At 41.2% G+C, this 144,179-nt stretch overlaps 1 protein-coding gene and 1 pseudogene across 1 annotated transcript; both read right to left on the bottom strand.

The window, feature by feature from the left end:
- Nucleotides 1–1,280: 1,280 nt before the first annotated feature.
- Nucleotides 1,281–1,398, bottom strand: LOC124556777 (annotated as a pseudogene).
- A 47,585-nt stretch (nucleotides 1,399–48,983) lies between these two features.
- LOC124551882 (major facilitator superfamily domain-containing protein 9-like) lies at nucleotides 48,984–97,247 on the bottom strand. Its single transcript, XM_047126475.1, has 5 exons — nucleotides 96,951–97,247; nucleotides 96,693–96,824; nucleotides 80,552–80,681; nucleotides 61,202–61,411; nucleotides 48,984–50,654 (listed from the first exon to the last, which is right to left on the bottom strand). The coding sequence occupies exons 1-5, from the start codon at nucleotides 96,996–96,998 to the stop codon at nucleotides 49,954–49,956; spliced, it is 1,221 nt and encodes a 406-aa protein (XP_046982431.1). The 5' UTR covers nucleotides 96,999–97,247; the 3' UTR covers nucleotides 48,984–49,953.
- Between the last annotated feature and the right edge of the window lie 46,932 nt (nucleotides 97,248–144,179).

Below are 144,179 nucleotides of genomic sequence, written 5' to 3'. Positions count from 1 at the left end.
ACAGGTTATTTTTTACTAATCATCCGCATTAACTTACATTTTCCCACATTTTAAGCTAGATGCCATTCGTCACTCCAATTACAAATTTTGTTTAAGTCATCTTGTATCTGCCTACACTCACTCAACTTGGACACCGTACTGAACACCACAGAGCAGCATCATCAGCAAACAATGCAGATTGCTGCCCATCCCATCCCCCAAACCATTTATGTTTATAGAGAACAGGAGCAGTCTCTGATAAACACTCACCATTGAGTACAACATATTGGATTCTATAGCTTAAGAAGTCTTCGAGCCACTCACATATCTGTGAAGTTATTCCTTATGCTCATAACAGCCTGCAATGGCACACTGTGTCAAATGCTTTCCAGAAATCTAGAAATATGGAATCTGCCTGTTGCTGTTCATCCATAGTTCTCAGTATATCACCTGGAAAAGGGCAAGCTGAGTTTCACACGAGCTACGCTTTCTAAAGCCATGCCGATTCATGGATATAAGTTTCTGAGTCTCAAGAAAGTGTATTATATTCAAACTGAGAATATGTTCATGGGTTCTGCAGCAAACCAAAGTTAGGGATATTGGTCTAATTTTGCGTGCCTGTTCTTTTGCCCTTTCCAATCACTTGGGGCTTTGTGCTCGGAGAGAGGTTCATGATAAATGCAAGCTAGGTAATTGGCCAGTGCCAAAGAGTACTCTTTATAAAACAGAATTGGAATTCCATCCAGACCTGGTGACTTTATTTGCTTTCAAGCCTTTCAGTTGTTTCTCTATGGCAGTGATGCTTATTGCTATGTTGTCCATGCACTTACCACTAGCACAATTACATTCCTCAAGAGGCAAACAAAACAAGATAAGGATAGCTAATGATTCACATCTGATGACACTTAAATCAACACACTTGTTAATTATATTATGGCAACAAGATAAAACTAAGACATCTGTTGAGAAAAGTCATTAACATGTCATTCTCAAGAAATATATTTGGGTTGAAAGTAGTAACTATCTAGTCAGGTCTAACTAAAATGGCAGTAATAACTAAAAATTAAGCATTTGTTTAACAGAAAACCAAGATATAAAAGCACTCCGTCATCAGGCCACAAGTGGCCCATCGCGACCATCCGACAGCCGTGTCATCCTCATCTGAGGATGCGGATAGGAGTGGCGTGTGGTTAGCACATCACTCTCCCGGTTGTTACGACAGTTTTCTTTGACCGGAGCCACTGCTATTCAGCCGAGTAGCTCCTCAATTGCCATCACGAGGCTGAGTGCACCCCAAAAAATGGCAACAGCACATGGTGCCCCAGATGGTCACCCATCCAAGTGCCAGCCACGCCCGACAGTGCTTATCTTCGGTGATCTGACGGGAACTGGTGTATCCACTGTGGCAGGGCCGGTGCCATAAGATATAAGTCATGCCAGAATCTCTAGTAGTCCAAAGAGTACAAACAATAATGTTCCCAAATCTTTCATAACTACTAGTGCCTTATCGTCATGCGTAGATATAAATTTACCATTTGTTTCTCATTTTCTTCTCCATGAGTGGTACACATTTATTCTCTTTGCCACCTGATAGTAATTGTACTGTATTATAATGTTGCTAAATACCAACTTTTCTGCACTTGAGTTTTCTTTGAGAATTACACACAGCCAATCTTACAAAGAAGATTATCCTGACTTCCTAGTGCATTTACTCTTTTGATAGGTGTATGTTAAATCCACAAAGCCACTAGCATCATACATGGGATGACAAAAGGTCTGCAGCTATTTAAAATTCTTCTCTGAATGACGGAAAATAAAAGGGGATGAGACAAAAGGTGTTCAGTAAGTTGCTACTAGCCCCATCAGTGGGGTCACAGAGCTGCTAGAATGTATCTTTATGTATGTTTGAGCTCTGAAAAAGAACCTAAATTCATAAACTGAGGTGTCATGTTTATGTGCTGATCTACCATCCAACAAATCCGCAGTTTTGGGAGTCACTTGCCACCATCTATTCCATTGTTAGCAGCAATAAAATACCGAAGGGTAAAATTGACTAATTCACTAATTTAATTCACTCTTTTGGTACTAAATGCTGTGACCACATTTGGTACAGATATTACAGTTAACTAGTTTCAAAACTAATGAGTTATCGTCGGAACTAAAAATCCAGTATTTTGTTTTGAAAGTAACACCTCAAGTCAAAATAAAGCACTCATTGTGGTCACTTAAAATCAAGTTCTGATGATGATTGGTTAGAGTCAAAATCAGTTATCTGTAATGTAACCAAATGCAATACCATGACATCTGTGAATAAAACAGTGTTTTATCTATTTGAAAAAGATCACTTGCTCCCAGTCTTTCGATGTCAAATTTCATTCAATGCAATTTTTTTGTGCTCTTTGCACAAAAATATACCATAGTGTAGCATAAATTTCTTCCATTGCTTTGGCCATGTGGTAGTTGTCTTTTTCAGAAACACAGTTATTGTTGATTCTTACTTGGTTTCTCTTGTTCATTTGATTTCTGTATAGTGATAACTCCTGTATGATTTTTACTTTTTTCAGAATTTTATGGTATTTTTCTCCTATATTTTGCTCTTGTACCAGTTTTATCATTATGTCCCATCACTTTTTAATTTTTATTACTTTTCCTGTTACTCCTTTCTATATTAAAGCTTTTACTGCCTCTTCTGTCCTTGGATTTAATTTAGTATGTCTTTTATTAATTTTCAGTGTCTCATGTCCTTTTCAAATGTATTAGCTTATTTAGCCAAATTTTATTTTTTGTAGTTGATTTTCATAATTGCATTCTCTGTAGCCTCACCAAAGAAGGAAAGTTTAAATACATTAATTATTATTTCTTTTATGTCTATTTTTCTTTATACTGTGAATTTTTGTCTCCTCAGTACTACAAAAAATATGGAGCATGTCAGGAAAGTAAGTACTGTTAATGAAAAACACAAAAACATTTTGTTCAAACCAAGATTTATTTTTACAAGAAAGACCATTTCTAAACTATTTTTTGTGTCACTGTTGTTCAGATATTTTACATAGTGGGAACCATCTTTTCTAAGGCCTCTTCATAGAAAAATGCCACCAGTGAAGATTTCTGTATAGTGATAACTCCTGTATGATTTTTAACTTTTTTCAGAATTTTATGGTATTTTTCTCCTATGCATGTGTTTTTGTATTATCATAGTTGTGCCTTTCTCTCATGCTTTGAGTTCAAGAACAAGATGTAGTCAAAAGGTGCAAGATCAGGACCGTGCAATGGGTGATTGAACTGCTTCCAATCAAATTATGGAATAGGCTTTTGAGTGACACTAGTAGAGTGGGGGCATGTATTGTCACTAAGCAACACAGTGCCTCAACTGAGCATTCCACACCTTTTGTTTTGAATTGTGCACTGAAGTTCGCTCAATGCTCCACAGTATTGTACCGTATTGACAGTTTCATCTCTGGGAAGGAACTCAAAAAGCAGAAAATGATGCAAAAAATGGGTTCAGCAGTAGCTGTCTTCACTGGTGGCATCTTTCTACGAAGAGGATATACAAAAGGTGGTTTCCCACAGTGAAAAATGTCTGAACAACGGTGGCAACTATGTAAAAAAAAAAAAAATGTAGTTTATGAAAAGCTCCTTCCTGTCAAAATAAATTTTGGTTTGGAAAGAAGATATTTTTATGAGTTTTTGTCCAAAACAGTGTTTACTTTCTGGACATGCCTCATACTTGCTCACTTGAGATAAACTAGTTAAGGAAATTCGTCAAACTGCTAGTGAACATTCAGTTTCTCATAATTTTTGGGAAAGCTTACCTTTCTCTTGGTGTTCTTTTCATAAGGCTAACCTAATAACTAACTTTTGACTGCAACCCTTTCTCCCATCTCAACTTGCGGATGACACCAATCACATCATGACCTTGAAAATGCGAGTACTGGGAGTTTAGCCTAGATACTACAACTTGATGCTGAAGAGGAACTAATCAAAATGACAAGACAGTTAAAAAATTTAGACTTTATTCTTTATGTAACAAAAAGAAGAATGATAACTTTCATGTCTCACTTAATTGTTAGTTAATTTGTTGCCCATATGTATATCATATTGATAAAGTATGCTATGCTGTGGAACTATCCAATTCTATTCGAGAATGCAATGAAGGCCCATAAGCAATTGTCACTGAGAAACATGATCATCTGCAATTTAACAACATTTATGCTGCCAGTGACTCATTTAACTTCAGTGAACAGATTATTAAAATAGTTTTGTAATCCTGTATTCCCTTCTTTACCAATTTTGTATCCCTTCAGTATTCACAAAAATATTAATATTATGAAATTTACCTAAGAAATTACTATTATTCATTCTGTACTTATGTTGGAATTCTGAAACAACCTAACCTTAGCTTTTGCAGAATTTAAAAATACAAGTAAACATTAGATTTTGTCAAATAAGTCTTATTAATGAAATTAAACCAAGTAAACTACACAGAAAATCATTTAAATATTATTAGACAAAAGATACTGTTAAAAAAATGTAAATGTATTGTCCTTAAGCAATCACATTTGAAATTTTTTTTAAAAAAAAAAGCACTTTAAAAATCACATTGACCTCTGAAAGTATACCAAAGTATTGCCCTCAATGAAGAACATTTTATGATTGCTACATCCTCAAAGTTCTCCTTCAAGGGTGAGTTCATGGGGCTGAGCAGCCTCTTGACCTTGAGATGAGAAAGTGCACCTCAAGATTAGTGAACCAACCTGTTAATGGAATAGAATGGAGAAAGCAACATGGAAATACCATGCAAAAATGATCGTACCAAGAAATTTGGAACTGATTCAAAGCATTCAGCAAAGACGGCAGAATAATAACAGAGGAAGGGTGAATACCCAAAATAGTGACAGAAGCGTGTGGAATAATTGTACGATGGAAAAGATCTAGTAAATGAGGTTGAGAAAGATGAGCTTGATCCATTAGTTCTGAGAGAAGAGTTTAACAAACCTTTAAAGCTAGTGAAAGACGGTAAACCTCTAAGAACTAATACAAACATAAAAAAATTGCATCAGCCCAGTTCCCAGAACTCCTGAAGATAAAAATTGACTGTGGATATTGTATCACTGACGCAGTACCTCTGACCTGTTCAGAGATGTCACTAAACCTGCCCAAAGATGTAAAAAACCATGCATGAGCAGCACCTATTAGACAGAGGGGACCAGACAGCTGATCAGTTCCAGTCATTCCACCAGGAGAGAGGTACATGACCCATGTTGTCTGTAGTTCAACCATTACTAGACAGTCAATACTGTGGTTTGATTGCATCCGCATTGTTCCTTTGTGCCAGGAAGGGCTCTCAACAAGAGAAGTGTTCAGCCGTCTCGGAGTGAACCAAAGCGATGTTGTTTGGACATGGAGGAGATACAGAGAGACAGGAACTGTCAAATCGTCAATGACATGCCTCACTCAGCCTGCCCAAGGGCTACTACTGCAGTGGATGACCGCCGTCTATGGATTATGGCTCAGAGGAACCCTGACAGTAACGCCACCATGTTGAATAGTGCTTTTCATGCAGCTGCAGGACATCGTGTTGCAACTCAAACTGTGCGCAAAAGGCTGCACAATGTGCAACTTCACTCCCAACGTCCATGTGAAGTCCATCTTTAACATGTAGCGCAGTACAGATGGGCCCAACAACATGACAAATGGATTGCTCATGATTGGCATCACATTCTCTTCACTGAGGAGTGTTGCATATGCCTTCAACCAGACAATCATCACAGACATTTTTGGAGGCAACCTGGTCAGGCTGAATGCCTTAGACACACTGTCCAATGAGTGCAGCAATGTGGAGGTTCCCTGCTGTTTTGGGGTGGCATTATGTGGGGCCGGCGTATGCCGCTGGTGGTCATGGAAGATGCCATAACGGCTGTACGATACGTGAATGCCATATCAGCAGCATATTGGAGAGGCATTTGTCTTCATAGATGACAATTCTCACCCCCATCGTGCACATCTTGTGAATGACTTCCTTCAGGATAATGACATTGCTCGACTATAAAGGCCAGCATGTTCTCCAGACATGAGCCCTATCGAACATGTCTGGGATAGATTGAAATGGGCTGTTTATGGATGATGTGACCCACCAACCACTATGAGGGATCTACACCAAATCGCCATTGAGGACTGGGGCAATCTCGACCAACAGTGCTTTGATGAACTTGTGGAAAGTATGCCATGACAAATACTGGCGTGCATAAATGTAAGAGGATGTGCTACTGGATATTAGAGGTGCTGGTGTGTATAGAAATCTGGACCACCACCTCTGAAGCTCTTACTGTATGGTGGTACAACATGCAGTGTGTGGTTTACATGAGCAATAAAAAGGGCAGAAATGATGTTTATGTTGATCTTTATTCCAATTTTCTGTACAGGTTCCGGAACTCTCAGAATTGAGGTGATGCAAAACTTTTTTTGATGTGTGTGATATTCCTGAATAGTTACAATAAGAAATAACTACAGGCACCTTATCTCAGATTATAAATAACATATACATGAAAGCTCAGAAACATATGAAATTTTGAGCAAACATGTTCATATTCTGAAGACCAACAATACAGGGTTATTACAAATGATTGAAGTGATTTCACAGCTCAACAATAACTTTATTATTTGAGATATTTTCACAATGCTTTGCACACACATACAAAAACTCAAAAAGTTTTTTTAGGCATTCACAAATGTTCAATATGTGCCCCTTTAGTGATTCGGCACACATCAAGCCGATAATCAAGTTCCTCCCACACTCGGCGCAGCATGTCCCCATCAATAAGTTCGAAACCATCGTTGATGCGAGCTCGCAGTTCTGGCAGGTTTCTTGGTAGAGGAGGTTTAAACACTGAATCTTTCACATAACCCCACAGAAAGAAATCGCATGGGGTTAAGTCGGGAGAGCGTGGAGGCCATGACATGAATTGCTGATCATGATCTCCACCACGACCGATCCATCGGTTTTCCAATCTCCTGTTTAAGAAATGCGGAACATCATGATGGAAGTGCGGTGGAGCACCATCCTGTTGAAAGATGAAGTTGGTGCTGTCGGTCTCCAGTTGTGGCACGAGCCAATTTTCCAGCATGTCCAGATACACGTGTTCAACCGTTTCTTCGCTCAGTGCAGGCCGACCCGTTGATTTCCACTTACAGAGGCATCCAGAAGCTTTAAACTGCGCATACAATCGCCGATTGGAGTTAGCAGTTGGTGGATCTTTGTTGAACTTTGTCCTGAAATGTCGTTGCACTGTTACGACTGACTGATGTGAGTGCATTTCAAGCACGACATACGCTTTCTCGACTCCTGTCGCCATTTTGTCTCACTGCGCTCTCGAGCACTCTGGCGGCAGAAACCTGAAGTGCGGCTTCAGCCGAACAAAACTTTATGAGTTTTTCTACGTATCTGTAGTGTATCGTGACCGTACGTCAATGAATGGAGCTACAGTGAATTTATGAAATCGCTTCAATCATTTGTAATAGCCCTGTACAAAGGAGTGGTAGCAGTATGCAGTGTGTTCCAAATCATTAGGAGCAAAATTACACAACTGGTGGACAATTCCTATGTACCTTGAGAGGAGTTTTTTATTGACTAAACAACTTACACTTTGTAACTACAACTCATGCTTTTAGCAATGATTTAGGGTGATAACTGTCAGACTCAGTGCATGCTCTCTCTCAAATACCCATGTTGCCCTTTGGACAATGAAACAGACAACGATGATCCTACCAGCTAGTTCCTCTTTGCTTTTGCACTGTTTCATACATCAGTGACTTCACGTAACCCACTGAAATGAGATCTGTTGACTGCACTAGGCATGGGATAGGATCTCCTCTTTTAATGTAACGAAGAGGATATCTGCTGCTCAAGTGCTCATAGATATTAACATAAAAAAAGGAGACACCACTGTTGTGAAGAAAGCACATCTTCTCATGCACAACAAGAGGTACAATCCCTGACACTGACAGGACATCTTGAAAGAACATAATCAAGCAAAATGCAGTGTTCAAATGGGATGGCTGAACAAGCAGACATATTTAAAGACCAAATATGTCTGCTTGTGTCTGTATGTGTGGATGGATATGTGCGTGTGTGCGAGTGTATACCTGTCCTTTTTTCCTCCTTTTTTCCCCTAAGGTAAGTCTTTCCGCTCCCGGGATTGGAATGACTCCTTACCCTCTCCCTTAAAACCCACTTCCTTTCGTCTTCCCCTCTCCTTCCCTCTTTCCTGATGAGGCAACAGTTTGTTGCGAAAGCTTGAATTTTGTGTGTATGTTTGTGTTTGTTTGTGTGTCTATCGACCTGCCAGCGCTTTTGTTCGGTAAGTCACCTCATCTTTGTTTTTATATAAAATCAATTACAAAATACACATGGGCCCTTAAATCTTAACTGACAGTCAATATATTTAACATACCTAAACCCAGACAGAACACATACCAGGAGGCAGGTACAGGCAAATCTTTCAGGATTTAAAGATATGTAAATCTAGAAAATATGTGCACTAGTAGTGCAGGTAAATCCAAATCTTTATAGATCAAGATTGACAGACAATAATTAAAATATATTTTAAAGATAATACCTAGGCCTAGCAGCTTACATGCCAGTTGTTAGGTAAAAGCAAGGCCTTCTAGACCAGGTACTCCCAAACAGAACAAGGTAAAATGGGCACCTTCTTAGAACTTAAATTAATTAAAAGTGAGGGTTGCAACATTAAGAGTGCAATGGGAATTCCATTGTTAAACACAGACGAGAGTGGATGGAGGGGATCCAGTATTAGAGTCAGAATTTAAAAGAGCTCTGGAAGACTTGAGATCAAATAAGACAGAAGGGATACATAACATTTCATCAAAATTTCTAAAATCCTTAGGGAGGGGGGCATGGCAACCAAACCGCTGTTCAAGTTGTTGCATAGAATCTATTAGACTCAGTGATGTACCATCAGACTTCTGGGAAAGTATCACCTACACAGTTTCAAAGACACCAAGGGCAGATAAGTGCATAAACTATCGCACAATCGGCTTAACAGTTTCTTCATCCAAGTAGCTGACAAGAATAATATACAAGAGAATAGAAAAGGAAACTGAGGGTCTGTTGGATGATCATCAGTTTGGCTTTAGGAAGGATAAAGGCACCAGAGAGGCAGCTCTGACATTGATCTTTATAATGGAAGTCAGATTGAATAAAAATCAAGACACACTCATAGGATTTGTTGATCCAGAAAAAGTTTTTGACAATCTAAAATGGTGCAAGATGTTCGAAGCTCTACAAAGAATAGGAGTACTCCATAGGGAGAGATGGATTTTAAGCAATATGTACAAGAACGAAGAGGGAACAATAAGACTGGAAGACCAAGAACAAAGTGCTCAGATTAAAAAGGGTGTAAGACAGGAATGTAGTATTCTGCCCCTACTGTTCAATCAATACATCAAAGAAGCTATGACAGAAATGAAAGAAAGGTATATGAGAGAAAGTTGCAAGAACCCCCCACACATACTAAACCTCCAGAAATGTCTCAGTTTAGCAAGTGAGACTGCAGGTGGTGGCATAAGGGGCATACAGTATAACTGGGCACACTTTACCACTTGAGTTTGTGATAATTAAGCCAGTCTATCCTTGAACTGACTTATTGAGCCACTGCATAGGAATTCTTCCTACCTTTTATGTGGAGATTCTCTTGTAGTTTTATGTCCATTTGCAGAGCTGTAGCAGTGCCATTGAATTCTGAAAGTGTAGTGATACTGTCTGTCTTTCACATAATGAAGCAGGAAGAAGTTTTTATGCAAATGATCTCAACACAGGATGCCATTATGGTGCATTTAAGAAACACCATGAAACGAACTTGTTCACACTGATTATAAGCTAGCTATTAATGGTACAAGAGCATGGTCTACTGCTTGACTAGCTCAAAAGACATCCTATCGACTGACAACTATGATGCACAGTCTGGTATAATTCATATAAGATCATACATCTTTGCTTATGCCAAATTTTTTCATTATTATTTTATTATTATTTTGAGCTTTTCCTCATTACATAGGCTTATCTCCAACATAATAATTTGCTTGGAAATTACAATACAAACAATAAACGTTCTTAGACTATATTTTCAAAATATTCCTCCAGGTGTTTCGATCTTGTGTGTCCTCTTCCTCTGCGCTCATTCTCCTCATTGTGTGCTGTACATTTTGGAGCCAGGTGGTCATAGGTCATCCTCTTCTTCTTCTCCCCTCCGGTTCCCACTCCAGTATCAATTTTGGTATTCTGGTTTTCTCCATTCATCGTACATGCCCATACCACTGTAATTTCTTCCTATCCATTACGTCATATATTCTTTCTTTTATTTCCATTCTCCTTATTATTTCGGTGTTCCTTATCTTTTCTTTCCTGGAGATTCTTGCCGATCTTCTCCAGAAGGCCATCTCTAGAGCTTGTAATTTTTTAATGTGCTTCATGTTAATTGTCCAGGTCTCCGTTCCATACAGAACCACACTCTCTAATATGGATTTGTATATTAATTTTTTAGTTCTGCTCATTACATTCCTGCTCCATAAGACTGAGTTAAGCATCCCAATGACCCTCCGTCCACTACTAATTCTTTTATTGATTTCTGACTCTGATTTTCCCTTGATTTCTAAAATGGATCCTAAATAACAGAAAGTGTTTATCTTTTTGATTTTCTTTCCTTCAATGTATAGCTCATCTGAATCATTAGTCAAGTATTCTGTTTTTTGGTAATTAATCTTCAAACCCCAAATTTTGTATGCTACTGCTAGTTGATTGCACATATAGTTAGCATCCTCCCCATCTTGTGCTACGACTACTTGTTTTTCATTTATTTATTAATATCAATGTTTCCTGGCATTGTAAAATTACTGAAAGATAGTATTTATGACCCATAGACCCCTCCTAATGTCTTGAGTGGCAAAAGGCAACTTTTGTTAGCAAATACTTACTAGTGGCAATTACTTGATTCGTACCAGAATAAATGTACTTTCCCTACATATATCTTTGCTGACATCATGAGCAATTTCTGCATTGTCACCTTTTGCCTTGGCTCTGAAAGTGCCAGATGACCAACTGTCTCTGCTAGCCAACATGGGAACCCATCACTCGTTCCTTACTCCATACGTACTGCAGCACTGATAGAGTCACTTCACATGTGTGAAACAGCAAAACTGCAAATAAAGTGAAATGTGCTCTTATCTGCAACTAAAGGGTACCTTACAAATTGAAGAAGATTTATACACTCTATTGAATGGAATTAACAGTCTAATGAGTACAGAATATGGATTGATAGTAAACCAGAAAATGGCAAAAGTAATTAGAAATAGCAAACATGAGACTAGTGATAAACTTAACATCAGAATTGGTGATCATAAAGTAGATGAAGTTATCAAATTCTCCTGGCCTTGGAAGAAAAATAAACCATGATGGACCAGGCCAGGATGATCCATAAGGCAGGCTAGAACAGGAAAAGAGGACATTCCTGGACAAGAGAAGTCTACTGGTATCAAACACACACCTTAATTTGAGAAAGAAATTTGACTGGCAGAAGTAAAGCTATGAGCTAAGTTTGGGTAACTCAGTTGGTAAAGCAGTACCCTGCAAAGGCAAAGGTCCCAAGTTCAAGTATAATTCTAGTACACAATTTTGATCTGCCAGGAAGTTTCATATCAGTGCACACTCCACCGCAGAGGGAAAATTTCATTCTGGAAACAGCCCCCAGGTCATTGCTGAGCCATGTCTCTGCAATATCCTTTCTTCCAGGAATGCTTGTCCCCCAAGTTTTGCTGGAGAACTTCTGTGAAGTTTGGGAGGTAGGAGACGAGGTACTGGTGAATGTAAAGCTGTAAGGATGGGTCACGAGTCATGCTTGGGTAGCTCAGTTGGTACAGCACTTTTCCATGAAAGATAAATGCCCTGCATTTCAAATCGCACACAATTTTGATCTGCCAGGAAGTTTCACATCGGTGCACCTCCACTGCAAAGTGAAAATTTCATTCTGAACACACATTTTGTCCAACACAGCCAACAAGTCAACATTGACTCTGTGACATTGCTTGATTACCCTTTGCAAAGAGGGAAGTTCACAAATCTGAAGACCCTTGCTATATCACTGATAATCAACCTACCTCAGTCAAGTAAGAACATTCTGGCTTGTGATCTCAGGTGATTACACACAAATAGTAAACATGAGCTGACAACAGGCTTCACACTATTAACAGCCTTTAAGCAGCCACTGGTACTTCCTACCATGAGCTGCCACCCAATTGTGTTAGCTCCGTTTTACCCAAGACATTTTACCCTGCCTCAGGGTACCAGACAGCCATGCACTAAATGAGGTGACTGATTGCACTGAAGACATATCCTGCTATTGGATCCCACCTGTTTTGATTTATTGCCAGGGAATGCGTTTTTAACTGCAAAGCGTTTTGATGTACACTCATGAAAGCTGCACCTTTCATCACCAGAATGGATATTTTCTATATTTACCACTAATTTATCTAACTCACCAAAAGTTTCATTTATCAGAGAAGAGAATACGTGCCTTCTAGAACGTTGTTTACTGCTTACAGTGTGGTAATCTTAAGGCAAAGGGCTGTTTCGGTTACCCTTACATCCGCTACATAGCAGGTGAGTGGCTCACTATGATTTTGCACATGCAACAAATGTCAGCTAGTGAACTCATTCTAAATTCTATTTGACAAATTTTCCTCTAGCAAGTTTCTGAGCAAGTCAACCAACAAGTCACTCTCATCAAGGGCCTCAGCTACACTTCTTCTCAGTTTATCATGGATTAATGAGTAAATTTGTTTAAAATATGACTGAAAGAGTAATTTCCAGAAGTTCAGCCTGATTTTGTAAATGAACAATTAATCATAGCAGATTTACAATCTCATATTCACACCTACTGATAAGTTATCAGTGCTCTGGATTATTGGAAAAGTGGATTAGGTAATTTATTAAACAGTTTTCACCTTCTCTCACAATTCCTAGCCAAGGCCCCAACCCCCTCATAGTGAACTATTGGGTCAGGAGGAGAATCATCTTCTTCAACCACGCCAGAGAAATCTTCACAACTCAACATCCTAGTATCAAGCTGCAACTGAATGTTTTTGCCATGCAGATCTTCCATAAAAGCGCCTTATGTAGAATCATTACTTGCCACACTTAAATCCTGAACACAGTTATATAAATGCTTCAAATGTGCCTGAATCCTATAGACCTATGGCCACGAAGCCACACTACTACCTTGCAGTAACTCTATATTTGCAGTAACTCTATGTTTGTAGGCACACCACACAACAAACTACCACACACATTGCAGGCATTACCTACCTTCCAAGCAGTGTCAGCCTTGATGTTCAGGCAGTCATCTAATGCACCATACAGGCATTGACCTAACTTGGCTTTACTGCCTTTTTCAGGAAAAGCACATATCCGAAGCTCATATCGGAGATGGTTCTTAGTTAGGTAGGATATCCCTAGCACAGTTCTTTTGTCCATGCCTGATTCCACACTTACAATCAACTGAAATCAACAGAGCAAGCCGTACCCACCACCAAGACAAAACTTTCTTCCCTATCAGGACACAGAATCAGAGCCCTGCCACTCTATCACAAGTATGCTCTGCTGCCATTGAAATGTTAGGGAGCTAGGATATGGGAGTGATAAGATACAGATCATAAAGAAAATAATCCTTTTAACATATTGACTTATCATAGATGCCAAATTTAACATCAAGAAAATATGTATTTTCCAAAGAGACCAAGTTTAATGTAAACAGTTGCAAACCATTAATCTCACGATAACAACCCAAAAGAAAAATCTAATTAGAGTTTCTATAATACACTCCTGGAAATTGAAATAAGAACACCATGAATTCATTGTCCCAGGAAGGGGAAACTTTATTGACACATTCCTGGGGTCAGATACATCACATGATCACACTGACAGAACCACAGGCACGTAGACACAGGCAACAGAGCATGCACAATGTCGGCACTAGTACAATGTATATCCACCGTTCGCAGCAATTCAGGCTGCTATTCTCCCATGGAGACGATCGTAGAGATGCTGGATGTAGTCCTGTGGAACGGCTTGCCATGCCATTTCCACCTGGCGCCTCAGTTGGACCAGCGTTCGTGCTGGACGTGCAGACCGCGCGAGACGACGCTTCATCCAGTCCCAAACATGCTCAATGCGGGACAGATCCGGAGATCTTGCTGGCCAGGGTAGTTGACTTACACCTTCTAGAGCACGTTGGGTGGCATGGGATACATGCGGACGTGCATTGTCCTGTTGGAACAGCAAGTTCCCTTGCCGGTCTAGGAATGGTAGAACGATGGGTTCGATGACGGTTTGGATGTACCGTGCACTATTCAGTGTCCCCTCGATGATCACCAGTGGTGTACGGCCAGTGTAGGAGATCGCTCCCCACACCATGATGCCGGGTGTTGGCCCTGTGTGCCTCGGTCGTATGCAGTCCTGATAGTGGCGCTCACCTGCACGGCGCCAAACACGCGTACGACCATCATTGGCACCAAGGCAGAAGCGACTCTCATCGCTGAAGACGACACGTCTCTATTCGTCCCTCCATTCACGCCTGTCGCGACACCACTGGAGGCGGGCTGCACGATGTTGGGGCGTGACTGGAAGACGGCCTAACGGTGTGCGGGACCGTAGCCCAGCTTCATGGAGACGGTTGCGAATGGTCCTCGCCGATACCCCAGGAGCAACAGTGTCCCTAATTTGCTGGGAAGTGGCGGTGCGGTCCCCTACGGCACTGCGTAGGATCCTACGGTCTTGGCGTGCATCCGTGCGTCGCTGCGGTCCGGTCCCAGGTCGACGGGCACGTGCACCTTCCGCCGACCACTGGCGACAACATCGATGTACTGTGGAGACCTCACGCCCCACGTGTTGAGCAATTCGGCGGTATGTCCACCCGGCCTCCCGCATGCCCACTATACGCCCTCGCTCAAAGTCCGTCAACTGCACATACGGTTCACGTCCACGCTGTCGCGGCATGCTACCAGTGTTAAAGACTGCGATGGAGCTCCGTATGCCACGGCAAACTGGCTGACACTGACGGCGGCGGTGCACAAATGCTGCACAGCTAGCGCCATTCGACGGCCAACACCGCGGTTCCTGGTGTGTCCGCTGTGCCGTGCGTGTGATCATTGCTTGTACAGCCCTCTCGCAGTGTCCGGAGCAAGTATGGTGGGTCTGACACACCGGTGTCAATGTGTTCTTTTTTCCATTTCCAGGAGTGTAGTACAGACCATTCCCTTCTTCATGATAAAATCCAAAACAACTCTTTCAACTTTATAAACATGAAAAATTTACCCCAGAATTGCTTACTGGGTCTAACAAAAGTTTTGGCTACTTGGAAATTGATATTAAAAAGACAATAATGTGCATACACTTTAAGCATTCAAAAAACTTCAAGACAGCAGGATATGCAACTTCTCTGCATGCTTTAAAATAAGAAAGTCAAATTGACAAGCATACACAGTTATTTGTAAGAGCAACCAAGGACAGATCTAAACAAATAAAGAGGCTCAAATTCATGGATTAACCAACACTCAGTAATTGGCTTGAGTTCCTCAGTTTAGTACACATTCTAGAACACACACATATAAAATTCATTAAATTTACATAACATATAAATGGCAAATAGCATTTGGGGCTCCAACCATTACAGTGAAAAGGAGGGCAGACATTTTGATGTTAACACAGCAGAATTTACATATGTGATATGTGTTGATATGTGATTTATTTATCTCATTATGTACAATTTTCAAATCATTTGATTTGATGTACAGGAGACACGTCAAGGTTTACAAAAGAAACTTTTTTCACTTTTTTAAGAGAAATACAAAAGTTTACATTATATTTTACATTTCTAAGTTACAGCTACACATGTACATAACATAATACATGTAATACAATCCCTATGTTCAAACTGTGAAGCTGTCCTCAATGAATTCATCGACAGAATAATAACACTTTTCCACCAGAAGAGTAAAGAGCAATCTTTTCAGTGAACCAAGCTGCATCTTAAATATATTACTGCCTTTTATTTTATTGAAAATTTTTAACCCCATACACTCTGATGTTTGGGCATATAGTTTTAAATGATGTGTTGGAAGTTTGAAGTTATCTCTGTGGCGAGTGCTGTAGTTGTGGTCAAAACAGAAAATGTCTAGTGTATGTTGATTTTTATATAGGAACACCACCATCTCATATATGTAAAGTGAGGGGATAGATAGTATTTTTAAATTTTTTAACAGTGGTTGACAGGATTCCCATTTTTTTGCAACACACGTTTCTAATTACTTTCTTTTTTAATACTAGGAGCCTGGTGACATTTGCTGAATTTCCCCAGAAGATTATGTCATACCGAATAACTGACTCAAAGTAGCAGTGATATCTTTCTGGTATTCATGTTTTTGGCACCTGACAAAATACACATTGCAAATGCTAAGTTGTTCAGTTTATTTGCTAAGTAATCTATGTTTATCTTCCAATTTAAATTTTTGTCAAGATTTAGGCCAAAGAACTTCACGTGGTTTGCTTCTGTGATATCCTGATCATTGCAAGTTATCTTTATTTCAGTCCTTTCTACTGATTTAGCTTCAAATTGCATCATTTTGGTTTTAGTTACATTTAGTATTAGTCTATTTTGAAAGAACCAAGATTCAAGTTTATCTAAAGTATTTTTGTCTTTTTTTGGAATATTTTCAGATACCTTATTTTCAATTAGAACTGATGTATCATTAGCAAATACGACTGAATGAACATCAATAGCAAGTGGTAGGTCGTTTAAGTAAAAAAGAAACAGATAGGGACCCAATATCGAACCTTGTGGGACTCCTTGGCCTTTTAATCTTAATGGACAATGAAAAATGTTAAAGACAGCTGAACAAGTAAACCTGGTGAGGACATGCATGATGACGGGAAAAAAGAGGACACATAAATCTAGAAAATACATGCACCAATAGTGCAAGTGAAAACAAATCTTTCCAAATCAAGGTTAACACACAATAATTAAAAAAACATCATACATGTCTAAACGTGGAAAACATACATGCCAGTAGTACAGTTAAAAGCAATTCTTTCTGGATGAGGTACTCACAATTAGACTAAGGTAAAACGGAAAGCATCTTATAATCTAATAAATGTTTAGCTTACACACACCCTTATTAAAAGGATGCTGGTCCGCATTAAGGAATTCAGCCAAAACAATCACCAGCAGTAGTAGCCAAATCAGCTCCTGGTGAGAACAACAAATGAAATTCAGTAGCAGAAGCACAAGGGTTTTCATGAACTGCAGTGGACACTTTACCGCACACAAGAAATGGTGTTCACTGTTATTCCTGCAGTAGGTCTAAGAGAATTAAGGACAGTGTATGTGGCCATGTCCACCAATGAAGACAATAGGAAACAGGCCTAGTCAAACTCTAGAGTATGGCCTGCTACAGCACAGGCAGAGGACAGTGGTGGCCCTCCAGCAGGCATGCTCTTCCAAGTAAACATCCGCCATCCAAACGTGGTGAGTGGATCTCCACAGCAAGCAAGGTCCAGCCATGACCCAGAAAGACTCCTGCCAAGACAGTCAACCTCTGAGGCAAAAGTGCCACCTACAGCGATGCCTACTGAGATGCCAGAGAAATTGTAGCTGTACAATGAAATACAAAGATGTTCTACAATGAAAGGTATTGATTTGAGAGCATGCACAGCTCAGAAAGCTCAGTTAATACTTTGACTATCTGAGTAACCTTAATGAACAAAATATCTTCCTCATTTTGGATGTAAAATGAACCTGGAATCTTATCGCTATAATGGATGAATCTGAAATCAAAATCATAACTTTCATTTACCTTCACCATGACTTGACCCACATAATTAACTGCACTTTCTGTATGTTCATATTTCAATAACACCACATCATTTTGTTTCACCACTGTTATAAACTTATTGTGCAACAATTTCCTCTTGAATGATTTTGACAGAGTCCTTTAAGTCAGAAGAATGTGACACATTTTTCCAGAGGAAACAAATAGCATTGAAGTTGGCCCAGATATTTTGGATATGGAAGTGGCATCATGATTTTTCTTTTGGGGAGAATCTTCTGATGAAACTGACTGATCAGGAGTCAAACATATTCTCATTTGGGCTTCTTCACTGTATCAATGAATGAACACTTCATCAGGTGTCTCTGGTGGCTTGAGAAACTCTGCAAGTGTTTCTGTAATCATTCGAGGAGAGATGCAATGTTTAGAAGGTGCAGGTGCTTCTTTCCTGAGATTTTTTTCTGGATCTTTTCTATTTAGTGGATAGAGTTCTGTGCCTTCAAAGCAACTGATGAAGTTCTGTTGCATATTTAGCATTTCAATAAACAAATGTTTTAGCGATTCTGGGAATAGACCCTTCTCTATAGTAGACAACTTGAAGTGGTATTTCTTCCAGCTGTTGTGTGTGTGTGTGTGTGTGTGTGTGTGTGTGTGTGTGTGTGTGTGTGGTTTGGGAACGTATGGGTGCCCAACAGTGAGGTTATCAGCACCCTGACATCGATGGAAACAAATAAAGGTGGATAAGAACGAAAACTGTCGTACACGCATGAACACAAAACGACCACACAATGATTATCACATAGGCGCTCTCACATGCATTAAAACCAATGAGGAGGCAAGATGGCTAATCAAGAAAGTAAAAGAGGGAAAACAAACCACAAAAGAGCTAAAAGAACAACACAGGGAAATGAGACTGGCTGACCACTTACGAAAAAATTTGGGTGGGCCAGCCACCCTGTTGACACATTAAAAATATCTCCCCAAAATCTTGTTAAAAATATGGGACAATTCACGGAACTTTAAAAACCTGAACCACATTCATTTGAACATTGCATAAAATAGACTGCAGATCTGCTGGAAAATCCGCTGCAGTCCGCTGGTCAGCAAATAAAATGCAGTCCGATAAAAGGTGGTGCACCGTGATCTGCACGCCACAAGCACCACACATCAGAGGGTCCTCTTGCCGGATTAAAAATCCATGCATCATAGGGCTGTGGCCAATGTGAAGATGAGTAAGGATGACCTCGCCCCGTCGACGTGGCTGGAAGGAAGTATGCCACGCCCGAGTTGTGGGCTTGATCACACGGAGCTTGTTGTCGGTCACTTCTAGCCACTCATGTTCCCATCGACACAGGACTTTATACCTCAACAGTGAGGTGAGGGCATGCATTGGGATAGCACACTGAAAGACCTGACGGTCACGACACGCCTCCTTGGCTGCTCGATCAGCCCTTTCATTCCCCAGAATTCCCGTGTGCCCTGGTACCCAGCAGAAAGACACCTGCTTCCCCAGTCGCTGTAGTTGGAGGAGGGCATCGTGGATAGTCTGGGTTCCTTTATCTGCTGGGTACAAACGCTGGAGAGAGTAAAGGGTGCACAAAGAATCTGAACAGATGAGAAATTTAACACTGGGAGAAAGCCTCATCTGCTCCAGTGCGCGCAAGATGGCATATAATTCTGCGTCAAAGATGGTAAATTCAGAAGGCAGTCTGACCTTGAGGACACGATCTGGGAAGACGACAGAGCAACCAACAGAGTCACCGTGCTTAGACCCATGCATAAAAACAGCTACATGGTCGTGGTGCTCAGATAAAATGGCAGAAAAGACCCAATTAAAAACGGAAGCAGGAGTGCTATCTTTCCTGTACCACATCAAATCTAAAATCACTCTGGACCTCTCCAGTAACCAGGGTGGCAGGCAGTTAAAACCCTGGATTTGGGGTCATACAGACTCCACACCGAGGGACTCTAGCAGATGTTGCACACGGATCCCAAACAGCAATGTAGCCCAGGGATGGTGGGGAGAAAAGGCGGTCCAGAGGCAGATGAGCAACAATATGGTGAGCAGGCGAGGTTCGAGCTGCAAGAAATTTACAAGCCTGATGCACCAGTAGGAGCTGCTGCCGAATGGTAAGTGGCAGTTCCCTGGCCTCAGCACAGAGGCTGGGTATGGGACTGGTCTGATAAGCACCCGTGGCTAGATGAATCCCTGCATGGTGGACCATGTCAAGGATCCACAAATAAGACTGCCTTGCTGACCCATACACTGTGCACCTGTAGTCCAGCCATGAAACACACAAAAGCCCGATAAAACTGGGGGAGACATGCCCTGTCCGCTCCCCAAGACCTGTGGCTGAGGCACTTGAGGATGTTCAGTGCCTTCAGGGTTCAGTGCCTTCAGGGTTCTGGCTTTCAAGTCTCATAAGTGTGGCAGCCATGATAACCTGGAGTCAAACATTAGGCCCAGAAACCACACTGTGTCTCTAAAATGTAGGACAGTATCCCCTCTATGCAAGGCAGGCAAAATAAAAGGTTGATGAGAATGATTAAAATGAACACAAACACACTTATCGGCAGAAAACTGAAAACCCGTCTTTGCAGTCCACTCCTAGCCCACTCCTCTAACCATTGCACTGTTAGTTGCAACTGATGGCTCACTGTTGCAACACTGGAGGAGGAACAGAAAACACCAAAGTTGTCCACAAATAAGGAGCACTGTACTGGACTCCTCACTGTAGACGTTATACTGTTGATGGCTATGGCAAAGAGGGTAACACTTAAAACACTGCCCTGGGGGACACCATTCTCCTGCTCAAATTGATCAGACAGTGTGTTACCAACCCGGGTCCAAAAAAGTCGTCGAGACAGGAAAGACCAAATGAAAATGGGGAGGTGCCCACGAAAGCCCCATTCATGCAGTTGTGCAAGAATATAGTGTCTCCAAGTAGTATCATATGGCTTACTGATATCAAACAATATGCTGATACAGTGATGCTGATGGAGGAAAGCCTGCTGAATAGCCACCTCTAGGAGGGTCAGGTTGTCGACCATAGAACGATATTTGTGGAATCCACACTGAGAGTGGCTAAGAAGTTGCCTGGTCCCCAAAAGCCAGACCAGACGACGGTTAACCATCCGTTCCAGGATCTTCCCCATACAGCTCATTAGGGCGATGCTCTGATAACTACTTGGAGACATGCGGTCCTTTCCTGGTTTGAGCAGAGGGACCAGAATTGCCTCCCTCCATGAGTTGGGGAAATTACCTGTCTGCCATATTAGATTAAAACAGTCGAGTAAGATTTCCTGGGACGCTGCTGGCAAATGACAAAGTATGCAATACTGGATGTGGTCATGACCGGGTGCAGTGTCAGCAGTCTCAGCCAGTGCTGATTCAAGCTCCCACATCGAGAAAGGGGAGTTGTGGGACTCAGAACCATTGGATCTGAAGTCCAAATTTTCCCTCTCTACAGTTGCACAGTAGCGACAAAACGCGGGATCCTGGCTTGCATTGGCAGTAGTTTGTGCAAAATGCTCGGCCAGCATCTGAGCAATGTCTCTGGGTGCCGTTTGTAGGCACATCTGTCTCGGTACTGCTGCAATCGGTAAACGGCTGCGTGTACCAGAAATCCTCCAGATGGCTTCCCATACTTTTGTGGAACAAGTGGAATGGTTGATGGAATCCAGGAACTCCTGCCATGACCTTTTTTTGCTCTCTTTAATGACACAGCATGCCCTGGCTCTCGTGAGTCGAAAGGCGGTAAGATGGACTACTGTTGGACGGCACTTAAATTGTCAAAGGGCCAGCTGTTAAGCTGTTAAGGATTTTTTGTCACATCTTTTTTCCAGTGGGTCAAAAAAGCTAACTTCTAGAGGTTGACACAGATGAATAGTATTGGCTGGAAGACACAAAAGTAAAATATTATTCTCATTACACAGCTGACATACTTCCTCAGTAAAATGTGATAAGCTGTGCTTTACTGTCACACAAACAACTGGCACATGGAAGAAACACTGACATAAATCACTTTGTAAATGTCATGGTATAAAACTATCCACAAAATGTTCAGTTGTAAGGTATTCCTCTGTTGCAACATGGTTTTGTGCAAAATTGAGCTCTTTTTGTCCCCCCCCCCCCCCCTTTCTCCCTCCACTAGTCATAAAAACATACTGCTTTATGCTATACGTATGGTGAAAGAGCAGTTCCACCAGCAGAAACACCCATCATAAATGATGTCATCAGGGTCTTAATGATCCTTTTGAATATCATTTTCATTCTTCCTGGGTAACTCAACAAATTGATTTTGTTATAAACGAATATATTTTTTAAATGGTAACCCTCTTATTATGTTATTAACATTTTTCCATGTTCTTTTGATATTATTTGCAAGGCACTTTGAAAACAGATCTGCATAACACTGGAAAAAGCTTGTGGTGGCATAACATCTCTGATTTGATAAAAAGAGGATCATTGCCCCATGACAGAGAGAGATTTAGTATGCTCTGTACACTCGTAATGATTACACGAGCTATGTACATTGTGCTTACCAATGAATAGTGCTGAAATTGTGTCTCTACACTGTGTCACTATTCTGCTAACACACCACTGGTACTCCACTTCCTACAGTGGTAATCCTGAATTTTCATGTTGTGCTGCAATTTTACTGTTACGTCGAAAATCTGCCACATTGGATACACCATTGAGAATGCTGCTGTTGTAAATGGTACAATCTCACTGTTTTTTGATAATATTAACAACATTTCTCAACAATTGATCATGAATTCCATAAATTTTCCGTGTGCAAATTAACTAAATATCTACCAAGGCTTGGACGATAGTACAGTGCGAAACAACATAGAGGCAATGCCTTCATTATTTACCACATCTTTGGACCAATTTCACATTACCGCCAATTCCAAGCAATGAACTGTGCCATGACAGGACAAAATATCACGTGTTCCAGTGCTAGGAATTATAAGCATTATGACACTCACATTAATGACCTGAACCATATGGACACCTCCCACAGTGCTTCTACAGTTGAACAACAATGGCCCAAGCCATACCACTCCATCATTCTGTTTCATCATCCATCTGCCAATGGATGTGGGATCAAGGTTTACATCACCTTCCAGAACCTGTGCATTCCAATTTTCAAACTCCGGTACTGACTGTTGCAACTAAACACGAGTTCCAGGAAACAGACTATGACGTCACTCATATCTCAGCCATGCCAGGCATGACAATTGACTCGCTTCCGGCCCAGAACCATGCTTTGCTTTTGCATTACTCTCACCCGCCATCAAAACCAACTACGGACTCCAAGAATGCGTTTTCACAACCTTGCCTTGGCAGATACCACTGCCGCACGGTTCGAGTGGTGTCACACTCACGTCAACCACATCGCAAATGACTGCATGTCTACACGAACTCCATGAGACACAGACTGTGCTGCTGAATAATAAATCAACCATGCCTTCCTTCTTTGTGGTGCCAGGACCTCATGTGCGCTCTCACATACATTTTCCACCATTTTGCACATACACATCAATGTGTAATGCCGAAACTACCCATGCTGCAACATGACACACCTCATTATGTGTCTCCCTACATCAAGCGCGTTCCCCACCACTCTTGTACACCAATGGTTCTGCACCTCTCAGGTCTCCTGCACCATGCCATGCACACATTGCAATGGTACCTTACAACCAAACCACTGATGGCCATCACACTGTCCACCTCAATCCAAAACTACCACTGTTCCATGTGGATTCTCCCGCGATGTTGTTTGCCCTCAGTAAGCATTTGATGTCAGCCAGTGACATCACTGGGGATGACAAGAACATTACCACTCTTCTTAACCACCTCAGGGACAGTATGAACCTTATTAGTGACTTGCTTTTGGATGTTTCAGCTTCTCACAAATACGAAACTGCCAAGACACTACTGCAACGATGACTAACACACATGCCTGAGCAGCAGCTACATCTCATTATCAAAGAGACTATCTTCAGCAACAGCATGGCATCTTTACTCTGGCGCCACCTGTAAGTTCAAATTGTTCAATGTTCCTGCCTGATCATGTACTATGGGCACTTTAGCTCCTAAAACTTCCAGAGAACATCCAGACAGTACTGTTACCGCATGAAGAGGCACCACTGGAATTTAAACTTCAACTTGCTGACAGAATTAAGGCACTACCAAGACACTGCATTCTAATCAACAATCCATAGCACTACAATGCAGTTGATGCCCAATATGCCTGCACTGAAATTGATTTTGCACAATCCCGGCTGAGCTGCCCCAACACACCCCACAGCCGCAGCCCACCCATCAGTGCCTCTACTAACCTGAGCACCTTTCATGGTTCAGGCAGACAACAGTCTCCTACTGTGACAGCCAAGGTTGGTGGCCCCCAACTGGCCACTGTCTCGAGTCTGTGTATAAACGAAAGCTGCATTGACCAAGTGCATTGCCTGCTTTCACAACCAACACACAGCAATCTACTGCTGGTTTCACACCAGATTTGGGCAGGATGTATAGCACTGCAGACAACCTTGTGCCTATCCAAACTAGATTGGCAAACTAACGTAAGAGCACCTGACCACTCTTCATTAACAAGACATCTCTGCACACCACAACAAAACAGCAATGATACGGCGTTTCAATGGGTAGACAGTTCTCAACTACTGATCCATAACAGGTGCCTGCTCACGTATTTCCTCACTGATACCGGTGCGGATGTGAGCATTCTACTGCCTTCTCTCGCACCTGGTACACTGTCGCCACTACTTCTGCAATTGCAAGTAGCCAATGATCCTGTAATTACAGTTGCTGGAACTGCACACATCACTCGATCTCGGCATTGAAATACAGTTACCTATGGCACTCCTAGTGGCTGAGACAGTTGAACCTGTCCTGGAGCCAATTTCCTCTGACACTACCAACTACTGCAGGATTTAAATATGCCCTCCTGTTATGATGGGATGGCCAGCAGCAGTTCCATGGTGTCAGTGATACACTACCTGCTGGCTCTTTAATGGCCTCAGTCACGTGCCTCTGCTCCACACACCAATGAACCTGAAGCTACAAAGTGAAGCACTTTTCAATGTGCTGTGCTTAAAGGCAGCCAAATATTCATCACTACATCACGACAATGAGGTCACTTGCCTCAACAAAGAACAACTACAGAGATGAATCGTGAATGCCACTGCATCACTAAATGCAGCTCATCAATCTTCATCATCTACAAACAGATTACTAGTTTGGGGCCACCACTATGGATACTTCTCAGGTGAAGCGTCACAACCCCCACTTGAGTGTGCTCATTAGTCAGTGCCATGTGACATTAACAGCAATGGCAAATCACATCGTGCCCTGTCTCCTGGACTCACTTCATGCTTCTCCATTAGACCACATGCAATCTGTGCCATGTGGGATGATACAGTCCACCACATTACAACCACCCCAGGTCCCTCTGTCTGTTACCACCCTTGTCATCTAGCTCCTGACAAATTTAAAGGGGCTAAAGCTGCAGTGGACGAGCTTTTGTGAGCTGTTGTCTGACCACGTCAGCGCGTCTGGGGTGCGTCCTACTCCTGAGAAAACTGACAAGATATGCCTTCTCCCATGTTCCAATCATTTTACCAAGGGCAGTGTAGGTTTTTGGGGGTCATAAGTTTCTACAGGAACCAACTGCCACATGCCACTGAGACTTTGCTACCACTCACCCAAGCACTGTGTGGCAAGAATACATCTGGTAAATGATGCCTCATTTGGATGCCACAAATGTAGGTGGCCTTTGACAAAATAAAAGAATACTTGTTACATACCACAACCCTCAACCACCCGTCACCTGACACACACCTAATTATTGCATCGATGCTAGAGATCATGCTTTACAAAAAGAGATGAGTGGAATCACCCATCCGCTCAGGTTTTTTTCGTGCAGATTTATTGACACCCAGAGAAAATGCTCCACATTGGCTGCAAACTACTAGCCATATATGGAGTAGTTCATCCCTTTCAAGACAATGTTGAGGGGAGACGCCTCACCATATAAATTGCCCACTGCCCATTGGCAGACACATTCCACAACCCATCAGCAGATTATGCACCCAGGAGATTCTGCCTCCTAGATTTCGTAGTACAGCTCACCACCAATGTGCAACATGTTAAAGGTGCCGGTAATATTGTGGCAGACTATCTTTCATGTATCGCAGTTACCTCCACCCAGTTGGACTTCAATATGATCGCAGATACGCAAGTGACAGATATGGATCTCCATAGCTTGTTTAACAAACCAGACAATGGACTCCAATTGCAACAACACGTGGTACCTTGTGTGGCCTCGTATAATGGTGGCATTGGATCATGAAAGTTGCTCTCATGTGCCACTCAGAATTGTGAATGGAGGCCCTTCCATGAGTTCTCTTGGGCATTCGCATAGCACATGAAGATGACCTCGATGTGGCTCAAATGCTTCAAATGGCTCTGAGCACTATGGAACTTAACTTCTGAGGTCATCAGTCCCCCTAACTAACCTAAGGACATCACACACATCCATGCCTGAGGCAGGATTTGAACCTGCGACAGTTCCAAACTGTAGCGCCTAGAACCGCTTGGCCACTCTGGCCGGCCTGACCTCAATGTGTTTCTCACTGAAATACTATATGGTGAGCCCCTCACACTACCTCCACAATCTCTAGAGCATGAAATGGTACCCACAGACCAAGACTTACCAGTTTGTCATGTGTGTGTGCACATATACACAAAACATTAGTGTGCCATCCCCTTCCCATCACATGACACAACAAATTTTTATTCAAAAAAACATGACCACATGTTCTCATGTGATGCTATGTACAGACACAGTAAAACCCATCCTACAGCCACAATTTACAGGGCTATACCCAGTGTTGAAATGTGATACAAACACTTTTGCTATCAAAATTGCTGAAAAACAAACAACAGTGTCAGTGAACTGGCTTAAACCGGCGTGGACTTTAACAGACCTGTCACAACAGACACTCCTCACCCCACCACCTCCCGTACACCCATTAGCCAGTTTCCAAGTGTGTGAGAATCTCCACAATTTTCGGCCTGATGACATATCCATCACATTTACGCAATACTGACCTTGTGATTACCACTGTCTACATGGGCATGCATTAGGGTTCAAGCACTGTCATGCATAGTTTCATGCACACCTTTCCTGTTCCACCATAAGTTGACATCGCAGGACTCACATCCCGTTTTGCAGTGTAGGTACACTCACCACCAATGCCCTAGTTTACATTGCCAAAGGCCTGGCAACAACTCCTGTGGATGCAACAACGCAAGGCAATGTTGCCAACATGCCTCCCTCTTCAAATACTGCTGCTGTGCCAGCAATAATTAAAGATATCAACGAGACTGCGTCCTCATCTGTAAATATTGCTGGCAGCACCTGGCAGTTGCACCACTGACATTGCACTTTGGGTGTGCCCTATGGCTCCCAGGCACACCTTGCTGACTTTGGTATGTCTTCTATTGCATCCGTCATCACACAGCCACCTACATCACTTCTGACAGACAACGCCCCACCACTGCCTCTCCTCAGGTGCACCGCACTATGATTTTGGGGGCGGGGGGGGGGGGGGGTGTAACATCTCTGACTTGGTAAAAGGAGGATCATTGCCCCGTGATGCAGTGAGAGTTAGTATACTCTGTATGCTTGTAACAATTATACAAATTATGTATATTGTTCTTATCGATAAACAGTGTGAAAATTGTGTCTCTATGTTGTGTCACTATTCTGCTAACGCACCACTGATACCCCACTTCCCATAAGCTCTTACATAAGCCCTTTTAATTCCAAGCATAAATACACAACATAATATGCAGTTTATCATTTTGTGTGTGTGAATGAAAACAATCAATTATTGATAAAATTAGTTAATTGGATAGATAAAAAATCTATTCACCAAGTGGCAGCAGAACACACATGTAAAAGACTGATGTGACTGGCAAGCTTTCTGAGGCAGTGTCTCCTTTTTCAGGCAGGAGGGTTGAAGGGGAAGAAAGAGGGGTGAAAGAAAATGACTGGAGTGGTCTAGGAAAAGGAGATTTTGGCAGAGTCACCCAGAACTATGGGTCAGGTGAGACTTAACTTTTCATTTTTATTAATTCATCCACAATGTTTAAGCAGTAATCTCTGTCTTGCATACTACCCTGTCTTCCACCTTTACACTCTCAGGTTTTCAAATCTCATCCGATGCAGTGCCCAGCAATCAGTCTTTCCTTCTGACGTCTGACATCAATCCTGTAGAGCAGGGCTTCCCAACCTATGGTCCGCGGACCCCTTAGGGGTCCGCTGGCTCTTTCTAGGGGGTCCGCGGTCGCCCTTCACCAAATCGTGTCAAATAATGAGTAAAATTATTGAATAAAAATGAGAAAATCAAATTCATCTTTTTTTTTTTTTTTTTTTTTTTTGGATGAGAAACGTGTGTACTTTTACTTCAGGTCATATCCCCAAGCAGTCTTTGTGGTTCCTAAGTGAGAACGTATACACAGTTTCGTGCCGGAGAATGCGGCTTCTCTGATCGACTGTTTAGCAATAATACGGGGGTCGTTTGTGCGCCGGCTCACGGCGTTAGATGCGCTGAAACCTTTTACGCATGTGTGGAGCGAGCTTTGTCGACCAATCACAGCGCTCACTGGCACGTATGTGGCCCCAGGCATCATTAAATGTTAAACTTGCCTAGTCAGTGCACTACCTATTTCGTAAGTCGATTTTTGACCAGTTTATTACTTCTAACATGGACCGGTGGCTGAAGTCAGGATCATTGAAGAAGGCTGCAGTTTCTCCATCGCCTTCACAACAACGGAAGTTTCCAGTTGAAATGAATGAGGAGGGGGGACGATCAAAGGAAGACTTTACATACATTTGAACATTTTTCTTTGGATTTCACGAAAGCCCCCCCCCCCCCCCCCCACACACACACATACACAACTGTTACAAAATATGCATGCTCCTTCCATAACAGTAGCTAAATAGTGGAAGTGAACAGACCATAAGCGACAGCTTGCCAACAGCGAACAGTTTGGGCGTGACGTTGATTGTTCTTGGAGGAAGACAGGTCCATCGTATGAAATTTCAATTACCAAGTAATTTTAATCAGGCTATAGTGTGTTGAACAAAGGGAGTAAATCCACTAGTAAGTGTCTGGATACAGTGAGAATTCCAACTGGATCGCTAATTTCAGGTTGTTTTCATTCATCCCTAAACCAAAGACTATTGATACTTCGGGGGGAGGGGGGGAGGGGGGGGAGGGGGGGAGGGGGGGGAGGGTCATTGGGAACATGGCACCTGCATTAAGAAGCTTTCAGTTCCCATGGGTTTCGCTCTGAAATTTGAAGTTACTGTGCTCTTGATTGACTAGGGGTCCGCCATGGATTATCGACTGAAGAAGGGGTCCGCCAGCTGAAAAGGTCGGGAAGCCGTGCTGTAGAGAATACTTCAGTAAGTATAATACACTAACAGTGCATTCATTAAATGTTCTAAGGACTATACTGTTTGTAAAAGAAAATATGGAGCACAGTATAATAAATACAGGGCTATTACAAATGACTGAAGCGATTTCATAAGTTCACTGTAGCTCCATTCATTGACATATGGTCACGACACACTACAGATACGTAGAAAAACTCATAAAGTTTTGTTCGGCTGAAGCCGCACTTCAGGTTTCTGCCGCCAGAGCGCTCGAGAGCGCAGTGAGACAAAATGGCGACATGAGCCGAGAAAGCGTATGTCGTGCTTGAAATGCACTCACATCAGTCAATCATAACAGTGCAACAACACTTCAGGACGAAGTTCAACAAAGATCCACCAACTTCTAACTCCATTCGGCGATGGTATGCGTAGTTTAAAGCTTCTGGATGCCTCTGTAAGGGGAAATCAACGGGTCGGCCTACAGTGAGCGAAGAAATGGTTGAACGCGTGCGGGCAAGTTTCATGCGTAGCCCGCGGAAGTCGACGAATAAAGCAAGCAGGGAGCTAAACGTACCACAGCCGACGGTTTGGAAAATCTTACGGAAAAGGCTAAAGCAGAAGCATTTCTTAAACAGGAGATTGGAAAGCCGATGGATCGGTCGTGGTGGAGATCATGATCAACAATTCATGTCATGGCCTCCACGCTCTCCCGACTTAACCCCATGTGATTTCTTTCTGTGGGGTTATGTGAAAGATTCAGTGTTTAAACCTCCTCTACCAAGAAACGTGCCAGAACTGCGAGCTTGAATCAACGATGCTTTCGAACTCATTGATGGGGACATGCTGCGCCGAGTGTGGGACAAACTTGATTATCGGCTTGATGTCTGCCGAATCACTAAAGGGGCACATATCGAACATTTGTGAATGCCCAAAAAACCTTTTTGTGTTTTTGTATGTGTGTGCAAAGCATTGTGAAAATATCTCAGATAATAAAGTTATTGTAGAGCTGTGAAATCGCTTCAATCATTTGTAATAACCCTGTAGTGATATCCATAGTTATAATACAAGGAAGAAAGAGGATTGCCACATAAAATTCAGAAATAAAAAAGCAACCAATCATAATCCATTTTCTGCTGGAAGATTTTTTTTACAACAGACTGCCAAATACCATAAAAATGTTAAAAAGAAACATATTTAAAATAAAATTAAAGCAGCTGTTAATTGCTAAATATTTGTACTCCATCAAGGACTTTTAATGTTGTATGTACTTTATTTCTACTACTAAACTATTATTATTGTTCATGTATGTACTGACTGACTATGTCCACGACTGTAAAAGTTATTATGGACAAATAAACCATCATTATTATTATTATTATTATTATTATTCTCACCTGTCTGGTAAATCTCACCTGACCTGCGGTTCAAGGTGAGTTCTCCAATCTCTACCTCTTTTTCCTAAACCTCTCCAGCCCTTTTCCTTCATCCCTCTTCCTCTCCTTTAACCCTTCTACCTGAAGAAGGAGCCACAGGCTCTGAAAGCTTGCCTAATTATAATTTTCTTTTATGTGCGTGTTCTGCTGCAGCTTAATGAGTAGGTTTTTATCAATCCAATTAAATTATTTGGTCAAAAAAATGATTGTTTTTGTTGTTTTATTATATTTTAAGTATGCGTTCAGCCAACATACGATATTCTTTTCAATCCACGTTGAAAAGTGCGCATTTCGGAACATGGCACTTTTGACAAAGTTGTTTCATGTTCCGTTCATCACTCAAATAGTCTTGTAGTGCATCTTTTAAATCTTAACGAGAATACTTATAATTTTGTGTTCTTTTAGGTGCATGTAAACAACTTGTAATCCCCTGGTACAATATTCACAATAGGAATTGTTAACTTTAAAAGTGCACATAATTACCACGGTACTGTAACAAATAAAATGAACACATTTAATGTTTTATCAACTTCACCCCCAAAAACATATGAACATGTCTCTCTTAAAAAAAATTCCCCTCCAGTAACCAGTTAAAGTACATTCTGGAAAGAAAATCACATTATAGGTATTTAGAAATTCTCAAATATGATTAAAACCGATAGCTGTATTAAGCCATTATCTATGATACTAACCATGGCTTCAAAGTTTATCCCATAAAAACAAAATGTCAGAATTGTTAGTTGCGTGGGGGGACCTAGAATACATCTAACATTCTGATGTTAGAAATTAATAAGTCATGAATATGAATGTATAATATATAAAATATTTTTTTAATAGTAGAACCTAATCTTATGGACACTAATGTCCTTTGAAACTTACTGGGAAATTTTGGTCAGCTTCCTTATTTTACAGAAAATGAGTTTCACTTTCTCTACATATTCTCCTTTTGATCTCAAAATTTTCATGTGTTTTACTTTTATATAAGTATTAAATGGCTCTACCTACTTCTGACAAAATTTCAGTAACATAGTCATTCTTACAGTCTAGTAGTACCTGATTTCCATTTTCCTTATCTGAAATAGACAAGGTTTTACAGAAATCTTTGGTAGGGTCTCCATGTTGGCATCTCACATCATGAATGATGACATCTGAGATTCTCCCAGCAAAAGTAGTATGTTTTTTTTCTCCACACATCAACTGCCTTTCTTACTGTTTTCTTTTGAAAGTACCTCAAGTAATTTTATTAAAATCACTATATAAATGAGTAAAATCTGTAAATTATATGGTATTTCTGTTATGTAATTTCAATATCTTTTACCTATTCCTCAACTAAAGAGTGCTCATAGAAATTTTGTTTTGTTTATGTCCTTGGTATGAACACTTTATCTATCAGTATCCAAAGTATTGTTAGATTTAATGTCATTTAGCATACATCGCCTACAATTTTTCCATTTCCTATTCCACTGAATCAGTTTGTTAATTCAATATCAACAAAAATAATCAATTTTTGAAAATATAATGTAATTGGATAAATAAAAAATCTACTCATCAAGCAATGGTAGGGGAACATTTTTTTGTGTGTGCTCTGCCACCACTTGGTAAGTAGATTTTTTGTCTATCCAATTACATTACAGTTTGTTAATTCTATTTCACATTAGATTTTTTCCTCTCTTAGTCATTGGATCCAAATTTATTACCCATATGCATATGTTCTTGTAACCTAGTCTCTGATTTTACTCTATATCTTACGATCTTAAATCAATTTAAAACTATTGCATCTGACTCTTATTTACTGCCTGATACAATACAATTAGTCCCTATCAATCTTTATGATCCAGTTCTTGTATCTCATTAAGTATAAAGTTTGAGATTTTATAAATGAATATTATGTTAAATTTAAGATCCGTTTGATGTTATTATTTTCATCAAGGCTGTTGAAATTATGAGATATGAGAGCAATTTGCTTTCTCCACAACATTGCTATTGTCTGGCAACTTATTCTTCAAACATGGAAACCAGGGTGGATTAGTAGTGACTACTAAATGATAAAGAGTAAGCTTCATTTACCTTTTCTTTAATTTTCTTTAGAGCACTGTAGATTGTCAGCTGCCAACATGCACTCTTGTGAGTTACTTCTAAGTGCTAAATACATTAAAAGCCACAGTAATAATTAATCATATTATGCTGTCACAAAATAGTGGCTGAGCTTATTACAAGAAGCATCAATCTATTATGAACTACTAACCAGAATTAATCTCTGATGATGTCTGCATCTGTATGGAGAGGAAGATAACTGCTTGATCAGAGAGTTAAAAATGCAATCGCTGCCTCACTAAGAACTGAAGAGGGCAGCATTTCAAAATATATCGTAATACATTTACTGTTCCTACAATGAAGTCTTTAAAATAAACCTGAGATACTGCGTAGTCCATTCTCAATCTATTTGTCTAATTATGTTTTTAAACATATTTTTATTTTAAGAATATATTTAAGCTCTCTATTTTCTTCTTCTCAAGAAATGGAAAATGTTGTCTCCTGCATAATTTCTGGTACCAAGTGTAAAATTTCATGCACAGGAACTTTACATGTGATTCTTTAGCTTCTCACAGCAAACTCCATGATGAAATAGTTCATGGCTGCACAGTGGGGCAACACTGCCCAAGAGCTACAATATTTCAGCGAGCAACCACACTGCTATAACCAGTTGCACTGATGAAGTAACTGCTTGGGAGCCAGTGCAACATTTTAATCTCTTCTCTCCCATCATCAGATGTGCTGTTCTATTCACTGTCCACATTTAGTATCTCCTCCACCACTTTTTCCATGAACACACTGGAGCATCCTAGGTTTGCCCCCAGGTACGACTGCTGGCAGCACCTCTGCTGCTCCTTGACCAGCCCATGAAGTCAGTTTATTGTGGGGTGTCTCCTTCCTCTTCTTAATCAGACTAACTGTGGGTTCCAAGACCTTACGAAGGATGTAACTGCTATAATGATTGATCAGTGGTTTCCTTACCCGAATCTCAATAGATTCTTTGACGACACAGTCCCAGAAGGTAAACGTTTGTATCAGAATCTCAGGATGATGAAAACCCACTCCTTGTGATTCTGATAGCCAATGTTCCATGACCGCTGACTTACTAGGCTGCTGCAATCTGGCGTGCCACTGGTGTTCTCAACAACAATCTTCAACACTACGCACTGTCTGGCCAACATACGTCTTGCCACATTGGCAGAGTATCTGATGCATCCCGGAGTTATGTAGTCTGCGGTAGTCTTTGACACTACCAACCAGTGCCCATGTTTTAGCTAGTGGGCAGAAGACTGTCTTCACTTGGTGTTTCCAGAGAATTCATCCTATCTTTCTGTGTAATATGCCACAAAAAGGAATACATGCAATGGCTGCATCCTCCTGGGCTCCTTCTTCTGTTTCCACTGGTTGTACAGAGGCTGTTGGACATGGGGCTCTCCAAATTTGCCACTCCTTGTAGCTGTTTTTCTGGAACATCATCCTCAGATGTTGAAGTTCTTGGTTGAGACTTTCATTATCAGAAAGTGTGTGAGCTCCTTGTACCAATGTTTTGAGCATGCCATTCTTCTGCATCACGTGGTGCCAGCTGTCTGTATGTAAATATAGGTTCATGTGTTTCTTCTGGTGCACAATGTGCTGTCCATGCGAACTTTTGGTAGCCCATAAAGACTCAGTGGAACTGATGCTCTCTGTTGTAGCATCTTAATGACCTCATCTGGCATGTCAGGTTTCGTTTTAGAAGGACCATAGTCTTCTTCACCCTCATAAGAGGGTATGCACTGTCTTCTGGTAGGCTTCGCAGTTTCTCACTGTAATCGCAATGAGATAGGACCACAGTTGCATTACCTTTGTTGAATGGTAAGATTGCAACATCTGGATCTTCACTTAGATCCCATATGGCTGCCCTCCCCTGCTAAAGATGTCCAATTTAAAAAGTCTTGTCCACATGAGAGCACAAAAGGTCACACAGCATGCTTCTTGAGCTGCTTCAGGAGGAAGTTGTGCAGTTGCACTCATGATGTTCATGATAGGTACAGATTTATGGATGGGTGCAAAATTGATTCCTGTCTTAAGAACTGGAACCACATCCTCATCCAGTTGCTTGGCCTTGAGACTCATGATTGTCTAGCAGGAAGCATCAGAAGGTTGACACTCTAATTTGCATTCAATTTTTTTTATATTTGACATCCAGTGGTCTTTCTTTGTGCAGTGTCCACTGTGGCCCATCTGACATCATCTTGTGTCCATGAATGAAAATGGCTGGTCAGCTGTAGATGTAATTTGAGAAGTTCTTTGTTAGTCAAGTCCAGCCACGTGTGAGAAAAGCATACTTGCCCCCTTAGCATGGCTTGGCTGGCATATTCATTGATTCTTGTGGCTGCTGACGAGTCGATGTGATGTGTTATCTTGTTGAAGTTTGGTACCACATGGTCTTCATGGCATCTCATAAGGAATGCAAGTGTACTCAGCAGATGGCTCCTCTCTCTCCTAACCTCTTAAACACTTAAGACAGAATTTGTTTCTATCGTATTTGTTCCTATCGTACGCAAACACTGTGCTCAATGATTCAGCAGTAGTTACTTTGGAATTATTGGGTACGCTCTAACTCTCCTGAAATTAGATAACTTTAGCTTTTCATCAGTGGGAGAGAATCCAGCTTCTCCGCATTTAAAACCTTCACAGCCTCGATGTTTGCAACTTGTTGGAATAAGGTTGAAGCAATCTACTATTGAGTAGTACAAGTGCAGTCCACGGAGACTAACCAACAACAGACTACTCTATAAGTGCCTCACGTGGTGACTTCTTTAATCCAAAATAACGTTAATAAGGACTTACGTAACACTGCATTATCAAACATGTGACACTGATTGGTTTACAATTTCGAATAACAATACAAACTTGTTAATGCTTTCATGGGCACTTATTGACAAAATACCTGTTGGCTTCTGTCTTGGTTTCTTCAGCCAACATATGTTTTGTTATGCCACAGAATTTTAAGGAGTAGAAATAACAAAAAATCAGTTAAAACAGGCAAACTCGAGTCATGCCAGAAAGAGAGGCAGAAGCAGGAAGTGAGCCAGTTTGTCACAAGTGGGTCAGGCCGTCAACACCTCACAACACTGTCTGCCAAGTGAAGATACACATTCAGCAAGGAGACTGCAACAGAAAACCAAAGGAAGTGAGACAAGCCCATTCTCTGGCACGTAAGACATGTTACAAGGAACTCTCTCTCTTTCACAAGAGCACATGGTGAGGGACTGATACAGCACTTAATGGCGTGTTAAGTGAATATAGCAAAATACGGTGTACACATGTGGTCATTACTAACTGAGCCTTGCATTATAGCCTCACGCTTGCTCCCAGCCGGCAAGGCTGTCATGACGCCAGGGTCGCTGATATCTTCTCCTGGTTGTGCAAACACTGAGCTGACTCAATGGATATCAGCTAGAATCCAACATGCAGTTGAATGAACAGCAGCCAAGGCTGGTGCAGATGGATGACAATGTGTAAACACTGACAAAACAAAACTGAACTCTATGCTTCACAGTTTCCCAACAGTTATCCTGACTTTACACATGGATGTCTCCACTCAGCCCTCTACAGTTTGATGATTTTTCTGATGTTTCACCAGTATGATTGCTAGTATTGTCCAAGCTTCACCCTCTACCGCTGTTTGTGGACTGTAGTTGAGTTCACAGCTACAGATGATATGTACCTGGCACACCAACGTTCAAGGGCTTTCCCATGTTCATTATTGTTGTGGTCCTCCCTTGTTACCTGTAATAATCATTCACTGTGGCACAGGAATCCAGGATCTGTTCACCTTGAGACTTTCTTATTTCTTGATGAAGCTTTTGTCATTAATGTGTATTTCTATAGGTTCCCTGAACACACAGGTGTGATAGCTCTTTTCTACAGCAAGAAGTGCCGTGTCGGCAAATTTTTCAATGTGAAACAGGCACCAAGGTCGTGACTCTCATGTCACAGAGCACACTCTGCAACAGGATATTGTGTGTTGCTGGTATACACCCTCTGCCTATGCTCATTCATCCTAATTGATAACTTGGTGGTAGTCATGCCAATGTAAAAGGCTGAATAGTGTTTACATAACAGCTGGCATAAGACATGTTGTTTCGCAGGTGGCTCTCCCTATATGTTTTGCCAATTACAGGGCTGGTGTAGGTAGTGGTAGGAGGGTTCATAGGCAAGTCTTGCAGCAGGAAAATTCACAGAGATAGGAGCAATACGGTAGGGAGATGGGTGCAGAAGGAGTATAGGGTCTGACAAAGACACTGCAGAGATTGGGAGGGCAACAAAAAGCTGTTCTAGGTGTGGTGGGCACAATGTCAGACAGATTGGATCTCATTTCAGGCATGATTTTAGGAAGTCATGGCCTTGTTGAAGTAGATGATTAATACATTCAAGACCAGGGTAATACTGAGTGATAAATGGTGTGCTCTGAAGTTGTTTTTTGGAGGGATAGACAGGATCAGGATGGCATGTGATGGCTTAGGAAATCTGTTTTGAACTAGGCTGGTAGTGTAATTGTATCCAGTGAAGGCTGAGGTGAGAATGACAGTGTATTGCCATAAAGAGTCTGCATAAATGTAAGTACTGTTGTTTGTTAGGAGGTTTATGAGGACAGAAGTATGTAGCTAGCCTCTGGTCAGAGTGAGATCAGCATTGAGGAAAGTAGCATGGGATATGATAAATAGGACCATGTGAAATTTAATTTTGGGAGAAGGTATTGAGAGATTCAAGGAATTGTAACAGGTCAGCCTCACTATCAGTCCATATGGCAAAGATGTCATCAATGAATTTAAACCAAACTAGGGGCTGAAGGCTGATGGATTCCAGGAAAGCCCCCTCCAAGTGCTGCATGAAAAGGTTGGCATGAGAAGGAGCCATCCTGGTACCCATGCCTGTACCCCTGATCTTTTTGTATGTCAGTACCACAAAAGTGAAGTAGTTGTTGGTAAGTATAAAGTTGATTAAGGTGAGCAGGAAGGCTGTCGCAGGTTTGGAATCACCTAGGTGCTGACTGTGGAAATATTCAGCAGCAAACGGACAATGTACATGGGGAATGTTGGTGTAAAGGGAGGTGGCATCAATGGTGACAAGCAAGGTATGTGGTGGGAGTAGGACAGGTACAGATTACAGATCATCTAGCAAATGGTTTGTGTCTTTAATATTGGAGGGAAGTCTTTGTACTATTGGTTCCAGGTGCTGATCGACTAAGACAGATATACATTCAGTTGGTGGTTTGAAGCCAGCAACTATAGAACGGTCAGGACGATGGGGTTTGTGGATCTTAGGAAGAAGGTAAAAAGGTGGTGGTGTGTGGTTTGGGTGGGGTAAGAAGTACAGATTGAGGTGCTAGTCTTCATGAAGGGCCTGAGGTTTTAAAGAGGGACTGCAGGTCAGTTTGAATCACAGGGATGGGATTTTGATGGCATATGCTGTATGTAGAGGTGTGAAGACAGCAAACTCTTACTAGCTCATGTACGATGTTTTAGCAGTGATCTCTGTCTTGCATGTTACCCTGTCTTCTATTTTTAAACTCTCAGGTTTTCAGGTCTTGTCTGGTGCAGTCCCCAACAATCAGTCTTTCCTTCTGCCCCATCGGGTAAGTTTCCCCTGACCCACGGTTCTGATCTCTATCCCTTTTCCCTAAACCTCTCCAGCCCTTTTTGTTCACCCATATCTATTCCCCTTCAACCCATCTGCCAGGAGGAGGAGCCACTGACTCCAAAAGCTTGCATATGTAAAACCTTTTTTTATGTGTGTGTTCTCCTGCTACCGCTTGGTTAGTAGATTTTTTTATCTATCCAATGACATAATACTGTCAAAAATTATTTTCACTGTTACATTAGCCAATGTGGCCACCATTCCTTCTTATGCAACCCTCTTGTTAGTCCTTGTTGTCATCTGTCTTGTTCAGACTGTTGTCTGTTTTCTACCTTATGTACTAGTCCATTCGTTTATTTATCTGTACTACCTACATTAATCAACATGTTGCCCCTACCACTTTTCTAGTACTGACTTCTGTACATGAGAACAGAATCATTGTTATTTACGAATTTGCATATAACAATTTAATTACAGTTCACTGCACTGCAGGGCTTTCTCCTGATAGTCTTTCGTTGATTTATTTACACATTTGACAGCTATTTTCTTTCCCACCCTCCACTTACCTTGTTTATACACAATTATTTCACATTTTTGTGCGTTTGTTTTTCACCAAACTGTTCTGATTAACTTTTACTGCTGTCTTCTACATTACTTTATTTGCCAAACAAAGTAGTTTACATTTTCTTCAACGACTTTCTCTTAGCCCAGTTTTTTAAATTTTGTCTATTTTCATGACCCTCCCTATTGATTTTCTTCTTTTCCAATCATTTTGTTGTATCATACAGACCACTTTCTGTGGAGAAATTCTCCCCCACTCATTACCTCTCACTATTTAACTTCCCACTATTTTCATAGGAATTTTCTGATTTTTCCAAATTTTTCCTTGCTTTTCTTCCATTTTTCTATCTTTTCACATCCTCTGCTTCTCTTTTTTGCCACTCCAACCATTTCTAACACTCCACACTATTCTCTCTGGCCATTGTGAACCCCGTCACATATTACACCCATTCTTTCGAAAACATGCTTTTGTGCTATCAAAACTAAGGTACCACATCCTGTTTTTTGGAACCTGCTTGTCCCTTGGAGTTACTCCCAAAGGCCCAACATTGAAAGTCCTAGTGTCTGGATGTAATCCTATCTACACTGGGCTCTTTTACAGTTTCAAATACAGCAATCTCTTGCACTTTCCCAGCTAATCTGTGACCTATATGCCTCATCTCCTTCTACACCTGGCTGATATCATCTGCCAAGGCAACTTCAAACTGCAACAACATGCCAGACTTCACCTCAAAAAGCTATCCCACCTACTCCTAAACTACATCAACAATGGTGTTTTCCTTCCTATCCCTTTGCAGCAACACAGATAGCCACACCATCAACCATGATTCTTCTCCTACAAACTGAGCTTGGCCAATCCACTTAACAACCAACTATCTTCACCACTGCCCCCCAGACTAATAACAGCTCATAATCATGAGAACCAGTCACAACAGTACACTGCTCTCAAACACTCATCTAAAGCTCTCTCCCCTCCTGAATTATCTATATTATCCAAGGGGTCTCACTTTCAGCCCCAAACCTGCATTAAATCACGTTGCTTTGGTGAAGGACCTACTTTCCTTCATACGTAATGTCAACTGGAAATGTCACTTTGTAACCCAATCACAAAACCTTTCCAACAGCAAACCTGATAATGAACCCTGCCGTGAACAGTTCTGACAGTGATAACAACTTGATCCAACACCACTACCTCAAAATCATCCCTTACAAGCCCTCCAAAAGACATCCAGCATTGCTTCACAACACTTCCTCAGGTCCCTACATAGTCGTAACCTGTCCTCTGCAGAACTCAAGGCTCTGCTTTCCCTAAAAGCAGATGACTCCATCATTATCCCCTCAGCAGACAAAGGATCTACTGCTGTCACACTTGGCCAACAGGAGTGTGTTAGTGAATGTCTACATCAGCTGTCTGACTCCTCTATATACAGCATCTGCCATCAAGATCCCATCCCTGTGATTTAAAGTGACCTGTAGTCCCTCCTTAAAACCTTAGGCCTCTCAATCCATAGAACTTCTTACCCCACCCAAACTATATGCCCCCATATTTTACCTTCTTCCTGAGATCCACAAACCCAATCATCCTGCCTCTCCAATAGTTACTGGCTTCGAACCACCTACCAATTGCATATCTGCCTTAGTTGATCAACACCTGAAACTCTCAGGTTTTCAAATCTTACATGGTGCCGTCCTCAACTATCAGTCTTTCCATCTCATCCCATCTGGTAAGTCTCCTCTGACCCAGGGTTGTGGGTGAATTTTATGAACTCTGCCTGTTGTTCCCAAACCTCTCCAGTCCTTTTCTTTCACCCCTATTCCTTCCCCCTCAAACCCTCTGCCAGAAGAAAGAAATTGTTAGGGGTATTATTTAGAGCACAATGCTGACATTTGTAATTGATTTATGGAAATGAGGCAAAACCTAAGAAAGGCTAACCAGACAGGGATTCAGCTCCACTCTTCATAAATATGAGCTTATTCAAATATCCATTGCACTTCTTTGCTTGGTGTAAGAGGAAAAGGAGAAACGCACAAAACAAAGAAACTGCTGAAAAAGTGAAATGTGCAGTAAAAAGGTGACCATACTGAAAAAAGTGAAATCAAAATAAATAAAAGGCAAAAGCATTAAATATAATATTGAAACACTAATTCTATTTATAAGGAAAATATTCTATCTGGTCACAATGAGTAATTTTCTTTACTAATAGAAATCTGTAAATAGGTACAACTGTGCAGTAGCATCAATCACATTATCTAAAAAAACAAAGTCAGTTTCAGCTCTTGATTTTCACCAAATGATTCAGAGCATTCTTTATCACAGTTTACACAAGAATATTTTTTTTTCTAAATACACATTTTGGTAACTATTGCCAGGTTTCATTTGTCTATTTTTAGCAACATAGTTGTGTTTAATTTCTAAGTAATTTATATCTTGGATTCTCTTCCAGCTCTTTCCCTACTTAGATCACCTTCTCTCAGGTGATAAACGCATTGCAACTATGATTCAACATTATAATTGAAACTATGATTTAACATTTATCATCCAACTTACCCATCTGTATTTCAGAGAATTAGTTTCTACAGTCTTCCCTGGTCAGTGTGATCTGGCTACTTCCCGGCATGCCGAAGACAATTATCACTTCCCTGCAGTTAACAGGGTAGGCATCCTGTTACAAATTTTCCAAATGTATCTACGAACACGACAAAACAGGCATTTCTGCATGTTGTCAGATACTGGGTTTGTTGGTGTTTCACACCATTGGACTTCCTGCAGCACTTCAAGCTCTTTTCGTCTTATTGGAGTACAAACATTTTTCTTTGTTTGTGGAGAACTAAAACACACTGCCAATTTATCAAAAATTCTTTTAATATACAGGTATCAACAGACTTACGTGCAGTAAGGACGTGTCTCTGTCGTGAACCCATGAGATGGGGCCAATGCTTACAAGTACCTTTGTATGGCACAAATCGCATACAACCAGAAGAGCTTCACATTCAGGAAGATAAACTCTCTAAACTCAGGGAAGAATTTATATTATGAGCCATGGTGAGAAATATAAGTGACACTCAGTGGTGCATCAATCTGTGGATTCACTAGTGTACTTTAATAACCAACCAAAAATGTAGTAGTAACGCTGTTGTTCCTTTAAAATAGCTTTTACTGCCATGCACAGTCACATTTATTTTTTACATCATCAGTTCTGACTCTCTCAAATGGTCATATTCACGTCAATTTGCTGCACAAGACCACTGTGTGACAATGTATGGTTTTACTGTGCATCACTTCATTCTAAGAATGACCTTTAGAGACTCGATATGATTAACTTGAAGACATAAATGCAATTGTGACTGCTAAGAAAACCATTTTAAAACATGCAGAAATCATGGTCATCTCCAAACAAAACACTGCCTTACCTCATGAATCAATTTGTTCTGAACCATTTACGGGTTGGTTGGTTGGTTGGTTTGGGGAAGGAGACTAGACAGCGCGGTCATTGGTCTCATCGAATTAGGGAAGGATGGGGAAGGAAGGCGGCCGTGCTCTTTCAGAGGAACCATCCCGGCATTTGCCTGGAGTGATTTAGGGAAATCACGGAAAACCTAAATCAGGATGGCCGGACGCGGGATTGAACCGTGTCGTCCTCCCGAATGCAAGTCCAGCGTCTAACCACTGCGCCACCCCGCTCGGTGAACCATTTATAGTAATTGATGATTTAGCTATCAATTTTTTGTGCTTAACCATCAACCTCATTAGTCATACAAGACCAACCACATAAAAAGGCCTCATTCAGAGTTTCATGTGCATTTCAGTCTATAGCTCATGCATCCACGTCGATACTGCAACTTTACTTCCAGCACCTACTCCACATTCAATTATGACATTGTCTAGATCTTTGTTCTCTCTTGGAATCCAGCAAAGAATTTCCTTGTTTCAGCTACCACCAATATGCTTGACTACATGTCCCACTGATTTCCATTCATTTTCCACTGCATTCACTGTTATGTCTTCTTCTCCAGTCTGTTCCCTCACCCATTTGTGTTATTTTCCTGTCTTCTAATAATTCTTGATACGAATTTCACCACTGATCATTAATCACGTTTATAGTTTCAAAAAGTTTTCACATTAGAAGTTCATATCTCACTGCCATCAATCCAAACTGGTACCATGTATTGACTGCAAAACCTCACATTTAAAACACAGTCAAATCCTATGTTTTAAAACTAGTCTACATCTGCACCCGTACTCTGCAAAGTGTATGGTAGAGAGCACTTCCCTCTGTACCAGTCATTAGGGCTTCTTTCTCTTCCATTCATATGGGAAGAATGCCTCTGTGTGCACTGTAATTATTCTTACCTTGTCCTTGCAATCCCTGCAGAAGCAATACATAGGACATTTAAGCATCTTCCTAGGTTCTTTATTTAAACCTGTTTCATGAAACTTTTTAAGCAGGTAATCATATTGTAGCTGAAGCTCTTTCCTTAGCCACATTTGCATCCTAATATGTAATAAGGAAATGTGGTTCTGCCAACCACATTTCTTTATTACATATTTGTAAGCAGGCTTGTTAAATGTTTTCTATGGTGTCTTGCCAGCTGTGTGGTGGGCACAGAAACTAGGTCCTACTCAAAGAGTTTGGAAAGTTATCTTTCTACACATCACTCGCAACACCAAGCAAGTTTTACAATAGGTGAAAGGGGTGTTAATTTTAAGCCCAGTTGTTCCCAATTTCTATTTTTGTGTACATTTTGCATTTTATATCGATTCAGTCGTATTGCAGTGCACAGGTTTTTGGCTGTGACCTTGAGGTTTTCAGTTTATGATTTTATATGCAGGGCTTAATTCTATAAATAGCTTTCAGAATGTGGCAGGTGGGATCTTACAGTCCTCTCGTCAATTGGTAGTTCTTCCCTCTGCAATGCTGTTTCTCTAATTGTTCAGTTTTGTTGCATAATTTCAGTGACAAATTTTTCATGAAAAGAGCCCTGCATTTTGTCCTAATATCCACTAACTTTAAACTGTAAGTTGTAGGATTTTACACGGGATAGATAATATTTTGCTCTTTTGGAGAAACCATTAGGCAGCCTGATAGTTACGTTGGCTTGAGGTACGGTGAGCTAATTACTACACTTTTGCAGTGAACAAGCCACATTGCTTGCATCTATCAAAAAATACTACATTTTCTGATTGCAAATGCAGCAGTATTCTCAGAGAAAAATGCTGTTTTATGTAGGAATTGAAATGTATCTCAACACAGTGGTAAAGTTCATTCTTTTACTGTCAAATGAGTATCTTCGTGTTCTCAGCTGCCAAAGACTGAACTGGAAATACCCGTTTGGAGTGCATTGGTTAGTAATCTCACAGCCAATGCCCATCTGTATTCTGATCAAATGATCATCACCTCTGCTTTGCCATCTTGAAACTGGCTCATGCCACCCTACAGCTCTATCACAGCTAACCAGAGAAAGCACCCCCATTCAAAACTGTCTTGCCAATCAACCAGAATTGCTGACCAGCTGTACTATTCTACTTTTGCATTAAAATTCTCATTACCAACTTGTAATATGATTCACAACCATTTGCCACTTTCTGTAACTTCATAGAATTCCTCCGCATGACACAGTAATCACATTTCTGCACAGCTTAAATTTTCATGGTATACTGTTTGCTTTCTTCATGAAAAGTTTTGCTATTCTGTCTGACATAATGTAGACCTAAGACTCTCCCACAATATTTCATGCATATGTGCAGATGCCTCAATGACTTTTGTCCAGCCCTTACAAGGAAATTCAATTATTTGCTTAGTAAGAATTCCAGTCAGATTCATGCAAGAGGTAAAATCACAAATCCAACAATCACAGCCACGGGTTGACTGCATGAATATCTAACAAGTAAGAAAACTTAATACATAAATTTCTATTACAGTATCGATTTTTCTCAGTATGCTGGATCCACTGAAGTGTGGCTTGGATCCAGGACCTATGGACTGTGAGGTCCAAGTAATTTTAGCATCTGCTGAATATATTTAATACATTCACAACATTGTGTAGATTGTTGAAGAAAGGAGGAATTGTGTCCAAATTGGAGACACAGACACGCAACACCAGAATGCCCAACCTACTCACTAGGGAGTCTCCCACCACCACTGTGAATAAAAAGCAGGTCTACTACTACTGCAGTAATTATTTGTACATGGAGCTTGCACTGTGAGCTGACTCCACAGCACTCACCAATGCTGACAGAGTTACCACACTCGGTGACCTTCACATTCAAATCTCTCATTTCTCATGGTCAACAAAATTTTCCCTCTTCCTCTCTTGACTGTTCAGTAAACTTAAGTAGTTAGGATTCTAGGGCTGGATGAATATTAATTTCTTATTTGATTATTTTTCTCTTGTAACTTCTATTCCTGTGGAGGACTGACTATAGGGACAGTAATCTGCAATTGTGGATTGGTGTTGTCCCATGCTGTAAAAGGCATTCTATTGCTGGCCGGAGTGGCCGAGCGGTTCTAGGCACTACAGTCTGGAACCGCGTGACCGCTATGGTCGCACGTTCAAATCCTGCCCCGGGCATGGATGTGTGGGAGGTCCTTAGGTTAGTTAATCTTGTAGTGATCAGAGCCATTTTTTTGCATTCTATTGTGTTTTAAATGGTCAATGTATATTTTCTGAATTTCTGTTACATGTTTGCAGATTTCCCCTGCCCATTGTTCTGTAACACCTGCTGTAAGTTCGATCCCCATTGCTGCCAGGGTCTGGAGACGTAAGATCTTCAAGTAAGCCAGCTTTCTCTTATTTGGAATCAGGGAAGTGGAAACATATAGGGTAGTAATTTCAATTAATTCTTCATTTAATTTGACTGAGACTCCTCACGCTTCATTCAGTATTTCATTCACCACATGGCACAATAAGTCAACAACAATTATCTCTCAGAATAGTAAGAGCCCCAACCACTCGATTTCTAAGTTCACTGAAATACATTTTATGAATGATTTTTAAGGGAGAGTAGAATATATTTGGACACAAATTTAACTGATCACTGATTTGGCTACATTTCACAGGTCCACAAGATAGAGGTAAACATGAGATCATCTGAACTATCCATTTAAAATTAGTTTTTTATACATCTTACAGCACAACAATTTATTGCAATGGAGAAGTCTGTGACAAAAAAAAAAAAAAAAAATAAATAAATAAAGTGCTTATTCAATTGCTAATATCAGCTGTCACAGAAACGCCATCATACTACTGTGACAATACATTAATAAATTACTGCTAGTTCAACTACATGTGAAGTCAAAGTAATGATTTTGAAGTCCCGTGTAGATGGAACACATATGTAGTATTATGAAATGGAGTATATTAAAGTAGTAATAATAATAATAATAATAATAATAATAATAATAATAATATAGCTGAACATGCAATAATTTGTTAACTGTGTCTTTGCACTAATATGACCTGAAGTTATATGCTGTGACAACCCAAACCAATAGCAAAGAGCAGTAATTGTGATTTTTCAACCGATTAGGTATTTTCAGTTATATTTTTCAGCAGTCAAGACACATCTTATTTAATCTTCAACTTTTTGTATTATATATTTAAGCATCAGGCCATGCAAATGGTACCATTACCAGTTTCACCATGTTACTAAGTCATCAGATGAACTGATGGAGACTAAATTATAAATTAAATTGACTTTTATATACAATATATAAATGTATGCATTATGTAATAACTGGTCAACTCAATAGGCATGAAGAAGTGCTCATTATGTGAATATCTGCACTGCGACTGTTGGAACTGAAGGCTACAGTTAGCTATGTAACAGTATACATAACTGTGTGGTATTAGCACTGTTATTTGGTTAACTGCAGCCCTCCATTCCAATGGTCATCGAGTAGAAATGCTTACATTATGACCATCTGTTCAAGTCTGTTCAGATGACTGTACTCAAGTACTAGTAGTTGTGTAAAGAACTTACGTTTCATTTGTAGTTTAGTCAGAAACTGGGAAGAGAAATGAAACTGCGTGTAAGGCAATCCATGGGGGAGCAGAGTGCCCGAAGACTGCATAGAGATATGTGCACAGCAAACAATCCAACCAGCACAAGTGACAGAGTAATGAACCAGAAGCAATTTAAAGCATGGTGTGAGGTGAAACCCAGGTCTGAGGTAATTTATGTATGTAAAAGAACTGCTGGGGTAGGCCTATTGCCAGCAGTAGGCAAACATCTGTGTCAATGGCTCTGCCATGCACTGCCTCATGCATGCCCTCAGTGGCAGTTGCCAGCCACCTGGATCCAACTCATTGTTGTTTGAGGGATACTAAACTGGTAACAAGACCAAACTGTTAATGAGAGCATTTATTGACCTGAGGCTGAAATATATAATAAATATTTACAAGGAAGTCACCTAGTTTTTCTGAGGTTGTACAATTTATTATTTATTTATTTACCAGCTACCAAGTGATCCAAAGCTATTTTGTAACAGAATGAGTCAGAGCATAGTTTACAGAAAAATGGTTAAAAATCTACAAACAGAGACTAATAGTACACAAAAACAGAGTATAAGTGCGAATAACACTTCACAGAGAAAAGTTTTGAACAACAGTGAAAAGGAGTGTACAGGGAAATCTTTAAACTTGATTTGAGAATGTACTTGGGATTGGTCATTCATCTCCTCCAATTCTGCTGGAAGCCTATTGAAAATTAAACCTGCTGAATAGAGCACACTTTTCTGTACAATGTTCAGTCAAGTGTTATGCAGGTGGACATAATTTTCAGTCTAGTGTTCACTGAATGAATGTTGCAGTTCCTAATGAATGAATCAATAGGTCAACAGCAAATCCCATGGAATATGTACGCATAAGGATTGCAGAGTTAGAATTCTGAAACACCTACACAGTGGATTACATGAAGGTTGCTAACTGACAACAGATCAATGACCGACAATTTCTGGGCTAAAAATGTTCTTGGTGAGTGAACAGTGTTTCCCCATAATCTAACACCATACATGGGAATAGACAAAGTAAGGGAAGTAAACAAATTGTGTTTTGAAGTCAGACAGTGGAGATCATTCTTACAGTGAAGATAACAGCATTCAATTTCTGCACTTAAAAGTGATACCCCCAAGATAGCCTTCCATCTACCCTCCAGTCCTAAGAATTTTGAATGGTGGATGTCACTCGCAGGCAACATTCAGGCAATACAATTTCACTTTTACAATAATTTCTCAGAAAGCACAGGCATCAAGTTTGGTAACAAATATGCATTAATCTGTTGCCTGAAAGTTGCAGTTGCTGAATACCCTATTAGCTACATCATTTGTACTACATTTTGCATCTTTTATAATAATTCTTTACCATTTGCAAAGAGAAGAATTTTTGGATCATTTGTCACATTTAATGGCACACAGTTGATATCTATCAAGAAATGCAATAGACCCAGCACAGATGTCTTGGCACCCGCACTTTACATACCACCCCCCCCCCCCCCCCCCCCCCCGGTCAGATAAAACCTCTTTCATATTGGCTTACACTGGAGGCCAGTCTTCTGCCTACATGAACTGCTGCTGAGCTTTTTCCCCTAATTCCAGCACATGTGAAAGTATTCTATGATCAAGTCTACGTAATATCTTAATAATTTTTCCTCCTAAGTCATTCTTGACACATAGCCAGATTGGAGAATTTATATGCTTATCCAATTTCTAAAGCCTTTGTCTCATTCCATAACACCAATGATGTGCAATATTCCATTTAGTACCATAACAATTTTGCATTTTTTCTTAGGAGGTAATCTGCCACGTACATTTACTTCAATATTTAGCTTCATGCAGAACACAAATTTTTATTTTTGGTCTCAAATTACCCGAAAATGGATTGTTAGCATCCTTGAAAAAGTGGGCATGGAGCTGGGAAAGTGTGGGAGTTGTGTCGCTGTTAGGAGACTTGATAATTTATGCCAACATAATATAAGTATTTGTAGTTTTTTAATAACAGTATATTAACTTATAAAAAATATTGAACATATATGGAGTACTTGTCACAGGAACTATCTTTTTGAAATTACAGAGTTTACATAAACAACATGCATTATTTCTTTGGTCTCCTGGAAATTCAGTCCAAACTTTGGTCCCCTGGAAATGCAGTCCAAAATCTATACTGGACCTTATATTAAAGAATTATCAATGGTGTTATAAACAGAAATGCCACATACATTGATCAGAAGGTAAAACAATGCAAATATCTCCATCAAATAATATAGCCACAATCACTTTAGCACATCACAGTCACTTCCAAGCCATTAAAAACAATAAATACTGATAGGAACAATGTGACAATACCATGTTTTTCACATGCAGGTCTTTTTAAAATCTAATTTTATCAACTGTCAACAGCCCACATTTCGAGAAAGGTACTGGCAAAATTAACAATATATTAAAGCTTCAATTCATCCTGTGTTAACAAAGTACTTCTAGTTTTGAAATTTGATAAAGACAATAAAATTGATTACAAAATTTTAAAAGTTGATTTCTAAATTATATCCAATCCATTTACTTTATGCACAATAATAATAAATAGAACTTTAATACCATCAGTAACAAACATAAAATGTTTAAAATAAAACAAAACTAGAGTAATATTCTTCAGTGACATCTGTAGCTCTCATGCACACAGTGAGAATGATAAAATGTCAGCAACCGGATTAAAATTTTTAAATGCATGTCAGTATACAGATACTTTGGCACACACAATCTTTAACTTACTCTCTCTCTGCACTAGCTACATATGAAGTCAGTGTTTTTAATAATTTCACATCTGACACCCTGTCAATCACACGTTTTGTGGAATACAAGGTTTAACAAACTCTGACAATTAATTACTGATCAGTAATACCATTACACACGAACAGCAACATTGGAGTGTGAAACTGGTAAGCTTCACCGTAAATGATAACGGCGTCAGCTATATTTCTTTTGAGGCACAACGTTAAGTGGAAATGCTGCAGCCAGCAATACTCCACAAAAAGAACTCGCCACAGATAATAATGGTACAGATGAAGGTCCTAAGTATTCAAGCACTGCACCTGAACATAGTGGAGCAATTAAGCGAGCAATTGACGAAATGCTGTTACTGGCTCCAGTAACAGAACCCCTCTTATTGGGATCTGTTCTGTTTATTATCATTTTGGTACTAAGAATCCGTAGCAAAGAAAATGAAAAGCTTAATGGTATAAGAAAGAAAACAAAAATATTTAACTGCTCTACAACACTTACAGCAAAAAATGCAAAAGACAGCAACAAGAAACCAAGCAGTACAAGAGACTTGGTTTTCCAGTTTCTGAAAAGAAACCCTTCAATCCAACTCACTGAAAATGCACAAATGGCACCAATCATACCTTGAAATGATATGGTATACCCTACCCATTTTGGAGTAAGATCAAATTTTTCTTGTACAGTGCTAGAATAATTGGAGTAGAATACTTTTTGTGCAAAAGATAAAAGAAATTTTATAATAAATAAATCCCAGTAAAAAGACCAATCTACTTCTGTAAGTTCTGCTACTATTTTTAACACTCCAGTTTTTGTAGGCTTAATTTGTGTCTCCAACACCGGTGCAGAATTAGATTTTTCTGCAGTCCACAGGTATTTGTATACTATGCCTGGAAAAAAGCACAAATATAGAATTTCAGTTTAAGTTTAAACAATCACAGACAACAAAAATTATGTAACAAATAGCTGCATAGTATGTATGAAATGCCTTTACACGCAACATATGGAAGGGATGAGAGTGCACATTTTTTTGGAGACTGGACTGCAGTGAGGAAAATTTCGATAGATAGTTACTGCCTGGATTTTGATAGTTGATATTTGCCAGGTAAAGAGTGAATTAATGAAACACATTGTTGTTGGCAGCCATCATAGTAATGCAATTATTTTAGTCCATCTCTGAGCATCCTTATGTGATGGCCGATGTTCAATCTAATTCTTGATCCCCTGGACCCAAAGAGAGCAGTACTGAAGGTAATGCTAAGCTCTGGTGAAATTTAACAACTTGCTTAATAATAGAGGTGTTGAGTTGTCTAAATTGCCTTTCAACTCTCCTATTAGGTGAACAATTACCTTTAGGCCTTAAATAATTGCAAGAGGAGTAATAGGTCAATAAAATACCTAGACACACACGCATATGTTGCTAGCATTACTAAGAGACTATTTGTCATGTTATATTATTGTGACTGTTTTCCTAGCTTTAAATGTGACCTGACACTGTGACAGGAAATATGAAAATCTATACGTTATGTATGTCATTGTACTCCATTAGGAAAGGCCAAGCAAGAGATATGGTTCAGAAGAAATTATACTTAAGATCCAGATTTGCAAATGTACTAAAACATGTTCATAATTAGCGATTGTCCCTTTAATGTAGGATATATTTGGATACACACACCTGTACGCATTCCTTACACTGCTCAAAACATTTTTGCATAGCATTTTATAAGTCTGCACACAAGTTCAGTCTTTTTGTCTTCTGGCAGAATACAACAATGCATCTGTAGTAACAGATGATGTGTACTGCCACACAGTATTTATACAAAACTAGTCACAGGCAAAAGCACACAAAAAACGCACACTAATAAGCCCAGAAATTATTTTCTAAATAATTCAAGCACCGTTGCTCCTAACATGATAACTTGGTAGTGTCTTAAGGATTTTGGAGTGGGCAACACACACTGAATTTGTCCATGATGCTTAAACAACATTATTTTATTAGCTGGGGCCGCACTGATCAGCTAGCATTACAAAGCAATAAAGAGAATTCTGAACTGATCACAGAACATCTAACAGTGAATAAATTTACTATAAACAAGGAAAAGACTGTTGTATTGAAATTCTTGTTGAAATATAACCAACCTCATACTGAATCATTGTCTATAGTCGAAACATCCAATAAAAATAAGTTTTTAGTTATTGCGATCGAAGAACATCTTACATGGAAAGAGCATATGCGCTACATCAGTAAAAATATTAGCTGCAATGTTTACTTATTAAAGCATATTTCAAATACAATAGATTCTCCTGTCCTTAAACAAGTGCCCCATGGACTAATTCACTTGCATTTACAATATGCAACTAAAATTGGAGCGGGGCACACACAGTCTACTTGGATAGACGTACTTAGGCCTCAAAAGATAGCAGTTAGAACAGTTGCTAATACAAGGCTATTCAAAAAAAAGGGACAGATTTCAAACATTTATTGCTTCAAAACTACAAAAGATAAGAACGCAAGTCCAACATTCCTGGGAAGAGAAAAGTTCAAATTTTTATGCACTCAATGAGAGCACCATGTGCTACACAACAAATATGAAAAATGGTGGCTCATTTCCTGCCTCACACAAAGCAGCTGGTCTCTCTCTATTGAATTCACAGCTTCAACAATGTGATGTTGCAGACTTTTCAAGAGTGTCAGGCAAAGGGGATAAGAATGTGCTCTTATGCATAAACCCAAAGATAAAAGTCACAAGGTGTGAGGTCTGGAGACCTGTGAGGCCACTGGTGATCAAGTTCACCTTCTACTCCTCTCCCAATCTGAAATCTTATCATTCAGGTAACCCTGGATATGCTTAGACAATTTCTCTAAGCATGTCCTATGTTACCCAAATGACAGCATTCGAGGAGGAGCAAAAGATGAAATTCATGACTGGTGGCCTCCCAAGTCTCCAGGCCTCACACGTAGAGATTTAACTGTGGGATTTCATAAAAGAACATGTTTTTATCCCCCACTCCAGGAAGCTTATATTCTTATCTTGTTTAAACTATTTATCATCCATGTTTCCACTCCATATGTGGCTACACTCCATACAAATACTTCCAGAAAGTACTTCATGACACATATCTGTATTCAATGTTAAAAATTTCTCTTCTTCAGCAACGCTTTCCTTGTCACTGTCAGTCTATATTTTATATCCTCTACTTTGACCATCATCAGTTATTTTGCTTCCCAAACAGCAACACTCATCTACTACTTTAAGTAGTCTCATTTCCTAATCTAGTTCCCTCATTGTCACCTGATTTAATTCATATGCATTCTATTATCCTCGTTTTGCTTTTCTTGATGTTCATCTTATATCCTCCTTGCAAGGCTTGTCCATTCTGTTAAACTGCTCTTCCAGGTCCTTTGATGACTGACAGAATTACAACATTGTCAGCAAACCTGAAAGTTTTTATTTCTTCTCCATGGATTTTAATTCATACTCCAAATTTAAACTGGTATACGCATGCATATTCAAATACATAGATACATAAACAGGCAGAGTAAGATGATGCGGTCAGCAATGCCTATAAAAGACGAGAAGTGTCTGACATAGCAGTTAGATTGGTTACTGCTGCTGAAATGGCAGATTATCAAGATTTAAGTGATTTTGAACGTGGTCTTATAGTCGGTGTACGAGCGATGGTACACAGCATATCCGAAGTAGCAACGATGTGGGGATTTTCCTGTATAATCATTTAATGAGTGTACTGTGAATATCAGGAATTCGGCAAAACATCAAATCTCTGACATCGCTGCGGCCAGAAAAAGATCCTGCAGGAACAGGACCAATGACAACTGAAGACAATCGTTCAACGTGACATAAGTGCAACCCTTCCACAAATTGTTGCAGATTTCAATGCTGGGCCATCAACAAGTGTCAGCGTGCGAACCATTCAATGAAACATCATCGATATGGGGTTTCAGAGCTGACGGCCCACTTCTGTACTCTTTAAGGTTGCACGGCACAAAGCTTTACACCTCACATGGGCCTGTCAATACTGACATTGGACTGTTGATGACTGGAAACATGTTGCCTGGTCAGACGAGTCTCGTTTCAAATTGTATTGAGCGAATGGACATGTACAGGTACGGAAACATCGTCATGAATCCATGGACCCTGCATGTCAGCAGAGGACTGTTCAAACTGGTGGAGGCTCTGTAATGGTGTGGGATGTGTGCAGGTGGAGTGATGACAGACCACTGATAAGTCTAGATACAAGTCTGGCAGGTGACACATATGTAAACATCCTGTCTGATCACCTGCATCCATTCATGTCCATTGTGCGATGGACTTTGGAAACTTCTGCAATTCCAACAGGACAATGCAACACCCCCCCCCCCCCCCCCCCCCCCCCCCCCGCCCCAAGTCCAGATTTGCTATAGAGTAGCTCCAGCAACACTCCACTGAGTTTAAATACTTCTGCTGGTCACTGAACTCCTCAGACATAAACATTACTGAACGTATCTGGGATGCCTTGGTACTTGCTGTTCAGAAGAGATCTCGTCCCCCTCATACTCTTATGAAAATGACAACCACTGGGAATTAACACTACAAGAAGCCTCAGTCACAGCCTCTGCTGAACAAATGAGACTTATTTGGCAGAATTATAACATGACACCCATTTAATTCCTAAACAGCTATGGGACTCCCTCAAAGAGAGTATGAGTTATGATATATTGTAGCAAATCCGACAAGCTCATCCTGAGCTGATCACCGAATCCAAAGACATCTTCAATGAAGCATTCATTTGCTAAGAAGATAAAAGATTAACAATAAACAACCAGACCTTAGTACAACTTGCGATGATAGCACCATGAAAAGATGTTATCAGTGTGCTTAACTTCGGAATTACAAGGGAAAAAAGCTACAACATCAACAAACTACTTCAATACACTGCTGACAACAAACCACTCCTTAATGACAACTGAAAGGAAATTTACAATGTTACCATGGACCGCATCGAAAACAACACTGGGGAATTTTTTACCTGGACACACCAGGGACCACCAGGAAAACAGTTCTAATAATCTATTGCTGGCAGAAATATGTGCTCAACAACGCATCACACTTGCACAAGCACCATCTGGCATTGCAGCCATACTTATGGAAGGAGGACGAACTGCCCATTCTGCCCTACAGCTACCATTGAATACAACCGAAGAACAATTTCCAGTATGTAAAATCTCAAGAGCATCTGGATGGGGTGAACTTCTAAAGCAGTTCAAAATTATCTTCTGGGCCGAATGCACAATTGCACATTAAAACAAAAAATCACTGAAAGCCATGGATAGAACATTACAAGACTTGCAAGGAAACTCTGATGTGATGGGAGGAGCTCTATTCATACTCTCAGGAGATTTTTGATGAGCACTTCCAGTTATCCCAAAGTCAACACAAGCAGACAAGATCAATGCATTTTTTTAAAACTCACATCTCTGGCCACACATACAAACACTGTGACTATCAAAATATGGGAGCTGAACTATTGAAAGACATAACAGCAGATTTTGCTCAACTTTTAAAAAGAGACATATCCTACTGAGCAGATGACCAGCCTCAAACTCAACAGTGATTTCTGCAACATAGCCACTGCTGAAAACCAACTAATCGACCAAATTTATCCCAACATTGGTCATAATATACCAGTCCAGACTGGCTGTTTGAAAGGACAATTTTGGCAACTAAAAGTAATATTGCTCGAACAGTATACTGCCGGTTCATAGCGTCCAACAGGCACAATATTTCGGCGATCAGACATGTCCCCATCGTCAGATGCGCTGATGAACTGAGTCCTGATGGCGGGGGGGCCGATTTAAATCCCCTCCCCTGCGGGTCGCTCTCTTCGCCATCCACACCCGCGCACCACTGGACACGAAGACATGGGCATCGGAATCTGTCATAGCGTCAATGTGCTTGCTACGTCTGCCCTGGTCGCCAGTTTGTACTTCTTGCTGAGAGTCTTCCTAATTACATTCAATACCGGGTCCCTAGCCTTGCTGAGAATGTAGTTACAACCTCGGTTGATAAAATCTTCCTAGGTGCGAATTTCGATAGCCTCCCTCATAACGCTGTCCCAATATTTAGAGGTCTGAGCCAGGATCTTGGTATGCCTATAATCCATCTTGTGTTTTTCGGACAAACAGTGCTCTGCTACCGTCGACTTATTTGGGTATTTCAGTCGAGTGTGCCTTTGATGTTCTCGGCAACGATCTTCAATGGTGCGTACTGTTTGACCGATGTAAGTCTTCCCATGCTCACAGGGAATTTGTTATATGCCGGCCTTCCTCAAACCGAGGTCATCTTTCACATCTCCCAATAATGCCCGTGTTTTATTGGGCGGGCAGAAGACGGTTTTAACTCGGTGTTTCTTTAAAACACGGGCGGTTTTCCCCGATAACGCACCATTGTACAGAATACAGGTAGTGGCTACCTCTTCTATCGTGACTTCATCCGTCTCCACAGGTTGTGCTGTGATGGTGGGACGGAGAGCGCGTCTAATCTGCCACTCCTTGTACCTGTTTTTTCGGAACACGGTTTTGAGGTGTTCCAATTCCTGGGGCAGATTCTCTGCGCCTGAGATGCTGCGCACCCTGTGTACTAAGGTTTTTAGTACTCCATTCCTCTGAGAAGGGTGGTGGCAGCTGTCTGCATGCAGGTACAGGTCAGTGTGCGTTTTCTTCCTGTACACACCGTGGCTCAGGGTACCATCAGCTCTTCTCTTGACCATGATGTCCAGGAATGGTAATCTTCCTACTGCTTCGGTCTCCGTAGTGAATTTGATCTTTGGATGTATGGAGTTTAGGTGTGTAAGGAAATCCAGGAGCTTGTCCATACCATGAGGCCAGATGATGAACTTGTCATCGACATAATGGAAGAAACAAGTAGGTTTCCAATTGGATGACGCCAGGGCTTCCTACTCTAAGTGCTCCATGTACAAATTCGCGACCACCGACGAGAGTGGGATGCCCACTGTGACTCCAATTGTTTGCTCACAGTATTCCCCATTAAACAGAAAATACATTGAGGTCAAGACATGCCTAAAGAGTTCGGTGGTCTTCTCGTCAAATTTCTGCCCAGTAAGCTCGACTGACTCTTGTAGAGGCACCTTGGTGAATAGTGAAACCGTATCGAAGCTCACTAGGATATCAGTGTCTTTCAGTCTGAAGTTGTCGAGACGTTTCACGAAATGCACGGAATTACGGATATGGTGAGGACATTTACGTACATAGGGGCTAAAGTAATTCAGCCAGATATTTTGCCAGCAAGTAAGTAGGTGCCCTAATGTTGCTGACAATTGGGCGCATAGGTACCCCCTCTTTGAGGACCTTAGGGAGTGCATAAAGTCTTGGTGGTAGAGGTCCTCGAGGTAACAATTTCTTGATGTCCCCCCTGGTAGATCCGTGTCCTTGAGTAGAGCCCTGGTCTTGTTCTCCCTTTACGGTCGCAGACATCGTCAGTGCAGTGAAACAGGTTGCAGCGCGATTACCACCTGAAGCAGCAGAAGAAGTGCGTCGGGAAACCTGACGGGCTCTGACTAGAACTAAACCTACTAAGACTAACATTACCAGTAGAGAGAGGGCGGCCATTCGGGAGCTAAGAGAGTGCTCTGAGATTGTTATCTTACCTGCTGACAAATGTAATGCCACTGTTGTTCTTTCCTACAAGTACTACATTGAGAAGATGCAGCACCTGCTAGATGATGACTCCTATAGGAAGATCAAAGCTAACTATGGACTCCCTAAGGTCCTCAAGAGGGGGTACCTATGCACCCAATTGTCAGCAAAGTTAGGGCACCTACTTACTTGCTGGCAAAATATCTGGCTGAATTACTTAGCCCCTATGTAGGTAAATGCCCTCACCATATCCGTAATTCCATGCATTTCGTGAAACGTCTCAACTTCAGACTGAAAGGCACTGATATTCTAGTGAGCTTCGACACGGTTTCACTATTCACCAGGGTGCCTCTACGAGAGTCAGTCGAGCTTATTGGGAAGAAATTTGACGAGAAGACCACCGAACTCTTTAGGCATGTCTTGACCTCGACGTATTTTCTGTTTAATGGGGAATACTATAAGCAAACGGATGGAGCCACAGTGGGCAGCCCACTCTCGGCAGTGGTCGCGAATTTGTACATGGAGCACTTCGAGTGGGAAGCCCTGGCATCATCCAATTGGAAACCTACTTGTTTCTTCCGTTATGTCGATAAGTTCGTCATCTGGCCCCCCTGGTAGGGACAAGCTCCTGAATTTCCTTACACACCTAAACTCCATACATCCAAACATAAATTCACTATGGAGACCGAAGCAGTAGGAAGATTACCATTCCTAGACGTCATGGTCAAGAGAAGAGCTGATGGTACCCTGAGCCACGGTGTGTACAGGAAGAAAACACACACTGACCTGTACCTGCATGCAGACAGCTGCCACCACCCTTCTCACAGGAATGGAGTACTAAAAACACTAGTACACAGGGTGCACAGCATCTCAGGCGCAGAGAATCTGCCTCAGGTATTGGAACACCTCAAAACCGTGTTCCGAAAAAACGGATACAAGGAATTGCAGATTAGACGCGCTCTCCGTCCCACCATCACAGCACAACCTGTGGAGACGGATAAAGTCACGGTAGAAGAGGTAGCCACTACCTTTATTCTGTACAATGGTGCACTATTGGGGAAAACCGCCCGTGTTTTAAAGAAACACCGAGTTAAAACCGTCTTCTGCCCGCCCAATAAAACACTGGCATTATTGGGAGGTGTGAAAGATGACCTCAGTTTGAGGAAGGCTGGTATATACCAAATTCCCTGTGAGTGTGGGAAGACTTATATCGGACAAACAGTACGCAGCATCGAAGATCGTTGCCGAGAACATCAAAGGCACACTCAACTGAAATATCCAAGTAAGTCGGTGGTAGCAGAGCACTGTTTGTCCAAAAACATGATAAGGATTATGAGCGTACCAAGATCCTGGCTCAGACCTCTAAATATAGGGAGGCTATCGAAATTCACACCAGGGAAGATCTTAACTGAGATTGCAGCTACACTTTCAGCAAGGCTTGGGACCCGGCATTGAATGTAATTAAGAAGACTCTCAGCAAGAAGTACGAACTGGCGATCAGGGCGGGCGTAGCAAGCACATCGACGCTACGACATGTTCCGATGCCCATGTCTTCGCGACCGCCAGCGAGTGGACGGCAAAGAGAGCAGCCTGCGGGGGGAGGCAATTTAAATCGGCCGCCCGCCCTCAAGAGCTCAGTTCATCAGCGCTCCTGGGGACATGTCTGATTGCCGAAATATTGTGCCTGTTGGACACTATGAACCGGCAATATACCTGTGGACTGTTCGAGCAACAAATGTGCTGGGAGAAACTGAAGAATCACCAAAGTAATATTGTCAAAAGGTCAAATTAAATATTCAAAAGAAAATTCCTGGTGGAGAGTGTATATACAAGTCGATCGGCACAATGGTGAACATTGAATAAAGTGTGATCTTCCCTACCGAATTTCTAAGCTCTTTGCAAGTACCAGGAATGCCATTACACTAACTTAAAATTGGATTTCTGATCACACTACTCAAAAATCTCAACCCACAAAACAATGTAATGGAAGAAGGATGATCACCAAACAGCTGTCTAATATCATCATCGAAGCCGAACATATGACTTTAAAGTACGAAGACACACATTATCTCCCAAATACCTCTGATCTCTACTGAACTGCCATTCCAATTTAGAAGACTGTAATTTCCATTCAAATCAGCCTACAGTCTTATAATAAACAAAACACAAAGCCAAATTTTAAAACATTGCAGCATCAACCTCAAAGACTCCTGCTTCTCTATACGTAGCTTGCTCTGAAGTACGAAATCTTAAGGATTTTTACATATATACCCTGGATAATAAGATTAAAACAGTTGTTTATAAACAAGTATTTAAATAGATATAATTGTTTTCCATAAAATTTTTTACTTCTTATACTTTGAAGTTTATCCTTTCATTCCAACTACCAGTGCACAATCTCGTATGAAGTCCCCAAGTGTAGCCGGGTATACCAGCTAGTGATGTGTAGTTTGTTCTCACTGATCTCTTTGTTCAAAGGGATTTAGTTTACTACACGCAATTGTTTTGTGAAGCCTTTTTGTGCCTGTTGTGATTTTCTATGCACAAATCTACATATTAATGCTATTTTTTCTGTTTTGAGCTAAGAAGATAATTTTCTTCATAAAGTCAGTCATAGAAACACAAAAACACTGGATACTCATCCACAAACAGAGGATCTTAAGGTATTCCATAATTTCCGGAAACTGCGTACTTTGGATTTAATAGGAGAGCTGGAAATTTTTGTACACCACATACATTTCACTCAATATTTGCAAGAAAGTAGCATAAAATAGAACATAAAGTATAATCAATAATTTAAACATCAGAAATCTTAAGATACAACTTTTAGGTGCATTGACATAAATAAAATAACCCATGAAAAATGTACTACCTCTGACTATATCCAAACTCTTTGGGAAGCCATACTGTTGTTTTATATTTGTACCATATTTTGATTTCAAATAAATGATGTGAGTGATGGCTTGCATTTGTAAGGATTTCCTCACAACAAAGGAGGCACAGTACTTGCACAGGCAGTGAGATTTCCTGGCATCAGTGTATAAAAAAATATTTATTTTGTCCAATTTCCCAGCTGCAGTAAAACCATGAAAAGATGACTGCAGGACAAGAGAGGCAGAAAAGCACACATGCAAATTTTCTGATTTTGGAGCTAAATGCCCTGTGTGTCAATAATTAATGGAGAATGTTCTGGACCCAGAAATTAACTGTTTAAAAGAACTAAAAGTGGAAGAAAAAGTATACATGGAATGTGAGGAAATTTTCACGTGCTAAGATAGTCATTCAGAACTGTGGCAAGGAGAGGGGGGGATATATAAAACCACATATCCCCCTCTTGGTCTGACTCAGAATAGCCATACTTGGACATGATGGATGGAATACAAACAATGGCGTGTGGGTGGTCACTACATGCAGAAAGCAGTGAGTAGCAGAAGATGCTGAACACTACAATCTGTTTTTGAGCATTGTTGTTTACACCTCATGTGGTCCATGTTGGAGCACATGACAAAATTAAGTACATTTCTACTTTCAGGTGCCGAAAATTAAATTTGTGAACACTATTTATTATTTGGCTGCCTGAAACGTATGTACTCCGCAATGTGTGGATCACACTGAAGAGATCATCAGTTTTACTGGCCTCACTTTCCATTCATTGTATCAGAATGCTTGCGTCATTTAGATGTTTGCTGTAACAGTATTATTGATTTGTTACTATTTCCAGACTTTTTTTGCACTAAATCTAATAGGTCAAGGATTTTATTGGATGAACAGAAGATTATTTACCTGTATTAAGTAAGAACAACAATGCTGCCAACTGAAAAGCAAGAAACATTCCTCCATCTAATTCAGCTAGATGTCCTCCAATAGCAGGTCCAACCATAAATCCAATTCCAGACATTGCACTCATTTTCCCATACATTTCTGAGTGGAATTCAGGTGGTGCCAGCTCAGCCACAAGAGGTCTGCATAATGTCTGGGTGTGTTTGAAAGTACCTGAAAGTGAAAAATATAACATGCTTGAATGCTGTGAAGTACTCCATGTATTAAAATAGACAAATTTAAATTTGCTAGAAAGAGTAAACAGAATATGAACAGTTAGCACAAAAATTACTTTTTTCAGTACTTGTTGAACAGTCTACAATGTTTTGTGTGAGTGAGTGTGTGTGTGTGTGTGTGTGTGTGTGTGTGTGTGTGTGTGTGTTTAGTCTTTCACACTGAAGCAACTGGATGGATTTGGATGAAATTTGGAATGGAGATAGCTTATATCCTGAATTAACACACAGGCTACCTTATATACATTTACATATCAAAGAGGTTGGGGTCAAAAAGAAGTGTAGCTCGCAACCTGCAAATGCCAAACTTTACCCATCCACTATTTGGGAATGAGAGCACTTACTGGCTTGCAACAAACTTTACAGATAATATCAAACCTTTACAAAACTTTTTCCACTGGCAACCCCCACGAAAGTGTTGAAAGAACAAAAGTTTATTGCTGACTACACTATCTGTTTTCGCATGAAGCATGACATTTTAATTCGTTACTCCTTTCCTACTAACGGTATTTGTAACACCTTTTGCAGATAGTGTTCACAGATACCAACAAACATACCAGCAAATTATACCACTGTGTGAAACATAGTTCAGGAGTTGTATTATAAACATTGAACAGCAAGAAAATGAAACTGCAGTTAAAAATATGTTAGAGGTACAAACAAAATACCTCTGTGTGTACAAACGTGTGAAATATGTCAAATATAAATGAAACACATTTGACATGTACACGTGGGCAAAGCAATAGGTAAAACCTCATCCTCAACCTGGAATGATTTCAACCACATTTGGTAGACATATTAGTTATGATCTGGAAAGAAATATTGTGGGGTGAGAACCACCACCACGAGGGAGCACGAGGAGACTGACAGAAGAGACAGGGGGAAGGAGGAGATGGACTAAGAAGATTGGAATAAATACATACGCAGGTAACAATGGGCACTCAGCTATCTCTACACATACACGGGGAATAAAAGTCTCAGAACTTTGCTTACAGAGACATAGTGCAGTAGATTTCTGGCTCTCCACACACTCTTGATAAGCATGTTGTACAGAGTCCTGAAACTATTTATTCATTTTTCTGGCACATTTTGTAAGTCACTACTCTGATGCATAAAAATTTGTTCCTTGAAGTATGTGAGTGAGTTGCGAATGACTCGAGTTCTGTCAGCTTTTTCCAATGTCTCAAAATTTGAAACCTGAAAAGGTTTGCTGAACAAACTTCGAGAATGACAATAAAGTAATAGGCCAACTTACTGATCTATAGGTAATACCAGCTGTGACTTGACCGAACAACAGGATCTGCTGTTTACTGTATCCCCAGTACGTGCCCATTTACCAGCGACAGGGGAGGAGAGGCAAGGTCTAAGTATGTTGGGGTATGAAGTAGGGAAACTGCTGCACCTGGGTCCACCTGTGGGCACAGCTGCCCCAAGAGAACCAAAACCTTCACAAAAAGTTGTTGGACTCCTGATTGGGAACCAACCCTGACAATGACAATTCCCGGATATCCACAACCACGTTCCCTGATACTGCATTCTGTGCCTTGGGCGGCAGACTATGCAATGTGGCGTTTTGCAACACTAATGACAGACAAATCAACACTGGAGACACTGATCTTTCACACTGAGAGTAACAAGATGCACATGATGGCAACAGGGAGCAGCAGCTGGAATGCACTTTGTGTGTTGCACAGAAGCCACCAGGTCGGCCAGCTTGCACCACCACTGTGTTGTCCTTCATGGATGCAGCAGGTGCAGCCAGTCCACTCTGCACTGACATGACATCACACCATGCTTCCAGCTGCCGACCAGTGGCATGTGAGATCTAATGCAACTGTGCAATGAACAACACCTCATCAAGGAAAGTGTTTCCTGATTGCAGGGCCCATTGCAGAGTGAATTAGAGCATTGTGAAGCATGACATCCACAAAACGACTCTTTTGATTTGGATGTGGCCAAGTTGCAAAGCGACTAAGGCCTTGGAGAGTCACGGCCCAGGCACAATACGAGTGATGGGGCTGTTTCATCCACTGGTTGAATTCAATACTGGCGGCCAAAAGGTGCATGTGGTGGCAATAACAGAAAGACAACAAACAGCACAAGTTGTCAAAAGACAACGATGAAGGTTCCTGCAATGGGGTGAACTGCCTCACCACCTAATACAACCACCTGATACAAGGTGGAAGAAATCCATGACAAAAACAGCGCATGACATACTTTCGTATCTGTAAAGTGGAAGACGTGGAAATATTGCTTTAGGCAGTGTCTGTACACTTCCCAATCTTCAGCCACCTCGTCAGATGGCAGAAATGGAGGAAACAGCCAGAAACAAGGAGGGAGAGAGCAAGACCAGCATAGCTTGTCACATGACAGTTCTGTCTGTTGTTGCAACAATGTTTGAAGCAGAGCATCAATGTCACAACCAAATGTGAAAAGCAACCACACAATGAAACAAGTGAACGACCCTACTCGCCACCAACGTGTTCCAACTACAAGAACACACAGAAAATAACAAACAACATTATCACTTCACGAATACTAGAACAGGAAAACACTTGCCATGGAGTGGTTGCACTGCTAGTTCGAGAAACATAGGCTGAATGTCAACTTATGACAGAGCGAGGCTGGCTGTGTCTGACTAAGTCAACGGCCTGCCAGTCAAGTGCCCTACAAGGGGCTGCACGTTCATCTGAGAGTAGAGGCCTTGGCTGGTGCTAGCACCTTGTGACTTCTGTGGAGTGTGGTACAGCTGCACATCTGGATCACACGTGTGGAACCTTACGTGGGTCACTACACCTATACTCTTATATTGATGTAAAGAAGAATTTAGTATGTTTCTTGTGCTACTAACAATATATTGCCTACTGACAATGTAATATTTTTATAGGTGCTTGGTTTCGTAGGTCTTCCTGTTTCAAGTAGGAGAAATTTGAAAGGTTTTTCCCAGAACTGGAACTCACTAATTCTATGTGCACAGGAGAAATTCTAGAATTACACATTGAAATATATGGATCCTCTAGGCTTAGAGAGAAAATGGCAACTCAATTCACAACACACAAAGAGAACTTTTGCACACTTCAGCACTGGTAAAACTAAAGTTGCATGTAAATTATTATTATTATTATTATTACTTAGGGTATTCAACATGGAGGTCATCAGCACACACAAATGAAATAGAGAAAAACATGGTAGCAGAATAAGTAGACAACATCAAGGATAAAGTATCAGTATTGATACAGTGAAACAGGCTTAGATTATTATTGCTTGGTGCTATCTAGAAATAATGGGTGACCACACCACTCCGCAACATGCTAAAATCTCACACCCAATATTTTGAGAGAGAGAGAGAGAGAGAGAGAGAGAGAGAGAGAGAGAGAGAGAGAGAGAGAGAGAGAGAGTCCTGGTATCACACAAAACCTTTTTAAAAAAATAAAATACAAAGTCCCCAGCATTTATCTCCATTGCCCAGCCTCAGTATCTGTTAAAATAAGAGGGTAGATCCCATGAGAGAGAGAGAGAGGTCTGCCCTGAGGTCATCATATAAAACATACTTCAGTAAAATATGTCTTAATGGCTGCTGTGTGCCACATCTTCAACAGACTGATGGCTCTTTGCAACGTACAAGGAAGCCGTGTGTCAATTGGCAATGTCCCAATGAGCCTTGCAGGTGCTACTTGTGCAGCCTGTCATGGTAGAAAGGACAGAAGTCCCTGTCACACTGAAAGTTTCAATGACTGCAGCTTATTGTTCCTCACTTCCACCCACTGAATCTCCCACCAACTCATGGTCTTCCAAGTGGCAGCCTGATGGACAAATTAACAGTAAGCAGGAGGTCAAATAGAGCAAGCCTTCTTGGAACCCACAACAGCAAGTTCATCTCCTTCAGTCCTGATGTCTGCCAGAATGCCAAACAAATTATTTCCTTTTCCTGTCTTTGAAAGAGAAGGAGAGTGTTCTGGACTTCTTGAACAATCCTATCTGTTGAGTGCATCTGATCAACAGCAAATGGACACTTTGGGAGTCTGAACAGATGAGGGATTTCACGACACAATGCCATCTCATCTGCTCCAGCGCCCTCAACATACCAACCATTTCTGCAAAATAAACGGGAAAGTGCTCTGGGAACCTCAACCTAAGGACTAATTCAGGGAACATGATGGGGCAGCTAAGAAAGTCCACCTTGCTTAGACCCATCAGGGCAAACACTAATAAAATTTGGGTAGTGAACTAAAATCTCAAACTTTAAAAATAAAATCTGGTGTACAATTCTTCCTGTAGCTACACAATTCAGAAAGTAATCTGGGATTCTTCAGTAGCCAGAGGTATCCCCTAACCTGGTCCTACTTTTGGATCTTAATGCCTACCATCTGCAATAATTTGAGCCTTTTATTTCTCTCTAGGCATGCTAGAAGCTGAGGCTGTGAGCCTGTGTACTGTGTCAGCCTAGCATATGGTCAAAGCATATATTCACACTTCCTATGAATTTAAAGCAATATTATTAATTCTTATCTAGTTTATTTCGTACTTCATATACAGCCTTGCATTATTAATAAAACTGTACTGTTAAAATTTTGTACCATTGTGTATGATACTTCCAGAAAAACAAAAGATTATTTAAAAACTACAGTAAATTTTCCTGTAATATTAAACTGAGTTACAGATTGTAACATATCTGCTTACAATTTCATCTGAAGCTAAGGTTAAATCATCAGTTTAGGGTAATTGCTTATCTATAATATTTTTAGTGGCTACATTAACTTGCTGGTGAAAAAGAAATTATTTCAAAATATTATTAAATTAAATTTTGTTGTGTGATAGTTCTGGAGTGAGAGAGTGTATGGAATGAACATGTGAATTGTGGATGTTTATTTTATTAGAAATCATGTAGAAGTACATGCAGGAAAATTCTGTGTTGTAGTGAGGTACATGTTATGTATGTCCTGTGTGAATGGTTCAACACGAAAGCATCCAAAGTAAGTGTTAGCAGCCAGAAGATTTAATATTTTATTTCTGGGGATAATTTTTTTTTTTTTGTGTGTGTGTTTCTGTTTAGCTTTGATGATGTAAATTTAGATTTTTTCCCATCTTTAATTTCTGTAATCCTAGTTGGGTCGAGGAATACACTTGGTGAAACTAAGCCCATTTCGCTGCAGAGTGAAAATCTCATTCTGGAATACCCTTAGTGTTTGACAACAGGAGCCATTCTTATCAGCCATTCAGTTTATCAGTCAATGAGAATTAAGCATTTCCCACACTTAAGAGTGTGGCTTTGAGCTGCTTCTTAATGAGTGACAGAGTTACTTGGTAGCTGTCTTACAGGCTAGTTATATGTGGAGCTGCTCTACAGAAATTTGTCTGTTCTTTCAGTTATTTTACCATAAAAGTAAAGCGACTTAAGTTTGTCATCATTTGTTGAAATTTAGTTTCTTACAATGAGTTATTTGAAACTTAACTGCATGTGAAATTTCTGGTAAGTTACCAATTATGTGGCATGTTACATAAAAGTTACAGAACATTACAGCAAGCTCTTCTTTTAAAGAAGACCACTGAATACCTGGATGCAGTAACTCTCTAATAGCTGTGTCAGTAAATGTTTAGGTCATGGAACATATTTGGGTTGAACATTAATTCTGGTTGCTTTGTTGCTGTAGAATTGTAACAGATGAGTATAAAAGTGAATCCGCATTGGTAACAGTTTCCAGTACTGCTACAGGACTTAATAGCCATTGAGGGCAATAAGTCAGAATTAATTAAATTAAAAACCTCTTTCATAAACACAAGATAGAATTCCAAACACCTGAGATTTTGTTGTGAACTTGTAGTTACTGCCACTGATCTGGAGTTAGGCTGCCTCTGTTTGGTAGGTATTAGTCTGGGTTTCTTCAATGCTTTTTTTCATTGATTCAATTAGTTTCTATTCTTGCAGAGATAAGGGGATGGACTTTCCTTACAGCGAACTGTATCTAGCATTTTGAGGTATGACAGCTTTGCCGATTCATAAATATGGCATCCATATTCAAGCCAGGTTTGCATGAAGGCTTTATAAAACTGGAGCTAAAATGCCCTGTCAGCACCCCCAGACCTGTCATCTGAAAACGTTTGAAGCATTGAATCATCTTCATTTCTGCAAGGTGTGGCAGCCACATTATCCTCTCATCTAAAGTGAGACCCAGATATTTTAACATTTACTAAATGTGAGAATGGTGTCCTCCTCTTTTAGGCCAGGTAAAGTAATAGTAGAGTGGGAACGATTACAGTCAACACACAGTTTTCTGTGAAGAGAATTTGAAACCTGTGGTGTTTGCCCATTCCTCCTATCACCTGATCATCAAATGAAATTGCCTAGTAGCTGTTGCAAAGTTGGAGAGCAGTGAATATGAAAAAGTCATTCACAAACAAGGAACACTGTACAGATGTCTTCCCTTAGACATAATACTGTTTATTGCAATGGCAAATGCTATTCCACTTATTACACTTCCTTGAGTGATGCCACTCTCCCACTTCAAATGGTAAGACTGGACATTCACAACCATGTATTGGAAATACTTTTCTGAGAAGGACTGTATAAAAGTGGGGAAACTGCTACAGAAACCCAACCTGCAACAAAACACTATGCATCCAGGCAATATCACAGTCATTTATAAATCTAAGAACACACTGACAAGGTGTCGCTTAGGTAGAAAATCTTGGTGAATCACTGCTTCTAGCAGGTTCAGATTATTAAGTGTGTAGGGATACTTCCTGAAACTGCTACTGGAGTGATTTAGTAGTGATCTGGTTTTGGAAACCCACACTTGGTGCCAACTCACCATACATTCCAGTATCTTTCCTACACAACTAGTTAGCTTGACTCTACAACTACTGAGGTTAGTACAATCCTTCCATAGTTTTAAAAAATCACAATTAAAATAGATTCTTTCCATCAGTGGAGAAGTGCTCCCGATTTCATTGCAGATTTGGAGGACCTCCTTCGGCTACAGGTTCAAATGTTTCAACAAGCTATAGCTTTTTTCTTTTGTTTTGGTTTGAGGGCGCAAAACTGCTATGGTCATTAGTGCCTTGTCCGTACTTAGGAAACAGTAAAAAACCGAAAATGGAAACCAGCAGCAATGGGAATGAAACTCAAAAAATTGGAGAAACTAAAAGCAGAAGGAAGGCTTAAAAATCCACTACATAAAGAGGTTGGTTGTCCCCAAAACAAGCTTCAAATGAATAACGTCATTTCACTGGCACTAATAAACTCGAGAACACAATCGGCCGAGCGTGTGTCATCTGCTAAAATTGATGATATATCAGGCGACAGCTGTAGACGGGCGTGTAACGGAGTAAAATAGGGGCACTCAATTAAAAGGTGTCTTACCGTCCACAGCTGAGAGCAGTGGGGACAGAGTGGGGGAGGATCGCCGCTTAAAAGATGTCTATGGCTAAAAAGACAAGTGCCCTATCCGGAGTCGAGTTAAAATTAACTCCTCCCGACGTTCGGGAGGAAGAGGTCCAAGCACAAGGAAGAGCTTTCACATCCCGCAATTTATTATGGGGAAGTGTCGACCAATGTGCGTGCCATAAAAGAACAACACGACGACATAAAACGCTCCGTAGGTCGGCGAAGGGAATCGATTGAATAGCTGGCCGAAGAAGAGAGACTGCAGCCTTGCCCGCTATATCGGCCGCCTCATTTCCACACATACCAACGTGTCCCGGGAGCCAGAGGAACGCCACCGAGACGCCCCCCAGGTGGAGCAAGTGCAGACAGTCCTGAATCCGGTGGACCAGAGGGTGGAGAGGGTAAAGAGCTTGGAGACTGAGGAGAGAGCTGAGAGAATGTGAGCAGATAACATACTGTATCCGTTGATGGCGGCGGATGTAGTGGACAGCCTGGAGAACAGCGTAAAGCTCCGCAGTATAAACCGAATACTGGTCGGGAAGCCGAAATTGATTTGGGGTGTCGCCAACAATATAGGCACTCCCCACACCAAACGATGTTTCTGAGCCATCAGTGTAAATAAATGTGGCTTCCGTCATTTGTGCACATAGAGCAGAAAATGCCCGACGATAAACAAGTGAAGGGGTACCATCCTTGGGAAACTTACAAAGGTCACAGAGCAGGCAGATCCGGGGACGGAGCCAAGGCGGTGCTGTACCCCAGGTTGTCAAGAGGGTTTTAGGAAAGCGGAAGGAAAGAGAATGAAGCAGTTGACGGAAGCGGACTCCCGGTGGTAGTAGGGAGGAGGGGCGGCCTGCATACCCTACATCGAAGGAGGCGTCGAAAAAAATGTCATGGGCTGGATTAGCAGGCATGGAAGACAGATGGCTAGCATAACGACTCAGAAGGACTGCTCGCCGATTGGACATTGGAGGTTCAGCAGTCTCAGCATAAAGGCTTTCCACAGGGCTGGTGTAAAAAGCTCCAGACACTAAACGTAATCCACGGTGGTGGATAGAGTCGAGACACCGAAGAATAGACAGCCGAGCAGAGGAGTAAACTATGCTTCCATAGTCCAATTTCGAGTGCACTAAGGCGCGATAGAGGCGGAGAAGGTCCACTCGGTCCGCTCCCCAGGAGGTACCATTCAGGACACGGAGGGTGTTGAGGGATCGCAGACAGCGAGCCGAAAGATAGGAAATGTGGGAGGACCAGCACAGTTTCCTGTCAAACATAAGACCCAAGAATTTAGCGACGTTCGAAAATGGAAGGTTGACAGGTCCTAGATGTAAGGAGGGTGGAAGAAACTCCTTACGTTGCCAAAAATTAACACAAACGGTCTTACTGGGAGAAAAACGGAAGCCGGTTTCGATGCTCAAAGAGTGGAGGCGATCGAGACATCCTTGAAGACGTCATTCAAGAAGGCTGGTCCGTTGAGAGCTGTAGAAGATCACAAAATTGTGCACAGAGAGGGAGCCCGAGACATCAGGAAGGAGACAATCCATAATTGGATTTATGGCAATGGCAAACAGTACAACACTCAGCACGGAGCCCTGGGGTACCTCGTTTTCTTGGGAGAAAGTACGGGAGAGAGTAGTGTTCACCCGCACTCTAAATGTGCACTATGCCATAAATTTGCGAAGAAAAAGGGGCAGCTGACCTCGAAGAGAACAGTGTGCGGAGGATGCCTGTCCTCCAACAGGTATCGTATGCTCTCTCCAGGTCAAAAAATATTGCTACTGTTTGGCGTTTCCGGAGAAAATTGTTCATGATATAAGTGGAGAGAGCAACAAGATGGTCAACTGCAGAACGATGCTTTCGGAATCTGCATTGGGCAGGTGTTAAAAGACTTCGGGACTCCAGCCACCAAGCTAAACGGCAATTCACCATACGCTCCAAAACCTTACATACACTACTCGTGAGAGAAATGGGGTGATAGCTAGAGGGGAGATGTTTGTCCAGATTTCGGAACAGGAATGACGATAGCTTCCCGCCATCGTCTGGGAAAAGTACTGTCAGTCCAAATTCGATTATAAAGGTGAAGGAGGTAACGCAGACTATGGGTTGGTAAATGCAGCAACATTTGGACGTGGATACCATCCGGTCCTGGGGCAGAGGAGCAAGAAGAAGAGAGCGCATGTTGGAGTTCCCACATGGAGAAAACAGTATTGTAGCTTTCGCGATTTTGAGAGGAGAAAGCAAGAGGTCGCACTTCCGCTGCACGTTTCTTCGGGAGAAACGCTGGCGGGTAATTTGAAGAGCTCGAAATCTCAGCAAAGTGCTGACCCAATGAGTTAGAAATTGCGACGGGGTCCACTAATGTATCATGCCCGACAGTGAGCCCAGAGACCGAGGAGAAACTAGGCACGCCTGATAACCGTCGAAGCCGATTCCAAACTTCCGAGGAGGGAGTGAAGGTGTTAAATGAGCTAATAAAGAATTTCCAGCTTGCCTTCTTGCTATCGCGGATGACGCGACGCCATCGCGCACGGAACTGCTTATAGCGGATACAGTTGGCCAAAGTAGGATGGTGGCAGAAAACGCGAAGAGCACGTCGTCGCTCACGTATTGCGTCACGGCACGCCTCGTTCCACCAAGGAACTGGGGGGGCGCCAGGGCAATTCGGAGGTGCGTGGTATTGAACGTTCCGCAGCTGTAAGAATAACATCGGTAATATGTGTGACATCATCGACGCTGGGAAAGTGACGGTCATTGAATATCGCTAGAGACGAAAAAAGTGTCCAATCGGCTTGGGCAAACGTCCAGTGTCGCAGGCACACATAGGGCAGTTTAGGCTGCAGTCGAAGGACACATGGAAAGTGGTCACTCGAGTGTGTATCGTCAAGGGCGAACCATTCGAAGCGCCGAGCTAGCGGAACAGTACCGACCGAAAGGTCCAAGTGAGAGAAATTTGTCGTGGAGGCAGACAAAAATGTAGGGACCCCAGTGTTGAGGCAAACTAGATCCGCTTGGTGGAAGATGTCTAGCAATAGTGAGCCACGTGGACAAGGATGTGGAGATCCCCAAAGCGGGTGGTGGGCATTGAAGTCCCCAACCAGCAAATAGGGGGGTGGAAGCTGACCAAGAAGATGAAGGAGATCAGCTCGTGCCATTGGTATGGACGATGGAATGTATACAGTACAAAGAGAAAAGGTATATCCAGAAAGGGAAAGACGGACAGCGACAGCTTGGAAGGAAGTGTTTAAGGGGATTGGGTGATAATGGAGAGTATCATGGAGAAGAATAATGAGTCCTCCATGGGCTGGAGTGCCTTCAACAGAAGGGAGGTCAAATCGGACGGACTGAAAATGGGGGAGAACAAAGAGGTCATGGGGACGCAGCTTTGTTTCCTGAAGACAGAAGATGACTGGCGAGTAGGATCGTAAGAGGATCGATAATTCATCCCGATTGGTTCGAATGCCGCAGATATTCCAGTGGATAATGGACATAGGGTGAACAGAAAATTGGAGGAATGTGACCAAGGTTGCTGTCAACTCATCGACTGCTCAGAGCTTGCGACCGACAGCATGGAATGGCATTCAGCCGAAGGCAGAAGATCCTGATCCATAGGTTGTTCAGCAGCAGCTCCTGCCACCAACAATCGGCCGGTTGATCGGCCGCCAGCAGTGCGCCTCGGCGACACAGAAGATGGCCGAGGGCGATTTCCGCCAGGTGGTGCTGTAGATGGGACACGCCTTGGCGGAGAGGGAGATGAAATGGGTTTCTTAGTAGCTTTCTTGGAAATATGATGCTTAGATGGAGGAGGAACCGATGGTTGGGAAGTTGGGGTACGTAAAAAATCTTCACGAGTATGCTCTTTTTTCGAAATATTGGTGTCTGACTTTTGGGCTCGAGATTTAGCAGAACCCGATGAAGGGTGAGCCAAAGAGTGGGCAGGCGAAAGTGGTGAGGTTGAATGGGCGATCTTTGCGCTGGCCGATCTGACGACCGTGGCACTAAAGGTGAGGTCACAAGTCTGCGTGGCCGCCTCCTTTGTTGGCCGAGGAGAAGCAACGACAGTGCTGTATTTTCCTGTCTGAGGCACGGTGGGCTGTCGACTGGTGAATAATTTTCGAGCAGCAAAGGTCGATACCTTTTCCTTCACTCTGATTTCCTGGATGAGCTTTTCATCTTGAAAAACGGGGCAATCTCGAGAGGAAGCAACGTGGTCACCCATACAGTTGATGCAGCGAGGGGATGGAGGTGGACAAGCACCCTCATGGGCATCCTTGCCACACGTAACACATTTGGCCGGATTGGAACAGGACTGGCTGGTGTGATTGAACCGCTGACACCGATAGCAACGCGTAGGGTTTGGGACGTAAGGGCGAACGGAAATTGTCTCATAGCCTGCTTTGATTTTCAATGGGAGTTGAACTTTGTCAAATGTCAAGAAGACAGTGCGGGTTGGAATGATGTTCGTGTCAACCCTTTTCATAACTCTATGAACAGCCGTTACGCCCTGGTCAGACAGGTAGTGCTGAATTTCTTCGTCAGACAATCCATCGAGGGAGCGTGTATAAACGACTCCACGCGAGGAATTTAAAGTGTGGTGCGCTTCAACCCGGACAGGGAAGGTGTGGAGCAGTGAAGTACGCAGCAATTTTTGTGCCTGGAGGGCACTGACTGTTTCTAACAACAAGGTGCCATTCCATAATCTGGAACAAGACTTCACAGGACCTGCAATTGCGTCGACACCTTTCTGAATAATGAAAGGGTTGACCGTGGAGAAGTCGTGACCTTCGTCAGACCGAGAAACAACAAGGAACTGTGGCAACGATGGAAGAACTGTCTGTGGCTGAGACTCAGTGAACTTACGCTTGTGAGCAGACATAGTGGAAGGTGAGGAAACCATTGCGGAAGAATCCCCCGTGATTACTGGCGTCTCCGATAGTGCGCTCCTTCCTTGTGGGGGCCCTCTCTGAGGGCACTCCCACCTTAGGTGATTGTTCACACCTCCCGACAAACGGATGGAGGGACCAATCGGCACTTTCGGAAGGTATCAGCTCGGGTAATCACCCCTCCCTGGGCCTGGCCGTTACCAGGGGGTACGTACGTGTCCTACCTGTCTATCCGGGGCGGGGAATTACGTGTTACCCCGTCACCGGCTACGCACAAAAATGCGTGGGTCGGCCTTCAGACACGCACAGGGAGGAAGAAAGAGAAAGGGAAAAACAAAGAATGGGAAAGGAAAGGAGAGAGGTCTCAAACGCCGCAGCGGAGAAAAGGTTAAAGAGAAGAGGTAAGGAAAAGAGAAGGACAAAGGAAGGATGAAGACATACAAGCAGAGAAGGCGAAGAATGCGTTACATTTACGAGCGTCCGTCTCTGGACGTAGGCACAAACCATACTCCCAGAGGGGGAGAAAGGGAAGGAAAGAGCCAGAGGTGAGGGGAGGGGGGGCGAAGATGGGGGATAGGGAAGGATGCGGAAAAGTTATGTATGCAGCCCGGAAAGGAAGGAGGGCCACATTAGCTCGGGGTCCCGTGCTCGCTACGCACGTATCCATAAAAGAGTTGTGGACCCCCTGGGGGGAAGCTATAGCTTGTCAAGTCATGACCGAGTGCAGTACCACAAGCTACTGAGAATCCAGAATCCAATTCAGAAAGGGAGAAAGGGTGGTTGTATTCCTCCATTTTGGTGGAACAGAAATTCCAACCAAACCTTTCCTTTATTATATGATAATGACAAAAAGCTGGGCCCTGTCTAGACTCAGCCTGCTAACATTAGGAGGCATCCTTGCTCTCATACAGCTGCTACTGACAGTCCTCACCCTAATGGCCTCTCATACTTGACTTGTGGATCTACTGGTGGAGTTCAGTAACTCTTGCCAAGATCTCGGCTTACTCTTTTGAATTAGTCTCCTCGTCTGCTGAAAGGCTGCAGGATTCTCATCTGTAGAGCACTGATTGAACCTTGCATAGCCCCCTTCCTGTCCCTCATCACAGAATGATATTCATCATTCCATCAAGAGAAATGCTTCCTCATAAGTGCTCCTGATGACTTGGAGATGGATGCATCAGCACCTTGGTTACTCATGGCTGTAATGTGATCCTCCCATTCCTGGACGCATACACAATGCTCGAAAACAGTTAAATGGCTGTAAAGTATCCAGCCTGGCTTTATGAGCAGCCATCACAGTGGCCTCCTTTCAGGATCTGCTACATCTTGCAGATGGAATAGTGGTCACTCTCATGATCATCATCATCCACCTCACACTGATCAGCATCTGAAATGGCAAGTGAGCAGCAGGAGAGGTCAGTGGCATGGAAAAACTAGTAGCTGAAATGAGTAGCTTGACCCACGTTTATCAATATGTTTCCAATTTGCATGAGACCCTCAATCTCTCAACCCCCTGGAGCAAGGATTGTTGGACTCCACATTGCTCTGTGTGCATTAAAATCTCTTAGAGGAGAAAGGGATGGGGCAGTTCAGCTGTAAGCTGTTTGAGGTTCTCACCATCAACGGGCTAATGGGGCAGTAGATACACAGACCACACCATGGCAAGAACACAAGCCTTTATCATGACAGCCACCGTCCGTAGTGTTTTTGTTAAGGGCACAGGTGAGAAATGGAATATGTCCTTGACAAACACCCTTATACCACTTTTCATGCTGTCACCAGTAAGGTTGTCTTTCCTGTGGATGTGATAGCCTGCAAGTGCAGGTGTGTTGGTATGTTTAAAATGAATGTCTTCGAAACAGATTCAGAAAGGTCTGTTCTGGACGAGCAGTTTCAATTCCTCAAAATGAGGCCTGTATGCATTCACACTGCAATGAAGTACTGAAGCCATTCTAGCATCATGGTTTTTAACTTAGCACTACCTCTGCGTTGGGACAGTGATGAACTGGTAAAGTGAGGGGGAGTGGAGGGGCTTTCTGGGTTCTGGTGATGAGGCAGCCAACACCAAGCTGTCCTCCTCAACGGTCAGTATGACATCTGATGGCACTCAGGAAAGTTTGCAGTCTGAATGTCTTGATTCTTTCTCTTCAAGATTGATGAACAGAGTGGTCATGGTTGTCTGCATTGCTACGTCCTTACTCTGTCTGCATTGACAGGTATAAGGGCAGGCATGGGTAGTGTTTCACTGGACATCATTCCTGATGAAGCATCTATCTTGTGGACAGGTTTCTTCATCAAGGTCACAAGAAATGGCAAAGAAAGGAGGTTTTGTGACATCATATTCATTCTTGGCTTCTGCCTCAGGGACTCTTCTTGAATTTTTTGTCCTTCAGCAAAGAGATACTCAAGCCCATATTATCATGGCATGCGATCACAAACTTGTGTGAGTTGAGGCAGTTGAGCATGCATTAATTAATTAATTAATTAAACTAATGAATTAATTAATTTCATAAAAGCTATGCCATTATCATCAAAGTTTTTTGACTTCCTTAGATGTTCCACTGTTCATTTCAACCATCAAGAAACCATTTCTTAATTGTTTAATAGACTGAAAGAAGAAAATCACAATACCAGAAAATAATTAATGTAGAGTAACTAAATTTTGGGAATACATTTGTCTAGGTAACAGGTTTAAGTGATTAAAACTGTAAGATCATAGGATAAAGCAAGCATGAGATAAGTCATTGTAAATGCTGAATGCAAGAATGCAAATGTGCATGCACTGTGTTGTAGGTACTGGATGTCAGCTTGTGGGATGGAGTTCCATGCCTGTTTCCACTTGGTCGGTCAATACAGGGACTGTTAATGCTGATTGTGGATGATGCTGGAGTTTTAGTCCGATGATGTCCCATATGTGCTCAATTAGAGATAGATCTGGTGATCAAATGGGCCAAAGCAATATGTTGACACACTGCAGAGCATGTTGGGTTACAAAAGTGGTATGAGGTTGACCATTATCCTATAGAAAACACCCTTGGAATGTTGTTCACGAAAAGCAGCACTACAGGTCGTATCACCAGGTTGATGTACTAATTTGTAGTCGGGTGTGTGGGATAACCACGAGACTGCTGTCATATGAAATTGCACACCAGACTAAACCCCAGGTGTAGGTCCAATGTGTCTAGCATGAAGACAAGACTGGTTGCAGGCTTCGCCTGGCCTCCTAACCAACACATGGCCATCACTGTCATCAAGACAGAACCAGTTTCATAAGAAAACACAACAGACGTCTATCCAGCTGTCCAATGAGCTCTTGCTTGATACCACTGGAGCTGCAAATGGTGGTGGTTTGGAGTCAGTGGAATGCACGCTAAAGGGCATCTGGCTTGGAGCTGTGGTTTAAGCAATCTATTTTTAACAGTTCAGCGCATCACTGTAACGCCAACTACTCCTTAAACTGCTGCAGCAGATACGGTATGATGTGCCAGTGCCATACCCCAAACACAATGGTCTTCGCTCTTGGTAATGCCATGTGGCCATCCAGAGCCTGGTCATCTCATAGCTGTGCAGTCTCGTGACCACCACTGCCAGAAACCATGTACAGTGGATACATTCCTGTTAGTAAGTCTTTTTGCAATGTCACAGAAGGAACTTCCAGTTCTCATAGCCCTATTACAGCACCTTGTTCAAACTCTGTGAGGTATTGATAATGGTGTGCCATCTTAAAGGCATTTTTGACTCACATCAACTCAACACGTCCAATCTCATCCTAACTGTGGCACTATTACTACCACTCTGATGGTGCAAAATTTGAATAGCCACAATCTTTCAGATGTAGAAACACCTACCAACTTCCATTTGTGTTGTACCACCACTACTTTGTGTTGATGTTTTTTCCATCAGTGTAGTTTCTGAGGCATGAGCAAGCCCTTCCAAGACTTTATGAACATAGGGGAGAGGAGGGGATCACTCTTTCAAATGGTTCTCCCCTTCCTCTTGATCACTGGAAAAACATTCCGATTTATGACTTCTTGCGACCTGTTAATAAATACTGATGCTATTTAGAAGTGCACCATTCCACTGAAAGGGAACACATGGCTTCAATACCTCTGTTGATGCAAGAGTTACATGGTTAAACACAGAACAAATCTATATGCTGCTCTCCATACCTTCAAATGATGAAAACCTTGTTTCAGTTTCTTTAACTGTACACAAACAAAAGTGGTGCAAGTTTTAAGTGATTCAGTCTATAAAATGCTGATGTAACACTGAAGATACTACAGTGGCTAAATTTCTTGCAAGTATGCACCTTCGTGATGTGAATTCATGTAAATGTCAGCTGCCAGAGGTGAAGTAGAAGCAAGATTTACATCATTCAATAGTATTTCATTATGCTCTAAAATCAATTCTGACAGTGTACCAGTGAACAAATATAAAATTCACACTAGACAAAAAACTGGTTTCACCAGTGACATCATCAAAAAGGAAGAAGCAAAAGGAATTGCAAGAGATTTATTTTTGAACTTAGACTTTTTAGACCTAAAAGAGTGCCCACTTGCCAGAGGTGTTGCCTTCCCCGAAATAGACAGCAGGGACTTCTGAGATAAGGCACCAATGGCAGGAAATTACTATTTCAGGTGATGCAAGATATTCAAGGAGAAATGTGTGTGATATATTCGTTACCTAACTGTTTCATGGAAAACAATTGCCGGCCACACTGACTATCATGGCTCTACCCTTCTTTTTTTTATTAATTACAACTGTGTGAGGTGTCTACAGAAGAGTTTGCTCATTACAGAAACCAGCAAACATTCATTTCATTTATTGTGCAGCAGAATGTGGTGCCCATTAAGCTAAATGAATGTAAATATGGATGTTTCCAACAGGTGTCATCCTAAGTGGGAAAATTTATCACCATGGATAGTAACTGTTACACACTGGATTGCCTGAAGCTACTCTGAACTGACCAAGGTTCTCAACAAAGAGTTGTCAGCACAGAAGAATCTGAGGATGTTTGGTTTGTGAGGCGTTCAACTGCGCAGTCATCAGCACCTGCACACAGTCCAATTTTCACACGGTCCACTGTCACAAATGATGACAATATGATGAGGGCAACACAAACACCCAGTGCCTGGGCAGAGAAAATCCTCAGAGTTTGAGGAGATGATTCTGATCATGTGGGAGACATTTCACTGACAGGTATTTATTAACTTGCTCAGGAAATTCACACTTCAAAGGACAGTGAGTGAAGAGTACTGTTGGAGTGCCAGTTACACTCTGACTTCTTTCACTGGATCATTCGGCACCAAGCCGTAGTGTCAATAAGTACTTGCATGGTTGTAGCCCCCTCACCACGCAGAAATCACACTGTTCCTGCCCGAGCTGGAACCTCCACATGTATGCCAAGGAGTATGTGCCAATCATGGTTGGTTGGTTGTTTCGGGGAAGGAGACCAGACAGCGAGGTCATCGGTCTCATCGGATTAGAGACGGACGGGGAAGGAAGTCGGCCGTGCCCTTTGAAAGGAACCATCCCGGCATTTGCCTGGAGCGATTTAGGGAAATCACGGAAAACCTAAATCAGGATGGCCGGACGCGGGATTGAACCGTCGTCCTCCCGAATGCGAGTCCAGTGTCTAACCACGTGCCAATCATGACTGGGGCATGGGGACTCAGAGCAAAAGTGCTGATGGGGAGAGCCCCCGTTTGGAGGGAGTGGCACCATGACAGATGATTCGTATATGAAGCGGATGAAGCTTTCTACTGATATTGGTCATACAGCCCTAATAATCTCTTCAGAAGGAAAAACCTCGTCAATGCAGTGAGACCCCAGAATGTTTTCTTCCCTGGTTGCGTTGGGGGAGAAACATTCAGCTAAGTGATCAGCAGAGAAATACTCCCACCAATACTTATTATTCTTTGTAGAGACTATAGAGAACGAGTTTGGGGAAGTTGCAGCCGCCTCCAAAATGAAGAGTGGATCAGTTTTGATTAAAATATCATCCCCTTGGCCTAGCCACAAGCATTGCTTCCTGTTGACAAACTGGGTAACATTCCAGCGACCATCACTCCCCATAATAGTCTAGACGTGCTTCAAGGCATCATTTTCCATAAAGGCCTCCTCTTGCAGTGGGGGCCAAAGGACAATAAGGTCACTACTGGGGCCTTAATCTTGGTCTTTGAGGGCGATTCACTGCTGAAAAGGTCAGTGTAATTGTTTACTGATGTGATATGAAAGCAGATGTCATCCCCCACCCCACCTCTCTCCTCCCTCCCCCACGCGGTGCTCCAAAAGTATTAAATTCGAGCATGTCTTCACATTGTAATGCTATTCCAGTCTGTAAGGATTGTGGACAACAGTTGCACGTGAACATTCTTTGTGCAGGTTAACTTTACTTGACAGTTTTATGGCTGAAAGGCTGAAATTAGTTGTTAGTTGTTCTTGAAACCTGTCACAAATATGGTACTACATTTGTCTAAGCTGGAGCCATATCAAGGTTCTCTCACTTGTTTCCAAGTTTCCACTTGGTAATATGTCTTTTACAGAGCTGATTTTGTGTATTTCTAAAATAAACACTTTTCCAAGCAGTTTTCTGGATGACAATTTATTTTGTAATTATAGCTTTATATTTTTGCAATATCATCATTACATTTCCATATTTTAACAGCAATTTATTCAAGTTTTAACACCAACGTTTCCAATGTCAGACTAGTATGCAGTTCCTTAATGAGAATTTTTAGCCTGCATATAGGGATTCTTAACGTTTGAAAAATCTTAAAATTATATGTAACACATACAAAATGCTATCATTTATTACCTAGGACAAACCTTAAAAACAATATCGTAGAAAGAGCAGTGGTCAATCCAATGAAACTGTAGCAAACTGAACAAACTGCTAGGACGAACATGAGAATTTGATATCTTCCATAGATGTCACTCCAACTTCCCTGAAAATTTAACACAGGTCATTTATTAGAAATTATTATGTCAGGTATACTGTAAAAGTAAGTGTACAACAAACAGTTTTCGCATTACTGTAAGTTTGTGAATAAAACAACAGCAAAAGTCAATTACAAGCCTTTACAAATTCACACAACCTCACATTTACTGATTCAGCTTATGTACGTTTCAAAATTACTGAGAATATTACTGATGATGACCAATTTGTTTCAGCTGTTATAACAAGATTTACTAGCTTACACATTTTTAGCTGTTGCTTTAACTGAGGAAGAAAGCATGCCCAAAAAGGTTGGTGTTTCGTAGCTTGATCAACAAACTTAAATGATTATAACCACATATTGATGCTACCATATGGTTCCACTCAAGACAGAGTACTTGGACCATTTATGTTGTCTCAGAAACAAGTATAATTTACCCGGGACACAGTGCTATTGTAACCAGTCAGTCTGTCATAGGTAGACGCAACAGATAATTTCTTGGTTATCCATTCCTGTGACAAGCAAACTACACACATATTTTTAGTTCAAAGGTGTATACCAAAGGTTAGCATATGGTCGTGCTTTATGATCTAGCTATAGTAATTTCAACATTAAAGTTTCACATGGAGGTCACAGGTAGTGTGCTACGACAACCAGAAGATTCCAGCAGAACTGGAATCAAAGTTGGGAGGGAACACAGTAACACTTATCACCAGCTGGACACCCACAGCAATTTGAGCGGGAAAAGAATAACTGAAGAATAAAATGAACAACATTATTGAATCTCTGTGTATGATGTAATTTGCAGCATAGTCTACATGGGCATTTGCACAAATATTTGCAAGAAGGGGAAATATTCTAAAATTAAACAATGGAAAGACCTGAATGGCCTTGACAGTTAAATATTCCAAAATAATTATTTTTACAAGGGGCATTCACTAAGAAATGCAATGCACTTTTTCTGAAAGCAGGTTGGTTTTATTCAGGATTCCAATACACAATATTATTCCTCACTCTTTGCTGCAAAATCCTATTTTCAAATATAATCTACATTCATTATAATGGAAGGAAACATTCCACGTGGGAAAAATTATATATAAAAACAAAGATGAGGTGACTTACCGAACAAAAGCGCTGGCAGGTCGATAGACACACAAACAAACACAAACATACACACAAAATTCAAGCTTTCGCAACAAACTGTTGCCTCATCAGGAAAGAGGGAAGGAGAGGGGAAGACGAAAGGAAGTGGGTTTTAAGGGAGAGGGTAAGGAGTCATTCCAATCCCGGGAGCGGAAAGACTTACCTTAGGGGGAAAAAAGGACAGGTATACACTCGCACACACGCACATATCCATCCACACATACAGACACAAGCAGACATATTTAAAGACCAAAGCTTGTGTCTGTATGTGTGGATGGATATGTGCGTGTGTGCGAGTGTATACCTGTCCTTTTTTCCCCCTAAGGTAAGTCTTTCCGCTCCTGGGATTGGAATGACTCCTTACCCTCTCCCTTAAAACCCACTTCCTTTCGTCTTCCCCTCTCCTTCCCTCTTTCCTGATGAGGCAACAGTTTGTTGCGAAAGCTTGAATTTTGTGTGTATGTTTGTGTTTGTTTGTGTGTCTATCGACCTGCCAGCGCTTTTGTTCGGTAAGTCACCTCATCTTTGTTTTTATATATAATCTACATTCAATATGACAGCATTATGTCACCTTACTGTTAAGGCCTGGATGCCTGCATGGTACCACTCTACTGGTTGATGTTGGAGCCAACATCTTGCTGCATCAATAACCTCCTCCTCATCCATGTATTGTTCCCCATGGAGTGTTTCCTTCACTGGGCAAACAGACGAAAGTCTGAAGGTGAGAGATCCGGGCTGTAGCATGGATGAGAAAGAACAGTCCGATGGAGTTTTGCAACATCGTCCCAGGTACACACCCTTGCGAGGCTGTGCACTGTTGTGGAGAAGGAGAAACGCATTTGCATTTTTGTGGTGACAAACACCCTGAAGTCATTTCTTTAATTTCCTGAGGGTAGCACATCACACTTTAGAGTCAATTGTTGTACCATGAGGGAAGATACCAAACAGAATAACCCCTTCAGAGTCCCAGAAGACCATCACCCTGACTTCACCAGCTTCGAACTTTTTCTTTGGGGGAGAGGTGGTGTGGCATCACTCCACGGATTGCCATTTTGTTTCCAGTTCAAAGTGATGAACATATGATTCATCACTTGTGGCAATGTTAAATAAAAAATTGTTAAGATCAGCCTCATAACATCCAAACAGTTCTGCACACATGGTCCTTTCTTGCTCTTTATGGTCACACGTTAGGCAGCAAGGGATCCAACATGCACACACCTTCGAGTACTCCAACGGGGGGACGAGTATGTCACCACTACCAACAGTAACATCCAGTTGTGCAGTGAGGCATTTGATTGTGATTACCTTGAATGAGAGTGTCTGCACATTCAAACACAGCAGAATTTGCAGATGCGTGCAATCGGCCTGCACGTGGGAGATCGGATTGGGTTGCGCAACCTCATTGCGACTATGACAGACACCTCACCCAATGACTCACACTGCCAAGTCAAAGTACACATTGCACAAGAGCCTACGAATATCTCCCATGTTCTGGTTTTCCACCAAAAGAAATTTAACAGTAGCTCTTCACTTGGAACGCACATCCATTATAGAGCCGTTTTGAAGGTTACGTATAGAACTGCTACCTGTCTGAACTTCATGAAACTACACTGGCTGAAGCGGGAATATTTGACGACGTCCCGCAACACAGTCCGCAACTTTACAATAAAAACTGGTTGAGGGCAAAGGAGGGGATGGGGGGGATGTTGCATTAATTTCTGATCGCCCCCTCATACATGTAACTGATTAAGTTTGAGAATATGTATCACCTCAAGAACTAAATTTGGATGGAATTACACAAAAATTTATTGTGTCATAAACGATTAATAGATGTTGTTGTTGTTGTGGTCTTCAGTCCTGAGACTGGTTTGATGCAGCTCTCCATGCTACTCTATCCTGTGCAAGCTTTTTCATCTCCCAGTACCTACTGCAACCTACATCCGTCTGAATCTGCTTAGTGTATTCATCTCTTGGTCTCCCTCTACGATTTTTACCCTCCACGCTGCCCTCCAATACTAAATTGGTGATCCCTTGATGCCTCAGAACATGTCCTACCAACCGATCCCTTCTTCTGGTCTTGTTGTGCCACAAACTTCTCTTCTCCCCAATCCTATTCAATACTTCCTCATTAGTTATGTGATCTACCCATCTAATCTTCAGCATTCTTCTGTAGCACCACATTTCGAAAGCTTCTATTCTCTTCTTGTCCAAACTATTTATCGTCCATGTTTCACTTCCATACATGGCTACACTCCATACAACTTCAGAAACAACTTCCTGACATTTAAATCTATACTCGATGTTAACAAATTTTTCTTCATCAGAAACGCTTTCCTTGCCATTGCCAGTCTACATTTTATATCTTCTCTATTTCGACCATCATTTATTTTGCTCCCCAAATAGTAAAACTCCTTTACTACTTTAAGTGTCTCATTTCCTAATCTAATTCCCTCAGCATCACCCGACTTAATTAGACTACATTCCATTATCCTTGTTTTGCTTTTGTTGATGTTCATCTTATATCCTCCTTTCAAGACACTGTCCATGCCATTCAACTGCTCTTCCAAGTCCTTTGCTGTCTCTGACAGAATTACAATGTCATCGGCGAACCTCAAAGTTTTTATTTCTTCTCCATGAATTTTAATACCTACTCCGAATTTTTCTTTTGTTTCCTTTATTGCTTCCTCAATATACAGATTGAACAACATCGGGGAGAGGCTACAACCCTGTCTTACTCCCTTCCCAACAACTGCTTCCCTTTCATGTCCCTCGACTCTTATAACTGCCATCTGGTTTCTGTACAAATTGTAAATAGCCTTTCGCTCCCTGTATTTTACCCCTGCCACCTTCAGAATTTGAAAGAGAGTATTCCAGTCAACATTGTCAAAAGCTTTCTCTAAGTCTACAAATGCTAGAAACGTAGGTTTGCCTTTCCTTAATCTTTCTTCTAAGATAAGTCGTAAGGTCAGTATTGCCTCACGTGTTCCAGTGTTTCTACGGAATCCAAACTGATCTTCCCCGAGGTTGGCTTCTACTAGTTTTTCCATTCGTCTGAAAAGAATTCGTGTTAGTATTTTGCAGCTGTGACTTATTAAACTGATAGTTCGGTAATTTTCACATCTGTCAACACCTGCTTTCTTTGGGATTGGAGATTAATAGATATGCATCCAATATTATTTAGGTTTCGTACTTTAACACTGAAATGATAACCATATTTTGTTAGTGGAAGTTAATATTCAATATGAACCCTACCCTTTTGATTTAACAATCCAAAATTTCATATTTTATTTTTAATTTTACAGTATTCAATGAGTTATTGGCAAGAAATAATTTTAAGAATATATCAATAACGACAGGTTGGCAATGGAATGAAAGATCTGAGAGGGATGGAGGCTGGCTGAAAGATGAAGAAAGTCCTGTTGGACTGCAACACTAAGAATCAGAAGGAAAATGCCAAATTAACAAACTACAAATAACGAGCAGACTCCAGGAGGGTCTAAGCCCTCTTATTCCCACCCCCTCCCTTGTGCCCCCTTGCGGACACCTATGCTAGTCTCTGCACAGCAACTACACTGTGGGAGACGCACATTTCTCCCCAAAGTTGTGAAAAGGGGTTTTTTGTCAAATAGACAGAAAGCTTAACTAGAAACTGTAGTTACATGAAATACAAACAATACTTACTTTGAGATAGAACTATTTAATATTGATACCTGAACCAATATTCAGTACTTGCTCTCTACTAATTTTGTGTCACATACACAGAGGGTGAAAGTTTTCAGCAGACAGCGATGCTTCCTAAAGATAAATGAAATGTCCGCTCACCAAAGAAGTTATGCCATGAAAGTGGGGAAACATTTGAATAACAGAAAAACATCACAAAGGGCTTCATTCTCAGTTTATTGAGAATGCATTCAGGTTTAATGCAGCTTTCTTAGGCAATAACACTGATGATTTCCTTCTCTTCCTTATCCAATCTGAGTTCATGCTCTGACCAGCTCCACTCTTACTAACTTAGTATTTCTTTTATTTATTTCTTTTTTATTTTACAGTTCTAGTTCTGTAGCACCAAATTTAGAAGCAAATCTCCAAGGTCTTGGAATGCATCAGTACATGAAATTATGATAAAGTAATAACAGATAAAATAAAATGTTTATGAACTCAACAAAAGACAAACCATAAGTGTATGCAAACGCAATCAATATAACACAGAAATCAGCTTAATTTTTCAAGGAACTTGTCGACAGAATAGGAGGAGTGACCCACGAGGAAACTCTTCAGCTTTGATTTGAAAGTGTGTGGATTACTGCTAAGATTTTTGAATTCTTGTTGTAGCCTACTGAATAAGGATAAGGCAGTACATCGCACACCTTTCTGCACAAGAGTCAAGGATGTACGATCCAAAGGCAGATTGGATTTCTGCCTAGTATTAACTGAGTGAAAGCTGCTAATTCTTGGGAATAAGCTGATATTTTTAATAACAAACAACAGTAAAGAATGTATATGTTGAGAGGCCAATGTCAGAATATCCAGACTGATGAACAGGGGTCGACAAGAGGTTCGCAAACTTACACCACTTATTGCCCAAACTGTTTCTAAGCCAAAAATATACAATTTCATAAATTATCTTTAAGATCACCCCTCCCCCCCAGAATAATAAAATTCTACTTTGCACATTTCACTTGTGCTGTACATCCAGTAGTTAAACCAGCGGTGTAAAGCGTCCATAAGACGCTATTTCTATGACTGTTTACATTAACACATTAATAAGGAATGCACAAATATCTCAAAATAAAATAAAAAATAAATAAATAAATAAAATTGAAAAATAAATTAAAAAGCAAATCTTTCAAATAGTGCTGGTACTCATTAGAACTAAAACAGCCATTATGTTGTATTCCTGTACAGGAAAAAGGCTATCGTTAATATTCCCCACCCTCACCCTCACGAGCTTGTTTCTGGAAGAACACTATCAGATGTGAAGGATCTGTGCCATACAATTTCAATAGTGTTGTTAACAGCTTTTTATCTGAAGAATCTAAAATAAAATGAATCAAACTGACAGCTAAGAAACAACCAACACCCTATTTCTCACTGTGCCTGTCTATGACACCCACCTTCACATGGTGAATACAAATCTACCACAATTCATAATGATAAAACAAGGGGAATGCTGTATCCTCCAACTGACTTGCATTTCAGGAAACTTAATTTCTACATCTACAGACCTTTTGTGCAGAGCACATGGTAGAGAGAATCTTGGACCACTACCACTCATTTCCTTTCTTGTTCCACTCGCAAATGAAGCGAGGTACAATTAACTGTCTATATGCCTCTGTGTGAGCCATAATTTCTCTGGTCTTCATGGTCTTTGTGTGAAATGTCTGCTGGCAGCAGTAGAAAACATCCTGTAGTCAGCTGCAAATGCTGGTTCTCTTTAATTTTTCTCAACATTGTTTCATGAGAAGAACTTTATCTTCCCTCCTTTGATTCCCATTAGGATTCATGTTACATCTCCATAATACTCACGAGCTGACAAACTACTAGTAAAACGTCTAGCAGCAGTCCTTCGAATTGTTTGTGAGTCTTTCTTTCAACCTGATCCCAAACACACAAGCAGTACTCAATAACAGGCCACACTAGTGTTCCATATGAGGTCTCCTTTAAAGATGAGCTACACTTTCCAACAATTCTTCTAATAAACCAAAGTTGACCATCTGCCATCCCCCTTACTGTCCTTACATTCTCATTCCATTTCATATGTCTCTGCAACATCACACCTATATATTTAATCACCTTATTGTGTCTGGCAGAACACCTGCACCTATAACTACACTCTGCAAACTACTGTGATGTGTATGGCAGAGGGTGCATCCCATTGTACCTGTTATTTGGACTTTTGGCTCCATTCCATTCACACATGGAGTGCAGAGAAACAATTATTTAAATGCTTCTGTGTGTGTGCAGTAACGCACCCAACCTTATCCTCACAATCCAAATGGGAGCAATATGTATTGGGTTGTACTATTAGGTTTGTGCGAAAAGTTCATGGCAGGTTTGTTTTGGCTGCTGGTATTCCACATGCTATGTGTTTACTTATTGATTGTAATTTTGATTTGTAGCCGACTTATTTTTGATTTTACGTTATGGATGAGTAAGTTTCCTAATTTATTATTAGCTGAGAATAAAATTGGTACATTTGTTTTTTTGAAAAGGTTAGCTATTTTTTGTGATATGGGCCCCAGGTATACTGGGATACTGGTGAAAATTTTCTCTTCTTTCATAGTGTTGTCATTCTTTGTCTTGCTTTTGTGTATTTGTCTGTCTAAATTATCTATTGTTCTGGCTGTGTAGCCATTGCTTATGGCAATGCTCTTTATTTTATCTATCCCATTTTTGAGGGTGTTTCCTTCTAGATCAAGAGAGTGAACTCTGTGTAGCATGGACCTAAATGCAGGATGTTTGTGTGGTGTGATGGCATGAGTTGTTCAGTATTATGTCTGTATGTGTGTTTTCTGTGTATGCTGAACTTATGTTTCTGTTGATGGTTGGTGATTTTAAGGTCCAGGAAATTTATGCTTTTATTGCCCTCAACACAATACACAAACATAAAGCAACAGTGGAGAGTACAAAGTATCTTGCCCCAGTTGTCCTGTCTACTATCTAGGGAAAACAGGCAGAAACTTCAAAACCCATTTTCAAGAACATGTAAATGCTTTCGGCCTCAACTACTTTGAAAAATCAGTTATTGCACAACATTATGTTGGAAACTAAACATGCCATAAACAATCCTAGAAAACAATTTGGTAGTATTACATAATGAAGCCAATGGTAAGACCCTAAATCTGTTAGTGCAACTGGAGATATACCTCCACAAAATAAAGAAGCCAGAATCGATGTTAAATGAACAAACAAATTTCACAGGTCATAGCTATTTCAGTAATTGTAAAGATCTGTTCTAAAGTTATTTCCTGCACATGTCAATTGTTTATTAATCATATCTTCAGCACTACGAAAAATTCATCTTTGACCACACAATGTACAAAAACATCTGTGAAGTGTTTACAAACATGTGCTTGCAAATGTGCCTCTTGAATGTATTGTATTGTATTGTATTTATTTATTTATCCATCCTGTGGATCACATATTGTACAAAGTACACATGATATAGGACAAGTCATTTTTCTTAACAAATATGTAGTTTGGAGAAAAAAAAATAATAGGCAATGGACTGCCATTTAAAAAAATGTACACAAAATTGTTCATTGATGAATATAGTAACTTCACATACAGAGAATACAAACAATTTACATGGGGAACTAAGAAACATGTAGGCAATGTAGTGCTACTTTAAATTTACACAAATAATCACTGAGATTACAGAATAGTGAAAATGTCAACTGGAAACACAACAGAAGGACAATGTCATTTAAAAACTACATTAAACATGAAATTAACATTGAGATTTCACAGACAATTAAGTTTTAATACTAATAGAATGTGTACTTGTACATTCAAAAAGCGAGTTAAAAAATTTTGGGAAGTGAAACTGAAACATAGTTATGTATAGTAGAAATTAGGTTATTATTTTGCCTACAGAATGTTTTACTCTAATCACAGCATTTTACAAAAGAACTTTATAATTTTTCATTTCCAGGAATTCTTGTACTGAATAGAAACAGTGCTTTGTCAGAAATGCCTTTAGTTTATTTTTAAATATTGGATCTGGAGCAGTTTTTATTTGTTCTGGAATTTTATTGTGTAATACGACACCCAGATGAGATATATATTTTTGGTATGATGATGTCCTTGAAAAAAATTGATGGATATTAGATTGCCCTCTGGTATAATGAGCGTGTATATCATTGTTTTGGATTAATTTGCCTGTTCTTGAGAGGTATTCCCTGGTGAATAGGATTGTTTCTTGAATGAATAGGGATGGGATGCTTAGAACATTAAGTTTTATAAATTGACATTTACAGGATTCCAGCTTTCTGAGGCCACAGATTATCCTCAGTGCTCTTTTTTGTAGTTTAAATATATTTGTGCTGTGAGTTGAATTTCCCCAAAAGATGATTCCATAGCGGAGCAACGAGTGGAACTGCGCATGAGTGTGCATTTACTTGTAGTAGATTTTAGTATTCTTAGTCCATAGCACAATGATGAGAGTTTCTTTGATAAGTTGTTTATATGTGTGTCCCATTTTAAATTGTGTTGGACCCATAGACCCAAAAATTTTGTTGCATTTACATTTTCAATTTTATCATTATTTAACTTTACTTGGATAGTTTTTTGATTGGATGTGGGAATTAGATGGAAGTTGATACATACAGTTTTCCCACTATTAACAATTAGGCCATTTTTGTTAAACCACTCAAAGTTTTTTCATAGAGTTATCAGATATTGTCTGAAGGGATTCAGGGCTAGATCCAGTCAACACTACGCTTGTATCATCAGCAAACCGGATAGTTTTTTGTGGGCTCATACGTTCAACAAGATCATCTATGTAAATGAAGTGATATGCTTGAAAATGATGGAGGAAAAAACATCTACTGTTACTAAAATGTTAAAAAAACTCTTCTTCAATTATGTGGTAAGTTTACATTATTCACCTTTTCCACTTTGTCACACATATTTTTCGTGTATGACTTATGACGTTTGTAACCTAACATCAAACCTTTTTGTGACAGGAATACGCATTTCATCTCATTCAAGAGAACAAATAAATCATGTATTAAGATGAATTACACCTGAAGATGGACCCACAGGGTCCAAAATGCATCATGTACTAACTAAAACGCGAAAAATTGTGACTGAAGGTGGTTTTTAATTCACACTCAGTCACGTTTGAAGCTGCAAAATATGGATAATTTAAAAAATCTATAGATTTAAGTTTCATCTACTATGACAAATATACCAGCTCCATTTCCTGTTCCCCTATCCTTTTCATATATGCATAAATGTTCCCCAAAGATCTCACTACCATCAACTCTACGTTTTAACCAGCATTCTGTGCCTAATATTATGTGAGGTTCAGTGCTTTTTAGGAGCACTTCCAGCTCCGACACTTCATTGCGAATGCTTTGGGGGTTTACCGCTAGAATTTTGATTCTCTCATGTGCAGGAGGCATTTCTTTGAATCTTACACTGATAATTCTGAGATTCCCCACAACTAGTGTAATCTGGATTGGATGGAGAGTATCTTAATCTAAAAAAACCATTGTGTGCACCTCACAAACAATCATCTAATTGGGTAGCTGCCTCTGATATGCAATGTGCTCCTGACCTATTTAGGGGCATCTTACAATTCTCAGCCCCATGGTTCAAGTCTAGGATGTCACAGCCTAGACTGTCACATAACCCTTAGAATCTTTGGTTTAATCCTTCTACTTGACTGAGAACCAGGGGGGTCACGACCTGCTCTGCAGACAATGCTGCAGATTGATAGCTTTGTTGAAACTGCGAGCAATGCTGGTATTCTCAACCCTGTCTGCTAGTTGCTGCAATGATCCATGTATGACCTTGGATCTTCAACAACAGGCATCGTTTGCTCCAACATGCACCACAATCTATAGTTGGTCATACCCTGTTCTCCCAACAAGGGCCAGAACAGCCTCTTCGACATGTTGAATGCAGCCTCCTGGCATACACACCAAGTGTACCTGGTGTCTGTTCCCATCTCTTGCTGCCATTTCTGTAATGGGTCCCATTATTCATTGTACATTAGAGATGTCAATGTTAATGTACCTCTACCCTTCATTGTTTGCTTCCTCTTGACGCAGGACAAACCAGATTTCCCCAAAACAGGTAAAGTGTGTCCCATTGGCTCAGTTTCCATTTCAGTGGAACACAGCACCTCTAACTTGTTTGTTATAGGAATCGGTACAGCACACCGAGTCCTCCCTGATCTCTGTCTACCCTGTACAGGCCACCTAGACCCAACATTGACTCACCACCAACAGTCAAGTGGCTGGGTAATGCTGGGGCTTTGATTTCCTGCAGCAGATACAGTGCCTACAGGAAAGACTAGTGCTTACGATATCTGACACCTCACCCGTTCGCAGCAGCTTCTAATTGCTCATCCCCTGCATGGTAACAGTACAGACACTGCAGGGATGCACTATGCCCAGTGCAGCATCTTACAAAACAGTCAATAATTTATGCCTGGTGCAGTATTTTGCAGAGCAGTAAACAAATAGCTTCATACTAAGCTTGCTGTTGCTCTTAATTTACGAGTTTGATATGCTACAAATATTATCAGTATCCTTACAGATTTTTAGTAATTTATAGCCATAAATGAGATATCTATTACAATAGAAAAGTTGTTACAGTACTGTATTCAAACATTTCAAGGTTGTTTTTCCTACTCATCTGTATTAACTTACATTTTTGCACATTAAAAGCAAGCTGCCATTCATCACACCAAATAAAAGCTCCATCATTCATCCTGTATCCTTGAACAGTCACGCAACAACAACACTTTCCCCTTGACTATACTATCATCGGAAAACAGTTGCATATTTTAGTTCATTCTAACAATCAGATCATTCGTGTATTTAGAGAACAAGGAAGGTCTTAACACACTTCCCTGGGGAACTCCTGATTATATCCTTGTCTCTGATGAACACACACCGTCCCAGACAACGTACTGGCTTTTAATACTTAAGAAGCCTTCAAGCCACTCATGTCTGAGAGCCTATTCAATACGCTCTGACCTTCATCAACAGTCTGCAATGGGGCACTGTGTCAAATGCTATACAGGAATCTATGGGACTCATCCATGGTTTGCAGGATATTATGCGAGAAAAGGGCAAGCTGGGTTTTGCAGGAGTGATGCTTTCTAAGTCAGTGTTGATTTGAAACTTTCTGGCATATTATAACTGTGTAATGGGCCGAGACTCGGCACACAGTTTTAATTTGCCAGGAAGTTTCACATCAGCGTACACACTGTTGCAGAGTGAAGATTTCATTCTGGCAGTGTTGATTTGTTGACAGAAGTGTTTCTGCATAAAGAAAATTTATTTCCTTATGTGCCGCTCTGAATGATTGTCCTAACTACCTAGTTGTTTTCTAGACAGGGGTGGGAATGTTACAATATTTCTTTTTCTTATGCTGGTTATATATTCTATACACGAAGCAGAGCCCTCTGTTTTCTCTTATGGAGGTAAGATTCCACCCACGCTTGAGGGATGCCATTATGCCATAATACTTTAATCTGGGAAGTACAACTTTGTGATCACAAAATCAAAGATTTTGACAAGTTCGCAAACTACATCAGCAGATAATTTTTGTCTATCCCTGCTGACACTCCATTTCCAAGTTTTTTTTTTATTTCTCTTTATGAGGAGAATCCTTTATCAAAGCCAAACTGAGAGCAGTGAACAAGTTCTCATTTGACTGTGTAGGACTTATTAGCCACCTCTCAAGTTGGCTTTTATAAATTACTGATTGAATGAAAGAATGGATTCCAGCTAAATAAGCTAATTCTAACTGGAATCTATATTACAGTTCCCCACTTTCACTGATAGTTATTTAATGGCTAAGTGATGAACAATAACATTATGTTAAATACTCCAGTGATATTTAAGGAGTGGTCAGTGAGAGACAACTAATCTGCTCTTAAAACGTAAGGTCATTCCACAAGTACTGCAACATTTTTTCTCAGAACAGGATGGTTTTATTCATGACAAATACACAATATTGCTCACCAATTCTTTGGGTACAAAACTATTTTTCAATGTAATATACATTAAATTCTATGTGCTGCAACACCATAATGTGAAGACTGTATGCCATCATGGTGCTACTATCATGCTGTGTGTCTCAGCCAAATTTTTGCTCCATTTATAACTTCCCCTTAATTGCTGTTGAGCTTCTCAAGGAGTCCATCCACCAGTGGGGCAAAGAGATGGAAGTTGGAAAGCATGAGATCTGGGCTGTAAGAGAGATAAGGAAGAACAACCCACCGAAGTTTTGAAATCTATCAGGCGAACACAGTAGTGCATGACGATGTTTTATCATGGTGAAGGAGAAGAGCATTCACTTGTTGCAGCTATAAACATGTAATCATTCCTTCAGTTTCCTGAGAGTCTCACTATGAACTTTGGAGTTTATTGTTTGAAAATAAGGGAGAAGATCACACATAGTAACCCCTAAAGAGTTCCAGAGGACTAGCCATAACCAGCTGAGGATACTGTTATGAAGTAATGTGGTATTTCGAAGGAAACACTGAAAGTTGTCTGCTATATTTCCCACCTTTCAGATACTTTTTTTTATTGTGTGTTGACTACTTGTGAGCAACTGTAGCTGTTATTTCTGAACTCACTGATCAACCTATGTATATCTGCTGGGGCATCTGATTCGGTAGTTTTCTCTGGAGACATTGTCCGAGGTGGTGAAGCTCCAGCCAATGAGGAGTAAGGCACTCGTATGCTAGGCATGGTTTCCAAGTTTTGAAGCAGGACAAAACATTCTTGTTCAGTCTGTCCATGCTAAAGTGAAGAGGTGTGTCTGACAAGCACATTTTGGACTGAGGAATTGTCTGTAAGTAATGGCTTACCACATACGTGACAATGTTATTTATGCAAGAATAAAAACTGTTTACTGTTGGTTCTAGTCTGAAATATCTAGAACCACATATCTTATTTTTCACAAGAGGAAAGTTTTTATAATTCTGCAAGGAGATCAATCATCACACTGAACAGCAAATATACAGAAAATTGCTGTTTTGCTTTTCCTCCTGAATTACTCACATAATATTCCCAGCATTTAAAATTCCTTAATTTTAAATAGCTCTCATTTTAAAACAGCCCACACAGAAGGGAGGCAGGGATGTTGGAAATGGCAGGCTCCATAAACATATCTGATATGTGACTATAACCAAATGTATAGTTGCCTTGTGTTCACATCAACAAACAAAACATTATATTTCATCTTTAATGAATGCCATTGTGACTGAACTAAAAGAGCATATGAACTCAATGTAGTAAGACAAAGTACTGGGAACATATAGCCCATCTTGTAATCAATTTTCTTAACACTTTCGATACCATAATTAGATAGACTGGCCTCAATGACCTTACAGTACTTTGAGGTCTTTACATGGATGTCAACTCCAGCAATATAGCTTACATGAAGCTCTTAGAGACGTTAACTTCAAACTATCTTAAAACTATAGTTTCCATGGACACCAGAGTCTCTGCTTCTAATTTATCATGGTAGATTATGCAATAATTAACAAAACTCCTGAAGACACTTAAGTACAGAAACAGACTTTCATTAGTAAGACCACCTTGCACAAAAGAAAATCAGCTCCTAAAAGAATGATAGGAACTTCTGAAAAGAAACAAGCTTCGAATAATAGTAACATCAACTCTCTTAAAATTATACTAGCCGAGGAGAGAGAGCACAATCTATCATGTGGAAGGGTCAGGTAACAAATGAGATGAGTTTTGCACTTTTGATTCTTGCTGCCCAATTAAAGAAATGCAGACAGAGCCAATACACACACTCAGAGTGGAAGAAATAACTTCAGACTTTCAGACAACATTTTTGAACTTAGGCAAGATATTTCATGACCTAGATGTCTTGTACAAATCAACAAGGCTGTACACATTCAAACAAAGAATATAACATAGAAAAGAAAACTTTAAACGCAAGGCCTCCTGGAAACTGATCAGTTAGTATTGGACAACTTCCTCAACTAGGGATAATAAACCTTTATGTATTATACAAGATGGTAGGCCTATTATAAAAGACCCAAAAGCTATATATCCAATAAGCATTTCATATCACCTACAGGATACCCAAACACTATACACACACAGAGAGAGATATGAAATTACAACACTAACAGTGGATTTTGAATCAATGAGGTTAATGAAAATGAAATAAGCAAGAACCCGGAAAGGTTCACATGTCACATGCCGCATAATTGAGAAAGTTAAACCACTAACCTACCTCGTAAACTGCAATATCAGGGAAAACATCTATCCTAATAGTCTAAAAACAAGCATTGTTAAACCACTGCATAAGGAATGAAGTAAAAAAGAGGTTTCAAACTATCATCTGGTATCAATGACCCCTACCTTTAGTAAGGTTTTTAAAATGGTTCTCCTCCTTTCAGCCCTCTGTTTATTTTACAAACAAACGAGTTCTTAACAGAAAAACAGCATGTTTTAGGAAATATTGGTGCACACCAACTGCAGTTACTGAATTTCTACATGAAGTATACATCCTTCTAGATGAAGGAATAAAGACAACAAGCATATTCTTATATCTTTCCAAAGTCTCTTAATCAACCACGGCTGTTCACAAAAAAAATTGAAAGCACACAAATCCAAAGACTCAGCTATGCAGTTACTGTCCACCTATCTAACAATTACAATCTGTGTACTAAACAATAACTTTATCTTTGAACTCTTCCATTTGGTCTGCATTAAAAAAAAAAAAAAAAAAAAAACTGGAACTGTGAGTCCACCTTGATGCAACACACACTTATTTGTTTACTTACTTATTATCCAAACTAGTTTTGGTGACGAACATAGCCCTTATTGGTGGGTTCTTTGAATGTCATTTATTGCATGTTACTCTTGCACCTTTCTCCATTTATCATGCATACAGAGGAGTCATAATACTCAATTAAAAAATATATATATACAATGCCTATAATTAACAACACGGCATACACAATGATTCTCTCTGTGAAATGGCTCAGTTCCACACACGAGGCATACAGAACATAATGTGTTCCAATGAAACAATAATGCCAGTTCTATTCTGGACTAATTCTGTACACTCTGTGAAAGCTTCTGAGCACAGCCTAGTCAGTTATATGAAGGTAAACTTTACTACTGTTTAACTAATTTTTTTTTAACTTACAACCAATGGCCCTGACAACAGTTGTATTCCAGAGTACACCGAACTGCTAACTCCTATCATAAAGTGCGATGCTCCTAGATTTCTCATGTATGCAGATAGCAGAGGAACGGCTAGGCCAACTGCAAACATGTCCTGCAAAAATAGCCACATTATCAATGTTACTAATCACACTAAAAATCATTAGTCCCTAATAAAAATTAAAAGCAAGGTGCGGTAACTACTGCTCTTAATAATTTGTGAAAAGGCGGGCTTTCTTACCAAAAATGAAGACACGTAAAGCCATTTTATTTTATCTTTGTTATACATATTTAAGATGTACGCCGACTGCTCACGTCTCCTGATTGCATAACATAGATTCGGTCCTTCAAGACCGGTAGATAATGCCACTCAAGGGCGAACGAAACGACTTATCATACACTGTGCACATGATATGTACCCAATTCACCGCATCATAAAACCTATCTGCTGCACGGTAACATCTATTTATAACACAACCACGTCTCTCACAGACCACTACAGTTTTCGAACTGATACCAAAACAACAAAACACATACGCACACCACATGATTCCTGTGCAGGTTGTCATTCCACAGGAATACCAACATATGAGTAATACAAGCATAACCTTTCTGTCGTTTGTCTCTGAAGTGTGTCGTCAGGTTAACCCTTCCAATACCTTTATTTTAGGATAATACAAATAAAAACCATACAATGTCAACTAACAAAACGCTTAAATACCAGCTGTTCGAGGTTGTTTATTGAGGCATTCGGCACTGCTACATCACGCAATCATTCTATTAGCATTATTGTATTCCACCTCATCTTCCATAAATTCTTAAAAGTAGTTCGAATACAAAAGTAGTACTGTAGTCTGCATATCACTAGTAGTACTGATTCAAAACTGAGTTATGAAGCATGCCCGACAAGTCTCTGAGTGAACAGAATTAAGACTCAAATACAAGGATTTTTATTCAACATTGATCACTTTACAATGAAACACGCAATATTGACTCGTTCCTCATGTATGATATGTCTGCAGAACACTTTGAAATAATGAATGAATGTCCAGGTTATAGAGTTGTACTTTTAAAACAATTTTTAAAATACAATTTACGTGGATAATATATATCTCTATTAATAACACACGCCTGCAAAAGATTTTTTTTAAGTTGTTTGAAATTTGATAATTTACTTTTATGAACTTTTCAGCACTGATTTCAAAAATGCAATCCATTTTTCTATCACGTTAGGTTTTATCACAAAAAGGGAGTATTTTTGGGTATAATAACAGAATTTAAGCAATTTATCATATTTTTCCAACGTTATAAACTTTTATTTTATTTATAAATCATATTCTAAGCTTTTTCCAGCACACGTCCATTTCTCTTTAAACTCTTAAGTCCTTATAATTACGTTTTCGCTTTTTGTTGAAGCTTCTTTTATTGCTTTTCCAGCTGTAGACTAGTTGAGGATCATCTCTTTTTATCATCCAGCAGTAGTCCGCTATCATGTTGACTTTCCATCTTCCTTGATATCTTCTTTCCATTTCTTTGATGTCTGGGTGAATCTTTCGCCCTGCTCTTCACTTACATCACCAAGGTTTGCAGCGAAGTAGTCAAGATGTGAGTGGAGAAAATGAACTTTAATGCTCATGTTACAGCCCAGCTTTTTAAAATTGTTGAGCATGTCTGTGACGATTGTCTTGTAGTTTGGATCTCTTTTGCCTCCTAGGAAACCGGTAACAACTAATTTAAAAGATGTCCATGCTGCCTTTTCTTTTGTTTCCATTTTGTCCACAAAGTTGGGATCTGTCATTAGTTTTCTAATGTCTGATCCGACAAAGATTCCTTCCTTTAGCTTTGCCTCTGAAAAACCAAGATACTGTCCACAAACATATCTGAAACACTCACTTCTTTTGGCAATGCCTTAACAAATAGTTTCATCAGCTCCAACTTACTGTAACACCTTTTTGCGATCCACAGGGCTTTTCCTCTCATCATTTTTAACCCCTACCTGTAAGGTTTTTCTCAAGAACCAAGCTTTTTTTAATGTAATGTTGCTTTCTGTCTCTACTGTCCCATTCACAGAGAAAGCAAGGGAACTTTGTATAGCCACTTTGTTGACCAAGCAGCATTGAAATCACTTTTAAATCACCACATAGTGTCCATTTGTGGTCTGAATAGCGGTTTGCTTTAAACCAGTTCATGGTTTTCGTAACATTCTTTTAAGTGGACCGAGTGTCCAACTGGTATAGAAGCATACTTATTGCCATTGTGTAGTAGTACTGCTTTAATGCTTCTTTTTGAAGAATCAATAAAAAGTCTCCATTCATCAGGTGTATACTCTATTTTGAAATGTGTCGTAAGTCCAGGAACATCACTGCAAAATACCAGGTCACCTTCTTGAGAGAAGAAGGATACAAACTCCTTTACCCTCGATTGATACCAAGAAAAGGATATACCCAGAGCCAACATATGTTTATCTTTCAGTCTAGATCCTAAAACCTCTGACGATTCTTTAGAAAGCCCTAGATCTCTAACTAAATCGTTCAGTTCAGATTGTGAGAATGGAAAGTGATCGGTTGTGCCAGGATCGTAGAAATCTCTGTCTTCTTCACTAGTACCTTGCTGAGCCAATGGCTTGTGATCATCTATATCATCCAAAGAATCTGGAGGAGAGGGTATTGGTACTTCAGGTCCATGAGGAACAGGGGGAATGGTTGATTGAACGTTAGGGTAAGAAATATACTTTTTGTTTTTCAAATTGAAACCTCATACGCAAGAACAAAAATAGCAGTAATCACTATGATTTTTGGGCTCCCTCCAAACCACTCATATCCCAAAATGTAAGGACTGCTTCTTACGTTGAAACCATTGCCTGAGCAAACTTTGTGTGGGGCCCAAGACTTATCTTGATCGCCTAACTTTATACCAAAATCGGCGAAATATACTTTTTATCAGTATAGTTGCCATAAATGTAGCAGAAGCACTCTGGCTAGTTTGTACATCCTCTGGTAGCCACTGTCCATTGTACATAAAACAACTTCACAAGACAAGAAAACAGTCACTACTTTAAAGCACTAGTAACAACAACATGTGAACAGCACAGAGGGAAAAGGTCACAATATTCTAATAAAAACACAGTGTACAATAATGTTAGTGTGTTGCATTAGAATATCAGGGGGTTCAAACACAAAATACATGAGAAGATTTAGAAACTGAGGGTGGAATAAATGTACAATGCCTGTTTGAACATCATATAGCCACAGATATGGAAAATGTAAATGTATGTGGATATAAGCTTTCAGCACAAGTAAATAGAGACACTATGGAGAGAGGAGAAGTTGCCATATACATTAAAATTTATGAAGTGTGAAAAATTTAGAAGCCACAAGTTTTGTGTAGACTAACATGTAGAAGCATGTGCCTGTGAGCTTAAACCAAATAATTGTACTTTACTACTTGTAGCAGTGTATAGATCCCCACTCGAAAATTTTCGGCTATTTTTGAAAAACTTGGATTCTTTGTTGTGCTATCTGTCAGACAAAGGGAAGCAAATTATTGTTTGTGAGGATTTCTATGTAGATTTTCTGAAAGAGTCCAATAGGAAGCTTGACCTTGAAGTATTACTTGGTTCTTTCAATTTGATGTCTATTTTGATTTTCCTACTCAGGTGGTACATCAAAACAGCACCCTGATAAATAATCTTTTTATAGACCAAGATAAATTTAATCAAATACAAACTTTTCCTGTTAAGAATAGTTTGACTGATCATGATGTACAGCTAGTTACAGTATATACAATATAACAAAACAGTCCTCAATAATAGCATATTTAATTAATAATTTAACAATTGCAAATTTTAGTGAAAGCTTGCAACAGTTAGACTGGGATGAAGTGTACAAGGAACTTGATGATAATTTAAAATTTAACCTATTTCATGTTACCTCCATGAGTATATTTGAAATCAGTTTCCCTAACAAAACAGTAAAACATAATAGTAAGAAACCATCTAAAAAGTCATGGCTTACTAAAAGGATAAAAATATCTTGTATACAGAAAAGGAAAATGTATCTTATAGCGAGAAGGACTAGTGATCCAGAAACAGTCAAACATTATAAAAACTACTACACTATACCAAGAAAAGTTATTAAAAAGTCTAGAAGTAAGTGTGTTATGATGAGATTAGCACTGCTGGTATTACAATTGAAACAATTTGGAATATTGTTAAAAGGGAAACAGGGCAACCAAGAGCACAGGAAGACTGTATTTCTATCAAACTCAATGAAAAGGTTGTTAACAAAAAGTCAGAAATAGGAAATATTTTCAATAATAATTTTTAAGCATGTAGAGAAAATAGGGTCCAGCTATTAATCAGAAAATGCAAGGCTATATCTTGATGAGGCAATACCTTTCAGTTTGATAAAATTGAAATCCAGCACACCTCTCCTACTGAAATTAGGAAAATAATAAGTTCACTTAAAAGTAAAAGCTCACATGGAATTGATTGCATTTCCAATACAGTACTAAAAGCTTGTTCCCAAGAGATAAGTAGGATTCTCATCCACATATGTAGTAGCTCACTGAAACAGGGCATTTTTCTGCACAGGCTGAAACGTGCTACTGTGAAACCATTGCATAAAAAAGGAGATAGGTCTGATGTTAACAACTACCGTCCAATCTCACTTCTGATGGCTTTATCCTAAATTCTTGAAAAAGTGATGCATTCAAGAGTAGCCTCACATATCTCTAAAAATGAAGTACTAGCAACATGTCAATTTGGTTTTCAGAACGGCTTTTTAACAGAAAATGCTACATATGCTTTGGCTAATCCAAATGCTCTGAATAACTGAACATCACCCACAGTGATACTTCAGAAATATGGTGCTCCAGAAGAATTTTGAAGATTAGATGGGTAGATCATGTAACTGAAGGAGGTACTGAATAGAATTGGGGAGAAGAGGAATTTGTGGCACAACTTGACTATAAGAAGGGATCCCTTGGTAGGACATGTTTTGAGGCATCAAGGGATCCCTAGTTTAGTGTTGGAGGTAAGTATGGAGAGGAAAAATCGTGTGTGTGTGTGTGTGTGTGTGTGTGTGTGTGTGTGTGTGTGTGTGGTTTGAGGTTTTCGGGCACAAAACAGCGTGGTCATCAGCGCCCAAACGCATAGAAACAGGAACACATGCAGAGAAGGGACGAAGATGGACAGCAAACAAGGAGAACCGCTAAAAGACACAGGCCTGACGCAGTTACAAATCCTCACATACAGAGGCAAACAAGAGGAAAAGAAACGCACTAAGAAAGAAAAGGAAACACAAGGAAAAGAGAACAGAAATCGAAGTGAAGCAAGTAGGTAATCATGACTGGCGGACCTCTTACCTAAAACCTGGGTGAGCCAGTCACCCAGCAGCACATTAAAATCCTCTCCCTAAAATCCGAGGCAACAAATTGGACAGGACACAAAACCGTAAAACCTTAACCACAGTCGTTGCGTCGTCTTGCAAAATAGAGGGCAAATCCGGTGGCAAGGAAACCACCGCCCTCTGGTCAGAGAATAAAGGACAGTCAAGTAGAATGTGGCGGACAGTAATCTGGACGCCACAAGCACTGCAGATTGGGGGGTCCTCCCGCCGGAGTTAAAAAGCGTGCGTTAAGGGACTGTGCCCGATGCGGAGGCGAGTGAGGAGAACCTCATCCCGCCTGCATGACTGGTAGGACGTTCGCCACGGCCGCGTGGTGGCCTTGACCAGACGCAGCTTATTTTCACCGACTGCCAGCCACTCCTCTTCCCATTGACGCATAACACGAAAACGCAAAAGGGAGGTAACAGCATGGAGGGGGACGGCACATTCAACAACGTGAGGGAGGGAGCATGCATCTTTGGCAGCCACATCCGCCAGTTCGTTTCCCCTAATACCCACGTGCCCCGGCACCCAGCAGAAAGAAACCTCCTTCCCTTGCCGTTGCAGGTGGAGTAGGGCATCATGGATGTTCTGGACGACCGTATCCGCTGGGTACAAGTGTTGCATGGTCTGAAGGGCACTCAGGGAGTCAGAACAGATGAGAAACTTAAGACTGGGAACACATCTCATCTGCTCCAAAGCCCGCAAGATCGCAAACAATTCGGCATCAAAGATGGTAAACGCCGCAGGAAGCCGTAACTTGACGACTCGATCAGGGAAAACAACAGCACAACCAACAGAGTCCCCCTGTTTAGAGCCATCCGTAAATACTGGTACATGGTCGGCATGATGGTTTAAAATATCGTAAAATAAGGAGGTAAAAACAAACGCAGGAGTGCAGCTCCTCCGATACTCTGACAAGTCTAAAAGGACGCTGGGCCTCTGGAGCAACCAGGGAGGCAGGCGGGTAAAACCCTGGAGTTGGGGTGCCACACGCTCCACACCAAGGGACTCAAGCAAATGCTTGGCACGAATCCCAAATGGTCTCGTTGCCCTGGGACGACTGGAAAAGAGACGTTCCATAGGCGGTCGGGCAACGGTAGGGTACGCAGGGGAGGTATGACAGGCAAGGAGTTGACACACCCGTCGCACCGTGAGGAGTTTCCGCTGGATGGCGAGCGGCGGTTCCCCTGCCTCAGCACACAGGCTGGGGATCGGACTGGTACGGAAGGCACCAGTAGCCAGCCTGATACCCTCATGGTGTACTGCGTGAAGAATCTTCAGATACGAAGGCCTCGCTGACCCATACACAGTGCATCCATAGTCAAGACGCGACCGGACGAAAGCCCTATAAAACTGCAGCAGACGCTCCCGATCTGCTCCCCAGGACTGATGGCTCAGACACTTCAAAATATTCAGTGCCTTCAGGGCCCGCACCTTGAGGTCTTTAAGGTGCGACAACCACGACAACTTGGAATCAAAAGTGAGGCCCAGGAACCTCACAGTGTCTCTAAAAGGAAGAATGGTGTCCCTCAGACGCAATTCAGGGGAGGTAAAAGCACGTCGAGAACGATTAAAATGAACACACACACATTTGTCTGCAGAAAAGGTAAAACCCGTCTTTGCAGTCCATGCCTCTAATCGCTTTATCGTAAGCTGCAGCTGCCGACTAGCAGTGACAAGACTGGAGGAAGAACAGAAAACAGCAAAATCGTCCGCAAACAAGGAGCACTGGGCAGGACTTCGGATAGTGGACGTGATACTGTTAATGGCGATGGCAAAGAGGGTGACACTTAAAACGCTTCCCTGAGGAAAACCATTCTCCTGCACGTACAAATCAGATAGCACATTACCAACCCGATATCGAAAGAGGCGGCGGGAAAGAAAGGACTGAATGAAGATGGGGAGATGGCCACGAAAGCCCCACTGATGGAGTTGATTGAGGATAAGGCGGCGCCAAGTAGTGTCATACGCCTTATTAATGTCAAAGAATACACCTAGACAATGCTGGTTACGTAGGAAGGCCTGCTGGATGGCCGCCTCAAGCAGGGTCAAGTTGTCTATAGTTGAACGACATCTCCGAAAGCCACACTGAGAGTGGCTAAGGAGCTGCCTGGTCTCGAGCAGCCAAACCAGGCGACGGTTGACCATGTGTTCCAATGTCTTCCTGACACAGCTCGTCAAAGTAATACTCCGATAACTACTGGGATGCATTCGGTCCTTTCCCGGTTTGAGGAGGGGAACCAAAATCGCCTCCCTCCACGAGTCAGGGAACGTGCCGGATGACCATATCATATTAAAACAATTCTGGAGTACTTCTTTGGATGGCAGCAACAAGTGCTGCAGCATGCTGTACAGGATTTGATCATCACCTGGCGTCGAATCCAGTTCCCACATTGTGAAGGGGCAGTTGTAGGGTTCAGAATTTGGAGACCGGAAGTCCAAGTGATCCCTCTCGATGGCAGTGCGGTAGCGGCAGAAATCTGGATCACAGTTAATAGTGACAGTATATTCGGCAAAATACATGGCCAGTGTCTGGGCAATGTCTCTCGGCGCCGTGAGTAGACAACCCTGATGCAGCAATGCCGCGACAGGTAGTTGGCTGCATTTCCCGGAAATCCTCCTGATGGCTTCCCATACTTTTGTAGAACTAGTGGAGCGGGAGATGGAGTTCAGGAACGATTGCCATGACCGTCGTTTGCTCTCTTTAATCACTCGCCGCGCCTTGGCCCTTGCCACCCGAAAGGCCGCAAGATTGTCAGCTGAGGGACGGCACTTGAAGCGGCGCAGAGCTGCACGGCGGCCTCGGATGGCTGAGCGGCACTCAGTAGTCCACCAAGGGACAGGGCGCCTCTTGGGATGACTTGAGGACCGTGGGATCGACAATTCAGCAGCATGGGAGATCACGGCTGTAACATGGTCGACCCATTCGTGGACGCTGGCACGGTGTTCCAAAACAGCTAAATCGCTGAAAAGCGTCCAGTCAGCTCTGCAGAGGTGCCACCTGGGCGGCACTGGTAATGCCGCAGTCTCATCCAGGAGGCGAATCCAAAGGGGGAAGTGGTCACTAGAATGGAGGTCAGCGGCAACCTCCCACAAAGCAGCATCCGCGAGTGCTGGAGAGCAAAAGGAAAGGTCAATAGCTGACAACGACCCAGAAGCAGTACAGAAATGAGTGGGAGCACCAGAGTTGAGGATGCACAGTTCTTCGGATGTCATGAGGCTTTCCAGAATGCGACCCCTGGGGCAAGTAGTCATAGAGCCTCATAAGACATTATGAGCATTGAAGTCCCCCAGAAGGAGAAATGGCCGGGGGAGTTGGGTAATAAGGTCTGTGAGAGCCTCAGAGTCTATTGCATCCTGAGGCGGTAAGTAAACGGAACAGATTGTGAGCCGCTGCCCCACAAGAAGGTCAACTGCAACTGCTTGCAAGTCCGTAACGTGAGGGAGCTCAGATGAGTGGTGCATGTCATGGACAAAAACCGCAACACCACCCTTTGCCCTTTCCCCCATCAGATCATCTTTTCAATACACGGTATAGCCCCGTAAAAAAGGAGCATCAGTGGCCCGGAAATGTATCTCTTGGAGACATAAGCACAAGGGGCGCTCTCGTACAAGGAGTTGTAATTCGGCCACATGCTTCCTGAACCCATTCAGGTTCCACTGTAATATGGGAGCCAGTGATCAGGGTGGCTGAATTTTCACCCTGCCCCTGTGCTTTGGAGGAGAGCCCGTACTGGCCGGAGATTTATTCCTGGGGCGAGAAGATCGCCCCCGGTCGACATCAATGTCCATCAGCTCCGATGGCGACCTAAGGGAGATGTCAGATAGTACGATGGCATCGTCATCGGACTGACCCTGACTAGTCTCCTCAGGCGGCAAAACCTTCACCTTCGGCGTCTTCGTCTTGGGGGGCTTAGAATGCAGAACCTTGTCAACAGTTGGAGCTTTACTCGCCTGGGCAGAAGGCGCCATATGGGGAGGGGCGGGAAGTACCCCAATGTCAGCAACCACGGCCTGGTCCGACGTTGTGGGGAGAGCTGCAGGTTGCAAAACAACCGCAGCAGCACAAGTGCACTGGCAAATGCAGGTATTAGTGCTGACACTAGCAACCTCCGTTTGTGTAGCAACAGTGGTCAACTGTACGGGTTTCTGCAGAGTGGAAGCGAAAGATGTTGTAAACACAGGAGGCTGCATGGCCTTAAAGAGCTACTTGGCCTCACCATAGGGGATGCGCTTAGATGTTTTTATCTCCTGTATCTTCCGTTCCTCGAGATAGATGGGGCAGACCTGGCTCCAGACAGGGTGACTCCCAGAGCAATTCACGCACTTCACAGGCGATGAACAATCGGCTCCTTCATGGGCAGGCTGACCACATTTACCACAAGTGGCTATCCCATTGCACCCCAACGTAGTATGCCCAAAGTGCTGACATTTAAAACAGCGCATTGGGTTGGGGAAATATGGCCGTACTGGCAAATGTAAGAAACCCGCTTTAACATGCTCTGGGAGTCTCGGGCAATTGAACGTGAGAATAAACGAGTCGGATTTGACTAGGTCCCCATCGACTCGTTTCATAATATGCTGCACGTCGACAATACCTTCGTCAGCCCACTCAGATTTCAACTCGTCCTTGGGGATATCCACCAAGTCCCTACCTGTCACAACACCCTTACTATAGTTCAAAGTGGAGTGGAGCTCAGTCTCGATAGCGTACTCTCCGAGACAGGTTGCTTTCCTAAGAGAAGTGACTTGACGGGAACTAGAAGTTTCAACCAACAGAGTCCCATTGCGCAGACGCTTCACAGATTTCAGTGTTCCTGCAATTCCCTCAAGACCCTTGTGGATGTAAAAGGGAGAAACTCTCTCAAAGCTACCTTCCTTCCGTTTGACAATCAAAAACACATTCTGGATATCAGCATGTGCTCTGTTACGACAGTCTGATAAATCTCTAGTAACAACAGGCGCTGGAGGACTCCCAGCACGAAGTCGCTTTTTCGATTGGGTGTGTTTTCCTACCAGTGGCCCACCCAATCCACTGGTAGGGGGAAACGTAGAGGTCGAAGGGTCCATTGTGGTCCCACGAGCAGCTAAGGAACTAAAGGTCCGCTCAGACAGAGCCCCGCGTGCCTGAGTAAGCCTTATACAACTGGGGTGCGACAGGTGCCCCAGAGGTTGCCTGCTTGCGACTGTTCCACCCCAACAGCCATGCATCTTATAGGCGCGCAGCACACCGTAAGATTGAGGAGTTTTTATAGAGGTTTACCTTCCTCGCAATCCAGGCGGTCAAGCCAAGATTACCATTCCCCGCAGCACACAACATTCCACCGCCGCGCCATGCGGTGGTCGCTGAAGCATGTCCGGGGTTTACAGTGACAGGAGACTGGCGGCGCTGACCAGTCCCCAGCTCAGGGCCCTGGGGTCGCCAAGCCCGTACTCAGCAAATGAATGCTGAGCCCCTGGGGGGAGGAAAAATCGTAGAGGGAGATCTAGAGATGGAAACACTAAGCAGCTTCAGAAGGATGTAGGCTGCAGTAGTTATTTGGAGATGGAGAGGCTTGCACAGGATAGAGTAGCATGGTGAGCTGCATCAAACCAGTCTCTGCACTGAAGACCACAACAACAACACCCATTGTGGTATTTTGTTTTCTCTCAAAGGCTTTTGGCTTTGTGAATCATGAAATTCTTCTAGATAAGTTTAAGTATTGTGGTACGAGTTAGAAGTGCACAAAAAGAGGAATTATTTTTTAAAAGCTTTATATTTTCAAATTGTTTACAAAACCACCTTACCCTCTTCAAAACACTCTCCATTACAACTAATACATTTGTCCCACTGGTGCTTCCACTGTTTGAAACATTTTTGTAGTCTCTTTTAGAAATGAGTGACAGCTCCCCCCTCATTTATTCCTTGACTTCATCACTGTTGTAAAATTGGTGTCCTTTCTTGCTCCTTTTCATGCGTGGAAATAAGCACAGAGCCATATCAGGCGATAAGGTGCGTGGGGCAGCGGAACCATGCCATTTTTAGCCAAAAACTGTCTAACTGAGATGGCTGTGTGTGCAGGTGCATTGTTGTAGTGCAAGAACCTGTCTCCTGCCTGCCACAAATCGGGTAGTTTTTGACTAACACTGTTGCACAATCTTCTTAAAACTTCTCTGACAGTTGATTAATTATCTATCGACGGTCTGTGAGGAAAATATCAGGAAGTTTTTCAATATTTTCATCGATTCGGGCAGTTGATGGACGTCCAAAACGAAGTTTGTCATCAATCGACATATCGCCATTTTTAAATCGAGTTTTTCCCATAGTGTCATCTTGGTAAGCTATTTTCAACATTAAAACAGTTTCAGCAGCATTTTTATCGAGTAGAAAACAAAATTTCACAGCTGCACATTATTCACTTAAAATTTCCATAGTAAAAAACTAAACAACAAAACAGTGCTGTCAAAAATAATCACTACAAATAAACAGAACAAGCCAGGTTAGCAACAGAGGTGGCACTGAACTGGCAATGAGTTGCGCTACACATGCCAATTGGCAAAAATGCATACTTCACAATCTCCACCCATGACAATGTTAGTCTGTTTTTTTTTTGGGGGGGGGGGTAACCCTCGTAGTTTAATTCATATTTAACTGGAAGAATGCAGAAGGTTGAAATTAACAATACAGATAGTCTGCAAAAATGAGGAGAGTCTCTAACTGGGGAGGTATCAAGGATTGTAATGCGCAGGGTTCAGTATTGGTTCCCTTATTGTTCTTAATATATATTACAGACTTGTCACTCTACATTCATGAAGATGCAAAGCTAGTTATCTTTCCTGATGATACAAGAGTAGTAATCGCACCCAAATAATAAGAATTAGCTGAGGAAATTGTAAACAATGTCATTCAGAAACTTATTAAGTGGTTCGCTGCAAACGGACTCTCACTAAATTTGGAGGAAACACAATACATACAATTCTGTGCAGTAAATGGTATAACACCATTGATAAATATAGACTTTGAACAGAAGTCTGTTGCTAGGGGAGAATATTCAAAATTTCTGGGTGTGTACATTGATGAGAAATTTAATTGGAGGAAACACATTGATGATGTGCTGAAACAGTTAGGTTCAGCTTCTTATGCTTTTAGGGTTACTGCAAATTTTGATGATAAATATATCAGTAAATTAACATCCTATGCCTATTTTCATTCATTGCTTTCATGCGGCATCTATATTGGAGTAACTCATAACTAAGAGAAAAAGTACACATTGCAAAAAAGCATGTAATCAGAATAATAGCTGGAGCCAACCCAAGATTACCTTGCAGGCATTTATTACGGAACTCGAAATATTCACAGTACCTTAACAATACATACATTCACTTATGGAATTTGTTGTTAATAACCCATCCCAGCTCAAAAATAATGGTGTAATACATAGCTACAACAACAGAAGAAAGGGTGATCTTCACTATTCTGTGTTAAATCACACAGAAAGGGGCGGATTATGCTGCCACAAAAATCTTAGGTCATGAAAAGTCTGACAGACAGCCACCTAAAAAACGGCTCTGAGCACTACAGGACTAAACTTCTGAGGTCATCAGTCCCCTAGAGCTTAGAACTACTTAAACCTAACTAACCTATGGACATTACACACATCCATGCCTGAGGCAGGATTCGAACCTGCGACTGTAGCGGTCGCGCGGTTGTAGAATGTAGCACCTAGAACCGCTCGGCCACCCCGGCCGGCGACAGCCACCCAACATTTAAAAACAAATTTAAAGAATTTTTGAATGACACCTTCTTCTGCTCAATAGATGAATTTTTGGATATGATGTAGCAACTGTAAAAAATATCTACACTTCCTTGCCTTTGAGTACACAGACAGGAAACAAAACTAGCTGGAAGGAACTGGGCAAAAGAGTTCATAAAGAGAAATCATTTGTACCTGAGAGGTCCAAAGAAAACCAAAATTGCTAGATCAATGTATTTCAGTAAACAGAAGGACATTCTGAATTTTCAAACTTTGACAAAAGTAATTGGAAAGTTTGCTGTTCCACCAAATTGGGTGATTGACTGACCTGGCCTTGTAACACTAAACAAAACGGCCTTGCTGTGCTGGTACTGCGAATGACTGAAAGCAAGGGGAAACTACAGCCGTAATTTTTCCCGAGGGCATGCAGCTTTACTGTATGATTAAATGATGATGGCGTCCTTTTGGGTAAAATATTCTGGAGGTAAAATAGTCCCCCATTCGGATCTCCGGGGGGGACTACTCAAGAGGACGTCGTTATCAGGAGAAAGAAAACTGGCGTTCTACGGATCGGAGCGTGGAATGTCAGATCCCGTAATCGGGCAGGTAGGTTAGAAAATTTAAAAAGGAAATGGATAGGTTAAAGTTAGATATAGTGGGAATTAGTGAAGTTCGGTGACAGGAGGAACAAGACTTCTGGTCAGGTGGCTACAGGGTTATAAACACAAAATCAAATAGGGGTAATGCAGGAGTAGGTTTAATAATGAATAGGAAAATAGGAATGCAGGTAAGCTACTACAAACAGCATAGTGAAGGCATTATTGTGGCCAAGATAGATATGAAGCCCACGCCTACTATAGTAGTACAAGTTTATATGCCAACTAGCTCTGCAGATGACGAGGAAACTGAAGAAATGTATGATGACATAAAAGAAATTATTCAGATAGTGAATGGTGACGAAAATTTAATAGTCATGGGTAACTGGAATTCGACAGCAGGAAAAGGGAGAGAAGGAAACATAGTAGGTGAATATGGACTGGGGATAAGAAATGAAAGAGGAAGCCGTCTGGTAGAATTTTGCACAGAGCATAACTTAATCATAGCTAACACTTGGTTGAAGAATCATGAAAGAAGGTTGTATAACGGAAGAACCTTGGAGATACTAGAAGGTTTCAGATAGATTATATAATGGTAAGACAGAGATTTAGGAACCAGATTTTAAATTGCAAGACATTTCCAGGGGCAGATGTGAACTTCGACCACAATCTATTGGTTATGAACAGTCGATTAAAACTAAAGAAACTGCAAAATGGTGGGAATTTAAGGAGATGGGACCTGGATAAACTGAAAGAACCAGAGGTTGTACAAAGTTTCAGGGAGAGCATAAGGGAACAATTGACAGGAATTGGGGAAAGAAATACAGCAGAAGAAGAATGGATAGCTTTGAGGAATGAAAGAGTGAAGGCAGAAGAGGATCAAGTAGGTAAAATGACGAGGGCTAGTAGAAATCCATGGGTAAGAGAAGAGATACTGAATTTAATTGATGAAAGGAGAACATACAAAAATGCAGTAACTGAAGCAGGCAAAAAGGAATACAAACGTCTCAAAAATGAGATCGACAGGAAGTGAAAAATGGCTAAGCAGGGATGGCCCGAGGACAAATGTAAGGATGTAGAGGCTTATCTCACGAGGGGTAAGATAGATACTGCCTACAGGAAAATTAAAGAGACCTTTGGAGAAAAGCGAACCACTTGCATGAATATCAAGAGCTCAGATGGAAACCCAGTTCTAAGCAAAGAAGGGAAAGCAGAAAGATGGAAGGAGTATATAGAGGTTCTATACAGGGGCGATGTTCTTGAGGACAATATTATGGAAATGGAAGAGGAGGTAGATGAAGACGAAATGGGAGATATGATACTGCGTGAAGAGGTTGACAGAGCACTGAAAGACCAAAGTCGAAATAACGCCCCAGGAGTAGACAACATTCCATTAGAACTACTGACAGCCTTGGGAGAACCAGTCCTGACAAAACTCTACCATCTGTTGAGCAAGATGTATGTGACAGGCGAAATTCCCTCAGACTTCAAGAAGACAGATGTGAAAATTACCGAACTAATAGTTTAATAAGTCACAGCTGCAAAATACTAACGCGAATTCTTCACAGACGAATAGAAAAACTGGTAGAAGCCGACTTCGGGGAAGATCAGTTTGGATTCCATAGAAATGTTGGAACACGTGAGGCAATACTGACCCTACGACTTATCTTAGAAGAAAGATTAAGGAAAGGCAAACCTACGTTTCTAGCATTTGTGGATTTAGAGAAAGCTTTTGACAATGTTAACTGGAATACTCTCTTTCAAATTCTGAAGGTGGCAGGGGTAAAAGACAGGGAGCGAAAGGCTATTTACAATTTGTACAGAAACCAGATGGCAGTATAAGAGTCGAGGGACACGAAAGGGAAACAGTGGTTGGGAAGGGAGTGAGACAGGGTTGTAGCCTCTCCCCGATGCTATTCAATCTGTATATTGAGCAAGCAGTAAAGGAAACAAAAGAAAAGTTCGGAGTAGGTATTAAAATCCATGGAGAAGACAGCAAAGGACTTGGAAGTGCAGATGAACGGAATGGATAGTGTCTTGAAAGGAGGATATAAGATGAACATCAACAAAAGCAAAACAAGGATAATGGAATGTAGTCGAATTAAGTCGGGTGATGCTGAGGGTATAAGATTAGGAAATGAGACACTTAAAGTAGTAAAGGAGTTTTGCTATTTGGAGTTTTGCTATTTGGGGAGCAAAATGACTGATGATGGTCGAAGTAGAGAGGATATAAAGTGTAGACTGGCAATGGGAAGGAAAGCGTTTCTGAAGAAGAGAAATTTGTTAACCTCGAGTATAGATTTAAGTGTCAGGAAGTCGTTTCTGAAAGTATTTGTATGGAGGGTAGCCATGTATGGAAGTGAAACATGGACGATAAATAGTTTAGACAAGAAGAGAATAGAAGCTTTCGAAATGTGGTGCTACAGAAGAATGCTGAATATTAGATGGGTAGAGAACATAACTAATGAGGAGGTATTGAATAGAATTGGGGAGAAGAGGAGCTTGTGGCACAACTTGACCAGAAGTAGGGATCGGTTGGTAGGACATGTTCTGAGGCATCAAGGGATCACCAGTTTAGTACTGGAGGGCAGTGTGTAGGGTAAAAATCGTAGAGGGAGACCAAGAAATGAATACACTAAGCAGATTCAGAAGGATGTAGGCTGTAGTAGGTACTGGGTGATGAAGGAGCTTGCACAGGATAGAGTAGCATGGAGAGCTGGATCAAACCAGTCTCAGGACTGAAGACCACAACAACAACATATGGATGAAACAGACGTTCAGACATTCCCAAAGAATATGACTAAACATGTTGCTGCTATAGGCAAGAGAGAGATGTCAAAAAATGTTTTAGCTGAGCAAGGTAAAACAGTGACTGTTGCATGCTGTGTGACTGCCACAGTACATCTTGTTACACCAATCTTCATATTTGCTCAGAAAAAACAGAATCTAATTTTGAGTAAAGAATCCGGATCTGGGATGACTGTGCCTGATTCAGCTTACATGGACACAGATACATTTCTTGTGTATCTGGAGTACTTCAGAAAGCACACCAATCCAACCCAAGACAGCAAAGTCTTGCTGATATTATACAAACATATCTCAAATGTTTCCCTGTAAGCAGTCACCTCGACAAGATGTAACATTTACATGCTCAGTCTACCACCACAAAGCAATCACAAACTGAAGGCACTTGACTCGAACTTTTTCATACCTTTTAAGAGTTATTATGATGTCTTGTGTGATCGCTGGATAGTATCACACCCTGGTCAGGTACTTACTGTCATGTTGTTGGTCTGGTAAATCAAGCTTTCAGAAGTCTGCAGTTGTAGAAGAGGCCACTGAAGTGTTCAGAGTGACAGGAATTTTACCACTTGATGCCAGTATCTCCACTGAAGAATATTTCTTGCCTCTTGAAGTGACAGACCAAGAGAGAGCAGATATAACTGACATGAATGATCCCGCTGTACAACGACTAATTGTACATGAAGACAGGCCAAGGGCTAATGATAATGACACTCTCCCTGAAGAAAGTGATGGAGCTTCTGATCCAGAAGGTGATCAGGATGGACCAACTGCAGAAATCCCTGAAGCTGCCTCTTTCCCTTTCAACGACCAACTTAAGCTTTTTCCTGGTAGGCTTTCAAATAATATTCAACATAATTTCACCATGTGATATCATTCCAGTTTCAAAACTTCAAGTTAAATGTGTTGGCAGGAGTCTCAAATCAGCTCTCCTCAAATCCACACCAAATAAAGAGAGACTTGAGGTAGAGGCAAAGGAAGAGAGCAATCGAAAAGATGAGAAAGTAGGAAGAAAGCTGAGATATTTTCTGACCAAATGTGTGGTCCTAAAAAAACTGCTGTGGAAGTCGAGTCCTCTAGTGAGAGTCCAGAATGTCACTTGATATAATCATTGACTATTCATGAAACTTGTTCTAACATGAAACAAACAGTGACACTACACACACACACACACACACACACACACACACACACACACACACACACAGATCTCCAGGGTGGTGACTTTGCCCTGGTTAAAATCTGTGGATAAACTAAAAACACATTCCATCTCTACATCACTAAGGTGAGGTAGTAGAAGATAAAAAAATGAAAGCTGCAGTTTTAAATTTCGCGCTTAAGAAATCATTCGAACATGAAAATCACATAAACGTATTGCAATTTGAGCAACAGATAGACTTTCATATGAACGACATAGTAATAAGCATCCCTGGTTTAGAAAAACAAATTAAAGATTTGAAAGCAAATGAATCACCAGCTCCTGATGAAATTCCAGTTCGCTTTTACAAAGAGTACTCCACAGCATAGGCCCGTTACCTAGCTTGTATTTATCGTGAATCTCTCAGCCAGTGCTAAGTCTCAAGTGACTGGAAAAAGGCGCAAGTGACTCCTGTGCATAAGAAGGTTGAAAAAACAGATCCACAAAATTACAGACCAATATCCCTAACATAGGTTTACTGCAGAATCCTTTAGCATATTCTCATTTCGAATTTAATAACTTTTCTTGAGACTGAGAAGCTTATGTCCACGAATCAGCATGGTTTTAGAAAGCATCGCTTCTGTGAAACTCAGCTTGCTCTTTCGTCACGTGATATACTGTGAACGATGGGTTAAAGGCAACAGGAAGATTCCGTATTATTAGATTTCCAGAAAGCGTTTGAGATGGTGCCCACTACAGGCTATTAACGAAAGTACAAGAATATGAAATAGATTCCCAGATATGTGAGTGGCTTGAAGACTTCTTAAGTTACAGAACCCAGTAGTTTGTCCCTGAGGGCGAGCGTTCATCAGAGACAAAGGTACTGATGGGAGAGTTCCAGGGAAGTGTGATAGGACCGCTATTATTTTCTATATACATAAATTATTTGGCAGACAGTGTCGGCAGCAAGGTGTGGTTGTTTGCTGATGATGCTGTGGTGTACAGCAAGGCGTCGAAGTTGAGCGATGATGGGGAGGATACAAGATGACTTAGACAAAATTTGTAGCTGGTATGATGAATAGCACCTAGCTATAAATATAGGAAAACGTAATTTAATACAGATGAGTAGGAAAAACAAACCATTAATGCTAAGATACAGCATTTGTAATGACCTGCCTGTCACAGTCACATCATTTAAATAACTGAAATGAAATGATGAGCATGTGAGGATTGTTGTAGGAAAGGTGAATGGTAGACTTCGGTTTAATGGTGGAATTATAAGAAAGTGTAGTTCATCTGTAAAGGAAGCTGCATATAGGACGCTAGTGTGACCTATTCTTCAGCTCTGCTCGAGCGTTTGGGATCCGTACCTGGTCAGATTAAAGGTATACATCGAAGCAGTTCAGTGGCTGGGTTCTAGATTTGTTACTGGTAGGTTCGAACAACACACCAGTGTTACAGAGATGCTTCGAGAACTCAAATAGGAATCCCTGGATGGAAGGCGACATTCTTTTCGATGAAGAAGACTGAAAAAATTCAGAGAACCAGCATTTGAAGCTGAGTGCAGAACGATTCTGTTGCCTCCAACACACATTGCTTCAAAGTACCACGAGAATAATATATTAGCAATTAGAGTTCATACAGAGGCATGCAGACCATCAGTTTTCCCTTGTTCTGTTTTCGAATAGAGCAGGAAAGGAAATGACTATTAGTGGTACAGGGTATCCTCCACCACGCACTGTAGCGCCGTTAGGTGGATTGCCGACTATCGATGTAGATCTAGATGCAGAAGGTGGCAGATCACCTGAATGATGGCTACTTGGCCATATTTTAGTAGAGAACACTTCAGACAATGCATTTCTGGATATTTTTAAGATAAGATTTCTTTTTATAATGATCTGAATGACCTTGGACAATCCTTATATTAATATAAAAAATGATATCGCTTTTAATCATGTATTATTTCTGTAATATAATAACCTGTAACATGACTTTACTTAAAAGGAAATGATCCAGTCCGACATATCGAAACCCACCCTGAAATGTTTCACACAGGATGAATACACTGAAAGAAATGCACTGTCAAAATTTTGGCTGCTAAGGTGAACTGCATGTATTTTTTTAAAAAGGTGTTGAAACTATTCACTTTGGTCACACGAAGAACTGGTTGTAACAGCAGTTTGTATAGGCCTTCCTGACTAGCAGACGACTCGGTGAATAAGCAGATGCAGCTGTGACAAGAGGATGTAGCGCCGCATAGTGCGCCGAAGTGACAGACGCTAATTTTAAGCACTTAAACCGTACCAAAAATATCTCCAGTATTAATTTTTTAAATAACGTGCAGTTTATGTCGACACCTAAACTGCTGCAGCTGTAATTTTGACGTAAGCGACTAGCAAAGGAAAGCAAATCAAGGCAGTGTATGATGTTACATTACAGACGACTTCTATCAACTGGAACTGTAATATGTTGACATTAAATATTTCGTAACAATTCATGTAGCACATTTCTTACGATAATATTTGAATAATATATAATTGAATAACAATGAAAGTTTCTTGTTTTTTCCATGTAGTTATCACAAAAGTGTGGAGTGTTACTGGATGATGAAAACAAACGTTTTCCTTGCCCCAGGCACATCCTTTTCATTTTTCGGGATTTTGCTACGTCAGTTACAAGATTTTTGGAAGTAAATAACTCCTTTTCTTACTTTTAGGCTTAATTTGATGTGATGTTCCTGAAGATAGATATAAAACTGCACTGTTGTATATGAATGAGTCATCGACTGCACAAGCAACTCTTGTCTTTTTTTTCGATCGAGATGATGAAGTGAGGTGTGCACACAGTTCTTGCTCGAAACCTGACTGATTAGCTTCATTCACAGCATTTTAGGGGATAACAAGAAGCTTTGTATTCATGTCAGCTACTAATTTCTACATAGTATTATTATTATTAATGAGATCTCCTCTACATGTTTACATTTTACAACTTCCTTTCCCATAAAGTTTTCTGAATCTGTTTACACAGATCAAATAAGCCTGGAAATCAATTATGTTCAACCCACTTGATGGTTCAAAATGGTTCAAATGGCTCTGAGCACTATGGGACTCAACTGCTGAGGTCATTAGTCCCCTAGAACTTAGAACTAGTTAAACCTAACTAACCTAAGGACATCACAAACATCCATGCCCGAGGCAGGATTCGAACCTGCGACCGTAGCGGTCTTGCGGTTCCAGACTGCAGCGCCTTTAACTGCACGGCCACTTCGGCTGGCCCCACTTGATGTTCAGAGGGCCTAATCTTGTATATTTCTCTCAGTAGTTGTGCATTGACCCTTACTAGTGGTTCTAAACCTTTCAAACATTTTTGTTTCACACTTTTGCTAGTTTCGTTTTGACACTTATTTAGAACTTTATGTGAATCTCTCTTCTGTTTATACTTCTCGATTAGATATCATGAAACGAACCAGCTTTGCTCATTGCTTAACTTTAAACAATTTGTCTGTCCATTGTTAAAGAAAAGATTTACAGCTTTGTCTTTATCACCTAGAGCTATTACTGTAAATGTTTTCTTTGGCACTGGAAATTCTATTTTTGTTCTGGACTTAATCAGCACGATAATTATTGTTGAAATCACAATTAAAGGAATTGTCCAAGTTATTTCCTGTTTATTCGAATGTTCCCACAATTTGTAATGAAATATCGACATAATTCAAATGAATGTCCAAGAAATTAACTAATAAATAAAGTATATGTAGGTCTTCAGGGGCAATAAGTGATTTCGATTGCATATCACATTCTGCATACGTCATCTATACAAGGGTAAAAACATTAATTGGATTCCACATTACTGTGAAATTCTGGAACCTGCATGAAGACTGTTGTTGTCAGCAAGCATATACAAACAATTCTATCATCAACACTTAACGATACCACAAAGGGAACTGCTAGTCACTAAGCATATTAAATGAGTTACAAATCTGAACGACAGTGACTGTGAACAATTTACAGAGAAATTATCAACGCAAACTGGAATTCGCCTTACAAATTACGATCGCATTGTGCTGTGATATCTGTCTACTGATGTACCAACAATAAAGGTTATGTACCTGGCATGTTGCAAGTGCACTATCTGCTACAGTTACAGCAAGAGCATACATTTCCCCAGCTTCCTGGAAAGCTAAGAATTTAGCTATTTCCAATATATATATATACTTGTAGCGTATTTTAGCAACTAATATTTTGACACGGTATTTCTTTTGGTGTATTCTTCCTGTACAACAAATTTCACAGCAGGTTTCAACATGCTGGATTGGACCCTTCCCTTATAAGTTTTCAATCAATTTCTGCTCTATGGGGCAAATGTCCGAGCCACCGACCTCTGTGCCTTCTTGTGAGGCAAAAATCCTCAGTGACATGTTAAAAAAATGATTGTCATTCACCCCCATGTATCCCATCTCTGTCAGTGTTCTTTTACAGTAGGTGTACAAGAGTCATATTATTTCTCTTTCTGTATAAATCCCTATGATCTCCTTCTCAGAAAAAGTTCAATTGTAAGTAAATGAGCATTTTAGCTCCTGCATACCCTAATCTTACTGTTAAGTTACTTGCATCTTCTATGGGCCATAATTACGGTCTCTTGCGATGGTGTGGAATATGTCAGTTACTTAAAAAAAGTTAGCATCCTTCCACAATAGAAGGTATGACATTCTGCTGGCCATGTGCATGATGTATTTTTTACAGTGATCTTAACTGTCTGCAGTCTTGTCTCTCTCTCTCTCTCTCTCTCTCTCTCTCTCTCTCTCTCTCTCTTTCTCTCTCTCACACACACACACACACACACACACATACACACAAGAGAATTATCATGTTACATATTTAGAGGTTCACCTATGGAATAGAAGAAGGTTGAAGCAGGTACTTCAGTTTGAGTCTGAAGTTAATTTTGGTATCTATTTGATTCTCCACATCACTGGATAAGTGGTGAAAGATTTTTAAGGCTCCATATCTCATTCCTTCCGAAAGTATTTGTATGGAGTGTAGCCATGTATGGAAGTGAAACATGGACGATAAATAGTTTGGACAAGAAGAGAATAGAATCTTTCGAAATGTGGTGCTACAGAAGAATGCTGAAGATTAGATGGGTAGATCACATAACTAATGAGGAAGTATTGAATAGGATTGGGGAGAAGAGAAGTTTGTGGCACAACTTAACCAGAAGAAGGGATCGGTTTAGTAGGACATGTTCTGAGGCATCAAGGGATCACCAATTTAGTATTGGAGGGCAGCGTGGAGGGTAAAAATCGTAGAGGGAGACCAAGAGATGAATACACTAAGCAGATTCAGAAGGATGTAGGTTGCAGTAGGTACTGGGAGATGAAGAGGCTTGCACGGGATAGAGTAGCATGGAGAGCTGCATCAAACCAGTCTCAGGACTGAAGACCACAACAACAACATCTCATTCCTTTCTATGCAACACTACTGTTGACCAGTGGATAGTGTAAGTCGCTTCTCCTTCAATATTATATTTACAAATATCATTTTTAAACTGTGATTGTTTGTTGATAACTAACATCATAAAGGACGAAATTTACTGTGAAGGTGTTATTACTGTGGCCAACTTCTCAAAAGTTTTCTGTAAAAAATTCTAGCGTGGAATCACATATGATCGTTCTTAAGCACTTATGTGCATGGAATGCTTTCTTAATTAACGAGTAGCTGTGTCAGAATATGACAGAATAAGATAGAAGGAGGAGATTAGTGTTTAACGTCCCATCGACAATGAGGTCATTAGAGACGGAGCGCAAGCTTGGGTGAGGGAAGGATGGGGAAGGAAATCGGCCGTGCCATTTCAAAGGAACCATCCTGGCATTTGCCTGAAGCGATTTAGGGAAATCATGGAAAACCTAAATCAGGATGGCCGGAGACGGGAAATAAGATAGCAATGAGTGCAAATGGGGAAAGTAAGTATTTGTTTGACATTTTCATCTCCAAAGTCTGATATTAGCTATAACACAAAGGTTGCAGAATCCAGACACATGATTTTCAGTTCTGTTTATTATCAGTAATGTCCAGGAATTCAGACTATTCTGTTTAGTTTATCGATTTTCCCTCAGACACTATTCCTAGTGTTGTGGTTAGGTTTTGTGCAGCTTATACGAGGGCAGTTCAATAAGTAATGCAACACATTTTTTTTCTGAAACAGGGGTTGTTTTATTCAGCATTGAAATACACCAGGTTTTTCCCCAATCTTTTAGCTACACAACACTATTTTTCAACGTAATCTCCATTCAATGCTACGGCCTTACGCCACCTTGAAATGAGGGCCTGTAAGCCTGCACGATACCATTCCACTGGTCGATGTCGGAGCCAACGTCGTACTGCATCAATAACTTCTTCATCATCCGCGTAGTGCCTCCCACGGATTGCGTCCTTCATTGGGCCAAACATATGGAAATCCGACGGTGCGAGATCGGGGCTGTAGGGTGCATGAGGAAGAACAGTCCACTGAAGTTTTGTGAGCTCCTCTCGGGTGCGAAGACTTGTGTGAGGTCTTGCGTTGTCATGAAGAAGGAGAAGTTCGTTCAGATTTTTGTGCCTACGAACACGCTGAAGTCGTTTCTTCAATTTCTGAAGAGTAGCACAATACACTTCAGAGTTGATCGTTTGACCATGGGGAAGGACATCGAACAGAATAACCCCTTCAGCGTCCCAGAAGACTGTAACCATGACGTTACCGGCTGAGGGTATGGCTTTAAACTTTTTCTCGTTAGGGGAGTGGGTGTGGCGCCACTCCATTGATTGCCGTTTTGTTTCAGGTTCGAAGTGATGAACCCATGTTTCATCGCCTGTAACAATCTTTGACAAGAAATTGTCACCCTCAGCCACATGACGAGCAAGCAATTCCGCACAGATGGTTCTCCTTTGCTCTTTATGGTGTTCGGTTAGACAACGAGGGACCCAGCGGGAACAAACCTTTGAATATCCTAACTGGTGAACAATTGTGACAGCACTACCAACAGAGATGTCAAGTTGAGCACTGAGTTGTTTGATGGTGATCCGTCGATCATCTCGAACGAGTGTGTTCGCACGCTCCGCCATTGCAGGAGTCACAGCTGTGCACGGCCGGCCCGCACGCGGGAGATCAGACAGTCTTGCTTGACCTTGCGGCGATGATGACACACGCTTTGCCCAACGACTCACCGTGCTTTTGTCCACTGCCAGATCACCGTAGACATTCTGCAAGCGCCTATGAATATCTGAGATGCCCCGGTTTTCCGCCAAAAGAAACTCGATCACTGCCCGTTGTTTGCAACGCACATCCGTTACAGACGCCATTTTAACAGCTCCGTACAGCGCTGCCACCTGTCGGAAGTCAATGAAACTATACGAGACGAAGCGAGAATGTTTGAAAATATTTCACAAGAAATTTCCGGTTTTTTCAACCAAAATTGGCCGAGAAAAAAAATGTGTTGCATTACTTATTGAACTGCCCTCGTAGTTGCATCTATCACTGAGTGAGGCAGCACAGCTTGTATTTCGGAGGATGGCAGTTCAAATCCCTGTCTCGCCATCCATGTTTAGGTTTCTTGTGACCTCCCTAAATCATTCCAGATAAATACTGGGATAAATCCTTCGATGAAGACCAGGGCCGATTTCCTTCCTCATACTTTCATAATATGAGCTTTTGCTCTGTCTCTAATGACCTCACTGTTGATGGGAAGCTAAACTCTAATCTTCCTTTGTTTTAATGGCACACATTGCATTTTAACTAAGTCCACTAACAGTACCAGTTCATAGAATTAATCTCCATTCTGCAGCACATCAAATTTTTCGTTGATTTAAGATTCATGGCAGATTAAAACTGTTTGCTGGAAGGTATACAGGAGAATTGTGAAGTTTGGAAGTGTAATATCTCTTCATATTCGATGAATTATTCAGATACAATTCTACCCTTGAATGATGTTTACTAATTTTCTATCTTCATACTCGCAGAATCCATGCGAAAAGTAGTTCATACAATAGCTATGCCATGAGCGCATAAGTATTCTTTGTAGTACTCTCTCTGGTGGTTGTTAGAAAAAAAAGAAAAGAAAGGGGCTTCTGAGATTGTCTTCGTGCCGACTAGCCCGAGCTTGGTTTGAAGAACTGTAATATGATTATTGAGATTTACACTCCTGGAAATTGAAATAAGAACACCGTGAATTCATTGTCCCAGGAAGGGGAAACTTTATTGACACATTCCTGGGGTCAGATACATCACATGATCACACTGACAGAACCACAGGCACATAGACACAGGCAACAGGGCATGCACAATGTCGGCACTAGTACAGTGTATATCCACCTTTCGCAGCAATGCAGGCTGCTATTCTCCCATGGAGACGATCGTAGAGATGCTGGATGTAGTCCTGTGGAACGGCGTGCCATGCCATTTCCATCTGGCGCCTCAGTTGGACCAGCGTTCGTGCTGGACGTGCAGACCGCGTGAGACGACGCTTCATCCAGTCCCAAACATGCTCAATGCGGGACAGATCCGGAGATCTTGCTGGCCAGGGTAGTTGACTTACACCTTCTAGAGCACGTTGGGTGGCACGGGATACATGCGGACGTGCATTGTCCTGTTGGAACAGCAAGTTCCCTTGCCGGTCTAGGAATGGTAGAACGATGGGTTCGATGACGGTTTGGATGTACCGTGCACTATTCAGTGTCCCCTCGACGATCACCAGTGGTGTACGGCCAGTGTAGGAGATCGCTCCCCACACCATGATGCCGGGTGTTGGCCCTGTGTGCCTCGGTCGTATGCAGTCCTGATTGTGGCGCTCACCTGCACGGCGCCAAACACGCATACGACCATCATTGGCACCAAGGTAGAAGCGACTCTCATCGCTGAAGACGACACGTCTCCATTCGTCCCTCCATTCATGCCTGTCGCGACACCACTGGAGGCGGGCTGCACGATGTTGGGGCGTGAGCGGAAGACGGCCTAACGGTGTGCGGGACCGTAGCCCAGCTTCATGGAGACGGTTGCGAATGGTCCTCGCCGATACCCCAGGAGCAACAGTGTCCCTAATTTGCTGGGAAGTGGCGGTGCGGTCCCCTACGGCACTGCGTAGGATCCTACGGTCTTGGCGTGCATCCGTGCGTCGCTGCGGTCCGGTCCCAGGTCGACGGGCACGTGCACCTTCCGCCGACCACTGGCGACAACATCGATGTACTGTGGAGACCTCACGCCCCACGTGTTGAGCAATTCGGCGGTACGTCCACCCGGCCTCCCGGATGCCCACTATACGCCCTCGCTCAAAGTCCGTCAACTGCACATACGGTTCACGTCCACGCTGTCGCGGCATGCTACCAGTGTTAAAGACTGCGATGGAGCTCCGTATGCCACGGCAAACTGGCTGACACTGACGGCGGCGGTGCACAAATGCTGCGCAGCTAGCGCCATTCGACGGCCAACACCGCGGTTCCTGGTGTGTCCGCTGTGCCGTGCGTGTGATCATTGCTTGTACAGCCCTCTCGCAGTGTCCGGAGCAAGTATGGTGAGTCTGACACACCGATGTCAATGTGTTCTTTTTTCCATTTCCAGGAGTGTATGACAGAAGATAACTGAGACGACGAAATTGTACGATTCAAAGGGAAATATACATTTATTGCTCCTTTATACGGAAGGTGTGTATTGGAAATTTGAGAATTAATGATATTTATCGTAGTTGTTAATCAGAAGGGAACTTCCGAAAGACTGGATACGAACCTGCATTTAATAATCCAAGAGCTCCATTACTTCTTTGGAAGGTTAAACTTCATCAAAGCCAAATATCCGCTTGATATGAGGCTTCCCGACTGATTACACAACGCTCCCAAAATTACGAGGCATTTTATTTTTACAGATTAGCAGACTGCCGCAAAGCACGAGCCTGCAGAGAAGAAGAATCATCGCCTGATTTCATTCTAACAAGTAAAATTTCAGAATCATTTTGAGTGACTGAGCTATGACTGTGTTTCCTATCATGAATGATTGATTGCTCGAACGAATTGAGAGCTACAGAATTACGCAGAGAGGAGGAAAAATTACAGTGGCGACAGTGTGACAGGACTCTCTTGGATTGTTATATATGTATTTTTTTGTTTCATGAAAACCAACGAGAACGAGAGGTAACTAATCTGGAGAGAGATTCGGCGCCCATAGTAAAAGATTGCTGATACCAAGAAACGATTTCAACTATTGGACAACACCGAGACTACAGAACAAGGCCAGAGAAATCTAATTTTTTTATCCTGTAGTTAAAATAGTTCGAAATCAATTTAGAAAGAACTTTTTTCCAGATAGTAGTTAGATTGTAGAACTGTATATTGTGTGATTTTCGTATCTGGACATCGAACTTTATACCATCTGTGAAGTAATTTGAAAGTTAAGTGTGTCTACGACAGTAAATTTGAAACTGTATTTAGTGATTTGAACCTGATATTGACAGTTATTTAATGGTATTGACTAGAGTGGAATTTAAAATGTCATTGAATCAGTAACGAGAAGAGCAACAGCCTTCAGCTGTTTGCGCAGGAGCAGAGGCCACAGATAGCAATTCTGAGACTGTTGTGGCTAGCGGTAGCAATATAAATAATCCCGCTAGTTCAGAAAACATTCATACAACAGCTGATCAGACTGTTGTTGACACATTAGTTGTTATTATGCAACAGTTGTCTCTATTAGCCGAAGGCCAAGCAGAGGTAAAATGAGACTTATCCGTTATACAAAATGAACTCCAAACTCAATTAGCCATAAATCAAACAGAATTACAAAATCAATTAAGAGCAACCTTTACCGAATTAGATCAGAGATTAAATACCCAGACACAGGAAATAAAAGAACAGGCAGAAAGGACCGAACAGAATCTTATTGCTCAAATTGAGCAGGTCCGCCAACAATGCCAAGAAAACAATAGTAAATTAAAAGCGGAACTAACCGAATATGTATCCGTCAAAATTGACATGATACAAAAACAAGTAGAACTGTTTCCTCAAGTAATACAAGCTCAAGAGGACATACAGTGTTCCGTAGCTATGATACCAGAAATTATAGAATCCCAAGACAATCTAAAGAAGCAATTTGACGAAGTGAAGGAAAAACAGGAGACAGTGGAACATAGAATGAATGTACTTGAGGGAAAGTTTTCAGAAATGACATTAGAGTGGCAAAATTTTTCTTCGGAAACCATAGAAGAAACTGTGAAAGTAGCTTTACAGTCAATTTCAGAGAGTTCCGAAGAGAATTTTTTCAACAAAGGGTTAAAGGAAGTTCGAGAACAACTTGGCGAAGAATTCTCGCGTTGGAAAGAAAATATCGAAAGATCACTAAATCTCTCGCAGGAGGATTTAGAAACAGCGAGAAGTAGGAAACAACATTCTCAATCTGCGCGTGACATTTCGTCCACGTCAAGATCCAATGTAAACAGAACTGGAACGTCACAAGTTAGATTCGATATAACGGATAGCCACAGGGAAGAGTACGAACAGGATGATTTTTGGAATCGTAGTACCATCGAGGAAAAGATGATTAAACAGAGATAATTTCAAATCTTTAACCCTGACAAAAGGAATGTTCATCCTGTAGTCTTTATTCGAAGTTTCAGTGGTCTATTTCCACGATCTTGGACAGAATGGTAAAAGATTAGTTTTGTATCTGGATATATACAAGGAACAGGAGCATTGTGGGCATCCGAACAAACATCTTCTTGTAAATGTTACAAAGAATTTGAGCAGGCTTTTCTAGCAAAATATTGGTCTGCTGGAGTACAAGAAAGACTTAGGCAGGAAGTATTATATCCTGAGCCTTTCTCATTTTCTAGAGGATCTCTAAAGAGATATTTTGAGAAATACATTAATAAATCTTTGTATTGGGATGTACCGATTCCTTTGCTGGATATACTTAGAATACTCAAGTCCAGACTACCCACCAGTATAAGGAATTAGCTGTTATATATAAATGATAAGGATATAGACTCATTTATGACTAGGCTTGATTGTATTGATATAATTGGGGAGGACAATAAAAGGGCAAGAGAAATGTCATATCAAAGAAGAGCAATAGAAGCGAATCCGAGCTGCAACTCGAGTGGGAATGGCAGTAATGGTAGCAGTAACAATAATTATAACCAACTACACTCTCTGAGGAGACTTAGCAATGGACAAAATGCAAACAATAATTATTAGCATAATGGAAACTTTAGTAATGGTGCAGCAAGGGGCTATTTTAGGAACAGTAGGAATTTTAATCGATATAATCCAATGTATGGCAACACAGGACAGTTCTACCAACACCAGCACAACAACAACAATAATTACACGAATCAAGCAAGACAACATAGACAGAATTCACCACCACAACCGATAATCACTGAAGTAGCTGAAGAGACAAATACCAATCGGACCAACAATCAGTCAAACTAAACGTGACCGCATCGTGCCACGGAGGAGCGGTCAGGGGATCTGTTAGGGGCGAAACAGTAAAATTACAATTGTTAAGATATAATGATGGTGAGCTGTTGACTGAAGAGTTAACAAAGGATTTAATAACATGTCATAATGACAGATCGAGTGTTCCGGTATCGGAAGTATTTGTTGAAATAGAGGAAGTTCCAACGAATGTGATATTGGACACCGCCGCTTCCGCCAATGTCATCTCAGGCGCTCTTTTTCGGAGAATTATTAGGAAGAAGAAGGTACCAACTTTGCCAGTACAGAACTGCAAAATCATCGGAGCTGTTGGAGCACGCTCTCCCAATGTCAAAATACAAACACAATTAGAGATGAAAATGGGAAATGTAGCAATAAAATGCACATTCCTTGTAGTGGAGAAGTTATTAGTGGACTGTATTCTTGGTATTGGGAGTATGCAGGAGTACGATTGTCAGATTGATTTTTTGGAAGGAATAGTTAAATTTAGATTAAATGGAGAAGAGATAGCACTGGATTTAAATAGAAAGGAAACGGTGCATGAGAAATATTGTAGCGGTGCCACAATTCAATTAATTGACACTACAAACGGTCTTTGGAAGGAGCTTTCAAAGGATTTGATACAACAAGAGGACTTTAACCAAACAACAATGATAAAAGCTAGTGAATCAAATCAGCTTACCGGAGAACAAAGGCAGCAGCTTCATTATTTGTTAGAGGCATATGAAGAGATTTTTGATGAGAAACCAGGAATTATTAAAGGGTATATTTGTCACCTACAAGTGAAGCCACATCACACTTACTGTTACACGCACTATCCGATCCCCTGGCGTTTAAAACAATCCGTTCAAAGGGAGATAAATAGAATGTTAGAATGGAACTTGATTGAGCCATCAACTAGTCCATATTGTTCTCCGCTCTTAGTCGTCCAAAAACCTGGAGGTAACGTTAGATTAGTTCTGGATGCGAGAAAGATTAATAAAATAATAGTACCTGTAAGAATTCATCCGGAAAATATACATGAATTAATTCAAAATTTCCAGGATGTTTCGTACTTAACTAGTGTTGATTTGAGAAGTTCGTACTGGCAGGTCCAAATGGATGAAGAATCTAGGAAATATACCGCATTTATCTATGCTGGGAGAAGTTACCAATTTAGAGTTGTCCCGTTCGGACTCAATATTAGTGCCGGAATATTTATTTCAGCGTTGGATTATGTTCTTGGACCAGAATTGCATAGTCGTATAACTGTGTTTGTTGACGACTTATTAATAGCCACGAAAACATGGGAAGAGCATTTGCATATTTTGGAAAGGATTTTTGCTGTTTTCAAGAAAACCGGAATTACAGTAAACTTACAAAAGTCTCATTTTGCTTTACCACAAATTAAGTTCTTAGGACATATGATAGATGCGAAAGGTATCCTGCCTACAGAGAAGAAGATAAGTGCAATTCGAAATTTTCCATCACAACGGAATAAAAGACAGCTGAAGGGATTTATAGGTATGGCATCATTCTTCTGCCGTTTCATAAAGACTCAAGCCATGAATTCTGAGGCATTAAACCAGCTTCTACGGAAGGATGTGCCATGGCAATGGACTGAAGAATGTGAACTAGCTTTTCGAGACATTAAAGACCAACTCGTTAACGCATCCTTATTATATCACCCTGATATGAATTGTGAGTTCTGTCTGTCCACGGATTCATCGGATGTTGGATTAGGTGCTTGTCTCTTCCAAATAAGGAAAATAAAAGGGGTACCAACATTCTGTCCGATAGCATTTGCTAGTCGAGTGTTATCGCCCTGTGAAAGAGCCTATACGACCACAGAACTTGAAGTACTTGCGGTTATCTGGGCATTCAAGAAGTTTAACTATTATTTATATGGTTCGAAAACGATTGTGTATTGTGACCATCAATCACTAACCTTTTTGCAAACATGTAAATTATTACATCCTAGACTGTCACGTTGGACAATGACACTACAACAGTACCAATTTAAAATTATTCATGTGTCTGGCAAAGAAAATATTATTGCGGATGCACTGTCAAGATCCCCAGAAGGTTTAACGCCGGAAATAGAATCAATAAATACTTCGGATTTTCCAGTATTACTGTTGCAGGACAATATCTACAAGACTTATTATGTACATCTTTGTAGAGATATGGGAAATTTACAACGAAAAGACCCTCGATGGAAGAAGATAATTTAGGTAAAGGAACAACAAAATTCAAGGGCTAGTTTAGATCATTATAAATTAGTAAATGGAGTATTATTCTTCAGACGTGGGAAGGACAACAATCCACGGTGGTGTGTATGTATCCCGAAGGAATATAAGGAAAAATTAATTTGGTTTACCCACTTATCATGGGGACATTTTGGTGTAATTAAATGTGCCAATGAAATAGGAGCATACTGTTATTTTCTGAATATTCCGAGAAAAGTGCACCAAACAATACAAAACTGTTTACTCTGTCAAAAGGCAAAACCGGATAATAGAGGTAGTAAGCATGTTCTGCATTCAATTATTCCACGAGAGCCAAGGGCATTAATTTCGTGTGATATCTGTGGCCCTCTCCCACGATCAAGAGGAGGAGTCAAATTCATTGTTGGATTCTTTGACGTGTTTACAAAATATGTAAAACTATATCCATTAAAGTGGGCTACTGCCAGAGCTGTTGTAGTGAGATTGGTGCGTGACTATCTTCCGCATGTAGGTTTACCGAAATCCATAATTACAGATAATGCCAGAATTATTACTGGATTTAAATGGAAGCAAACATTAACACAACTTGGTATTCGACAAATTTTGACATCATGTTACCATCCACAAGGTAGTCCAATAGAACGAGTTTTCCGAGAATTAAACCGATTTATGCGTACATACTGTCACATTAAACAAACATCATTGGCTGATTATTTGTCAGAATTTGAACAAATATTTAATAATTTGACACATACCTCAACTAACTTTACTCCAACAGAGCTTATGTTTAGTCAGATTGAAAAGAACTTCTGGATAAACCATCTGCCAAAGTATGAAAACCAGAATTTAAAATGGGAGGAAAAGATGCGACTCGCACTTGTCAATTTTACTAAAAAGGCAATACAACGGAAATTGACATATGATAAACGGATTCACCGGATTCAGATGTTTCATCTTGGAGAAAAGGTTTTATTGAGGTGACACATCCATTCCTCGAAACTGATGAAGAACATACAGAAATGGAATCTTATTTATACTGGACCATATGTTATTGTAAATATGCCAAATCCTGGATCATACTTCTTGGCATATCCCGAATCGAAAAGAATAAAGGGATTATTCCCGCATAATGATATTAAGCAATTTTTTGAAGGATCGTAGATCTGTGATACCAAATATGGAGAAGAATTTAGAGTGGAATTTGACTATGAGTCGAATGTGTATATAAATATCAAGAAGTTTATGTTGTCTAGAGGTTAAGAGACAGTGAGATTACTCCTGTGATAGGTTTAGAGACAGTGAGGTTGCTCCTGTGATAGGTTAAGAGACAGTGAGATTACTCCTGTGATAGGTTAAGAGACAGTGAGATTACTCCTGTGATAGGTTAAGAGACAGTGAGATTACTCCTGTGATAGTTTAGCACAAAAATTTTAAGATAGGTATAAGAATTTGTTAATTACTAGCGTTTGTAAGTGTGGACTATGAGCAGAAGCCACAGCGATATACAATGAAAGTGCATCTACATTTCCTCAAGACACGGCACTTATGTGAGAATTGCATGTGAAACTTGAACAGTGTGGGATATGTAGGTAAATACGCTGTGTGTATGATGTGCACTGTTCGCACAAGAAAACAAATGAACTGTGAAATGAAGCAACAGTCGATAATGTCACTGTTGCAAACAATTGAAGAAACTCCCTGGTTGCGCGAGAGAAAATTATTATAATATTTAGATTTTTTCATTATGCCTTCTTTACCAGGAGAATTAATTTAAGAATTTTAATTAACTTTTTAAGAATAGCAGTTTGTGTGTTTCATATTATGGACATAATTGTTGAAATATATTTCCATAAATGTTCATGAGAGGATGAAGAAGATTCTGCGAGTGGATGATTTGTTAAATGAACATACGTCATCATTAATGATATTTATTTGCAAGTGGATCTATAAATCAATTAATTATAAGAATAATGAAAATTTTTCAAATTATTCCTTTTGTGGAGTCAGTGTCATATGCCTATGTTTAAAATTTTTCATCAGGTGTAAACTTAAATTTTATCCATAATTTCGTAATTGAAAGCAAACCTCGGACAGATTCAATGCTCTACTTCCACCTGCACTATAACAAAACGAAGATTAGATTAAAATTTTTTTGAGAGGAATACATTCGATATGAGCTACAACAAAATTTAATTGCCCACAGTCTGTTTGGCAATGTTTTGGATAATCAGCAGTTGTAATGCAAAACAACTTTGGTATTGAGGACTACAAAAAAATTCGTGATTGTCAGGACTGATGGATATTCCAGTCTAGTACAGATGGAAGAATATAAGAATCCACTCCGATTTTGAGTTCAACGATGAAATATGGACTTCGTTGCCTTAATCCACTCTCTTCCAGGGATTTATTCAGTCAGAACCTTTTCTTATTCCACTTTAAACCTGTTTCGTGTTCACGTCCCTGACCATCTGTTCCTGAGATCATCTTCCTGTTTCTACGGCACGTTACCAGCTTCTATCCTGTACCATGAGCCATCGCCTGTCCTCCGTGCCGCCTCCACCAAACGCTGTACGTCGCCTACCCGGTGTCCGTATCCAGTGTTCCTGTTCCATCGACTTCACAACGAGATCGCCGGCTACATCGTCGAAAGAAGAATTTTGAAAATTTTTTTTTTGAGCAATATTGTAAAATTTTTTTTGGCCATGAGGCACTTTTCCTTCGATCTAATCTATAGAGCCTCTATATATTTCAAAATTACTGGATTTAGCCTTTCCTATCTTCTTTAATACCTGAGCTGGGGTCTATTCTTCCGGGTTTTCCAGGGTTTCCCTGTGAAGGCCAGTTCCCAAATGGGTAGACCTTTTTCGTAATTACACCAATCTACATCTTCCCTGGTTATGCACTCGGGATGCGGGTATACCCCGGTACATGTAAAACCTACAGCTTAGGTATTCTCGTAACTTATTGGCTTAACATGTTACCCATACTCTCTATAGTAAAATTCTGCTAATTCAAAATATTCTTCTTTTGAATAGACAACCCAACAAATTTTTTCAGTTAGCTCGCAAAGTGTATTATCATTAACTTTGCTCGCTGTGAGGGGCAATTGTAATATCTCTTTATATTCGATGAATTATTCAGATACAATTCTACCCTTGAATGATGTTTACTAATTTTCTACCTTCATACTCGCTGAATCCATGCGAAAAGTAGTTCATACAATAGCTATGCCATGAGCGCATAAGTATTCTTTGTAGTACTCTCTCTGGTGGTTGTTAGGAAAAAAAAAAAAAGAAAAGGGCTTCTGAGATTGTCTTCGTGCCAATTAGCCCGAGCTTGGTTTGAAGAACTGTAATCTGATTATTGAGATTTATGACAGAAGATAACTGAGACGACGAAATTGTACGATTCAAAGGGAAATATACATATATTGCTCCTTTATACGGAAGGTGTGTATTGGAAATTTGAGAATTAATGATATTTATCGATATATTGCGTAGTTGTTAATCAGAAGGGACCTTCCGAAAGACTGGATACGAACCTGCATTTAATAATCCAAGAGCTCCATTACTTCTTTGGAAGGTTAAACTTCATCAAAGCCAAATATCCGCTTGATATGAGGTTTCCCGACTGATTATACAACGCTCCCAAAATTACGAGGCATTTTATTTTTACAGATTAGCAGACTGCCGCAAAGCACAGGCCTGCAGAGAAGAAGAATCATCGCCTGATTTCATTCTAACAAGTAAAATTTCAGAATCATTTTGAGTGACTGAGCTATGACTGTGTTTCCTATCATGAATGATTGATTGCTCGAACGAATTGAGAGCTACAGAATTACGTAGAGAGGAGGAAAAATTACAGAAGTTAAGAGGGAGGTACTGATAGAAGTATAGCTGTGAGTCGAGAGTCTTGCCTGGAAAGCTCACTGGGTAGAACAATTTCCCAAAAAATGCTAAGGCTGCCTGTCTGTGTCCCAATCTGGCATACAGCTTTAACCCACCAGGAAGTTTCAAAGCAGTTAGTAACTTTCAAGACAGTTTATTTACATTCTCAAGTTTCTTCATCAGGCTTGATTATAATAGTTGCATTAACAAAGTGAACTATTAGAACATCTCATCTACATCTACATCTACATCTACATTTATACTCCGCAAGCCACCTCCCTTTCCTGTTCCAGTTGCGTATGGTTCGCGGGAAGAACGACTGTCTGAAAGCCTCCGTGCGCGCTCTAATCTCTCTAATTTTACATTCGTGATCTCCTCGGGAGGTATAAGTAGGGGGAAGCAATATATTCGATACCTCATCCAGAAACGCACCCTCTCGAAACCTGGCGAGCAAGCTACACCGCGATGCAGAGCGCCTCTCTTGCAGAGTCTGCCACTTGAGTTTATTAAACATCTCCGTAACGCTATCACGGTTACCAAATAACCCTGTGACGAAACGCGCCGCTCTTCTTTGGATCTTCTCTATCTCCTCCGTCAAACCGATCTGGTACGGATCCCACACTGATGAGCAATACTCAAGTATAGGTCGAACGAGTGTTTTGTAAGCCACCTCCTTTGTTGATGGACTACATTTTCTAAGCACTCTCCCAATGAATCTCAGCCTGGTACACGCCTTACCAACAATTAATTTTATATGATCATTCCACTTCAAATCGTTCCGCACGCATACTCCCAGATATTTTACAGAAGTAACTGCTACCAGTGTTTGTTCCGCTATCATATAATCATATAATAAAGGATCCTTCTTTCTATGTATTCGCAATATGTATTCGCAATATGTATGATGATGGCTAATTCTATGAAAAAAGAACAAATGGATAACCAATATCAAACCCTGCAGTATACTTGTAGTGACTGTTCTCAACCCTGAAGATGCATTTCGTTGTGCCATATTCCTGGGTGTCATACTGTGACAATCTTACTTTAGCTAGACAGTATGAGAACTAGAAGTTAGCAAGATATCTGATATTGTAATATTCACATTGCTCCATGAGAATATTGTAAACTTCAAATTCTTTTGGCAAGTAATAGAAAATAGCAGTTGGCGATATTCAGTCACTTAATGTTTCTATAATCTCATTTGTGAACTGAAAAATTGCACATTAAGTGGAAAGACTCTTTCAAAATACAAATTGAGACTGATTGTGCATCTTACTTTGAAGCAGATGTGTCGTCATAATGTTTATATATGAAAGTGTCAAGCTATTGTCATAAATATATTAAAGTAATGTTATCAGAAATTAAAAAAGTCACAACTATTGGCAGGGTGGGCATAATGGCCACTCAAAGGGAATTTTTTTCTTTTCATAAGAAAACTGATAGAAACCTACTGGGTAGGGTAAAATGGCCACTGGGTGGGAACTATGCCCAATAAAAACAGCTCAATTGCATTTTGAGAAGAGTGTATTTTTCTCAAATAATATCAACTTCATCGTTCTATACAAAGGTTTAACAATTTACAATAGTTTTAAAATTATGCACTGAGTTAAATCAAACAGTTTATCAGAAGTGGCATTTCAACATTTCTTTGGATATTGCTTTTCTCAGTTTATATGCAGAATTTTCAGATGAACTCATTATCTTCTTACTCATACCTGACCCAAGGCCTGTTTGGCTGAGTGCCTGTCCCACAATACAGGCAGTCAGCACCACTGACATCACTACCAGTCTTGAAACAAAGCTCGATTTGCCATTTCCGATTTTTTCCTTGAACTTCCTTCTTCTTTATTAACTTCTTATTTTTTCCTTCTCTTCCTTTTTTAATTGCATATTTATTTTTGTGTCTTTCTCCCTTTTCTGCCTTTGCTGTTTCGAGGACAATCTTATAAAGGGGTTGAAGTTAAAACAGCTGCTGAAACTTTTGTTTCGCTTATTTTGCCGTTTGTTAATGTTTATTGACGGATTTAGCACAATATCAAGCAGGCTTAGAACAAGTGAGATTGGCCTGCTGGCCATGGAGAGCGAGCCTACATATGTGCTGGGCTTTATGGGTGGTTTAAATATGGATGAGGTGCCAGGATTCGATGAGTCTCGAGAGATGAGAACAAATCCAGTGTTGGGATCTCCAGAACCTGCAGCAAACGCTGTACTGCCATCTCCAGAAAGTGCAGGTATTGCAGTATTGGGTTGAGCGTCAGCAGACCCGTAATCATTCTCAGCAGAACGAGTTTCTTCTAGTCCTAGGGCCTGTGAGTCCTGACTGTCCTCAGCTGCTGGGCATGCAGCAGTGGCAGATGGACTGGGAACTTCTGTGGTTGTAGCTGCAGCAAATTCCGCTTCAGTAAATATATCCCTGTTGACTGATACTATGTCACATCTTCGAAATTCATTTATGGCAACATCAGAAGTAGCTGCACTTGAAAAACACTCCCCAGGCATACGAGATGACTGATATTCAGTCACTTGCCTACCAGGGTTATTTCACAAGAAACTCTCAATAGCTTCTGTCGAAAGGCCCCGTAAAAGAAACGTCCAGCGGCTGGACCTTGTGGCTGCAATATGGGGAAATGCAAACTACAATTATTTGGTTATACCTACCCTTTTCAGTGACGTCAAGGATCCTCATATGTGTAGCATGTCCATCAAGTATTAATGGTACGCCGTCGTCTTTTGATGATTGAGCATACTTCAATAAATGGTCAAACCACTGTGTAAATATCTCACTTTGTGTCCACTCTGACAGGTGACAAACGGATGTTGTTCCGGGTGGAGAACCATCCTGAAGCTATACTTTAGTCTGCTGTATAGGAAATATGACAAAACGGGGGATAAAAGTTCCTTCTGCTGACAAACAAATTAAAAACATAGAGAAAACGCCTCTTTTGGCAGATGTAAGGGAGCCAACCTGCTGCCTACCTTTCAGTGCAAAAACCTTTGCTGATTTAGACTGTACAGTCGAAAGTCCCGTTTCATGAAAGTTGTAAACCCGATGAGGTGCATATAAATGACTTTTCTGGGCGTTCTCTACAATATCAAAGCATTTAGTAACATTTATTCTGTTAAGTGCTAGGGCTCCAGTTTCCTAAAGGCAGTTTCGGGATGGTCCTTTCTTAAGTCTCTAACCCAATCTTTCCCAGTTAATTTTTTTGTCATGGTTGAAGTTATTAAGGATATTATTCTTTTCTGCCAGTTGATAAGCAAGGCTACATAAGTCAGCAACTGTAATTCCACAAAGACAAATATCCATATCTAAAAGATGTTGTGCAAACCATCATTCTTTTTCGTCATTAAAAACAGCACAGTAGTATTCTTGTATTTTTTGTTTTCAGTAACTTCCTGCTTTTTGTTTAAAGCACGGTGTTTTAGAGTGTTCATAGGTATATTGATTTTAGAAGCTATTTGCTTGCACATACCTTCGCCTGAGAGTCCCAAGACCGCTACTGGGACACTTCCTCTTCCTCTAGTATACGGACACCCTAACTGCGTCCAAACAAAAGTAGGATCCTTGCAAGTAATTCAAAGAGAGATATCATTTTCGTTTGGCAAAGATAAAGCTAAGTAACTATAACTAAAAAATAACCTAGATGTAAATACCAAATTTTGATAATTGAAAAGATATTTAAATGTAGAAAATGAGCTTGGTCTTGCTCTCACAAATATAATTGCATAAAAATATAACTTGTTTAGTGACAGGTAAAGGCTCAGTTGTGAGCACTTTGCCCTCTTTGAAGCCATTACAGAAATGCGATTCTACACATTTGGCAATTAAGACTGGCTTTTACTTTGAAACATGTTTTAAATCTTAAGCCACATCGATTTCGGTTGTGATTATCAATAGTATACACTAGAAGCTTATATTTGGTTATAACAGTTCACGTAGTATGCTTATGTTATATCACCAAGTTGAAACACTTGAACATTGTGGATAACTTAGAAATAGTTAACTGGAATACCTTCTAAATTCAACACAGCACTAATGTCATACTAACAGAGTAGTTGAGATGTTTGCTGCTTGGTGGCAGAAATATAAAGTGAAAAACAGCCTGTCACAAGTATACTCGCCATGGCCACTACACCCACCCTCCCCCTCCATTGCTCTTGGCATACATCAGTTTCTTTCTAGACAACCTTGGAGATGGAAAATAATTATCTTTTCTGATATGATCAACGTTTAGGCACGGAAAGGATTCGTAGGACGGAAACTCAGATTAAAAGTTCTGATGGATCTTTACAACTGGGCAACAAACAATACACTAGCACTGAATATAAAAAAATAGATAAACCTTGAATGTCAGTTTCAATATTGCCAATTAAAATCAGTTTACATAGTCCCAGTTAAAAATTATATGATAGTTCTGTAGAGTGCTTAACATATATAAAATTTTTAAAGATAGATGGCAGTTGAAGTGAAATGAAAAATGATAAGTGCTTGGTAGTTGAATACTGTTCGCATTGCAATCATTTCGTAGCTATGGCATTGTTATTTGGGGTTAAACTGCAAAAAAAATCGTTGCAGTTTTTCGAACTATCATACAGAAGGGCTGTAAGAATGGTAAGTGAGATAATAATCAGGTCAGGGTAAAAATCTCTGAAAGTATTTTTTGTAAAATACTTCTATATAAACTTTCCTTTTCCTCTTACAAGAAATTTTAAACTCATTGGTTATGTGTGGCTTAGTTGTTTTTTTAAAAGGATAACTTTTTTGGCAAGCTAGTTGAAATATTGACAAAAATTTAGTATGGAATATATTGAATTTTACAAATTGTCATCTCTCTCTGTAATTACCCCATCCAGTCCTCCTCTTAACTTATTATTAAAACATTGTAGAACCTGCACTTGACTGTTTGTTGGAGGGTTCTGATGGCTAGCTCGTGATGAAATCGTTAGATTTTCAACTGTGGCTGCTGATTCTGCTGTAGGATGTGTTTTGGAGGTAGACTTTACACATTCTAATAATTTACATTACAGGACCGGCGATTTGCTCCTGTGTCCAGAGCAGGGCAAAAGCTAGACTCTGACTGCATTATAAAAGCCTCCAACAATGTCTCAAGGGTTAGGGCTGAAGCTGAGTAGAACCGACCATGTCATTGCATTCAAACAGCGTCCCTGGTTGAAGACATACATTGATAAAAATACCAAAAAGAGGGCTTCCGCAAAGTGCTCATTTCAGAAAGATTTTTACAAAATTAATGAGTAATTCAGTTTTTGGGAAAACAACGCAAAATGTTAGAAACCGTCACGATATTCATTCAGTTAATTTGTGGGATGGCCACTGCAGCTGAACACAGTTGATCGCCAAGCCAGACTGAAAACAACAAAGAATTTTCAGCTCAGGAGATGGTAAAGATATCAATACAGTTCACAAAACCTATTAAGTAGGTCCATGTATATTGGACCTATCAAAACTTAGCGTGTACCGTTTTCATTATGAGTTTGCTGAAACTCATTTTGAAGACCCAAAGTAACTTTATGTGAATACTGATAGCTTTATTATTGAGTGCAGGTTTGCAATTCATATGAAGTGACAAGCTGTCATCCCTATGTATTCGACACATCTCTATATGCAGCTGATAAACCTTATGGCATAAAGCCAGCAGATAATAAGGATATTGGCGTGATAAAAGACGTCGCGAATGGACCACAGATTCTGGAGTTTGTGGGTCTCTGTTCAAAACTGTACGCGTACCACACAGAAACACGTGCCATCCTAAGGCTGGCTTAATGTGTGTAGATGCAGCCATAAGGACTCAGGTTCGTAGATTGCTTGGCATGCCTGTATGGTAGTCGCGGTGCAGATGTTCCTCCTCCCCTTCCTCCTCTGCGAATGGTGTGTCAAGTCTATTTTTAATCGAGAGTACATACACTGTATCACAGCAGAAGACTTGATTGTCACATCATGACGATAAGCAGGTCAGGTCATACGCAAGGACTGAAACGGAACCCCGCCATATTCGCACTACACACTTGGGTGAAACAGAGTGGATGTGTACATTGTAAATAACTGTATGTGTGTGCGTGTGTGTGTGTGTGTGTGTGTGTGTGTGTGTGTGTGTGTGCGTGTGTGTGTGTGTATGTGTGCATGCACGCGTATGTGAGTGCGTGTATGTGCATGCACGCGTATGTGCGTCCATGTGTGTGCATGTATGTAGAATAGTATGATTCGTTCATCATAATACCTCTCTTATGGATCATCAGGCGCATTTTCTCTAGTGTTTCGGCAGATCTACAACTACACCTACATCTACACTATGCGATCAAAAGTATCCAGAACCCCCCAAAACATACGTCTTTCATATTAGGTGCATTGTGCTGCCACCCACTGCCAGGTACTCCATATCAGCGACCTCAGTAGTCATTAGACATCGTGAGAGAGCAGAATGGGGCGCTCCGCGGAACTCACGGTCTTCGATCGTGGTCCGGTGATTCGATGTCACTTGTGCCATAGATCTGTACGCGAGATTTCCACACTCCTAAACATCCCTAGGTCCACTGTTTCCGATGTGATAGTGAAGTGGAAACGTGAAGGGACACGTACGGCACAAAAACGTACAGGCCGACCTCGTCTGTTGACTTACAGAGACCGCCTACACTTGAAGAGGGTCGCAATGTGTAATAGGTGTAAGTAGGCTGTTTATGTTTTCTTATTGGAAACGTTACGTAGCGGTCTGTGTGAGAATCACTGGCTGTGCTGTGTGCAGTCTGTGTCTAGTTTGCATTGTTGTCTGCCATTGTAGTGTTGGGCAGCGGCAGCTGGATGTGAACAGCGCGTAGCATTGCGCAGTTGGAGGTGAGCCGCCAGCAGTGGTGGATGTGGAGAGAGAAATGGCGGAGTTTTGATATTTGTAAGAATGGATGTTATGAACTCCTATATACACTTCTGGAAATTGAAATAAGAACACCGTGAATTCATTGTCCCAGGAAGGGGAAACTTCATTGACACATTCCTGGGGCCAGATACATCACATGATCACACTGACAGAATCACAGGCACATAGACACAGGCAACAGAGCATGCACAATGTCGGCACTAGTACAGTGTATATCCACCTTTCGCAGCAATGCAGGCTGCTATTCTCCCATGGAGACGATCGTAGAGATGCTGGATGTAGTCCTGTGGAACGGCTTGCCATGCCATTTCCACCTGGCGCCTCAGTTGGACCAGCGTTCGTGCTGGACGTGCAGACCGCGTGAGACGACGCTTCATCCAGTCCCAAACATGCTCAATGGGGGACAGATCCGGAGATCTTGCTGGCCAGGGTAGTTGACTTACACCTTCTAGAGCACGTTGGGTTGCACGGCATACATGCGGACGTGCATTGTCCTGTTGGAACAGCAAGTTCCCTTGCCGGCCTAGGAATGGTAGAACGATGGGTTCGATGACGGTTTGGATGTACCGTGCACTATTCAGTGTCCCCTCGACGATCACCAGTAGTGTACGGCCAGTGTAGGAGATCGCTCCCCACACCATGATGCCGGGTGTTGGCCCTGTGTGCCTCGGTCGTATGCAGTCCTGATTGTGGCGCTCACCTGCACGGCGCCAAACACGCATACGACCATCATTGGCACCAAGGCAGAAGCGACTCTCATCGCTGAAGACGACACGTCTCCATTCGTCCCTCCATTCACGCCTGTCGCGACACCACTGGAGGCGGGCTGCGCGATGTTGGGGCGTGAGCGGAAGACGGCCTAACGGTGTGCGGGACCGTAGCCCAGCTTCATGGAGACGGTTGCGAATGGTCCTCGCCGATACCCCAGGAGCAACAGTGTCCCTAATTTGCTGGGAAGTGGCGGTGCGGTCCCCTACGGCACTGCGTAGGATCCTACGGTCTTGGCGTGCATCCGTGCGTCGCTGCGGTCCGGTCCCAGGTCGACGGGCACGTGCACCTTCCGCCGACCACTGGCGACAACATCGATGTACTGTGGAGACCTCACGCCCCACGTGTTGAGCAATTCGGCGGTACGTCCACCCGGCCTCCCGCATGCCCACTATACGCCCTCGCTCAAAGTCCGTCAACTGCACATACGGTTCACGTCCACGCTGTCGCGGCATGCTACCAGTGTTAAAGACTGCGATGGAGCTCCGTATGCCACGGCAAACTGGCTGACACTGACGGCGGCGGTGCACAAATGCTGCGCAGCTAGCGCCATTCGACGGCCAACACCGCGGTTCCTGGTGTGTCCGCTGTGCCGTGCGTGTGATCATTGCTTGTACAGCCCTCTCGCAGTGTCCGGAGCAAGTATGGTGGGTCTGACACACCGGTGTCAATGTGTTCTTTTTTCCATTTCCAGGAGTGTATATTATGACTTTTGATGATATTAAGGTAAATACATTGTTTGTTCTCTATTAAAATCTTTCATTTGCTAACTATGCCTATCAGTAGTTAGTGCCTTCCGTAGTTTGAATCTTTTATTTAGCTGGCAGTAGTGGCGCTCGCTGTACTGCAGTAGTTCGAGTAACGAAGATTTTTGTGAGGTAAGTGATTTGTGAAACGTATATGTTAATGTTAGTCAGGGCCATTCTTTTGTAGGGATTTTTGAAAGTCAGATTGCGTTGCGCTAAAAAATATTGTGCATCAGTTTAAGCACAGTCACGTATAATTGTTAAAAAGGGGACGTTTCATAGGCAGACATCTATCCAGACCTTCACACAGGAATTCCAAACTGCATCAGGATCCACTGCAGGTACTATGACAATTAGGCAGGAGGTGAGAAACCTTGGATTTCAAGGTTGAGCGGCCGCTCATAAGCCACACATCACACCGGTAAATGCCAAACGACGCCTCGCTTGTTGTAAGGAGCGTAAACATTGGACGATTGAACAGTGGGAAAACGTTGCGTGGAGTGCGAATCACGGTACACAATGTGGCGATCCGATGGCAGGGTTTGGGTATGGCTAATGCCCGGTGTACATCTTATGCCAGCGTGTGCAGTGCCAACAGTAAAATTCGGAGGCTGTGGTGTTATGGTGTGGTCGTGTTCTTCATGGAGGGGGTTTGCATTCCTTGTTGTTTTGCGTGGCACTATCACAGAACAGGCCTACAATGATGTTTTCAGCACATTCTTGCTTCCCACTGTTGAAGAGCAATTTGGTGATGGCGACTGCGTCTTTCAACACGACCGAGCACCTTGTGGCGGAGTGGTTACACGACAATAACATCCCTGTAATGGACTGGCCTGCACAGAGTCCTGATCTGTATCCTATAGAACACCTTTCGGACGTTTTGAACGCCGACTTCGTGCCAGTCCTCACCGACCGACATCGATATCTCTCCCCAGTGCAGCACTCCGTGGAGAATAGGCTGCCATTCCCTAAGAAACCTTCCAGCACCTGATTGAACGTATATCTGCGAGAGTGGAAGCTGTAATCAAGGCTAAGGCTCGGCCAACACCATACTGAATTACAGCATTACAGATGGAGGGCGCCGCGAAGTTTTAAGTCATTTTCAGCCAGGTGTCCGGATACTTTTGATCGCATAGTGTACATCTACAGAGATACTCTGCAAATCACACTAAAATGCCTGGCACAGGGTTCATCGAATCACCTTTACAATAATTCCTTATTGTTCCACTCTCGAACAGCCCGCGGAAAAAACGAACACCTATATCTTTCCGTGAGAGCTCAGATTTTCCTTATTTTATTGTGATGTAGGTCGTCGTTAACAAAATATTTTCGCATTCGGAGCAGAAAGCTGGTGAGTGAAATTTCGTGAGGAGATTTCGCCGCAACGAAAAACACCTTTTTTTAATGGTGTCCATCCCGAATCATGTATCATGTCCGTGACACTCTCTCCGCTATTTCGCTTTCACAACACGTTGCTGCAGTTAGCCCGAACTAATCCTACTCATCACGTCTTTCATGTGACGCCCAGCATCGACGGAAAGCGTCGGTTTATTTCACATTACAAGCAAAATCATTTTTAAATCGCAATTTTAGGTGCCCGTTCGACAGAGCTGTCTGAAATTAGTCTAGCGCGATATTCTTTTTATTGGTGGTTTTTGACAGGGAGGGACAATGAAACACGAAGAATAACCAGAACAGCAGCGACATCAGCACTTCTGCATGGCGGCAGCAGTCAACAGGGGCCAGGCTGGTGCTGTCATTGCTGGAGTACTGGTTACTCTTCGTATTTTATTGTCCCTGTTAATAAACGTCGATGAAACAAATATCGCACTAGACTAATTTTGGACTGCTCTGTCGAATAAACTAAAACTAAAACTCCTCCCAAACAGGCCATGAAGGCCCAACATTACCGACCGGCCGCCACGTCATCCTCAGCCCATAGGCGTCACTAGATGCGTGTATGGAGGTGCATGTGGTCAGCACACTGCTCTCCCGGCCGTATGTCAGTTTCCGAGACCGGAGCCGCTACTTCTACATCTACATCTACATACATACATACTCCGCAATCCACCATACGGTGCGTGGCGGAGGGTACCTCGTACCACAACTAGCATCTTCTCTCCCTGTTCCACTCCCAAACAGAACGAGGGAAAAATGACTGCCTATATGCCTCTGTACGAGCCCTAATCTCTCTTATCCTATCTTTGTGGTCTTTCCGCGAAATGTAAGTTGGCGGCAGTAAAATTGCACTGCAGTCAGCCTCAAACGCTGGTTCTCTAAATTTACTCAGCAGCGATTCACGAAAAGAACGCCTTCTTCCCTCTAGAGACTCCCACCCGAGTTCCTGAAGCATTTCCGTAACACTCGCTTGATGATCACACCTACCAGTAACAAATCTAGCAGCCCGCCTCTGAATTGCTTCTATGTCCTCCCTCAATCCGACCTGATAGGGATCCCAAACGCTCGAGCAGTACTCAAGAATAGATCGTATTAGTGTTTTATAAGCGGTCTCCTTTACAGATGAACCACATCTTCCCAAAATTCTACCATTGAACCCAAGACGACTATCCGCCTTCCCCACAACTGCCATTACATGCTTGTCCCACTTCATATCGCTCTGCAGTGTTACGCCCAAATATTTAATCGACGTGACTGTATCAAGCGCTACACTTCTAATGGAGTATTCAAACATCACAGGATTCTTTTTCCTATTCATCTGCATTAATTTACATTTATCTATATTTAGAGTTAGGTGCCATTCTTTACACCAATCCTAAAGCCTGTCCAAGTCATCTTGTATCACTCAACGACCACACCTTCCTGTACATCACAGCATCATGGGCAAACAGCCACACATTGCTATC

This window comes from Schistocerca americana, chromosome 1 (genome assembly GCF_021461395.2).
Source record: "Schistocerca americana isolate TAMUIC-IGC-003095 chromosome 1, iqSchAmer2.1, whole genome shotgun sequence".
NCBI classification, from domain to species: domain Eukaryota; kingdom Metazoa; phylum Arthropoda; class Insecta; order Orthoptera; family Acrididae; genus Schistocerca; species Schistocerca americana.
The sequence above is the reverse complement of the archived record's forward strand: the minus strand, read 5'-3'. Positions and strand labels throughout refer to the sequence as shown.

Coding starts and splice junctions, on each gene's coding strand:
- LOC124551882 (XM_047126475.1), bottom strand. CDS start 96,998: ATGTATAACAAAGATAAAATAAAATGGCTTTACGTGTCTTCATTTTTG. Junction 96,825..96,950: donor TTTACGTGTCTTCATTTTTG/GTAAGAAAGCCC, acceptor CTATTTTTGCAG/GACATGTTTGCAGTTGGCCT. Junction 80,682..96,692: donor TGTTGTCAGGGCCATTGGTT/GTAAGTTAAAAA, acceptor TTAAATTTTCAG/GGAAGTTGGAGTGACATCTA.